Raw genomic sequence first — 144,179 nt, 5'->3', positions numbered from 1 at the left:
TTGCTCCAATGGAGCCTTGGCTGCGGGAGAGGAAGGAGGGGGGGGGTGGAGAAGCAAATGGACGCTTCTCCTATGTGCCCTGGCCGGGAATCGAACCCGGGTCCCCTGCCCGCCATGCCGACGCTCTACCACTGAGCCAACTGGCCAGGGCCCGATGTTTTATTTTTAAAAAATGACCAGATTCCCTCTGTTACATCTGTCTAAGATTCACTCTTGATGCTTGTCTCGGTCACGTGATACATTTATCCTTCCCACCCTAAAGGCTGGTCCGTGAAAATATTTTCTGACATTAAACCAGTCCGTGGCCCAAAAAAGGTTGGGGACCACTGCCTTATCAGATGTGTCATTGGCGAATATGTTTGAATATTTATTCTGTTGATGGTTTCCTTTGCTGGCAAAAACTTTTTAGTTGGATGTAGTTCCATTTGTTTATTTTTCCTCTCATTTCCCTTACCCGAAGAGATATATCAGGAAAAAAATGGCTACGAGAAATGTCTGAGATTTTACTGCCTATGTTTTCTTCTAGGAATCTTATGGTTTTGAGTCTTAACATTTAAGTCTTTCATCCATTTTGAGTTTCATCTCGTGTTTGGTGTAAGAAGGTGGAATCCTAGTCTTTGTGAGAGCGTGGGTGGACCTGGAGAGCATTACGCTAAGTGAGATGAGCCAGGCAGAGAAAGGCAAGCACCGTATGATTTCACTCGTATGTGGAATCTAAGGAGCAAAACGAACTAACAAAACAGAAACAGACTCATAGATAGAGAATAGACGGACGTTTGTCAGAGGGGAGGGGGGTTGTGAGGCTGGGTGAAAAAAGTGAAGGGATTAAGCAAAAAACAGACAAACAAAAAAACTCATAGACACAGATAATAGTATAGTGATTGCCAGAGGGAAGGGGAGGTGGGGGGGGGGAGGCAGAAGAGGGTAGAAGGCGGATAAATGGTGATGGAAAGCAGCTCGACTTGGGGTGGTGAACACACAATACAATATATAAATGATATATTAGAGAATTGTACACCTAAAACCCATACAATTTTATTAACCAATGTCACCCCAATCAATTCAATAAAACAGTAAAATAAAATAAAATGCACGCTGGGGAGTTTCATCCGTATGTGAAGATAAAAGCAGGGCTATTTACCGTCAGGAGCAAGGGAGCGGGGCGCTCTGCCAGTGCGATTCCCAGTGACCCGCGGGGGCTCTGAAGCCCCAGAGTTCTCTCCATAGATCACCTTTTCTGATCTAAGAAACGTTAGGTCAGTGTAAACAGTTAGATTCATTTTTTTTCTTCTTTTGTTCTTTTTTGTAGTCCCTTTAAATTAACCTTGTGCATTTCGGGTAACAAAAAGGATTTTTCCCCCCCCAAAGGACGCTTTGAGACTTGAGAATTATCATATCTTTGGAGTAGATTCAAATAGTTAATAGGGCTTGTTCTTGGTCTTTTTCCTCATTTTACAATAATTTCAGAGTTTCCCCAAACAGAAAAATGCTTCCTTTTGCTCATTCCAGTTCTTCAGCATTTTTTATTGAAGTATAGAATGCAGTAAACATACAATTTTTCAGTGCATATTCGGTCAGTAAATTTTTACTCACAGATATACCCATGTGTCCACCACCCAGATCAAAATATGGAATATTTGAAGCACCCAAGCGGGGTCCCTCATGTCCCCTTCCAGTTGATACCTCTTCTAAGCCAGTGTCACCCCAAAAATTCAATAAAAAGGAAAAATAAAATAAAATGCAGGCTAAATGAGATCTCTTTCATTTTTACAGCTGAGTAGTATTCCATTGTATCAATGGACCACCATTTTATTACCCACTCCTCTACCGATGGGCACCTGGGCTGCTTCCAAATCTTGGCTATTGTAAATAACGCTGCAAAAAACGTAGAGGTTCTGACTTCTATCATCAAAGATCAGTTTTGTCTGATTGGAATTTCATGAAAGTGAAGTCACACGGGTTGTATTTTTTGGTATTGGCTCACCATGAAACATGAACTTAGCATTGAAAGCTGGGTGTTCTATAACCAAATATATAACCATATATAACCAAGTGGCCCCTGGTTAAAAAAATCTTAATGAAAGTATTTGAGCCTGATCTGTGGCGGTACAGTGGATAAACCATCAACCTAGAATGCTGAGGTCACCGGGTCAAAACCCCGGGCTTGCCCAATCAGGGCACAGATGAGAAGCAACTACTATGAATTGATGTTCCCTGCTCCTTCCCCCACCTTTCTCTCTGTATATATCCTCTCTCTAAAATCAATAAATAAAATCTTGAAAAAGAATTATTGGGGGGGAGATTTTAATAGATGTTCTTTGCAAAAAAGAGGAGGAACCTTAAGGCTTCTGCCCCCATCCCCCACCAAAATGAAAATCACTGGATTATTCATCAAATTTGAGAAACGTATTTAGGATGGACAGCTTAAAATGTGTTAACTCTTCTACTGGAAATCTACTTTGTAGAAGGCGGAAGGGCCCCCCAAAACCTTAGATGACCCAGGAGCAGCCACAAGCATTGACTTGTGATCAAGTTTGCTTCTCACGCAGGTAAGCTCTAGCCCACCTAGGGTGAGTAGCAAGAGAGTGTATTTATTTTAGGATAATAAATAATTCTCTCAAATAATATAGAGGACATCTGGTGGACAAATTTTAAGAAATATTAATGCTCTACCTCCATCTTGGAGATTTATAATGTTCACCATCAATTAGCATATTAAAGGCACTGATAAGTCCTGCTGTAGGGATAGCTATTTAATTTAGTTGACTCAGCATTCACTAAATATCTTTGTCCCCAGAACCCTCTTAATGTGGAGAATTTTGTTCTGTGTCACTGAGCTCATGTTTCCTGCAACGAGGTACTGTAATCCTGAGGAAAGGAAATCTGTCTTTGGGTGGAAGAATTTTATATTTATGTTCTCGTTCTGATAAACATATGGCCTCCATGTGTATAGTCTCAGATTGTCCTAAGGTTTTAATACATTATTCAAATTATTATTTTTTATTTTTTTTCTTTCTTAGATTTTATTTATTCATTTTTAGAGAGACAGGAGAGAGAGAGAGTGTATGTGTGTGAGAGAGAGAAAGAGAGAGAAAGGGGGGAGAAGCAGGAAGCATCAACTCCCATATGTGCCTTGACCAGGCAAGCCCAGGGTTTTGAACAGGCGACCTCAGAGTTCCAGGTCGATGCTTTATCCACTGTGCCACCACAGGTCAGGCCATTATTCAAATTATTAAAGTGAATATTCTATTACCTTCAAAACTTATTTCAAAACATAAGTTAGAAATACTCATTTTGGAAAAGTTTATTTTACTCATCTTATGTAAACTTCATTTTTCTGATTCTGTAGTTAATTACTTGGAATCACATCAAGACCAGAAATACTTCTCTTTCCCATAACTGCCCTGCTATCTCTAAAAATCAAGAGAGATGAGCCCAAAATGGAACTAGAGGCCCGTGAGCTGGCAAGGGAAGGTCATGGGTGAGCGGGGAAGTGACAGTTATCAGAGAGTCATGTGAGACGCTCTGTAATCAGGGTTTATTATCTCTTTTGACCTTTTCTTTTCTTTGTGATGTATGTTGGAGCAATCAATAACTGCCTCCAAAATTCTTCCCCATTCTCCACCGAGGTCCAGATTTTCTTTCTGCAGGAATCCATAGAGTTTCATCAGTTAAGAGTCTATCCCATTATCAGATGGACATTTTATTAGTTTTTCAGCAGAAGTCGTTTCTGCTAATTTGCTAATTCATTCATATGCTCTCTGCCAGCCTCTGGGCGTCGTGGACCACTTTCAGTTCACTTCCGTTTGGCCAGACCAAGAGGTCTGTGTGCTGCTTTTAGTTATATTAAGTCCTTTGGAGAGAGGGAAGTTTCAGGAGGGACCTGACAGATCTCATGGCTTAGAGGAGACACACGGCAAGCTTAAGGATGCTCTTGAGTCATCTGATCAAAAAAAAATTTTTGTGAGAGATTAAAAATAAGCTGGTTTTTACAAAGTTATGTTGTGTTGGACTTCCTGCTTGTGTCATGGACTACATTCAGCTAAATTCAATATATAATCCAGCATAATATTTAGCACTTTTATCATGTGCTGGATTCTGAGAGGGATTCTCAGGTGAAATCTTGGCCCTGGTTCTGAAAGCGTATGTAGCCCGTCTACTTAAAGTAAAAACAACTAATCATAAAATAATAGTATGTGGATGGTAAAGAGGGAAAGGGCAGTGCCTACTGTGTGCCTATCACTGTCCTTAGCATTAATTGTATTTGCTCTTTTACTCTTCAGCCCAATGAGGTATATATTGTTATTATTTTTGTTTAAATCTGAGGGGACTAAAGCACAGAGAGGTTAAGACACTTGCCCAAGGTCACACAGCTAATCAGTGGCAGAGGTGAGGTTTATAGGCTACGAAGAAGAGATCACTAATCCCAGAGGAAAGTGGCTTTTATAGCGTATATTTATCATATACCAGGTTTATATTAAATCCTTTCATGTATTATTTAGGTTAATTTTTATAAAAGTTTTTATGGCAAAAAAGTATTATATCCATTTTGATAGATAATAAATTGAGGCTCAGGTGAGTTGAGTTGCTTGCCCAGTGTCATGGAGCTTATGATCAGCAGATCCAAGGTTGCAGTCCAGGTCTGCCTGATTCTGAATTCTTCTCCATCGCATCATGCCTATGTTAGGCCACAACTGCAGGTTCTTTCTCTAGCTAAGTAGCTTTTTATAAAAATGCATTCGCATGCACGCACACACGCACGCATGCACACGCACACACTCCTCTTCCCTAGCCACCAGCGGCTCTATTTTCTCTGACTGTGGAATGCTGCACAAAGGGTCCAATAGGTAGTAGCCTCACCCTGTGTCAGAACATAGCCCAGAGCTGTAGTGACCAGGGCAGACAGCTGGCCCAGGCTGCCTTGGGGACTGTGCCACAGGGAATTTTCCAGGGGAATCTGTCTCCAGCACCCCTTCTGTAAGTTGAGAGCGGCCCCATCACTTCCCATCAGAGCTGAGACCCAGAAAAATGAAAGTGAACCTGGCTGACCCTTGGTGAGGCCTCGGCCCCAGGGAATGCCCGGTGGACATGTTTGTGGCCAAAAGGGCTGAGTCACCTCTGAGGTCATCCCCAGATATCCTGCTCTCTCCTTTCTCAGTCACTGTGGGCCTCGGTCACTTGAGTGCTCTGTCTCCAGCACAGCACAGGGAAAAGAGAGGTCATTTGGCAGAAAAAGTAGTTAACAGTGTCACAAGTTCAGAGGAATTAAAAACATGTGTCCTGCCCCCAGCCCACTGCCTAATGAGCAGGGGATTCACCTGGCTTTCAGGGGCTCTAGAGCCCACCCTGCTTCTGCAGCTTGCATATTGTTATGTGACATTGGTCAGGCCCCTTATCCTCAGTGTCCCCTTTAACCCCCAGTGTCCCCCGTGGAACAGTGAGGGTTAACAACAGGCCAGATGGTTAAATGAGATAGCAAACTGCCCAGGGGCATGTCTGCTGCCTGAGAGCTGCTATTTCTTTCTCTAGTCTTGTCATCACAACCTACTCCCCCCCCCCCCCATCTAAAGCACCTCTTCCATCCCTAGGGCCACTGGTCCACCAGGAGTAAACACAACCCTGCCTTGCCACCTGGGGGCCAGGCAAGAAAGGGCACAAGAGAATGACAGTCATGCTACTCTGCTTGTCTAACAACATGACACTACCGGGACGGAGATCTGATCCTTCCTCAGGGACCCCAAACCCTTCCTGCGTGTCTAGTCCCAATTCCTGCCGGGCTCAGACCCCTCCTCTCTACCTCAGTCCTACCAACCTTCTCTGAGTTAAGCGAACCCATAACCTCCCTGCTCTAGAAGGACCTTTGCTTCGTTGTTACCTCTGCTAGAACAAACACTCATTTCCATTCTGACTTGTCACTTCCTCTGCAGAGCCTCCTGACCTGGCCACTCCTGTCCATTAGACACTCCCGTAACACTGCACACATCTTCCTTTAAATACTTTGCATTAATTTGATGTGTGCATGCTTCTCTGGGAGAGCGTGGGACACAGGTCTGTCCCTCCCCGCCCCTCCCCGTTTTGTGTTCCTCTGCCTTCCCAGGCTCATGGTCTCTCCATTGCCTCCTGTAATGTTCGTGCACACGGGTCCTGATGCATGTTTGCTGGTCTAAGGCAGGAAGAAGGAAGGATGCATGCCACCCCTCACTGGGTCCACAGCCAGAGGCAGCTTGGCCCGGCGGGGTGCTGGTGTCCTGCTGGTGTCCTCCTGCAGTCCCCGCCCCAGCCTGGGAAAGGGCCCCGCTGTGCGTGAGCTCACTGCTGCACTGCCCGCCCGCGGAAATGAGCGTGTGAAGTCTGATGATGCGTGGGAAGGAGCAGGTGGTGACCTGGGTGATGCACCGGAGGTTTCCCCAGCAGACTGTGCTCCCTCTTATCACGCAGGAAGCTGGCAGGCTGTGTTTTAATCAATTGATAGCATCGCCGGGCATCCAGCAGCCAGCTCAGGTTCGGTGACAGCCTGGGTCGCTGATTCTCCAGTCTCTCCAGCCTCACAGAGATGGCAGGTGGGGGCAGAAGGCTGCTGCCAGGCTCCTCCCGGAACAGTACAGAGGAGCGGAGTCTTGTGTCCCGCACTTCCCCTGCAGGAGGAAACGCGCCCCCAAACAGAGGGGCAAAAAGGAGAAGAAGGAGAGTGCCAAGAATGTCCCGAGGGAAATGAAACCGCCATATGACCGCGGTCTTCCCTTATTAAGAGGAGGCGCTCTTAGCAACCGGGATGGGGCCAGCTCAAAACTGAAGTCAGTCGAGTCTCTTTAATAAGAACCTTGTCCGTTTGTCCAGCCCTCTGCAGTTAGACACGCTTTTCACATCTCCTTTTCTTTTCACGGCCCTTCACAGACCTGGTCCCATGACCCAGCAGTTTCTGCTTTTATTGTCCATTCTCTCCTTTCCGTTTCTCCTGGTTCCAGGCTGACTTTCTGTCTTGTGTCAGAATAACTTTCCAAAGTCTGAGCAGGTCACGTTCTGTTCCGATGGTGGCACCTTCCTGTGACTATCCTTCCTGCCCAGATGGGCGCTTCTGACAGTGTGCTTATTCTAGTGCTCATTCTAGCGCCGGGGCAGGCATAGGGTCTGGGATCGTAGAGGAGCTCAGAGCATGTTGATGAATAAATGGGCGGATGGACTGGCGGGGGGATGAGTTGCTGATGGGACTGTTAGGGGCAGAAAGATGCAAAGAGGCTTGGGTGTGTGTGCTGAGACGGGGCAGCGTTCGGACTGCAGGGACAGCGTTCAGACTGCAGGCGCTGGGACAGGGCATAGTGGTCAAGAGTCGGACTCCAGAGGCAGACTGGCAGAGCTTCTGTCCTGATGAATTTGGACAAATTACTTAGAGTGATCTAAGGCCAGCCCTTCTCATCTGCAAAACGGGACTGGTAGCAGTGCCTCCTTCAGAAGGCAAGCGTGAGGAACAAATGAGATAGATCTTGAATCATGCCTGGTGCTGGACCTGGCAGGTAGGAAGTGCTCAGGAAGATGGGGGGTGGGGGAGAAGGAGGAGGAGGTGGAGCGGGTCCTCGTGGAGAGGAGCACGTGTGCGGGGTCTGTGTGGCTTCGGTGTCCTCCCTGTCCCTGCGGCTGTGCCTAGGCACGCTGAACGCGCACTTTGTCTTCTGTGCTCATCTCCAGAGCTCTTACCTGGTTTGTCCCCGCAGAACCGCCACTTCCTACTGCCTGACCTGGTTAAACACCCTGAACCTCCCCGGGTCCCGCCTTGCTCTCAGTGTGGCACCTTGCATTGGATATTACTTATCTTGTGTACAGTGATGAGGGTAGGTCAATAGCTGGGGGAAAAAAATGCAAAAAACACACATTTTCTGAGACGAATTCAATGAGGTGTGTCCGTTTGGGTGGATCTCCTTTGAGAGGTGTTTCAGGAACTCAGAAGTGTGACTTAATTGTATTCCTAGATCCCCACTGTCCTCTATATTCAGCTAGCAGATGGGGAAAGAGAAGGAAATGCATTACGTGGAAAATGTTTATGGACCAGGATGGAAATAGCATCATGTACCTCACCCATGTTCTATTGACCAGAGCAAGTCCCATGACCCTATCTCAACTGCAGTGGATGCTGGGAAATGTAGTCTAACTGTTGTAGAAAGAAAGGGAAATGTATTTGGTAAAAACCCCAACTGACCTGTGTAAATCCTGCTTCCCACGTCCGCTCTTGGCTGAGATACAGCCTTCGGTTCATGGCAGACTGAGCTCCCACCTTTCAGCCAGCCCTGCTCAATTCCAGCTCTGTCCCTGGCTTCTGAGATTCCATCCCAAATAGAGCTGCTCTCCCCCAATCCTCCTATGCTCTCCCCCTAGTGAAATCCGACAGAACACCTGGATGCCAGGTGCAAAATAGAGCACATCACCTGGCTTTGGACACCTTCCCTCCTGCACAAGGATGCCCACACTCTTGACCCACGGCCTGCAGGAGGAATCATCCCTGCCTTCCTTTCTCTTTCTTCCCCTGCTTGTCCCAATCTGGGTCATGCCAGGTTGTGCTTGGAGTTGGCTTTTTTAATTTCAAAATCCAAACCAATCAAAAATATATTTTGTAAAAGAGTGAAAAAAAAAAAAAAGAAGTCTTCCACGTCAGCTGAGAATTGTGCCTGCCCAATTTCACCTGGAAAAGAATTGAAACCGACAACATGTGACTAATTGGGGAATTTGAGCAGTCCCTTCTGTGTGGCAGGGGTTTTCAACACACTCGCTCCGGCGTGCGCCCAGTCAGGTTTACTGCGTCTGAAACAGGCTTTCTCAGAGCTGGTGTCTCAGACAGACCGAGCAGTGCAGCCAAGGTATATTTGGGGGCAGGCCAAGGATTCTATTAATCTTATACTCCAGAGTTCGGCCCAGGGGAGGGAGTTAGCATGGGGCTCCGTGGCAGCCTCCAGAGTGGGGACTGCAGTGTCCCTTCTCACCAGCAGCCATTCTCCTAATCACTTTGCCCATCAAAACCCTGCGGGAAGTGGTGTCAGGACTCCGAGCGTTTGAGTCATAAAGACTTGGTTCAAATCCCAGCCCCCATCACTTATTAACCTTGCGATTTGAGCCAGTGGACAATTTCTCTGACCATCAGTTTCCTCATCTCTAAAATTGGGTCAATAGTGCCAGCAGACAACAAAATGAAATTATTGATATAAAGAACCAGCACAGAACTTAGAGGAGAGTAGTGTTTTTCCTTCCTTTCTTTCCTGCGAAGGAAACAGGAAAGCCTGCCTAAGGTGGAGGGTAGAGTGAGTGCTCAAACACTCAGTACCATGCTCTGCACAGCTGGCTTGTCTTGCTCTCTGGGCTCTATGGACCCCTACTGGTCAGCAGACTGCAGATACTTTGCAGGTGCAGCTATTGGAACCGGTAAGACGGCCCCTCCAATGGTACAGTAAGGTGGTAAACAGGTATACGGGATGACACGCTGATACTAGACACTGGGGGGCTGGGATAGAACACAGGTATGCTGCGATGGTACACTAGGATGGTAAACAGGTATACGGGATGACACACTGATACTGGACACTGGGGTGCTGGGATAGAACACGGGTGTGCGGCGATGGTACACTAGGATGATAAACAGGTATACGGGGATGACACACTGATACTGGACACTGGGGTGCTGGGATAGAACATGGGTATGCTGCGATGGTACACTAGGATGGTAAACAGGTATACTGGGATGACACACTGATACTGGACACTGGGGTGCTGGGATAGAACATGGGTATGCTGTGATGGTACACTAGGATGGTAAACAGGTATACGGGGATGACACACTGATACTGGACACTGGGGTGCTGGGATAGAACACAGGTATGCTGCGATGGTACACTAGGATGGTAAACAGGTATACGGGGATGACACACCGATACTGGACACTGGGGTGCTGGGATAGAACACGGGTATGCGGCGATGGTACACTAGGATGGTAAACAGGGATGAAACACTGATACTGGACACTAGGGTGCTTGAATAGAACACAGGCACACTGGGATTGTGCAGGTAGATGGTACATGGAGATGAGACATGGGTATATGGGAATGGTACACAGGTGTGCTGGTTGACCACAGGGATGGTACCCAGTTCACTAGGATAGACCATGGAGATGGTACACAGGTATGTTGGGAGGTACTCTGGGGTGCTACACAGGTATGCTGGGGAGTATGCATGGGAGTCACACGGACATGGTACACACAGATGGCACATGGGCATGCTGGGGCAGTACACAGGATGGTACACAGTTCTGGTGGGATGGTACTGCAAGATTCTATAAATAAGGAATCTCAATGGACTCTGGGAAGGAGTCCATTGCCACTTCTAAAGCTCACCCCACTCACTGCTTGTCACTGTGGCTGCTGATGTCAATTTTGCATTTCCCTGGGAACTTGTAGCTGTATGCTGTGCAGGCTTTGGAAACAGTCTTCCCAGGTTCGGCTTCTGTTCCCGCCACTCGGTTGTGTGGCCCGGAGCACCTTCCTAAGCCTCCTGAGCTTGGCTCATTCTCTCATCTGTAAAATAGAGAAATAAAAACCTTTTTTTGTGGACCTGTAAAGTACGAATGCAGTAATATGTGAAAAGCACCAAGTGAGTCCTCACGCGGCGTGAGCAGTGATTGTTATTGGCCGTTACAATCTATAGCACAAGGAATGAGGTGAAGAAGGCTTGGACGTTTTGAGGCACGATGTTTGACATGTGAGCTTTATCAGTCAGCCACTCTGAGGCCTTGGACAAAGTTATTCTCTAAACTTTAGTCTTCTTATCTACAAAAGGGGGTTAATAATGGCTACCTCTGTGTATTTGTTCATTTTTTGAATAAATCGTTTCATTCCACAATGAATTTCAGGCCGAATGTCAAACTCACACAACAAATGAGATGCAAATGAGGAAAGAGTTCCAGGTGAAGGGACAGCCAGGGTAGAATAAGAGGACAAGTCCAGTCATAGGAACACGGAGGAGCTGAGTGCACGTAAAGCGACTGGCCCTGATGGCACATGGAGGGAACTCAATCGATGTTTGCTCCCCCTCCTTGTAGAAACACAAGGTTTTCAAGGAAGTTTTCTTATGCTGGGAGAGAATAGATGGCAAATGACATTTCCAACCAAAAGAGGCAGGTTCCCAGAAGCTGGGCGCATTCCTACTGCATGAGCCAGATCACACTGGTCCTGGTCTGCTCCACGACAGAACAACTACTAGGAGTGCCAGAGCCAGCAAATCATACCTGCCTGTCCTCTGTGCCTACCCCAAGCCCGCACTTCTTGGTCCTGTGGCTCTTGAAGTGGCATCTTTCAGCTAAAATGCACAACAGAGGCCCTCGTGGTCATTAAAATGACACTACGGCACCTTTTTGTTCCAAGAAAAAAGAGTGTCGTTGACAGCTCTGGCTATTGCCAAGTTCAAATTAAAGTAATTACAGCAGCTCCATCTCTTGAGTTCTTTCAGCCTTTGCTAGGGCCCCTGTTTCTTCCTTGCCCCTCAGTGCTTCGGGAACTTCTGCTGGCCTTGTCAGAAATGCTTGACATCTTTGAGGTGGGGAGGATCACCTGTGACAAGTGTGAGTTGCACTTGACCTTTTGGAGAGAGAAGCCCAGAAAAGACCTTCAAGGTAGCCATGGACAGCAACGTGAATCTCTCTGGAGGCTCTTACCGGGACTGCACATGGGAGCATGTATAAGGCATCACATTTTTTAAAAAAATTCCAGTAACAGAGACACCAAGGCACAGAGATGACAGACTTCGTTGCCTAAGGTTAGATGGGAAATCGGTGACAGGAGCCCTCTGCCATGTGACTTCAAATCCACTCACTCACTGTCATCTTGTCACCTTTCTCACCACAGTGGTATCCCTCCTCTCACCTAACACTGTCATGCACTTCGAATACCCCAATTCTCCTGTTTTACCCTCAAACTATCCTAGGAGTTTTGAAGAAGACAACAGAAAGGGTCAGAGAAGACATTAAATTTGCTAAGACCGTGCAGAGAGGAGCAGGTGGGACAGACGTCTATGTCCATGCTCTTCAACACCGCTCTGTATGTCCGGGCACACTATTTGTTTTCTTTTAACACTTTATTATGGAAAATTTCAAGTGTGTGTAAAGGCAACATAGCGTTGCATTGCTTGCCTATTGCTATGTAACAAGTCACCACAAGTAGATAAAAAGAACTCCCATCTATTACCTCAGTTTCCGTGGGTCAGAAGTCTGGGTATGGCTTACTTGGGGCCCCTGCTCAGGGTCCCACAAGACTATAGACAAGGGGTCTTGTCTCGAGTGGCAGGTACTTTTCCAAGTTCATGTCGTTGTTGGTGGAGTTTGTTTTCTTCCAGCTGTAGAACTGATGGAGCGTTTTTTCCTTCAAGGTCAGCAAGAGGGAGTCTCTACTGCTTCGGGTCTGGACTCAGGGCAAATGTAAATCAACTTCCAAGGGCTCGCCTGATTAGGTCTGGCCCACCTCGGGTCATCTCCCTCGTGATTAACTCATAGTCAAGTTGATTAGAGACCGTAATTACATCTGCAGAATCCCTTTGCCTTTGCCACATGGAGTAGCATAATCACAGGATTGACCTCCCACCATATTTACCAGTCCCACCCCTACTCATTGGGAGGGGATGATACAAAGGCATGGGTCATTGGGGGCCATCTTAGAATTCTGCCTACAATTATAACCCCCACGTACTCATAATTCAATTTTAATGATGATTGACATTCTGCCATTCTTGTTTCATTTCTTACCCTCACTTAATCATTATTCATTGTTACAGTTTCTTAGGTTAAACTCATATAAACTGAAATGCACAAATCTTACCTATACCATTTTGACAAATGGATGCACCCCCACATAACCCACACCTTTATGACAACTTGGAATATCTCCATCACCCCAGAAAGTTCCTTGCTAACCAGACACACTTATATATGTATTTCAATTAAAAAAAAAAGGTTATAGTTATAAAATATTCCTAGTATCATACCCAGCAGTATGGAGGCAATGGAGAAACGGGAGCTTCCTTTTCTGTTCACTTCAAGTCCAGTTTCTTCGTGAGAGGCCACAAAGGCAAAGAGAAGGGACATGGCTGAGCTTCATATGCCCTTGGGCAGGAGACCTCAGAACTGCTCTGGTCAGGATGCCCGCTGAAGGCATATGCGCACCGCTTTATCGTGGGGGTAGATGGCGTTTCCATTATCAGCTGCGGTAGCAGCACGGTGTCTAGGAACCATGGTAGGTGCCTTGATCTTCACCGCATTAGTCCACACATTTCCAACTGCTAGGGCACGTGTCAGATGTAGACCATGGCCGATCACACCCCTGTGTTTTCAGACCTCCCCCGAGACTGCAGCCTGCTCTGCACAGCTCTCGGGCTGGGGGTGGGGAGAACTCCTACTCTTGATTTCCTGATAACTGGGCTTGGGCTCTTCTTGCCTCTGAAAGGCAGGACTGGGTCAGAACTGTGCCCAGGGCTTTTCTCCCTCACCAGCAAAACAATAAATAACATCTGGAGGAACAAAAACGGGATGTGGCATCAGACAAATTGCGACTTTGCAGTTTGGGCCAGCGCGTTTTAACATCTGAGCCCCCCTCTCTCTGTGTCTCTCCCCTTGGCTCCACTGGGCCTTTAAGGGGGTCAACCAAAAAAACCACAGTGGCTCTTGGCAGAGAGCGCGTGAGAGGCCTTAGTCCCTGCCCTTTATTGAGCTCTTCTCTTGGCTGGTTTGTCTGTCCAGCCGGCCACTCCCTCAACCAGCTCTCATCACCCAAGGAATAAAAGTATAGGGATGGACCAGGCATAGTGTGAGCCTTTAGCAGGGGAAATAGGTACTTGTATAAATACCAATAATAGAAAACCAGGCAGGGGTGATTTCCCCCAAAGAAGTGAATAACAAAATGCATTAAAATTCCCAGGGAGAGTATTTTCTTCTATTTTCTTCCTCGCCCTCTGGAAAGATGTGGAGCAGGGCGTGGCCCCTGCCCTCTAACTTAGAGGCCAGGTGGAATAATGCCGCCCCCCCCCCTTCATCCCTTCTTCTCCTATTTCCTCTTCCCGCCTGCCCCTCTCCTTGGAGGAGAGGCTCTGTCCGGCCTCTGCTGGCCCGTTCCTTTCTTGCTCACTCTCCCCGTCCTTACAGACATGGGAACCCTCATCTCCTCTGGATACACTCTCCCTGTGGCTTCCTCCCTGCCCAGGGCTTCATAAACCATAAAACCCAATGATGTTAGGAGCTGGACCCCGCGAAGAGCCGCACTGGTGATTTCTCATTTAATTCTTTCAGATATTTTATTTATTTATTTTTTTAATTTAAAACTCAAAAATACCATGAAAACCCACGCCCAGATCAGCTGTATCTTTTAAGTGTAAAATCCATTCTCGTCCGCAGAGCTTGGGATATGGCTACGTACTTATTTTTATTGTCTGTCTGGGCATGGTTTTTAACTGCAGGTGGAGAATTGATCAATTATGTCATAAAGACACACTCACCCCTTGCCCCTTGCCCCAAGCCCAAGCTCAGGGGAGTGGCTCAGGTCTGGAGGCCCTGAGTTGTCCGGGGTTTATGAGGTGAGACTCGTGGAGGCATTCTCTCTGCTTTTTATTTTTGTCTGACATTGTTTGGCAAAAAAAAAGGCAATCAGTTCTTCTTACTGTTTCCCCAAGTCTTTGCAGAGGGAAGCAGGCATCCACAGGTCATTTGCACCAGCGCAGGAGCCAATGAGAGGAGGTGACTGTGTCCTTCCTGTCACACCCGGCCTGCTGTGACTCCTCGCCAGCTCTAACCCTGGGTGGGCGGTGGTGGTGGTGGGAGTCAAGTTCTAGGAACGATCTTTGTCACATCTTAAATGTCCCTCGGATATTGGCGTCCTGGGACCACTCTGGTATTCCTTCATCTTGTTAGCATGTAGATATCTGGGGCTTGCAAAGAGAAACGAGGCCGCCTTCCCCCTTCCGAGAAGAAAGTTAAAGAGAAGAAGTGAAGGTCCGTGGGTGTTTCTCCCCAGAGGTGAGAGGGTGGTGCATGCTCTGAGAGAGGGCTGTGGACGACGAGACGGGCAGGAAGGAATGCAGGGCTGCCTTGAGGTTTAGGTTTTTATATATGTGTAGTGGGGAGAATGACAAACGTCCTGGGGAGCCCAGAAATCTGGAGCGAGGGCTCAACATGACAACCTGGGTAAAATGATCTAAAAGCCTTTGCTTATTCTGTCTCAGCTTTCGTAACCCTCTGCTCATGACCCAGGGTAATTCGCACATTTGGAGCTGAGAATTCTGCCAAGCTCTTGGCGGTATCCTTGCATCTTTTAGGATCCGTAAGATAAGGAGGGGAGACAGAAAAGGTTTGTAAGACTGGTAGGTGGAGAAGCTCTGTTGCAAGATGTAGATAAGCATCCCTCCTATCTTACCTTGTCACCTCCTTCTCCCTCAGCAGAATTAGAAGGATCAGCAAGAAGGCAGGCCAGTAAAAGTGTCCAAAATTATGGACCTATAAAATGGCACATCTCAGGCGATTTGTTCAACAGACATCTAGAAGAGTAATGGTGATGATTAGGGTGAAGGTGGGTGACATTAATATACACAATCGTGATGGTAGCTTTCATTTATTGACCACCTGTCTTCCAGGTGTTAAGTAACATACTCCATCCATTCATCCATCCATCCATCCATCCATCCATCCATCCATCCATCCATCCATCCATCCTTTCATCCTTCCACCCACCCCAGTTTCTCCTTTCTTTCTTTCTTTCTTTCTTTCTTTCTTTCTTTCTTTCTTTCTTTCTTTCTTTCTTTCTTTCTTCCTTCCTTCCTTCCTTCCTTCCTTCCTTCCTTCCTTTCTCTTTGTTTCTTTCTTTCTTTCTTTCTTTCTTTCTTTCTTTCTTTCTTTCTTTCATCATCATCTGTCTGTCCATCCATCCAATCTGTCATTTCTGTTCCTGATGGCAACTCCACGAGGCAGATATCATCATCTCCATATTACAGCTGTTGTATCTTACCCAGCTGGTGGCAGACCCAGAGGAGACCTGGAGGAGACCCTGGTCTTTGTGTTTCCAATCTCTTATCCTTTCCCAGCAAACTAAACAATTTGAGTGTCTCCCACTGTGTTGGGTTCTCAGGGTGCAAACACAAATAAGTGACAGTGGTGGGTAGTAGCAAAAAGCACCAGTTCTGGGGCCATAGAGACTCATGTCACTCATTATCCCTCTGTCTGTCCACCCATCCGTCTATCTACTCATCTATATATCCATTTTAAATATATCTACAGGGTGGGACAAAAGGAGGTTTCAGTGGTAAAAACACAATTCAGTTTATTCTTTTATTATGATTTATTCATTATTGTATTATTTTCCATAGGAACAGCTGTTTTGAGTGCCTTCTCTGCAGGCACCAAATTGTACAATGAAATCCTGGCTCCCTGTCCTGTAATACATTCAATAAGTCATCTAACCTCTTTAATCATCTAACCTCAGTTGAAAAATAGGGTAAATACTAATACCTATACCATTGAGTTCTTGTGAGAAATGAAATATACGTAACACAGTACCCGACAAGAGTGAATTAACTGATGTCGGCTGTTGCTGTTTTTAATGATAGTATCTGTGTTAAGTGGGAAGCCATGGACCCTGCCTTCCGGGAACTCACAGGGAGGGCTAATGTCAGCCCTGTTTCCCCCACACTTTCTCTAGTCCCAGTGGACTGGGACACCCTTGTTGCCATGCCCCTGCTGTAGTCCTGGTGCCTGGGCCCTCTGAGCTCCTAGGGGCCCAACACCATGACTTACCCTACACCCCCTGACCAGCTCTGCCCGGGAAAGGGTGGATGGGCGTCCCTGTTGGCAAGGATCCAACCAGGCCAAGTGTTGGGGTTCAGAGGACAAAGGAAAGGGACATTTCAAGGAAGTTCCTACTTCCTTAGAACCAGTGTTCCTATCTCACTCGCTCACATGATGTATTGGGACATTCTTCACGTTCCGAATGTAAGCGCGTTACAGAAAACAGCCAGTGTGGGCAGGGCATGTGATGTCTTTACAAAGTTACTGGTGTTGCCTGAGAGGATGGGGCAGAGGGAGGGGGGGAGGAGCAGACCCCACATTTGAGAGCAGGGCAGAGATGCAATATTGGTATGGTTCGCTTTTCGAAATCTAAACTAACTGGTATCTGTATAAGGGGAGTAATATGAATTTCAATTAGGAGGGGATTTGTGAATTTGAATAAAACCCTCTATTGGAAAGCACCTGACTCTGGCCATTTTTTTTATGCTGTGACTTATTTGTTCTCCCTACCTCTCAGTACAGCACTAGACTGTGTTATTATCCACATATAAGGAAGGAAACTGAGCCTAAGAGAGGTAACGTGACTCCGCTAAGGCCACACGGGTAATAAATAGGTGGCAGAACCAGTCTTCAAGCCCACATCTGCCTGCATCCTGGGCTCTGTTCTGTGTGCTCTGTTCTTAACCCCTCACTATTTTGTTAGTGTGAGGGCCTGCACATCTTTCCTGTTAAGGAGCCGATAATAAATATTTTCAACTCTGTGGTTCAGATGGTGTCGATGGCAACCACTCAACACCACCTTTGTGGCATAGAAGCAGCCATAGACGATATATAAAATAGTGAGCATGGCTGTTTTCTAATAAAACTTTATTTACAAAATCACGCAGTGGGCCAGGCTGGGCCTGGAGGGAGGTAGTTTGCTGACCTCTGCTGTAGATCAGGATCCCAGTGGCAGGGTTACACCGCGACGGGCATTATGGAAAAAATGAAGACAGCCCGCAGCCTCTCCAGATACCTGTCTGTCACTGCCGCGACACTCTTCCTATGGAAGGTGGCTATTAAAAAGGAAGTGTGAGCCTGTGATTGATTGAAGGCAATCAAAGAAAGTAGGCAGATGAAGTACAAGAGATCTCCATTAGAAGGGTGTCCTCTGGGTAGCCTTTCTAACCAAGGACAAGAATAGCCTGTGTGATTTGTAATGCTCCCCAGCGTACTTGCTTCTCCTGGATTGTCCTGTCCTCAGCCACCCCCTTCCTCTATCCCAAAGCATGTAGACACCTCCACGCACGGGGGCCACATTACCACTGTCTGCACCGCCCAGTGTACTCTGCTTACACCTTAGTGCCAACGCCCCTGGCCTGCCCGGGGGGGAGCTGGGGCCATGCAAAGTAAGGATACTTTTGCCTTGAGGCCGGAGCACCCTGGGCCCGCTCCAGACCTGTTTCTGGGACAGCAGGTGCAACTGATCACTGACACCAAAATACATTCTCAAGGCGACGGCAGACAGACCAACCAGAGCAGGGCTCCCGCCCTCTGAGGACTCGGCTTCCTCCAGAAGACACATTTGCCGTGAGGACACCCCAGTGTTAATCCTCTCACCCAGCAGATCTAAGTGTGGGTCAGCATTTTAGCCGAGGGCTGGACTCAGGCAGGGGCATCCCCCCCCAGCTGTCTGGCCAGCCCAGGGCAGCTGTAAATCACCCAGGAGAAGGCATTCCTTGGATGCCAGGGCTGCTGGGGACTCCATGGGTGTCATAAATCAGGAGCTCACCCCATTTTACCTGTTCCTTCCATGTAGCCCGGGAAGGAACATGGCGGAGGATAACTCTAGCCAGACCTGGGCGTTAGTGGCGCCTGTCTCTTTGTCAACTTATTACCTGAGATTTATGCATGATGCAGCTGTGTCTGCTCGGTGACACATTCTAATTTAATTAAATTTCTGTTGGATTGATGTCTGATTAATCAATAATGTTAATGTTTTTGCAATTTGGAGATTAAAGTACGGTCAAGCCGCGGCAAACCCCAAGCTCACCCGCTCACTTTAGAATGTCCACTCAGAGGAGGTTTCCCTGCTTGCCCTCTTATCTCTGTCTTTCTCTTCTTCCCTTCCATATTTAAGTGTTTCTTAAGTGTCTAGGAGGTAGAGACTTGACAAGATAGACCTGTGGCTCTGAGCAGTGCTTTGCAAACCTGAGTGTGCATCAGAGTACCCCGAAGGGCTTGTGAGGACATGGGTCCCCGGGCCCCACCCCTAGATTTCTGATCTGGTAGGTCTGGGCTGCGGCCCAAGAATCTGCATTTCTAATGGAGCCCGAGTAAGGCCAAAGCTGCTGTTCCCTAATGCTGCTGGTCCAGGGACCCCACTCCGAGAACCACAGGCTTTTTTTTTTTTTTAAAATATTTTATTTATTGATTTTACAGAGCGAGGAGGGTGGCAGTGGAGCAAAAAGTATCAATTCATAGTTGTTTCACTTTAGTTGTTCATTGATTGCTTGCATGTGTGTCCAGGGTTTGCAAGCCCAGGGCTTCGAACCAGCGACCTCAGCGTTCCAGGTCGATGCTTTATCCACTGCGCCACCACAGGTCAGGGTCCACTGGCTTAGAGATTAAGAGCTCACGCTGGCTGGTTCAGTTCTCACTTTATAAGCTGTATGGCTTCAGGAAAGTAACTTCACTTTTCTATGCCTCAGTTTTCTCACCCATGAAATGGGGATAATGACTGAGTCTAATTCTTGTATTGCTCCAATGCCTATAAAACACTCCACACAGTTCCTCATGCACCATAAACACGCACTACTTGTGCCAGCTTAGAGCTTCCATCCGGAGGGTTATATAAATGTAAGGATGATATTATGATCCAAGTAATGAGAGACCCTGATGGGGGCATCTAACCAAATCAGAGAGTGAGGGAGAGCCCCCAATGAAATGGAACTGAAAGTTGAAGGAGAAGGAAGGGTTGACAAGGGATCAATGACAGTGGGGGTCTGGCATCCTCCTAGGCCGTTTTAATGGGTTTGACCAGTACCCTCAGCCCCATGGGAAGACAATGGAATATTTTAAAGAAGGGGGGCACCAGAGTCACATACCCATGTTGAAAAGCTTTTTCCAGCTACAGTTTAGGGGCAGGGCTTGCATTGCAGGAAGACGGATATGCCAGTAGCACGGACAGCATTAGCCAGGCCTCGAGCTGAAGTCCCATTCTCCTCTGGAAACGTACTCCCCAGAAGTCCCCTCTCTCAAACCAGTGGCTTTGAAGTGCCCTGTCCCTGTCCAATTATATAAGTAGCTTCTGTGGTGTGAAAAGTGTCATGCTAAGTGGTCATCTGAGAGTCTAAAGAATTGAAACACATACTGTCTTCTCTCTTAAGGGTTTTGCTGTCTAATTCACTTTTTTTTTTTAAGAGAGAGAGGGATAGATAGGGACGGACAGACAGGAACACAGAGAGATGAGAAGCATCAATCATCAGTTTTTCGTTGCGACAACCTTAGTTGGTCATTGATTGCTTTCTCATATGTGCCTTGACTGCAGGCCTTCAGCAGACCAAGTAACCCCTTGCTCGAGCCAGCGACCTTGGGTCCAAGCTGGTGAGCTTTTTGCTCAAGCCAGATGAGCCCGCGCTCAAGCTGGTGACCTCGGGGTCTTGAACCTGGGTCCTCCGCATCCCAGTCCGACGCTCTATCCACTGTGCCACCGCCTGGTCAGGCTAATTCACATCATTTATCTGTAGAATAATTGTAGATCAGCACATGCATTCAAAAAACTCCTTGCTGACAACCAGCTGTGTGACCCATAGCTGGAGGTGGAAGGCGCCAGCCTGACAAAGACCAGTCTTTGCCTCTAGCATCTTTGGGTTAGTGTAAGAGGCGGCTCTAATTCGGGATTTTATTTCACTTTTACTTTTATTTTATCTTACTTTATCCCACAACCCCTACTGAAGATACTTAAGTGTTTCCCATTGTTCCTTTCACAACAGAGCCCAAACCGGTCTTAAGTGATGGAGACTAAAGAGGATTACCAGAGCGAGATGGCCTCATGTTCAAGATGGCGTTTCTGGGTGTCATTTAAGCCTACAACTCATTTTTTACTCATGCAGAGTTCAAAGCCCGTCTCCTTCTGCACCTCAGTTATGTGCACTAACACAGGTGGGAGACGGCCCGTCCAAAGAGTGTGAATCTCAAACCCCATCGCTCCAGGATTCACATGCTTATGTCTCCTCGGGAGACGACAGAAGCCTGGAGTAGGAGGGCTGGACTTGTCTGGAGGGTCCCAAAAGCAAGGAAAAGCCTCAGCCCCTTTAAATATAGCTCCCCGCCTTGGAATTCTTGCTTTGGGTAACGGACATTCATTCATTCACTTAGCCCTTTATTCAACAATGAAGGAATCATAGAGGGGCGTGACACTGCCAAGTCCAGGAGATCTGCAAAGAGATGAATATCTGCACATTAACCCACCAGAATAATCATTATTAAGGCTGCCAGCACATACTGAGCACTTTCCTCATGGGAGGGAGCATCCCAAGCCCTTTACTATAGAAATCCGTTTATTTCTCACGGCACCTAATGGAGATAGAACCTCTTAGAGCTCCCAGTTTGCGGGACCGGAAATTGAGGACCAGACAGATTAAGTAGGCCAAAGCCACACAGTTAGTGAGAGTGGAACTGAAACATAAAGATCAGTCTGATAAAAAAATAAAATAAATGTTTTCATGTTTTTTAAGATCTATTCTTTCTTCATCAGTTCTTCATCCGGATAGTTTGTGAAAGTGCCTCAAATCTTAGGTCCCTGAGGAATGATTGCTAACGACCTCCCTGTTGGCCGTTTAATCCATGCATCAGCATCATGGGGATTTGAGTGGTTACCCAACTACAAATTCACCTAAAATTACTGGGAACTGGCCCCCACATTTTCTAGCTTAGATTTTTGTTTTGTGGCTTTTAAGCTGTTTCTATGTAATTTCCTTGAACTCCCAGCTTAACAGTTCTTTATAAACATCCTTGATCTTCTTCAAGCCGTAGTGATAACTACATCCCATGCCTGCCTTTCTTGCAGTATTTACTATTTTTAGTCCCTGTTCTTGAATGTGCTGGAAATCAGGGTCAGGGGCTAGCCTACTTTTGGGAATCTGCCCTGACCCTTGCAGAAGCCTTGGACAACCTTTTCCTGTGACCCATCACGTAGCTTGTTTCCTACCAGTCGCTGCAGTATTCTGCCATGCCATGTCCTGGGTACCCTGCAGGGCCAAATTTATTTAGTACAGACTTTCCAAAGTGTCAGCCTCGGGCTGAGCCCACTCTGCCGGTAGGTGTTCTGTGGGTCTGCACAGTGTTTTGAAAAAATAATTCTGAATCTCTTGTCAGCATTTCAAAAATCTGGGCACTTCAAGTGTTCACATCACTCAAGGTCTGGTGTATCTTGAAAAATGTAAAGATGGGGCAGCCGCCCTCTGCCTCAGCTGTGGTCCCCAGGTCCCTGCGCCCTGTGTCCTCTCACGTAGTTCCATAGGCCACATCTCTACGCCACTCCGCTCTTGTAACTTCTCTGCCTGGTCCCAGGAGTCCCAGGAGTCACTGCCCTGCTATAGACAGCAAGCCCACATTCCTCTTCCAAAATGAATGCTTAACTCACTGGCTACAATGTGCGGTTGGCCCAGTCCAGCTTTAGGCCCGCTCCTCAGGGGAGAGGGTGGAAGCAGAGTGAGAGGGGACTTCTGCTTTCTTCTGTCATCTGTTCGAATTGCATCATCTGCTCCCGATCCCTTCCTTTTCCTTCTTGCTCCAAACATAGCTCAAAAAGCCTTTTTTTTTTTTTTTTTTTTTTTTTTTTTATCATCCTTCGTGCTTTTTGCAAGCCTAAGCTCTTTGTAGGGTTCTGTCTCCTAACACTCTTCGTACAGAAGCAGTGTCAGTTTGTATTTGTTTTAGGGCAGGATGGAGCAGACTAGGAGAACATGACTGAAAAGACAGCTGACTTAGAGGCGGAGCCGTGTTTCCAAGTTCGCAGTGGGGTCTACAATGTCAAGAAGAAGAATAAAAAAAAAAAAAGATAATGTAATTTAGAGAAAAATCTTAAAAGCCAAGAATTAAGAAATTTTCAAAAGAAGAGGCCCATAGGTTTTGAGACATTTATATATACTGCTCACAAAAATTAGAGGGTGTTTCAAAAATTAGTATGAAGCTATAAAATATCCCCTAATTTTTGTGAGCAGGGTATTTATACATCGAAAGCCAGCCTGGGTGTCAAATGGGCCCACCTATCCCATGACCCACCACGTAGCTTGTTTCCTACCCACCGTTAGTCCAGAAGGCCTGAGAGATCACATGCCAAACTTAGTCCTAATCAGAACCTTACATGTTCAGTTCTATTTTCCATGATGCGCAGGGCCCGGCAAGTGGAGTTGGTGGGGTTGTCGATTAACGTTGATGTTCTCAGCAGCATGTTTGCCATAACTCATATAAGACATGGAGTTTTCAAACCAAACTGTCATTGGGTGTTAATGATATCTGCTCCTGCTGTCTCAAAACAGGGCAGGAAGGAAGACTTTCTGGGTGTCAAGGTAAGTTGGTGTTTAACAAGAGCAGGGAGAGTGATCTTATTAAAATGTAAATCAGATCACATCATCACCTTGCTTAAAGCCACCCAGAGCCTTCCAGTGCTCCTAGACTAAAGCCCAACATCTTCCCTTCCCTGGACCTTTGGCCCCATGGGGACCGACCTAGCTTCTCTGAGCCCATCTCTGGCCATTTCTGCCTGGTTCTTGTTCTGTCCCTCCACCCACCGCCCTATAGGGACCTGCTCTCTGTTCCTTCAACAAGACAACTGTTCCCATCTCTGGTCTTTGCATTTGCTGCTCCTCTGACCCTAGCTGCTTTTCTTCCCCAACGTTGCGGGGCTGCCATTTGTATTGCACTGAAAATGCCCGTCTACGAAAATTTTTGTTCCCTAGAGCAGGTCTTCTCTGAGCACCCTGATTATAACAGCCCTCCCCTCTGCCACTTTCTAATCTCTTAGCCTGATTCACGTGTCTTTATAATACAAAGCAATACCCCAAAATACAGATTTCTATTTTACTTGCTTATTATCTATCTCCCCCATAACAACAGAAATTTAAAAGAGGCAAGTTAAGCCCTAGCCAGTTGGCTCAGTGGTAGAGCATCAGCCTGGTGTGCAGGAGTCCCAGGTTTGATTCCCGGCCAGGGCACACAGGAGAAGCACCCATCTGCTTCTCCACCCCTCCCCTTCTCCTTCCTCTCTGTCTCTCTCTTCCCCTCCAGCAGCCAAGGCTCCATTGGAGCAAAGTTGGCCCGGGCGCTGAGGATGGCTCCATGGCCTCTGCCTCAGGCGCTAGAATGGCCCTGGTTGCAACAGAGCAACGCCCCAGATGGACAGAGCATCACCCCCTGGTAGGCATGCCAGGAGGATCCCGGTCAGGCGCATGCGGGAGTCTAACTGCCCCATTTCCAACTTCAGAAAAATACAAAAAAAAAAAAAGAGAGAGAAGTTATTGGTCTGTCTTGCTTACTTCTGTATCTCTAGGACCTAAAACTGTACCTGGCATTTAGTTGGTACTCAGTAAGCATTCAGAATAGGTCCCAAGGCAAGAAGGCTTGGGTGACTAGAGGAAATGAATTGCTAGAATGTCCAGGGTGAACAAAATCTGCTCTGTGCTGGGGTGTGCATGTGCACAGGTGGCCGTGCGTGTGAATGTATGTGTGCGGGCATGTGTGTGTACGTGCGTGTGCACTCTTTCAGCTTAATTTCACACTTTCAAAAATGTTTTTCTTTTCAGCTTTAGTGGAGTTTATTTTAAAAAAACAGAAATTGTATATACTCAAAGTGTACAACTTGAGTTGATCCAGTTTGAGTTGATTTTTGCATGTTGGGTCAGAGAAGTGTCCAATTTCATTCTTCTCCATGTAGACAGATATGCAGTTCACTAGCACCATTTATTTATTGAAGAGACTGTCTTTTTTCCATTGTGTGCTTTTCTTCTTGGCCCCCTTATCAGAGATCTGTTGACTATAGTTGGGTGTACACGCACTGTTGGCAGGAGGTGAGTCTGGAGAGGAAATTAGAGGCCAGACCAGAAAGTTTGGGAACTGTTAGCTGGGGTAAGAAGTCTAGATTTTAAACTCAGAGCAATGGGGAGTATCTCTAAACTCATAGAGTAGTTGTTCATATTGAAGGCTTCGTAGTCAGATTGCTGCCGGCACTCACACCTTTTCTCTCACTTTGTGACTTTGATAAAGTTATTCACCCTGTTGAATTGGATCTCAGTTACCTCACCTGAAAATGAGAATAATAAAATTGTCTCCCTCATAGAAGTGTTGATAAAATAAAATACGTTCAGAGGATCAATAAATATTAGCCAGCCCTGGCCAGTTGGCTCAGAGGTAGAGCGTTGGCCTGGTGTGCGGGGGACCCGGCCAGGGCACATAGGAGAAGCGCCCATTTGCTTCTCCACTCCCCCCCTCCTTCTTCTCTGTCTCTCTCTTCCCCTCCCGCAGCCAAGGCTCCACCCGGGTGCTGGGGATGGCTCCTTGGCCTCTGCCCCAGGCACTAGAGTGGCTCTAGTCATGGCAGAGCAATGCCCCAGAGGGGCAGAGCATCGCCCCCTGGTGGGCAGAGCGTCACCCCTGGTGGGCGTGCCGGTGGATCCCGGTCAGGCGTATGCGGGAGTCTGTCTGACTGCCTCTCCCCGTTTCCAGCTTCAGAAAAATATAAATAAATAAATAAATAAATAAATAAATAAATAAATAAATAAATAAATATTAGTCATTGTTGCTATTGTTATTGTATCATTTTTCCAAAACTAAATGAGCCATTGAATTTGTGTGGGCATGAGCTGCTGCTAGGCCTGGATTGACAGGAGATCGAGAGGTAAGTAGAGAGAACCAGGTGCTATCTACTTATGTCAAAATCAGAGCTTCTATATCAAGTGGAGCTCAGGGAGGCCTGAGGTCTCAGGAAGGTGTGACAAGTACCTACTTATATACTAGAGCAACAAATTGGGCTTTTGTTCTTCAGTTTTCTAACCTCTTAATAGACACCTGGGAAAACAACCCAAACACATGTTAGGACTGGTTATGCTAAAGAGAAATTACAGATCACCCAGTTCATGGGGTGAAAGAAGGTAGAACCCTGGATGAAGGAGAAAGGGACTTGCTTATTTAAGGAGTGTCACCATTTTCCTGGACTATTTTCAGACTAACCACAGGGACACAAGTGTTCTCTCTCCTTCCCCCAAATAGTAACCACATGGACATAAGGGCCCTCTCCCATTCACCCAAATAGTACCTGTGGCAGAGACTGCTGTGCACTCAACAAGCTAGGAGCTCTCTTCCTCCTGGGCACAGGGTAGACTACATTTCCAAGCATCCTTTGCAGTTAAATTTTCCATGTGACCACGTCTAGGCCAATGGGAAAAGGAGGGGGAGATATTCTTTCTGACCTGTTATAAAATGGAAAGACTCCTATGTACTCCTCCATGACCTCTCTGTCCCATTTGCTGGCTGAACTGAGATGGTTTCAAGGACCCAGAGGAGTATGGAGCCACAAGATGGCAGGAGCCTGGGTTCCTGAGCCCAAGAGACACCACTGACCAGAAACATCCAAATTAAACTGTCATATGAACAAGAAATAAATTTTGTTGTGTTAAGCCACTGAAATTTGGGGGCTGTTTGTTATAGCAATCAATATACCCTAACTCAATATACCACTACCCTTAATAAAGTATCATGAGTCTTCTATCACAAATATTCCATAGCCATCTACAGTCTAAGAGTGAATGAATGACCTTTAAAGTAAACAAAACAAACATCAACTGAAATTCTTATAAAGGCTACTGAAGTCATTAGTATCATGCCTTCTTTATAGACAAAGAACCAGAGGTCGCTAAAGTTCACAGATATATATGTTGGAGCCTGGATTTTTGGCACCAAATCCACACTCTTTCTACTCTGAGCCTCTAAAGTGTGTTACATAATAGGAGTCTAGGGAGACTTGGGCTACAGCACGTTTAGAGAGCTGAGAAAAGAGAACAAAAGAGAAAAATATTTTATATATTTTTAAATCTGATGATTAGCAATAAAGAAATGGAAAATGTGGGGGAAGAGACAGTCATAATAAAAATAAAAACTTTGAAATACTTTAGGATAAAGTTAACAAAAAATACAAAAGAAAATTTATTAAAATTTTCTTAAGTTTAAAATTAAGGCTTATAGAATATTTCAAGGGCTTGGATGGGGCAATTCCAAAGATATCAACATATCCCAAATAAATGTTTATACTTTCAATCAAGATTAAAAGGCATTTTTTAAATGACAGTTTGAATCCAAAGATCATAATCCAAAGATCATATAGAAGATGTAATATGCAGAACAGCCCATATATATATTATCTTTATATATATATAATATATATATAAAGAAAAAGATTATTAGATTATTAGCCTAGTTTATTGAATACAAGACTATAACCCTTAAAATGTTGCAGAAATAGACAGATAGAGTAATGGAACTGAGTTTAGAGCTCTGAGTCTGGACAAGTTATGTCTGAGAGTTCAGTATATTATGAAGGTAGGATTGCAAATTAGGAGGTAAAGGCAAGATTATTTAAAACATGAATAACATTAGAACAATTGGTTGCTTATTTTTTCTTAGTTTCCTACATACTTTTTGTAGAAAAAAAAAAAGTACATGAGGTATTGAAAATCTTGGTTGGAGATATTTTTTTTATGCTTTCTAGTGAGAGGGTAGGGAGACAGAGACAGACTCCCACATGTGCCCTGACCAGGATCCACCTGGCAAGCCCACTAGGGGGTGATGCTCTGCTCATCTGAGACACTTGCTCCATTGCAATTGGAGCCATTTTTTAGCATCTGAGGCAGAGACAGTGGAGCCATCCTCAGCACCTGGGGCTGACTTGCTTCAATCAAGCCATGGTTGCAGGACGGGAGGAGAAGAGAAAGAGAGAAGCAAGAGGGGGAAGGATGGAGAAGCAAACTGCTGCTTCTCCTCTGTGCCCTGACTGGGAATTGAACCTGGGACATCCACACGCAGGGCCGACGCTCCACCACTGAGCCAACTGGCCAGGGTTGTTGAAGATAGTTTTAAGCATGTTAATGCTAGAAAAAGTAAAGGAATAGATTGATAAGATTGGTAACTACACACTGTAAAACTTGTAAAAAAAATTCTAAGTTTAAAATATTAACGCTAAACTGAGAAAACACCCATGATAACCAAAGTGCTAACGTCCACCGTATAGAAAGATTCAGCTTAGGCAATAATAAAAAGAAGAAAATCCATATTAAATAAATAAAAAGTATGATGAGCCACTTTGGAGGCTAATATGGCAAAAAGTATAAATATTTTAAATGCACATACCATTTGACAGTGATATCCTTCCTTGATTTTAAAGCTATAATCATTCCAGTGCACAAAGATACATGTGTGAAGATGTTCTTTGTAAGATTGGTTAAAAGAGAAGGAATAAGCAAGAATTTTTTTAAATGAAGAGGGATGGGAAGTGACTTTTTATTTCCGGTATTAAAATATATTATGAAGCTTAAGCCAGGAAAAGAGTGTGTTATTGATGAAGGACTAGACAGTGGCACGCAGAGACAAACCATAAATAGTATTTGCTACATAATAAAACTCTCCCGGGGAACATCAGCCGCAGGAGAACAGCGTTTTGAATGTTCAGTTTTCTGCAGTAGCCCCAGCCAGTGGAACTGTGCCTGGCGCATAGGAGGCAGGAGGGACCAGAGGGTATCTGGGAAAGTGATATCGGGGTATCCTGTACTTCGGTTTCATCCCTCTGATCATCTGTGTTTGCCATCGTGGTTCAGAGAATGAATGCTTATGTCACACACAACTGTACTAGAGCCCTGGCTCTGCCTCTAATTGACTGATCTTAGTCTCCTATCCTAAACGCTTGAAAGAAGGATAGAGCATACCTCATTGGGTAACGGAGAGAATTAAGATTGTACAGAGAGGCCTGACCTGTGGTGGCGCAGTGGATAAAGCATCGACCTGGAACACTGAGGTCGCCGGTTCAAAACCCTGGCTTGCCTGGTCAAGGCACATATGGGAGTTGATGCTTCCTGCTCCTCCCTCCTTCTCTCTCTTTCCTTCTCTCTCTCTCTCTCTCTCTCTCTCTCTCTCTCTCTCTCTCTCTCTCCTCTCTGAAAAACTGAATAAAATCTTTAAAAAAAAAAAAAAGATTGTACACAGAAAGCGCTTAGCCAGGAAGTGTTAACTGCTGTGTAACATATTCTTTAACCTGTTTTCTTCCCTGTAAAACTGGGAAAGAAAAAATAACTAACATATATGTTTAAGTTAAGAAAAAAAATACATCTTTTCCTGCATCTCTCCACAAAATCTCCAAGGAGTGAGATGTCCCCCAGGGGAATAAACATTTCTCAGTGAATCTACCCATGACAGCGCCCAAGCAGAGAGAGAACTAAGCTCTCCCCTTTGACCTCTGGCTAATGCACAGGGTCGCACGTTATCTTTCACGGTATGTTGTAAGGAAGACACTAAAAATAACGTGACAATCTAAGGGCATAAACTAAACACACCAATATTTTTGATATTGTCATATTTTTATCATTAATAGCACTATTCTTTTCATTTAAAAAGGCAATTTATGCTTCTTGTTGAATTTTTTGGACAACACAGATATGTGCTAAGAAGAGAGTAGAATTTCGCCCCCTCTGCCTTCTTGAGCTGGCCATGCTTGGTATTTTGGTCATTGCAGTGAAGTCAAATTGGCATCTATTTGGTATGCTTCCTTCCCCCTAGACTTCGTAAGCAGTAAATATTTTCCTGTGTCGCTAAATGATCTAAAACACACTCCTCCATTAAATGAAGAAACTCAGTCCTGTGACTCTGAGGGCAAAGTGGTTTCTGTTGTTGATAAAGCAGTCTTCTGTTGATAATAAGAGCGACAGAAAAATTCATGTGTACTTGTTCTACCCAAAATAGCCCAGAGAGACATATGCCTTCTCGTGACTAGAGCAGAAAGGAGAAAAAGGTGCCCATGCTTCTCGTTGTTCTGTCTAATCTTATAGCTAATTGAGAGGTTTTAGGGAGAGGAATGAGATGTGAGTCGTGGGCTCTCTGCCTCTTTATTTAGCTGATAGTCACGCACTAAAGGCACATTACACAGACACACCACCGCAATTATTTATACCAAAATTTTAGTGCTCTTCTCCAGATGATGGGATAGTGGGCAATTTTTCTTTTTTTTCTTTTTGGATCATCCCTATTTTTAAAATTTTTCTCTGATGAGCAATCAGAGGAAATGTAAGAATGATTGTAGGTTTCTTTAAAGCTATAAAAATATAGTACAGTCAACATTTTAGAATAATGGAATAATAAGGCTTCTATGGGATATGGGTTTCACCCCCTATTTCATGCAGTTGGGAGGTAGCAGTGGATAATGCTAGTCCTGATTTTCGGTTGTGATGGCATTTCAGGCCCTGATGATAGCTACCATGACCTCCTTGGGGTGACTTGATCACTCTGGGGTGCTTGTCCATCACTACGTATTGTTTCCTGCCCATTTGAGGAGGACAGAATGTTGAACATAAACTAACTGCTTCTGTCATGTGCCATGCCATCCTGAAGTCCCCTCACCCATGTCTCCCACTTTTGTGAAAAGTACATACAAATGTATATGTACACATATATAATTTATTGGCCGGCTGGCTCATCAAGTACAGTATATTGGTTTTCATAGCTCCACTATTGTCAGCATATTTCAGATTGGATTTGCTGCTGACATGGTTGAATGAAAAAAATACTGACATGTTTCAATATTGCACTTGACATTTTTAGTATTATTATTAGTCGTTTCTGTCCATGTAGTATCATTGTCCGAGTGGGATCGTGCTCAAAAAAAAAAAAAAAAAAATTCAAGTGCTACTCAATTATGAAGAGGGACCTGGCTTTGGAGTGCTGTCCTTTAACGTGGCCCATGGAACTGGGAGGGAAGCTTCATCAGACCATGGTGCAAATTGCAGGTGACACTTGTTGCACAGAAAATCCTGCAGCGCTCATTTAGAAATTAATTCCATTCCGGGAGAGACCTTTACTTAAAAAGAATGGCTCCTTTCAACCTCATCCTAATCAAGAGATGAACTCATGATTCTAAGCAGGTTTTCTCTCCAACAGCAATGACCACCGTATCCATCAATTCTTGATAAGTCCCCGCAAGGCTAAGTTTGACCCAAATTTCCTATAAGCTCTTATAGAATCACCCAGGCAAATACAATATATAAATTCCAAGTTTGTGTGTGTGTGTGTTTGTATATTTGTGTGTATTTCCTAAACAAGGCTTTGTAGGAAGAAATAAATAAAATATATTCTTCCATGCTGCAAAGGACCAACATTCATTTGCATATGAGTAGAAGCATTCCCATTAAACATTTCATTTTTAGTCAAAGGTCTCATAAAGAAAAGGGAGCTCCAGGAATAGGCCACCCCATTGAGAGGCTGAACTTGAACTATTCCCTTGTTTCTGGGGAGCTGGCTGCTAGGGTGTGAAGAACTGGGTTGGGATATTCTAAGGACATGATGTAGAAGGTCCTTGCTCAGCAAAGGGGACTTCTGTCATCTGTTACTTAGCATAAGGTTATAATAAACAGCTTTGGCTGGTAGAGTTGACTTAGTAGCTAATCACCTTCTCCTAAGCCCTGAGCACAGTTTAAAATTGAGAAGTCTGGAATCGTTCGTGTTTATTCATCAATCCAGTAGGGTCCTCCAGTGAGCATTTCTTGAATGTGAGGGGATTCCTCTGGAATGTGTAGATCTCTAAGGCTCCCTGTTCCTTCTGCTTGTTGCGAAGGAGAAATGTTTATCTCTTCCTGGGTGGCTATCAAACAGAATGGGTATACTTCTATCAGTAAAACACTGCTCTGACAATTTGTCCCTGGAGATAAATGGCCTTTTCCAGAGAGACTTTAAGTAGGGGCCATAATGGGAGTGAATGGAATCGAGTTGAATAATTAGCTAGTTCTCCATAAATCCTGCAGTGAAGTCTTCCACCCAGGACTATATCTGGGGCTGTGTGTTAGCACACAGACTTCATGCAGTGTGGACACAGCTGTGTGCTGTGTGGGGATGATAGGTAAGTAAATTGCAGATGGCTGGGACATGGGGGAATTTAACTCCCTGTTTTTCCTGTAGAATTTGTCTATGCACCAAGAGAACACCCATGTTAACTTGTTTTCTTGCTAAAAATGTGGTGCTTATATGTCTAACAGGAGCCGTCTTCAGCCACTTGATCCGAACTCAATTTTTAAGTGTAAATATGTTGGATACATCTTATTTATGAGAGGTGGGAATAAATACCACTTTATTAATATGGGGGAAAAAAGTATTTTTGGTCAGTGTGAAAAATGTCTTCTAGAGATATGTTAGCTGCAGTACGAGAGGAGTTGACTATGTCTCATCTCTTCCATGTATGCCTTTTTCAGACTTGCAATCTAAGATAAGGTAGAAGTTGCTGTACGTGTGCACTCGTCTAGCGGACTAGAGTTTCGTCAATGCAGGGGCCATGTGTTAGTCCATTTTCTATCCAGAACACCTAACCATTAATGGCAAACAATAAAGCAAAGAACATAGTTTTAAAGTTAAGTGCCATTTTTTTTTTCACACCAAAGGAAAGCTCCCTTGATCTCTTAGTATATAGTGGGCTTTCTTCTGAAATTAATTTGGAGCACATCATAGTTTCATTTCAAGGCTACCTCTGACTGGTATGGCCGTCTAAGAAATGTTGGTGAGTTAGCCTTTAAGAGAAATAGTAGACACACGGAAGTGACAAGGAATAGGTAGAACTAGTTTGTCAGATCAGGATTATAGGGGCCAGATGGAACCACCTCTTTCCAGAGTTGTTTTCTGTGGATTGGATGTACCTGAAGATGGCCCACCATGGTGAATTGGCCAGACTCCGATCAAGTCATGGAAAGGTAGATGTTTGAAAGAACAGTTTGTGGGGATCTGCTACATCCGAAATTTATCCCCAAGACCTGAATTCAAGAGTATTTTCCATTAGAAGAGGGTTCCTGACTAATTCTTTTGTAAGTATGAGGGAATGGCTCTTTGATATCACTGACACTGAATGAGTACACAGACAGGGCTTCTTTCTTTTCCTCCAGTAATTTCTTCTTTTTTTTTTTTTTGGTCTCTGCAACCAGATCAGGTTGATGCCATCTGTGACAAGTAAGCAAGGCCAATTTTGGCAAACCATGAGATGTGCTCTGCTGGTCTTCAGTGCCTGGTGGCTTTCTTCTATTATGTTCTTCCTCTGACTCTGAAGGGACCTCCTGCTTGTCTAGGCTTTTACTTGATGTCCCTCTTCCTCTGTATCTTCTCTGTTGGGACACCATTCTGTCTTAGGGAACAGCAGCACTGAAGGCCTACAGGCATGGGCTCTGGGTCCAAACAGATGTGAGCCTCTCCTTGGTCTTTAACTTACCATCTTGCTTTGATCAATGATATAATCTTTAAGAACCTCAATGTCTTTATCTGTCAAATGGACACAAATAATGCAAATTCAAACTCAGAGTTCTTTTGAAAATTAAATAAGATAATTCATACAATACTTTTTGTAGCATATTATACAATCTTAATATATTTTTACTATCCTAATTATGATGAATTATTATGACTTAATGTTGTGGTTATTACTCTTAGTAATCATAGGAATTAACCTTTAATAATAAGGAGCTACCAGTATGGATTCATTATGTTTTTTCTATATTTGCTTAAGAAGCCCAGCCTTTCAGAAGAGGATATCTGTTTTATTCTCAGAACCTGCCAAAGTAGGCTTCCAATAAATATGGGTTGAAATAATGAATGAGGGTCCTGGCATTGGCTCAGTGAATAGAGTGTCGCCCAATATATGGATGTCCTGGTTCGATTCCTGGTCAGGGCACACAGGAGAAGCAACCATCTGCTTCTCTTCTCCTCCTTATCCCTCCCTCTTCCCTCTCATAGCCAGTAGCTTGACTGGTTCAAGCATGGCTCTGGGTGCTGAGGTTAGCTTGGTAGGTCTGAGCACATCAGCCTCAGGCGCTAAAGATAGCTCAGTTCTTGGAGCATTGTCCCCATCAGGGTGGTTGAATGGACCCCAGTTGGGGCATGTGCAGATGTCTGCCTCACTATCTCTCCTCTCTCCTCTTTCATCTAAAAAATTAATAATAATAATGAGTGAGGATAGCAGTGATCTTCCTACTGGTGCTGTTCATTTCACTGTCAGGATACTAACTAATTCACTGGTGAATGACCTGTCCAGAAAATTTTTCTGCAAGAAGCAGCTTAGGGTGAAGGATACAGCAAATCAATTATTTTCCTCTTTTTCCAGTCTCCTAATAAACCAGCCTCTCCCAGTTTCTTTTCTAGCTCTTCTGTTTTCTATTACATGGGATACTTAGGTGGTGTGCCAATAAGTAGTGTATGAATACTTAATGAAGGTGGAATGAATTATAAATGGCATGGAATTTATCTACATTGCTTCCTTGCTGATGGGAGAATGGTGCTTTATCTTCTATCAAGACATATAGGAGTCAGTAGGTGAGAAAGTATCCTGGTTGATAAATGTAAAAATTGTTACCGGATGCCATCTTAAGTTACATGGAACCCAATACCATGTGGCAGAGAGGAAAAAGCTTGACAAGGAAACGTGGCGAATATGATGCCGGCAGGAGAGAGATTGAGGTGGTCCCTTAAGGGCACCGTTACTGCTAGAGCAGAGAGCTAGCAATGGAGACAAAGCCTTAGCTGAGAGTGTCATGGACCACTTACTCATTGTGATTGAGTTCTAGTTGACAGAGGTCCAAAATGGGTTTCTAGTACTTTGATTTCAAGGGGAAGCTATTGAATGACGTTATCTAGAGAAGGGATTCTATATCCTTGCTTCATCTCAAAGCCATCTGTCAACAGCTAGTTCTATAAACACAGGGAACTCTCCTTAGGAAAGATAACAGATAAATCCCCACATCTCAAAGGCTTGATGCAAAATTTATTTCTCGCTTACATAATAGGTGTCTTTCCTGGGTGTCTCTCCTCCAAGTGTTGATCAGAAGGCCCAGGTTCTTTCCGTCTTGTGGCTCTGCCATTTTTATTATGGGCTTCCCAAGTGCACCCAGGAGGCTATCTCCATGTCAGCCAACTGCAGGAAGCATTAACGGAGAGGTTTTTAGGGAAGAGTTCTAGAAGTGGGACATTTCAGCTCTGACTCTGCCCACATCCCTTTGTGAAGAACTTAGTCACATGACCATGCCACTCCAAAGGAAGCTGAGAGATGTAGTCTAGCTGCCCAGATTGAAAAGCAGCAGATATGATGATCAGCTAGCAGTATCTGCCACATTCTTAAATCTCCATAAAATATATGTTCTTAGAGAATGATAGTATAAACATTATTACAGAAATCTCATTTATAAAGTGTTTATAAACTCTTTTTTTTTTTTTTTTTTTTGGAAATCCCTTTCAGGGTATTGTGTTTGAATGCAAACAGTAGAAATTCCAGTTATAAATTGTCTTCATTTGTGGTAATGGTTTATCAATTTTATTTATGCTTATCTAGAATTCTAAGTGGAATATGTAACTAAGCCACAAATGTAATATATCCATTATTATTGAAAATTTAGACAATACAACAATGATTTTTAAAACGTTTAGATTCATTCATCATTTAACTTGTGTTAATAGCTGTTTTTTATTCATTCAGTCCTTTTCCTTCACATAGTTATCTATTATGTCAGGGCTGAGAAAACATCTCCAGTTAAAGGTCAAATAGTAGATATTTTAGGCCTTTCAAATCATGCTCTGTCTATTGCAACTACTCAGTTCTGCTATTGTAGCACAAAACCATCTCTATACCGCAGGTAAACAAATGGATGTGGCTGTGTTCCAATAAAACTTTATTTACAGAAACAGGAGGGAGACTGAGTTTATCCTCAGGGCCAAAGCTTACCAACCCCTATGTATGATGGATATGAATTTATGTATGCAAAGCACAGAGAGGCCTGCGCATGTGTAGTGCTCAGTAAATATTAACAGGCTCTATTTAGTTTAAAATGCATACAGTGGTATGACTTCAGATTGGCACAGCAAAAGTCCAGAAGCATCGACCTTAAACATTGAAAGAGACCTTAACCAGGTAGTTCAGTTGGTTAGAGTGTCATCCCAAGATGCCAAGGTTATGGGTTCAATCCCCATTCAACGCACATACAAGAATCAACCAATGAGTGCATAAATAAGTGGAACAACAAACTGATATTTGTCCCTTTCTCTTTCTCCCTTCCTCCCCCTCTCTAAACTTCTTTCCCTTTCTGTCACTCTGAAATAAATTAATTAGGAAGAAAGAAAACACTGAAAGACGTTCATAAGCATAGAGGCTTTGGAGAAGGGGGATATTTTATTTATTTGTTTATTTTCTCCTATGTTGTCTGAACACTTTTTGCAATGAGCAGATTTTACTATTGTAATAAAAAAATATACTTTAAATGTGTATCTTTCCAATATTTTGCTGACTCAGAGAAGAATGTTACATTTGAAGCCTGAACATGTGACTTATTTGCATTTTTCAATAACCAGCTGCAGTTATGTTTCAGGATCATAGCCTGAACCACAAAATAACATTGAAACAGTTTTGACATAGCCTGAAATGCTTCGAGGAAGACAAGAGCTGGACTTCCTCTTTTGATGATTTAGCTGACAGGGGCATGGATAAAGGGGAAGGGGAGTGGTCTTTGAGGATCTTCCCCAGGGAGGGGGTGGGGTCCCTTTGCAAGGCCTCTGCCTTCTCCTTATCATATCACAAAGGGGTCGCAGCCTCCTGTGGACAGGCAGGGGTCCACATGCCAGCACACAGTAGGCACTTACACATGCTTCTGTATGTGAATTACCTAACCTTCATTCCCAGTGACTAGCATAGTTCCTGGCAGATCTTACATATTCATTAACCACATACTAGATTTAATTGGATGGATGCAGCAAACTAAACGTGGCAGATAGCGTTTCCTTTACAGGCAAAGTTGCCTTCTGCCTTTCGGAGATCAGGGGATGTGCTTTTTTCCTCCAAGAACTGCAATAGAGACTTCAGGACTGTCGCTGTGATAGGTGAGATTACCTTGTGTCTGGTGATATGATTAACCTAAATTAACCCCAGACAGCATCTGCGGAACATTATCATGAAGAAAAGAGATATCAGTGTCTATTGTCTGCTCTGGCGATAAACAGAGTTCTTTTTCATCAAGCTTCTTTCTCATTTATTGTGTGCTGCTTGGTGTTATTCCAAAATAGAGAAATGTAACAACTTTAAATGTGACTGCATTTCTTTTTTTCGATTTCAGTTTTCATCAGCTCCTGGTTTCTCTCTTAATTTCTCCATAGACCACAGCTCTGATTACCATCCATCTACCCAGATGTCTGTCAAATATCCCACTTTCTTTGTAAAGTAGGAATAAAACAGCTGGACAGAATCATAGCCTTACCAAAAACCACACTTGAATACAACAGCTTTGTCTGGACTTCGGGACAATTGTAGAAATCGTTAGATAATATCTTCCTTAGGGATTCGGCATGTTCTCCACTAGATTATTATCAGCCAGGGGAAAAAAAAGTCTCATTATTTGAATCAGTTTACAGCAACTCATGAATTAGAAGCTCACACCCGAAGGAGTATTTTCAGCTTAATGGAAACAATTTATCTAACACTTTGAATTCTTTACAAGAGTCTACATTGATAGATGGACATTTCTCCAATGCAGGTACATTTATGGTAGCCTCTTTCATGCAAGTTAGCATCTGTTGGAAAGTAAAGCCAATAAAAGGCAATTTCCACGTAATAAGGTAACCGTGCGAATGGCCTAAAACTCACAATTTTAAAAATTGTGTTAAAATGAAGTTAATGAGAATGCAAGTGGGCATCTTTGTTTTTTTGTGGGTTTTTTTTTTAAACAACATTTTACTGGTCTGTTGTGGGTTTCACCCAATGAGATGACAAGTTCATTTGAGGGAAGAGTGGATGTTAATGAAAAGTCACCCTCTCAGCATTGATTGCTCAATAATAAGGGAATTCTGCGGAAACAGGAACATGTGTTTCCCTCAAGGTTTTCAGAGTTGTTTAAGAGAAGAACAATTGTTTAAGATGTGGTTATGAGTTTTGAACTACTCTGAAAAGAGGTATCTGCCCGCATTAAAATAGGAAGTCAAAATCTCATTAAAAGTTTAAAGCTCTTAGCTGGCACGGTCACTCCTAAAACTTTCTGGAAGAAGGAGAAGGGAAAGGAGTTAAAATCTAATCTTGAACCTCTCCTACAAAGTTATTTGGGGGGTCATGGTCTATTTTTCCAAGGTAATTTACAGCTCAATAGTGCCAAAAGGGAGCTTAGAATTTGTCTGGTCTAAGCACCTCTATTTCACAGACAGAAACACTCTCAGAGACCACAATGGGTCGCTCCCTCTGTGGATTGGTGGGAGCCCAGGTCTGCCTCTGTTCTGGGCCAGGTTGGCCCTGGCTGGAGCATTCCACCTTGTGCATAGTGATTGCTTAATACACATTTGCTGCATTCATGTGTGAAGAGGTGATATTTTAACTCCGCTAGAATGAGAACAGGTAGGAAATAGAACTCAGAAAGTTGAGTGAAATTACTTTCCAAGACAGAGCAGAATAAGCTGGGCAGTATTTTTGAGTGCCTGGAAGTCTGGCTGAGAAAATAACAAGGAGGAAGTCATGGTATGTCACCGTTGTCTGAAGGCTATCTGCCCCAGGGGCTTATGTCTTTGGGGGGTTGGGTGCTCAGCAAGGCAAGGCGAGTCATGGATGTGCTTGAGATTCATACTGGGATTCAGGGAATACAGTCTGTCTGTACTAGCTCGTGCCTTGCAGTAGCGGAAGGTTTGAGAAGCAGGCAGGCATGAGTTCAATTCCCCATTCTGCCATTTGCCAGCTATATTTTTTGAGCAAAACCTAAATCTTCCCTTTTTTTGTGACTCGTAGCAAGTAAGCTATCCTCCCAGAGTCTCACTGTACCTCTTGTGAAAATATAGAGCAATTAGCCCCTACAGCTTTGAGGGTTATGTGACCACATGGGGGCTCAGTAAATGTCTGTTTCAGAAACTTTATGTTAGATATGATTTGTTTGCTTTATTCAAAATAACATTCTAGTATTGTCCTGTATTAACTATTCCTTTTTTTGTTTGTTTTTTAATGAGTAGAAAAAACCTGAAAGTGTTATGATTTGGTGTTTAGATCAACTTGTTGGACTCTATAGAATTTTGTGACTGGATTATGCATGAAGCTGTGTTGGATTTGAGAATAGAAGTCCCATCCGGGCTATGACAGACCATAGATGTTCAAGCAGCTAGTTCGGTCCCTCTGCTCACGAGACCCCTGGGTCCTGTTTGCAATCTGGCTGAAGGTGGCTTGAACACTGTCACAACGGAGTGGCATTCAGTGAGAGAGAAGCCCTTGTTCTGGAAGCTTCTACCTTCTCTGGCAGCCACTCCGCCTGTTTCTCACAGGAAGGTGCAAAAGGAACTTCTGTTTGCTCTGCCTCTCACTGTGTCCAGGTCTAGAACAGGTCATTTCTTTCTTTGTATTTTTCTCTCAAAATAAAAACTAACTGACTCATTAAAAAAAAAAAAAGTGGCATAATCTTACCCACAGTCTCACCAAAGACTACCACTGTTGTCACTTTGTGTGTTCCCATTGCATATTTTTGTTTATATGTGTAGAGACCGCACTGCAAACATCGTTTTGAACTCAGTTTATACTGTTAAACATTTTCCCCACGTTGCTGTAAACCATTCCTAAACCAGTCTCCATGTCTTAAAGGGGGGCATTCAGAGCAACTGAGAAGTGCCTCCCCTCCCCTTGAATCTGTCACAGCGCTTTAACTGTTACAAAACATATCCAAACCCTTATCTCTTTAGCCAACATAACACTCTAAGTTAGGCACGGGGTGAACATGTAATTTATCAGCCAAAGAGGGTCACTTCTAGAAGTGAAAGGGTGCTATTAATATTCACGCCGGGACAACAGGTGTAACCGGGGGCTGTCCTGGGCAAACTGAGACAGAGTCACTCCAGTTAGGCAAGACAAGGGCAAATCAGGTTACTAAGGAAGAAGCACAGAGGTAAGTAACTGTTCAAAGACACAGACTAGTAAGCGACAGGACCGGTCTTAGAGCCCAAGACTGCAGGCTCCTACTCTTGTATTCTATAAACCAGGGGTCCCCAAACTATGGCCTGCGGGCCACATGCGGCCCCCTGAGGCCATTTATCCGGCCCCCGCGGCACTTCTGGAAGGGGCACCTCTTTCATTGGTGGTCAGTGAGAGGAGCATAGTTCCCATTGAAATATTGGTCAGTTTGTTGATTTAAATTTACTTGTTCTTTATTTTAAATATTGTATTTGTTCCCGTTTTGTTTTTTTACTTTAAAATAAGATATGTGCAGTGTGCATAGGAATTTGTTCATAGTTTTTTTTTTATAGTCTGGCCCTCCAACGGTCTGAGGGACAGTGAACTGGCCCCCTGTGTAAAAAGTTTGGGGGCCCCTGCTATAAACCATCCCCTGGTGCCTCGCACCAGGATCTGCGGCACTTTGTAAATATCCTAAAGACACACCCCTTTGTATTTATGAAATGGAGGTAAAATTATAGCTCTCTTCCTCCTTCCATCTCGTTTTCTTTCTTTTGTTCTTTCGACTTTCTCATTGGCCTCTCAGTCAGGTTCCTGACGTTTCATGAGGGTGTGTGGTCTGAAGAGAGGCTTACAGTCTCGGGGACTAAATGTCCCCCTTAATAAGAATCTGTGCCTGATCTATTGTTTTTATTAAAGATGATCTGCTCAAGAGAATGGTCTTGTATGCTCACATTAGTGCCTTAGAATGCTAAAAGCTGATTTGAAATAGCATCCATAATAACATCCACAATCAAAACATCTAGGAGTAATTGTAATAATAAAAGAGCTTTAGGAAACCTAATAGTTCAAAGGCGCCTCCTAGATCACACAGGGATGAGGAAGGAGGCTCATGAAGACTGGTACTTCTCTGCCAACCAGTCCACAAAGACCATCCCGTTCCCCTTTTCCCTCGGTGCTTCTCGGACTCTACTGAAGGACATTCTGTTTGGGGGTCTCTGGGTGGGGAGGAGCACCTGTGGCTTAGAGTTTGGGCTCTGGACTTAGCTTTCTAAGGGTGTTAAATTGCAGCTCAGTCACCTAAAAGCTCTGTTTCTGGACGTGCTACATTTCCTAAGTTTTGCTGTCCTCATCCATTTAAAAAAAAGTTGTAAAAAGTCAATAGAATAGCAAGCATCATTACCACACATAATTACCATTTCTTTCTTTGTGGTGAGAACATTGAAAACCTACTCTCTCGACAACTTTCAAGTATATAATATGGTATTGTTAACTATTACATGAGATGATGCAGGTGGCAATCATTTCACAATCTATAAGTGTATCAAATCAACACATTGCACACCTTAAACTTACACGATGTTATATGTCAATTATAGCTCAGTCAAGCTGGAGAAAAGGAAGAGAATCAAATAGTGTTTCTCACAGGAACTGACATATAAAAAACAGATCCATATGTGTTCTTGGCATGTCGTCATTATTAATTTTTGCCAGAAACTGAACTACCCTCCCACATACAGACACCAACCACCATGTTTCTGTTAGATTTTTTTTTTTTTTTACGATTACCCCAACTGTCAATTTTCTTGGACTGTACAATGCAAGTAGCAGGTGTGACTCATCAATGAAATCAATCTGGGATTTCCAATGGACTCTGAAATGAGTTGCTATGATAAGCAAAGATTACATGAGCGGGGTAATAACCTGCCAAAGTCCTTCAAAGCATGACTTCTTTGTGCAACTCTGCCTCCAAGAAACAGTGTTCTGGCTTTGGTGCCCGAGCAAGGAGGCTGTCTCAGAATTTCCACTGAGCCACTAAGCGTGTCGCTGTCCTCCCAAAACTAGCTGAAATCGTCCCTCAAGGATCTTCTGACCTTGGGTACGTAGTACATGGCCTTCTCCTATATGTCAGGCACTTTACCATTGCACTGTTTTATGCAATTCTCAGTACAGCCCTTTAAGATGAATTCAATGATTCCTCCACTCCTCCTTTTATTAAATACAAGGAAACTGAGGCTCAGTGAAAGAACTCATCCAAGATTATTCAATTCCTGGGTAGAAAGTGAATCCTTGAAATTGTGTAAGTCTGACTGCAAAATCCATAGTATTTTTTATTGATATTTTAATTTTTTATCAAAGGAATAGATATAACATTATAAAAACATTTTGAATAGAGTGAAAATATTTTTTAAAAAGTAAAAATTATCCATATGCTATCCTTAATCAGTATTTCCATTTTCCTATAAATCTGATTGTTTTCCCCATAGGGCTGTGTGTATGGGGGTGAGGGTGTAATAACAATAAAGAAGAATTTTACTATAAAACATAGTTTAATTTTGCTTATGTCATTTAATATTCTATTTTGACTCCTTCCCACGTGATTAACCATTATTAAATAGTCTTTAAGAATAATGGTTTACAGGCTATATACCATTTATTCTCTCACACATATACATGCGTGTGTATGTATGTATATATCATAATTAATCCTTAGAAATTGTGCTTGCTTCTAGTTTTTCAATCATAAGTAACAACTTAGATGGACATCTTTGATTAAGAAAAAAACCCACAGCAACAGGTGTTCCTACCTTTTCTTGAGTGTCTTCCATGTGTGTACCATGTTACCTACATGGTTTAATTTAATCCTCATTACAACCCTCTGAGGTAGGTGTTATTATTAGTACCATTTTACTGATGTAAAAGCAGAGGCTTAACAGGGTGAAATACATCATCCAGACAGACACAGAAAACTTGCGACAGAGGAGGAGTCCAACGTAAGACTTGCAGAAGGTCAAGCCTGTATCCTATGCCATGTGGCCGCCCATCAAGATCTGTTTGTTTCTGATATTAGCCCGCTAGGATTCGTTCCTAGAAGGGGAGTGGCTGGGTACAAGAACAGGCGTTGCTCTCTGGTTTTTTATATTAGTGACTAAACTGACTTCCATAAAACGTTTTCTCCCTCCAGCAATGTGATAAGAGGCTTTACTCTTCAGCACAGGGTCACTGCCCACTGGAAAGTCCAGGCTCAAGCCACACAAGCTGCTGCCCCCCAGACTCAGAAGACCCTTGGAGGGTGGAGCCGTCAGATGCAGTCTGGCCTGTCAACTGGGTTGACCCAGTGGTAGGTGATGGGGAGAGAAGTAGGTTTGAAATGTCTGTGTTTGGCACCGATTGGGAGAGGCGGAGGTTGAGTCTTTAAGGCTGTCTCCCCAAAGAAGTCTACCATCTCTGAGGTTGGAACACAGGTCTCAGTTTAAAGATTTTCCTAGCAGGGAACAAACTGACTTCCTCCATGTCATCTTAGACATCAAGGAAGGGAGGCAGGAGACTACCCACCTGTGTTGCTTCTTAGTCCTGATAGCCCTGCATCACAATCACCTTTACTCGGAAAAGCGAACTCAGCAAAATGATCTTGCATTTGTCACCTCTGTTCCACCTGATACCTAAGCAGCCCCACTAGACTCTGCCCCGAATCACTGCTCTGCATTCTCCAGAGATAAGGACTTTTATGAGGCACCCTCCCAGTCAATCCACACACGTGCTGCCGGCTGGTGAGCAAATGCCTTATACAAACTGATGTGGAGTCAGTCTCCCTGATGTGGAGTCAGTCTTCTCTCCCTCACTGTATGATTTCCCTCTGTGGGCAGGATCGCCTCCCCCCACATCCAGCAGGTGAGGTTTCCCCTTGGAGGAAGCAGGCTTGTTCCATCTCTGCCCCCTTCACATTTGTCACTCTTGTTTGTATTTCCAAAGCCTCTCTTCAACCACATCGGCTATTGGGAAATGGAATTTCTCCATGAGATAGTATTCTCTGGACCTGGCTCTGGATGGAGCTCTTTTGAAACCCTTGCTTGGATTTCTTTATCACTTCCCAAATTATTTCAAGGACTATGTACTGTGCTAATAAGTTGGTTCTCCTATTCATCAAAACTCCCCCAATCCCTGCATTAGTTTCCTCTGTTTGCTGTGACAGATCACAGTGAACTTGATAGCTTAATACACCAGCAATGCATTCTTTTACAATTCTAGAGGCTAAAGGTCTGAAATGAAAGTGTGGGCGGGGCTCTCTCCTTCAGAAGGCTCTAGGGGAGAGTTTGTTCCATGCCTTGCTCCTAGATTCCTGTGGATGCTGGTAACCTTGGCGATCCTTGGTTTGTGGCTGCCTTCTAACCTCTGCTTCCATCTTCACATCACCTTCTTCTCTGTGCCTCATTGTGTTCATACGCCTTCTTCTTTCTCCTGTAAAGATGTCAGTCATTGGATTTAGCCTTGCCCCCCAGAGCCAGGATGATTTCATCTTGAGATCTTTAAGGACCTATATGCTAAGACCCTACTGCCAAGTAAGGTTACATTCTGAGACTCCTAGTAAACAAGAATTTGGGGAAGACGCTATTCAACCCACTACAATCCCCAGTATCTTTCTACATGATATGGAAGGAGATAAATAATTGTCTCTTCTCTCCTTCTTTTCCATGCTGTATATCCATAGCTGAAAAATCAAAGATATAAGAACTCTTGGACCAAGAACAGGTCTTAATGACTATTCTAATCTAGAGGTATCTAGTGGAACTTTCTATGATGATAGAAATGTTCCGTGTCTGTGCCATTCAGTATGGAAGCCATTGGCCACAGATGGCTAATTAGCACTTGAAATGTGGCTAATGCAACTCAGGGACTAAGTTGCTAATTGTAATTAATTTACATTTGCATTTAAGTAGCTACCAGTGGCAAGTGACTACCCCATTGGACAGCACAGGCCTGTTCCAACCCTCCACTTGAAGGATAAGCAGAGGCCAGATGGAGCACAGGTGCTGCCCATGGACACTTCCATGGAACTCTTACATTTCATGGACCAGCAAGCTCTGACCCATTGAACAATTCCAGCCTGCTGTCTTGTGTGGATGGCCTGTGAGTTTAGAATACTTTTCCACTGTTGAATGGTTGAAAAGAAAAAAAAAAAAAAAAAAAACCACGATAATTTTTCATGACCTGTGAAAATTGTGTGACCTTCAGAATTTGGTGTCCATAAGGAAAGTGGCCTTAGAACACACCCATGCCCATTTATCCGCGTATGGTCCGCAGCTGCTCTCCCACAACCACGGCTGCCTTAAGTAGCTGGCACAGCAGGTATCTGAGTCAGAAAACCAAAAGTTCTTTCTCTCGGGTCCTTTCCAGAAAGAGTTTGTGACTCCTGCTTTCGAGCAGTGATTTTCAACCTCTTGACTTCCCATTTTCACTGGAGAAAAGGCAGTTTCATGAAAGAGGAAAAATGCATTCCCTGTAACGTCTTAGCCCAGGGGAAGTGTTTCACAACATTAAGAAACTAGGCATGAATGCCAGGAGTAAAAACAATCAACGATCTCATTTGCGTTGGATTAGTCAAAAGTCTTGTGGGTGTGTTGGTATAAGCATCTCACCACCACCACCCCTCAAGATGGAGAATGGAAAGCTACCAGGTCATAATCTATGCTCCTCTCCTGGCCACAGACAGGGAACGGATTCTACACATGGAACACACCAGAGACCCCCACCCATGCAGGGACACAGATTTTAATGAACTGGCCTCCCAAACTGTGAAGGGTTGGTAGCACAGTGCAATTCCGATTGAGAACATCTCCCCGGCAGAAGACTGTGTCAGTAACCGGCATGTATCAATATAAAGGGCTGCAGGGGACCGAGCCTGGCTGGGGAATACGCACAACTCTCTCCCCTTTTGCTGCATTTTCCTTCTTCCCTCACTCAAGAAAGCGGGTCAAAATGCAAATGAGCCCACATGATTGTGGCAGAGGGATAGCATCAAGTCTGCCTTAAATTAATATGTTAACAATCAAACCGCAACCCATTCTGAAGCTTCCGCGTCTTCATTGTTGTATTTATATTTAAGAACAACTCTGAGATGGCGTCGCGCGCGGGGTACGGACATGTCTAGGTTGGGCATCTCCCGTGCGCTTGCTGTGCGCTTGGCTGTGGGAGTGTGAAGGGACCCCCCCTCCCAGCCCTTACACTCAGGCTGGTCCCATTTCTCAGCTCTGTGGATGAGGTCCGTGCTCACACCAGCCTGCTCTGAGGAAGCCCGTGGGCGGCCCCAGAGGGCTGCAGACCTGGGCACGGAGGGCCCCCTGCGCTGGCTTCCCCTCCTTCTCATTCTTAGAAACATGCCGTCTATTGCTTCCTCCCTACATCCAGGTGGTAGCTGTGCAACTCGAGGGAAAGGAGAACTTGAACGGTGTCCAAAGGGAAGGAATGTTGTAATTAGGGAAGTGGAAAATAGAACTGAGCTGAAGGAATCTGGTTTTGACTGTGCCTGTCTGTTTCCAGACTGTGGGCCTCGGTGTAGTGCCAGCACCCAACAGACCTCTCCAGAAACCAAAACACAGCGAAGGAGACAAGATACAACAAAACATGCAGGCCGTAAGACGTGGGTTTTATTAAATTTTCTGTCCCATAATTAATATTTAACCAGCCGTTTCTTTGGGGTCCCCAAAGACCTGTCTGGGCCATTCTGATCCCTAGAATTGCCGGGCGACTCCCATGCTGGGCTCCACGCTGGTTCCTCCAGCTCTTAACTTGTTTGCTTTACCATCTGCTGTCCTCTCTCTCCTTGCAGTCTATGTGACATGGACCTTTCTCTATGTGACAGTCCATGGTTTTGCACCTTTAGACCCATTGCAGCAGAGTAGGCTGTTTACTAAGCAGACTACTGTTCATGAAACTTGGTTTTCCTACCCAGACCATGAAAAGAGTGAAAAATACCAGCTACCCCGTACTACTGCAGGGACAGTTAAACAAGTGGGTCTGTGGTATGCTTCTAGCACAGTGCCCAGTGCATAGTGGGGTTTAACAAATGCTTATTCTGCATAAATGAAGGGATGAATAAAGGAAGGCCAGGCAGGGCGGCAAGTGAAGAGCCCTAGACTAGGGGGTGCATCTACCCGCCTCTGCCTTTCAGACTTGAGAGGGGCACAGCAGCATCTTAGAAACAGGGTGGGTTTCAGAGGCAGACAGGCCTGAGGTCAAACCTCATCCTAGCTCATGAGCAGATTCAGATTGTAACACAGGGTGTGCCCATAGTATGTGCTCAATTAATATCAGCTACTAGGCTTACTATTGCTAGTATTATTTTTTTCTAAGCACCTTTTACTTTTTATAAGCATCTCGTGGTCTCCCTGGAGACGGGCAGGTATTACCAAGGGCATGGTGTGGGGTGATGCAGGGAAAAGGCCCATCTGGGTTCAGATTCCCACCTGCACTTCCTCACTGTGCAGACTTAGGAACTTGATTTGCCCTCTCTGAGTTCATCCCCATTTCTCCCTCTATAAAATGGGAGACGCAGTCCTGGCGGCGGGGGCTCTAGGGACAGTCAAGCCAGGAATGTGTACAAGAACCACAGATGTACAGCAAGCGCCTGGTAAAGGCCACTTCCCACGCCAGGTCCTTACATAACTCCCCGCAGCCTCCTCGGGGCTGCGAGCTCCTTGGCAGAGACGCCGGGCGCTGCCTCTTACCCACATGCCCCAGTTAATATTTCAAACGTCCTGAGTTTCTAATTGTGGCGAAGCCTAAGAGCCACCTAATCCGCCCGTGTATTAACTGCTCTGCTTCCAAACGGGCGCACCTGGGCCAGGGCTGACACTCGCCGAGTTAATACTGACTGGCTCCATTCCTCACGCCAAGTGCAAGAACCACATAATCAGCGGGGCAGAAATAACTCCTGTAATTAGAAATGCCTGAGGGAACCCCCCACCAAGGACCGTCCAGCCTGGCATGTGGGAACCTCCTGCCCCCCCCCCCCAACACCACGGGCCTCGGCAGTTTTATAAAGCCCACTCAGACCTGGCGTCTCTAAGAGACAGGCTCTCCAAGGGATGGCATTCCAGCCCCAGAAATATGCTCTGCAGAAGCCCGGCTTCCTGGTGCCCTGGGGCCGACTCCTGTCTCCACAAACAGGCCTCCTGGGAGCGGGGCCACAGCCCCTGCCAGGCGGAAACGCCTGCCTGCCCTGCCCTGTCCCTCTGGGGAAGGGGGGAGGAGGCCCCTGCCTCTCAGCCTGCGTGGCCCCTCTCCCAGCCAAGGCAGAAGTTTCTATTATAAGGGGAAAAGGAAGTACAGGGATTGAGCAACACTGGGCACCAGCCTGTGATTTCTCTCGGTGATGGCTGCGGTGGAGGGGTCCTGAGCCTTGGAATTTTCTGGAGGGTAATGAGGGGTTTTCAAGGTGGAGGTCCAGGCCAGCCCCCTCTGAGGTTAAGCTGGGAGACCCTGCTTGAAAGCCTGCAGCTCTGTGGGAGGTCCCCTCCTCAGATGTGAAATGGGACCAGCGCAGGCCTCCTTGGGTGGCTGTGAGGGGGGTGTGCGGTGCCTGACTCTGGGTAGATAGTCCATAGTCCATCAGACCTCTCTTCTTTTTCATAAAGTGTGACACGAGGGCTCATCAGCCTGACTTCAGATGGAGTTAGAGACTTCACTGAAGCATTTGGACATGTGACTGAGTCCGACACCCTGTACAATCCCAAGTAGGCCACGTGGTGGCTTTGCACCCTGGGGTCCTCTCGTGCCTAGGACGTAGGTCTTCACATTTCCATTTGACAGAAGACATCCTTAGCTCTTGGACAACATGTGATTTGCCCCAGGTCTCTCTGCCGGCAAAAAGCAGAGTTAGGATTTCGGAGCAAGCCAGTAGGACGCCAATATCCCACTTCCCCCTTGCAGCATGCCTTCATTCTTACAACTGTGTGTCAAATGTGCACGTGTCCACCGACGGGCACATACACACCAACATGCATGCATGTACACGCAAACAGGTATGCATGTGCACACACATGCACACACACACACACGTACACACACACACACACACACACACAAACAGAGCTTTCCCCCATTCTTAGTCCTTGTCACACACATTCTGGGTGGCCAGATGCGGCAGTTATTAAAAGTTCAGGGGCCCGTATGACCATTTCATATCTGTTTGAACAACTTCTGAAAACAGTCCACCATGTTACTCTAAAGTACAAAATTTCTGAACTAATCCTTGAAGCTCTCATTTTCAAACAAGTATCAGCCCTTTGGAAGAGTCACCTTGAGCAATGACCTTGCCCTGTGCAATAAGGCTGCTTGACTTAAAACAGTTAAAATCCTGCCTCCTAAGTATCGCCTTTACAGCTCTGTCATTGAGCGTGTGCCTGCAGACTCTCCCTGGACACCGGGCCTTGCACACTCGGGTGGAATCCTGAGGACACCAAGGGGCCCAACCTGCCCATTTTTACAAGGGACATGGAGTCTTCTTGGGGACAGAGGGTCAGTTAAACCGTTGCATATAATGTGTAATATGTGGTAAGACAGCGGTTAGCACAAGGGGTTCCCTTTTAAATAAATACCCTCACAACTGGCACATTTTTCCAAAGTGAACTCAATATTGGGAAACCCAGAAAAGTGAGTTATACTCAAGCCTAGAAGAAGGTGGGAAATAACCCTTTGGTATAAAAAAAATATACAGTGGAGTGAAAAACAAAGCAATGGAAACATGCCTTTTGTAATTAGCATATCAGATCCCAGTGGGTCATTCGAAGAGTGTGCCTACACACAGCAGGTGCTTTAGAAATGTTTAAACGGACCTGTGTTCAAAGTAATCTCATTTTCCTATAGGCTTTGCTCTTTCATATAAAGTGACTCATGAGCCTCACACTCCTCAGTTCCCCCAATGAGACACCTACAATCCCAGGGCTTCCTCTTGCTTCCTGCAACCCTCTTGTCTAGTAAATACGCCCCAGAGCAGGTCCGCCTCCCTGGAATCCTAGAGCAGACTCTCCTCACTTGCTATGGTGGACGGCTCTTGAAGTCCATGCCGAATACACCTCTGTGAATTCTCAGACATTTGAGCCATAAAGTGCTGCGCTTGTCCGTTACGCTGAAAAAGAACCCTGGACGTGCAAAAGACGAACGGACATCTGCCGATAGAGAGCGGTCGGAGCCAGGATTTTCTGCATGATTTGGGGGAGACTGGTTTCAGATGCAAATTCTAAAACCAGGAAGTTCCTGGTTGGAGGGCATGCGGGATGACATTGGGGAGAAAATAGAAACGCCCTTAGAGGTAGACCAGGGCGGAAAACTGCCGCTGGCCAGCTGTGTGACCCTCAGCAAACTGTCCCCGCTTCCTGAGCCTGTTTCCTTCTGGGAAACAGGATGGAAATACAGCACCTGTATTGTCTCGGTGTGGCTGTAAGGAGTGAACGGCTGGATGTACGCGAAGTTTCGGGTATGTAGGAAAAAGCTCAGTGACTTTAAAAAGGACTTCTCTATTAATTGTATCTATTTGATCCCAGAAGGTGCTTGTTTTTCTAAGTATGAGGCATTGTCCTTGAATTTGGGGAACACTGAGATGTTAAATGCATCATTATAACTTAGAGGAAGATGCTAAAGAAAAAGCAGTATGTATGTGTATGTGTGAACCTGTGTGTGTGCATGTGTGTGTCAGTGGAGCCTTAGCACTGAGACGGCCTCGTGCACTGAGGCACGCCTGTCTGGGGCTGGGGGAGCCTCTGTCCGCTTGTCCACTGCCCCGTGCTCTGCTGGAGCCCAGCACTGATAGCTCCCATCAGATAAGCAGCCAGATCTGGGCCCAGAGAGATCCCATCAGCAGTTGCAGACCATTAACAAGTCTTAGCCTCCTGGAATCCAGTCCATTTCACTACTGAAGCACTCCGTGCCTGGGTCTGGGTTTCTGTTTGGATTCTAATCCATGAACACTGGGCTCGGGAGAGGTGGACGGAAGGACAGGCCTGAAACCTGCACCTGTAGTTCACAGAAAAGGAGGGGAGAAACTCACCTTTGTGGGTGTTCTACTTTTGTCTTTACATACTTTTAAAGTGTAACATCCATTTTATAGTTTATTACATAATTTTAATAGGAAATAAAATATGTATGAACTATGTTATCTATGAAAACTATTTCATTTATTATCTATTCCCTATTTATAGATGAGATACATATTATGTATTAAAAGGACATATTCTTTTATAAGTATAATATATAACCTAACAAAACATATTAAATAATATAAAACAATACACAAACTTAACAATTGGCTCTTATAAGCCAGCATGAGCCAGAGTAGTAGTGAACTGGGACTCAGCTTGTTACTGGTTCTTAAAAGCCAATTGTCAAATTCTCAGGTATTTTGCAAGCCAGTTGACTTCACATTGTTAACCTGAAATTAGCCGTGGCAATTTATACCACAGAAACTGGCAAACAGTACAAATTAGGGCTTTCCTTTCCCAGTGAGCTTATTGTTAACTCTTATAAACACATCACTATGCATGTGCGTGTGTGTGTAAGCTTTGTTAAGCCTTAATTGTGTTAATCACTGTACATACATTTTATTATTTTATTTAACCTGCATTACAATCTTCTGACCCTGGCATTTCGTGGTTTTGAAACCTTGGGCAAGCCACTCCATCCGGCAGGGCTCGAAGCACGGTGACACAGGTGTCTACCACACAGCTCAGGGAGCGCTGGGCACACCAGCGCCTCTCTGCCTCCAGGCCTTAGTCCTGTCACCCACACCTTGGGGAGAACTGTCACCACCGCACAGCCTCACTCTAAGGATGCCTCAGATCGGGATACCAAAGCCAAACACCTACGGAAGGCCCGGTGGTTGGGACTGTGGCAGTCTAGAGACACGTGTCCTACCCGAAGGAGCAGCTAAAGCCCATCACTGCTATGTGGGAATGCAGGGGGACCGGTGATGCTAGATTTTCTGATTTATGAAGAAGGAAGGAAAAAAAAAAGTTATAACATTTTTCAGTTCTTAAAACACCGCGAGCCTAACTCACAGTCTCGCTTTGGATTTCACGTGTGACTCCAGAGAGGCATGTTAGTGACGGTCAGTAAGTGGAGACCGGTGACCAGGTGAAGCGTTTCCTCTGACCTTCACACGGTGGGTCTTTTCCTGTCATGGTTTGAACCTATGTCTCTCTCCTCTCCTAGTCCTTTCAGGGACTCCGATTTCCCTCTCACTCCCGTGGTTTTAGGCATGTTAGAAAAGTGTTGCTTCCCCTTTGGGACTGGCACATCATCGCCACCAAGAAGCTCAGAGCTACACTCTGAACAGAGGAAACAGTTGAGCTGCAAGTGTGATTCTGAGCTTCCTGCTGGCCAGGGCAGAGAGGAAAACACCATCAGTCATGTAGCCCTTCATTACCCGGGAAGGCAGATCAGCACCTAGCCCATCTTTCAACTGACCTTCTAATTAGAGCCATAGTTTTTCTGGTCATCCCATTGTTACCAGCTGTCCTCTCTTACTCTATGTATTTTCCTTAAGCTACTCCAAATCCTTTGAGGAGAAAGAAGAGTATAGCCCTGACTAGGCAGCTCAGTTGGTTAAAGCCTTGTCCCGATGTGTCAAGGTGGCAGGTTTGATCCCGAGTCAGGACACATACAAGAATCAGCCAGTGAGTGCATAAATAAATGGAACAACAAATCAATGTGTGTTGTTTTTTTTATCTCTCTCTAAAAATTAATTTAAAAAAAAGAGTATAAATAATTGCAGTTACCTTTTGGCTGTTGAGGACTTAAGAGTCACGGCTCTGACTGTTCTTGAACTACTGCAGGAAGGCCAGGCCCTGTAGAAAGGGTAGCTTTGCTGAGGCCCAGAATCGGGCTCTTGCTGTGCTGTGGGCTTCCAGAATGTGGAAGAGGAACTTTCTTACCTCTTCCAGCTGAAGCTGCCATAACAAAGGTCCACAGATGGGTGGCTCAAGAAACAGAAATGTGTTGTCTCACCGTTCTGGAAGCCAGAAATCCAGGCACAAGGTGTTGGCAGGTTGGTTCCTGTGAGGCCGTGCGGAAGGGTGTGTTCCAGGCCTTTCCTTCGCTTCTGCTGGTTTGCTGGCCACGTCTGGTGTTCCTTGGCTTGTAGAAGCATCACCCCGATCTCTGCCTTTATGTTCACACGGGCTTCACTCTGCGTGAGTGTCTACATTCAAATTTCACACAGTCATGCTGGATTAGGGGCCTACCCAGAGGCAGATTAAGGTTGGTTGAGGCCCTGAGCACAGAAGAAAATATTGGGCCCCTTAAAAAAAGAGGGGGGGGGGAATAAAAATACATGTTAGCCATATTTTTAAATAAATAAAAATATTATGTACTACTAATGTTAAAATTGCACATATGAAACCAAACTTGATGTCATTGGAAAAAAGTGTAAAGTTGGGGTTTTGCGGGGCCCTTCAGAAGTTGGGCCCAGGGCGCGCGCCCGGTGCGCTCACTGTTAAATCCGCCTCTGGGCCTACCCTATACCAGTATGACATCATCACTAATTACATCTGTAATGACCTTCTTTCCAAATAAGGTCTCATTCTGAGGTGCTGGGGGTTGGGACTTCAACATATGAGTCTTAGGGGTGCGGGGACACAATTCAACTCCTGACACCTGGCAAGGGAGCAAAGCCCAGCTCAGTGCCGACCCCACCCTGTGGTTCTCTGCGAGGAACCTCTCACACAGAACTCAAGTGTCTTAGTGCAGAAGAGCCCTGATCTCATCACCTGCCACAACTAGCAACGCAAATAAAAGAGTAGTTAAGATCAGCAGAAGTGGTGCCTCGGGTCAGAATATACAAGTTTAGAGTACATTAGGGAAGAGAGACCAGCACGTTTGCGGATTTTGGCGAAGGTCTCTAGTGATAACTTTTAAGAGGCACCATCAATAAAATCACTCTTTGTGAACGAACTGAGACCCAGAGGGATGAAACGATTTGCCCGAAGTTACCTATGAGAGGAGGGCCTAGGAACGTTTGAATATTTAACAAGATGTATAACATATGTATGTATACTCAGGAGCCATTTAGGGCTCAGTATCCAAATGGAGAAACTGAGGCGCAGAGATGGTAAATAACTTGTCTAATGTTTCTTGGGGCTGGTATGTGGCCCGGACGGAACATCAACCCCGGCCGCTGGTTCCGCAGCCCTTGCTCTTTAACTGTGACCCTCAGCGTGTGTATCGGAAGGCAGGATGCCCAGCGCACTGCCACGCTGCTCCCCCTCAGCAGAGGCCCGGGCCGCCAGGCCAGCTGAGTGGGCTGTGCACTGCACTCAGCTGCTCAGCTGAGGGCCCAGGTGAGGATGACAACCCAAGTGCACATAGATCACCAAGCTGTGCACCCTGGCAGGTGGGGAGGGGGTGCCTGTTCCAATTCAAATACAGGGGCTGTGTCAGCTAGCTGCAGCCCTACACACAGTCAAGATATTTTTAAAAAAACAAACGAAACTGATGAACTATTTACCGACTTGCATTTAAGTTCCTTTGTTTGGGGCTAGTAAAAAGGAGGGACGTCTACTCCTCATGCCAGCGTCTCCTGCGAGAAGACCCACTCTCGTACACACTTAAAAACCACCGCGTCGTTACCTCCCTACCACGTTTGGCAGCCGAGCGGAAGCAGCGTGGATGGCATGGCCTCCCATGAGCCCGCCGGGTCTGGCAGGGAGCTGGGTGTCAGGGCAGAGAGGGCAGGAGCAGTAGAGAGGAATACGGCTGCGGATCCGGCAGCATCTTCCCCGTCTCCCGTGGAAGGGCTCCGAATGTCTGTTGTCTTAAACAGCCGCAACGGAGAGAAAGAGCAACCCAAGGGTTTGATGGAAAATGAGGGAGGGAGGAGAGCGTGCCAAGGCCAAGGCAAGCGGGCGAAGCAGAGCGATGCGTTTGGAAGCCAGACGGCTCCAGGCCACGCTTAGCATGATGAAGCAGGGCTGTGCTTACTTGTTGAACCAGAAGCGCAGATCGGAGCCAGCTGGAGGGGTACGCGGGTGCTATTCATGCAGACAGCACCCTCTTCCTTTTCGAGCCCACTTTGAAAGTTGCTTTCTTCCTGCCAACTCATCCAAACATTAGGATCTTCCAAGCTTGGCACTGGGCAGGGCTGAGCAAAGCCGGGAATGGCAAGCCAACCTCCCTTTTGACCATCATCAGGCCTCTGGCCTCTCATTCTCCCATTCAAACGACATTTCTTACATATGTCTCCGTGCCCGGCGGAGGGGCCATCTGGAAATGGAGTTGCTCTAGGTGAGGACAAGGCGAGACAGGCCAGGAGTAAGGGGGCAGCCAGAGCCCTGGGCACAAACGGTTCTGCCGAGTGCAGGTCCAAATCAGGGAGTGGTGACTTCAGGAGAAAATTTCCAGTTTGAGTTTGTCAAAGAGGGGAGGTGTTGACTCGGGGGTGGGGTGGGGGGGGGGGGCTGGTTGTCTAACAGAGGCCGGCTCAGCCCCGGGGCAAGGGAACAGACATGGTCTCCTCTGCTGAGGATTTCAAGCTGGCTTTCAAATGCGAGAGAGGGCTCTGTGTGTGCCGGATTTAGCTCCAGCTCATTTTGTAGTAAATTATTCAGATGTTAATTGCATTGTAAACAAAGCCGCTACCTTTCTTTCCTTTCCAATTATTGTCATAAAATGCGCGGGTGCAGGGAGCCGGGAGCCCGGAGCCAAAGCGGGAAGCTGGGTTGAGGCTTGCCACGTTTGGCTTCTAGAAGGAAGGGCCCGTGGTGGATGCCTGGGCGGGAATCCGAGTCAGACGGGCAGGCTGGTCTGCAGCCCAGAAGTCCTGGGTGGAAGATGTTGGCGGGGTCAAAGCCTCACAGCCTGTGTTCCCTCCCTTTGTCTCCTCTTTCCCACCCCCCGCAAACTGTTCAGACTCCTCCAGCGAGAGCTGCTCATGATGGCGGGCGGCACGTTTCCCGGGTGTTGGGAGTGCTGAGCTAGAGAGAACAGCGTTGAATGTTGCATAAACCACAGTGCCCTGTACCGGGTGGATGCTGGAGAGCATGGCCCCGCCGATGGGATAGAATTTCAGCCCCAGATACAGAGGGGACCAAGGGGTCATGGTTTTCCTCCTCTGTATCCCCCCCTTCCAACATCTCTGTGAACAGTACGTACAAGTCGATGCTTGTAGACGCTGGTGAAGGAGCTCAGGGCACACGGGACAAGCCGCTCAAACTGGCTGCCCACCGTGGGGTCTGAATTTACCGTGGGCATCGAAGCCACTTCAGCTTTAAAGAGCCAGTCTACCCCCACCCCCTCCTCCTGCTGCTCCCTTTGGAAATGACTGCAGTCCTAATTAAAAGCAAATTGCTTAATCTCGTGGCATCAGGCAAGGGCGGCGCTTCTCAGAGGGGAGGCCTCCTGCCAAGGGACAGAAGAAGCCGAGCAGATGAGGCAGAGAGAGGACAAGGAGGGGGCCCAGAAGGCTGCGGGCACTGTCCTCTCCATCGCTCCCCTGCGTCGCCTCGGCAGCACCAGCCGGCTCTCTCTCTGGCAGCAGGAGTCAGCCGGGAGGGCAGGAGATTTGTGTTGACTCATGACAGAATAATCTGAACTTGCCCAGAGAGGGGCCAACCCCAGCGTGAGACTCAGAGTTTCTCAATTCTGGGAGACGATGTTCCTGAATAAAGGCCCCAAGATAACCCTACCGAGGAGGAGCCAAGGAAAAGCACCGAGATGTCCCTGCTTTTTTGAACTTCATTAGCTCCCGTAGGCATTTCAAGACACCACGTGGTTTATAGCACATCTTAGCCTCGTTTCTTCTGAGTGATGGGCTTGAAATGAACTATTTCCAGAGAGACTTACTCATGCACTCTGTAGAGTCTCCATTTCCTCATCTATCGCCAGAGATGATCTGAGGGCAGCTCTTTCATCCTGGCCTCTGGCGACCCCACGCAGACCCCCTCCCGTCCATGATCACTGGGGAGGAGACAGCCCCCCGCCCCCACCGCCCCATTCTCTCAAGCTAACAGTGAAAGGGAACATGCCACTTTGAGGACTCCCAGGCAGCCGTGGGTCACCACCATAATCCATGTAAAATTTGTCCTTGACACGGCAGAGTATGGAGCTGGTTGTCAGCTAGAGGTGGCCACAGACAGGCCTGGCCATTCACATGAGCGGCGTCCCTTGGAGGTGAAATCTCTGAGACTGGTCTATTGTCTCAGATGATTTATACCATCTCCAGGCTTGGGGAGACCAGGAACCCCTTGACCCCAAGCCTTTGGATGCAGGTGGGGGAGGCAAAGGTACTCGAGGGACACTTCATCTATTTCATGCAGAGCTCCCTTTTGTACGCATCAGTCAAGATTCTTGGAAGTTGCTTTACGACAGGAAAGCTTTGAGGCAGGTTGGAAGCCGTGAGGGATCAGGGCAGCTATCCTTTCACTCACATTCCATTCGTTTATCCATTTCATACCTATTAATCATCCGGAGGCTCCAGCCACTGTGGACCAAGTCCTCGAGGCACAGAGATGAACAAAATCTGATTCCTGCCCACGAGGAGGTCATGGTCTAATGGAAAGCCAGCTAGATAAATACACAGACAGTTATGCCCAAGTGTAATAGGGGCTGGAATGGAAAGCTGGAAAGGGACACAGAAGCCAGCCAGGAGCTGTCAGGAAAGGCTTCCCAAGCAAGCAGATCCCAAAAGGGAGGCAGAAAAGCAGCACGTGGAGGGGAAGACATGGAGAGACAGACAGGGGGGGAGGGGTTTGACAGGGCGTTTAGGCAGGGTCTTCAAGGTGGGGAAAGGACCATTCCTGACTATAACCTGAGAAAGCAATGGCCTGCCCACAGTCTTGTGTCCGGCCAGCTATCCAAACACGGTCCCAAATCACCAAGCTGACATCACCAGCTCAAAATAAATAAATAAGCAAATGAATGAGGAAAAAATAAAAGTAAATAAGCAACAACAGAATCATTTGCTCAAAGAACCAGGTAGACATGTCTGATGGATGATGCTGTTCAAGCCCAGGTGAAGTATCAGCAGATGTTTGGGGCAGTCCAAGATAAAGCAGGTGGACAATCGAAGTGCACCCAGTGACAGCTGGATGAGACAACCTGCAGGCAGAGCTGAGTGAGCCGGACAAGGCTATTGGCAAGCATAGGTTTTGATTTGCATTTATATTCATTGATTGTAGGGTTCATTCAGGCTCTCCAGTCTTTGTATTTAGTTTTTTCTTTCCTAAAACTCCCAGTGATATTTGAAATGTGTAACAGCATATACTTTCCTAGGTGTCTTCTGTCTATTATCCTGCAGGGTCCTTAAAACAAGTTAAAAGGAGTAAAAGCAATATTCTGGACTTTTGGTATCATTGACAAGAATATAGCTTAGTTGGCTTGAGCAGAAAGCAAGGTAGTTTAATGGGTTATGCAAATCACCAATCCAGGTATATCTGGCTTCAGGTATGGTTTGATCCAGGAGCATAAATCATCAAGACTGTGCTCCTACATCTCCTTGCAATGCCTGTTTTTTTGTGTTAGCTGAATTTTAGGACTTCATTCTAGTCTCTGAGTATTGGCTCTGGCGGGTCCAACCTTAAATCATCCTTCTGGCTAGCAGACCCCACAAGGAAAAAGCATCGTTTGCATGAACCTTTCATCCAAATCTATGGATTCACTTTGCCTAGATTTCTCTAATTCACATGTTCTTCTGTGAACCAATCCCTATGATCATGAGGATGCAACAACAACTGATTAGCTTGGCTGCCTTCAGGGGCTTATCCTTGATTCCTTCTCATTATTGGTTAGGGAAATTGGGTGTTCTAATTAATCAATCCTGTGTCACGTGTTTTATTCTGGATATGGAGGCAGGGTCTCACCTGACACATTGAACTGAGTGTGGGACGGGGCTGGATCCTGGGGAAAACTTTTAGAAAGATTCCAGAAGTATAAGGCAAGGGAGGTGGGGTCATGTGTCATGTGAAACAAATATCCACACAGAAATTTCAAAGGTTTTATTAGTCAATTAAACAAGGTGAAACCAAACAGGTGGGATTTATTCTAATAATATATGTTATTTGATTCCGTTTGTTCAAAATATTATCATTTCACCATGTAATCACTATAAAAATTATGAATCAGATTTTTTTATATTATGTCTTCAAGATCCAATGTGCATTTTATATACTTATAGCTCCTTCCCTGTTGAATGCTAAGATTTTATCAGAAATGCTTGATCTTTATTTAAATCTCATCATACTTACAGTTGAAAAAGTATATATGTTCACCTATCCAAATTATTTCAAACATACTTAAAGATTTACCAATAACAGAATTAAGTATTAGTATTTAAATTATTAATTATAAAATTAAATAAAATAAAAAATTCAATTCCTCAGTGGCACTGGTTACATTTCAAGTGCTCAATGACCACATGTAGCTAGTGACTGCCATGCTGGACAGGACAGGGCCAGAAGGTAGCAAGTACCTAGGAATATTTAGAAGTATCTCAATACCCTAGAAATATCCTACCTGGAAGAACCCTCATATACTATTAGAAGGAATGAAAACTGGTACAACCACTATGGAAAACAGTGTCGAGGCTCCTCAAAAAATTAAAACCAGAAGTACCATCTAACCCAGCAGTCCTACTTTTGGGTATTTATCCAAAGAAAACAAAAACTAACTCAAAAAGATATATGTACCCCCATGTTCACTGCAGCATTATTTACGATGGCCCAGACACAGAAGCAACTCAAATACTCATCAGTGGATGAAAGGATAAAGCAAATGTGGTGTACATACCCAGGGAATATTACTCGGCGAAGAAAGAATGAAATCTTGCCAGCCGAGACAACATGGCTGGACCTTGAGGGCATTGTAAGTGCAATGAGTCAGACAGAGACAAACACTGTATGATTTGACTTAACTGAGGACTCTAAAAAGCAAACAGACAGACAAAACCCAAGCGCATGGATATGAAGAACAAATTGGTGGTTGCATGAAGCAAGGGGTGTGGAGTGAGTGAATTGGGTGAAGGGAGTCAAAAGGTACGTTCCAGTTATAAAGCAATTAAATAATATGTTATTTGATTCAATTTATTCAAAATATTATCATTTCACCATGTAATCACTATAAAAATTATGAATCAGATTTTTTTATATTATGTCTTCAAGATCCAATGTGCCACATACAGCATGATGACTACAGTTAGTAATATTGTGTTACATATTTGAAAATAGCTAGGAGAGTGGACCTTGAAAATTCTCACTGCAAGAATTTGTAACTATGTACAAACTGTATGATGGATGTTAACTGGGCTGGATGTATTGTGGTAATAATCATTTTGCAATATATAGAAATACCAAATCATTATGTTGTGCAGCTGAAATTAATATATAATTTTACGTCAATTATATCTCAATTAAAAAAAAAAAAACCTAAGGCCCTGGCCTGTTTCCTCAGCAGTAGAGCATCGGCCCGGCATATGGAGGTCCCTGGTTCAATTCCCGGCCAGGGCACAGAGAAGCACCCATCTGCTTCTCCACCCTTCCCCCTCTCCTTTCTCTCTATTTCTCTTTTCCACTCCCACAACCAGTGCTCCACTAGAACAAAGTTGGCCTGGGCGCTGAGGATGGCTCCATGGCCTGCACCTCAGGCACTAGAATGGCTCTGATTGCAGAGGAACAACACCCCAGAGGGACTAAGCATCGCCCCCTGGTGGGCATGCTGGGTGGATCCCAGTTGGGCACATGCAGGAGTCTGTTTGTCTGCCTCTACCCTGCTTTCCACTTTGGAAAAGTACAAAAAAACAAAACAAAACAAAAAACCCTAAAAATAGAGAAGCATCCGGTAGTATCTATAAGATAGTAAGGTAACTGAGCACAGTGCTTGTTACATGGTAAGAACTCAATATGTAATTCACATGGAAGGACTGACTTGGATTTTAATCCTGCTTCTGGAATTTTTTGGCTACGTGACATGAAGCAAGTTATTTCCCCTTTCCCAGCCTCCATTTTCTTCTCTGTTAAGTGGGACTAATCTGATCACTCTGCAACTTCTTTGTAAGAAAGTTTACAGTCCTGGAGTAGATACATCTCCTTGATTAGATGCTCAAAACAATAGCTGTGACTGACGTAACTCCCGTCTTATGCAACCCCTGTTCTAATGTCCTCCTTTACCATCCCTCAAATGGCTGACTGTCTTTTCCAACTCAGAGACAAAGCAAAAAGACGAATTTACTCCGTGACATAACATTGCAAAGCACAGGACAAATGTAAGTAATCGCCTGGTCTTTCAGCTTCTCTTTTGGCTAAAGAACAGCAAAAGCTTTCAACAAATCATCTACTTTACATTCAGGTTGGTGGGGGAAGTCTTTACAAGTGATTCTCCTTTGCAAGGGGTACAGGGGCTAATTTATTTTTTTTATTATTTTTTTTTTTGCACCTACCATGTACCAGGCACTACGCTAGCCGCATGACATTCCTATCTGACTCAGCCTTTCCAGTCTCACAGGCCGTACAAACCACTTTCCCAGTTTTACAGAGAAAACAACTTTGGCACAAGGACCTTGAGCAGCATGGCCCGACTGTGGGAGAACTGGACTCACAGATTTTACAACTGCAGTAAAATCAGGAAGAGAGTTCAGATTCAGAATGAATGGTCCATCCAGAAATTGACTTTTTTTCTTATTATTGGTGGCCAGTAACTAAAAAGATTTTTGGTTATCAACTGACTAGTTTCACGGTCACTAGGTTTTAAATTTGAGTGAGAAAAGAATGAGGAGTCTTGTTCTTTCTTTCAACCAGCTCCTACCTGGTTGGCAGAGAGGAACTTGCTCGCCAAAGACTCAGTTTGTTAAGAGGCAGCTGGGCCATGATTGTTTTCTCTGCTTTTGTGGCTCTCCTTCTCCAAACTGTGTAGTAAGATCTTTTTTTTTTAAAACTCAGGGAGGCCACACTCCAGATAGTGGTAAGCCCACAGGAATTTCATTTTAAAAATAAAAAAAGACATCATAGACTTACGTGCAAAGACATAGCCACAAGATTATTCATCACAACATCATCTATAATGGTAAATTAAGAAAACAAATGGGAATGTCTGATGAGAGCAGATTATATAAATAAATATGGGTGGATTTGTCAGGATGGGCTATTCGATAATATCATTAAACTGATATTGTAAAAGAATAACTAATATGATGACAAATATCTGTTATTTGGGGGTAAATGAAGGGGAGGAAAGAGCAGGTGACCAAAAATGCGTGTAGAGTGTGTTGAATTCTATTAGAAGAGAAGCCACTTTTGCATAAGCAAAGAAGGAGCATAGAGTATACATTGAAGCATGATGAGTTTAGTTTTGGGCAACGACAGATTAGGAGTGATTTTCATTTTTCCGTTTGTGTGTTCTCATTTTCTAAAATAAAAATGTATGGCTATTAGAGAGAAACACATGCATTTTATCTTTAAAGGCGTCATTCAGCGAATGGGCTGTAGCACGAATGTTCTGATTTCTGAAAGGTGTGTGTATCAGTGTGTGACCAGTGACAGCCGCACGGGGCCTCCTGTGGTGGCAGCTGCGCTTGCGCACTTCTTGCTATCTGCTCTAGCTCCCGGAAGTCCTCGCCACACACACCCGGGAGGAGGTGGAGCCAGGGCTGACTTCTCCACCAGGCACAGCAGACCCAGCCCCTGGGACTCAGGAGGCTTTCAGGAGCCCACCAAAACGTGATCATTTCTTTTTAATATCAGAACGAACAAATGAGATAATCCAGCCCTTGGATTACATTCATCTTTATATCAACACAGTTCCAAAATATGTTCTCCTCCCCCTTTTTTTTCCATTTATTTTTTTCTATTATTTTGAAATTTTTCAACTACAGTTTATAGTCAACATTATATTAGTTTCAGGCGTATAGCATAGTGGTTAGATGGGTATATAATTTACGAAGGGATCCCTCAATTAGTCTAGTATGCACCTGACCCCATACACAGTTATTACAATGCGTTGACTGTATTCCCTCTGCTGTACTTTACATCCCCGTGATTATTCTGTGATTATCAATTTGCGCTTCTTAATCCCTTCAGCATTTTCACCCAGCCCCCAGCCCCCTTCCTATCTGGCAACCATCAGTTTGCTCTCTGTATCTTCCACATCCAAAACACTAATTTGAAAAGATACATCCATCCCTATGATCATTGCAGCGTAATTTACAGTAGCCAAGATCTGGCAGCAGCCTAAGCGTCCATCAGTAGCCAATTGGATAAAGAAGACGTGATACACCTATATACAATGGAATACTACTTGGCCATAAAAAGATTGAAACGAACTCTTATCATTTGTAACAACCTCTGTCAGAATGAACACTAGGTGTTACTCTGTTTCCTGCATCCATAGGCATGTGCCTGGATTACTGCAGTTCTGTAGGAGCCGGCCATGGTCACTTTTGCATGATTTTTTTTTTTCATAAAGAAGACTTTTTTTTCTTGAAGAGTAAAACAAAATACAATTTTTTCTTACCGTCAATAAATTTTATTAAATAACATAATTGCCATTATTATTAATGATTTCTTGCCAGCGTGAGGGCAATTTGTATATCCCATTTTTGAAAAATGTTTTATCTTTTGATGCGAAAAATTGAACCAGTGCTTGTTTGATATCTTCTTCATTTCTGAATTTTTTGCCCTTCAAAAAATTTTGTAAGGACAAAAACTTTATAGGTGCTTTTGTGGGCACAAGGAGGCCCCCAAGGGACAGGGCACCCATGTTGGTCAACAGTGGCCACAATATACTGATATACATCTATAAACGGCACAGCTGAAGGATCAATCTTATTGATTTTCTTTTTTCCCAGAAAAAAAATTATAAATTATAAATACTTAACAGCACGTATGGAGGTCTTCTCTGCACCTCTTGGCAGAGCAAGTAATGGTCTTAAGGGTCAAAAGTCTATAAAATAAGAAATAAGTTTTCATTTATGGTTGTGTTGTAGCCGGTTAATGAACCTTCTTCACGTTAGCAACCACACACTGGAATCAAATGAGTTTTCTTTCCATGTTAGTACCAAACCCAAGAACCTGAAGGCATGACTGGTTTAAAACACCTATCTATAAATTTGATTTCTGATTGAATAGGAATCAGAAGAACAGGAAGGTGAAGCGTAGGAAAATTGGAGTGGGAAATAAGAACTCAATGTGGCCAAGCTGCTGGGTCCTCGGGGTTGCTGCATTGTAACTCCTGGGACGTGACATAGTTCAGGAGTCAGTATGCTTTTTTTCTGTAAAAGGCTGGATAATAAATGCACTAGGTGCTGTGGGACTTATGGTCCGTGTTATAACTGCTTCTCTCTGCTATTGTAGCAGGAAAGCAGCCATGGACATTACGTGAACTTTATTTACAAAAACTTTATTTACAAAAAACAGGTGGCAGGCAGGATATGATCCCTGGGTTGTAGTTAGCCAACGTCTGGTGGTAATTCTGCTGCCACTCATGGTGCAGATAATTCCATGTATTGAATACACAGAATATACCATAATGTTTGATTTGCCCAAACTCTCATCACAGCCTCCAAGCCTTAGTGGTGGGGCCCTGACTTGTTCTCAGAAACCACATCTCCTACTCCTTGGACTCACTGAACTTCTTTCTGCTCCTTGGGCCAGCCAAGTTCATTCCCACTTCAGCACCTGTGCCCCTGCTGCTGCGGACCCCTATAATAGACTCACTGGATTCAGCAAGCAGTATATAAGACATCCTGTGCAACATTGAGGACATACTTACGCTACCAATCGTTGTTCTTTATCTGAAATTCAAATTGAACTGGATGTCCTATATTTTGTCAACTCTACCCTAGAAGGCTCTTCTGCCTGTCCTTTATCTGGCTGCCTGCTTGCTTCTGAATTTTCAGGGTAAATGTCAGCTCCTCGCAGTATCCTTCGCTGCGTCCTAACTAGGCCACCCTATTTAGTTGGTCTCCCCTTCCCGGTCCTGGATCACTCCAGCTGTCTTTATGTTCTCCATATCTGAAATTATCTTATTTGTTTGTTTAGTTGACTAGTATCTGTCTGACACTAGAGAGCAGGGACCTAACCTTTTGTGTTTCCTATTATATCCCCAGTGCCCACAACAGTCCCTGGCACATAACAGGTCTTAAAAAAAAAAAAATGTTACTGAATTAGAAAAAGAAACAAATGAGTGAACGATTCCTGAATCGTATACATTCAAAAGCTCAAAATGCCCAAAGTGATGGGAAGATCAGTGAAATTAACACTGATTGAGCCCCAAGTGTGTACCAGGTAGGCACCAGCTGCTTCATCTCTTGTATTCTCCAAGAGCCCAGGAAGGGTGTGTGTCCTCAACCGGCAGAGGCTCAGGGGGGTCTATTTGGTTCAAGATCTCAGGGGCCGTAGTAGTGGAGGCAGGAATCCAGTCAGGGCTGCCACGTTAACCCAAGGCTCTAGCATTTCCAGGACCCCTAAGAAGAGTCTTGTGTATGTGAAACGGGTGTCTGTCTTGTTTGAATTTCACACCTTTGGCACACTAACAGAAAGGGAAGAAAGAAACTTAAAACTCTGGCCCCTAGGGAAAGGCAAGGCCACTTCATTCTGGCTTCATTGACGAAATTACTTCTTCTTTAACCCTAACGCTTAGCAGCTACAAAACATGCTGAACAAGATTTCAAAACGAGTGTCCATGAAAACAAACCAGAGCCCAACACCACAATGCGTGAGCCTGCACTTGCGGTCCCCGGGGGAGTTCTCTGCGCTCCACACAGGGACGCAGCACCTTTACTTCTCAGGGCTGCAGTCCAGTGAGCACGTGGCTGCACCGGCTGACTCTCCCTTTTCTCCAGCGGGGCCCGGAATGTCTCTCACTCCTCCTCAGAGCTTTGTGTCTTCCGAGCCGGATGTGCCCAGAAGCCCCGTATCCCCGTCTCTGTGCTGTGCATGGGTATTTGGGCACATCGCCACTGCATTCAGAAACGTGACTGTTCACACTTTCTCATTTGTGGCCACTGTTGCCCAACATGGGTGCCCTGTCCCTTGGGGGCCTCCTCGTGCCCACAAAAAGCACCTATAAAGTGACACACACTTTGTTCACCATCTAAGAACACTGATATACATCTATAAACGGCACAGCTGAAGGATCAATCTTATTGATTTTCTTTTTTCCAAGTGCCTCTGTCAGAATGAACATAAAGTGTTAACTCTGTTTCCTGCATCCATAGGCATGTGCCTGGATTATTGCAGTTCTGTAAGAGGCAGCCATGGTCACTTTTGCATGATTTTTTTCATAAAGAAGACTTTTTTTCTTGAAGAATAAAACAAAATACAAATTTTTCTTACAGTCAATAAACTTTATTAAATAATATAATTGCCATTATTATTAATGATTTCTTGCCAGCGTGAGGGCAATTTGTATATCCCATTTTTGAAAAATGTTTTATCTTTTGATGTGAAAAATTGAACCAGTGCTTATTTGATATCTTCTTCATTTCTGAATTTTTTGCCCTTCAAAAAATTTTGTAAGGGCAAAAGAAAGTGATAGTCGGAGGGTGCTAAGTCCGGGGAATATGGTGGATGCGACAGACATGCTTCTGTAGCATTTCTTCCTTGTTGAAATTCGTAAAAATTACAGTGGCGTAAATGAACTTTATCAGTAGCCATGGGTATACACTATCACTTCACACATAAGACTAACGTGAATCAACTTTGTTTTAGTTAATTTGCTACATCAGTATGTATACATTAAGTGATAAAAATAGAGGCACACATGCGCCAAATAAACACGTGCTTACGTGTTGAAACTTGTGATAGAAACGGACAGAACTTTCCAGTAGACTATATATATACATATATATATATTTATGGTATATATAGATATATATATATCATATTACGTTCTAAAAAATTCTTTGAATTCACTGTCTAATCCAGGGCTATCCTATAAAAGCGTGAGTAGAACAAATTTTTTGCAAAGGTTTGAAATGCTCTGGGTTGTGAACAAGAAAAGAAAACAAAGTCTGCAAACTAGGACTGGGGTCAATTTGTGGATAGTGGTGACACATGCAAGAGCACCACCAGTCCAGGTGGGCAGGCTGAGGCATCCTCACCTTCTGAGTAGGTACTGGAAGCTGATTTCTTCTTGATGGCGAGGTGAGCTCCATCTAGACTTTTCTCTGAATTATGGCATCTCCCTGGCTCCAGAAATTCATTTTCATGGGACTGTTCTGGTTCTGTCTATTTGTGTCTTCATGAGACCGTGTCAGATCGCTAGCTCTTGCATAGCAGAGACGGAAGATGTGGAGTGGAGAATACTGGGCCCTGGACGGTTAGCTCAGCCAGTTAGAGCGTCTTATCCCAAAACAACAATGTTGTGGGTTCGATTTCTAGTTAGGGCAGATATAGGAAGCAACCAATGAATGCACAACTAAGTGAAATAAGAAATGAATGCCTCCCCCCACTCCCTCCATTCCTCTCTCTGTCTCTCAAATAAATAAATAAATAAATAAATATGTACATAAATAAATAAGGAAAACATTTTTTAAAAAGAAAGAAGTAGAGAATACTGGTCAAGAAAGGGTTGTGAGCTCACGGTGTGTACCTCGGAGTCCGAATGGGCCCATCAGCACGCCCTGCTTTCCCAGCAGCCCGCACGTGCCCGAGCTGATGAGAGCACCCCCTTAGTCGATGCCGAGGAAGCGTGGGTCTCGCAAACCAGGATGCTCTGGCCGCAAACTTCCATTTCCTCTTGTGTCCTGTTTTCTCGCGCTCCGCGTGTTTGTGCTGATTCTAATGTAAGGGAAAGGTGAAATATTGTGACACTGAAAGCTGAAGCCTTGTTCCAAGGAAGTGTTGAGTTCTGTTATTTCCTTCCTTTCAGCCTCCTCCAATCGCCCCTCTCCGGGAGGCGGCCAGGAGCCAGAAGTGCTGCGTCTGACCAGGGCTAATATTAAACATGCGGGCATTGTCCTCACCTCCCCGGCACACCTTCGCCCCGCTCCTGCTCCTGAGGGGGGAAATGAATTCTGCGCTCCGTCCACATTTAGACCGGTGGTGCATTTCCTGTGCAAACACGGCTGACATTTATGAAATCTAATTTAATAAATGTCTATGATATAGCACTCATTAACATACCGCAGAATAGCTCCAGAGTAGCCCATTTTAATCACATAAATTGTTGCTGCCGTTACCACAGGCTGTTCCTTTATTAAGGGGGACGTGGCCTTGCCTAGCCGAGGGCCCAAGTTTGTTGGGAGCCCTGGCCTGGGACCGTGCGGGCTGCGCCCGGCGATGCCGCTAGGGGCCTGCGCCTCTCCCTGTTGGCTCTGGAGATGAGAAGATGAAAAATTGCTGATCATATATCATCTCCATAAATCTTACCGACAATAAGTCATAAAGCCTTGTGTCCTTACATATGGTGGGCGCCTGGGGATCATGTTGCCATATGTGAGCAGCAGCCTCGGGGGAGAAAAAAATTCTGTCTCCTCTGAGAAACTTCTAGAACTGTTTTCTGTGTCTACAGTGAGCAGGCCACTTGCACTCCCTGCCCCCACCCCGCACCCCCTGTTTTGTTTCTTTCTCTCTCCCCCCTCACCACAGGGTTGTTTCTTTCTTACTTTTTTTTTTTTGTTGTTGTTCCAAATTACCATCGGAAGAATTCCCCGCGCCCTAATTAGGAAATTTGGTGGTTTGCTAAATTCCCTTCCTGTCCGTCACAACAGAATGGGTGAATAATCACCCCCAGCCAACATGAGGCACAGGTATGCGGGGCTTTTGTGCGGTAGAAAGGGCCCCTTGTCTTCCCTGGGACTGCTCCCAGCTGTCAGCGAGGTTCCGGCCGGCACGCTGTCCCCAGCTAATGAGAAATGCCTATTTATTTTAAAAACGCAACCCGTTTTCATATCTATCCGCTAAATTGAAGGAGACACGAGAAGATGGGCCCCCCCAAGCTCAGCCTGGCTGGAGCCAGCGTTCTGGAGACACAATGAGATAGAATCACCCAGCTTCGGGCTGAGGCAGAGAAAAACCTCCGTTGTTTTCTGACTGGGGCCAGTGGCAGGCTTGAGAGGTAGAAGAGTGGAACCAGGGAGGGGATTTTTTTTTTTTTTTTTTTTTTAAGCTAAATAACTTGATTATCTGTTGTCTCTCCCAGGGATCAAGCAAATGTACAGAGAAAATGTCCACGGGCAGGCATTGACTGCTCAGGGGGTCTGTCTGTCTGAGACCTAAACAGAGGAACCCTGTAATTTACCAGGCCCATAAATGCTCATTTCCAGGCTAAAACACAGATGCTTTAGCCCTGACCTGGTAGCCCAGCCAGTTAGAGTGTTGTCTCGATATGCCAAGGTTGCAGGTTTGATCCCCGGTCAGGGCACATGCAGGAATCAACCAATGTATGCACAAATAAGTGGCACAACAAATCTCTCTCTCTCTCTCTCTCTCTCTCTCTCTCTCTCTTTCTCTCTCTCTCTCTCTCCTCCCCCTCCCTCCCTCTACCCCCCTTCCTCTTGCTTTCTAAAATTTAATAAATGGATAAATAAAACACAAGAGTGCTTTAGGGTAGAAAGAAGTGTGGACAGGGTGCATGCCGGAACTCTTCTGTGTGCAGTGGCTTATCTGGACCCGAGAGGGGACACTCCTTTCCTGAGATATTTTATCTGTAAGTCATAAACAAAACAGAGCTCCTGATATTTGGTCAACAAGAGAAAAATACTTAGGAAAGCAGGCAGGAAGTTCGGGGCAGTGTAGGGAGGGGGTGCATGGCCACGCTGCTACAGAGAGGGAAGTGGGCCACGCAGGCCCTGTGGGACTGGGGACCCCCAAACTCCTGCTGCCTCATCCTTCTGACCTTAACCTGCCACTGTCTCCTGACACCTGGGAGGAAGCCTAAGGATCACCTGTCCCCCAACCCAGAACAGTAAAATACATCTAATGGCACGCTGGGGCCTTTGCCTCACTCTGGAAACTGGCTAGGAGCGGGAGAAATGTCACCCCTCCACCAGCAAAACAGCGTGGGGACAAGGCCGGCAGGAGCCCTTTTGATATTTGGCACCAAGTACAGGACAGACTGACTTTGTGCTATGCTGATGCTAATTATTTTACCAAGTGATATTTGATTGTGTCTATAAAAGGTTTATGTCGGTGCAACTCACCACAGGCTTTTTAAAGACCTCAAGATGCAAGAAAGAAAGGCACACAGAGTCCATTAAAGAATTAGGTTCTATTAATGCTCCAGCCTGCTGAAAGGGGCCGTAGGCACCTCCTCAGCCTGAGATGAAAATGGGCACGGCGTGCCCCTTGCTTAATAACTTCTGCTAAAGTAGCAGAGGAAAAAGCAGCCTTTCGATCTGTGAGTTTGGCTCTTAACAAGCCTTGGAAATTCTGGCGTTTTGAAAAGAATGCATTTGCCTGGATTTCATTCTTCTCAGTTGAAAATAAAGCTGGTGTGGAAATGAGAATAATTATGATGGCTGTCGTAGTCATCCCCTATCACACTTCACTGGTGGAGAGCAGTCTACTTTGTTGTTTTCAATCCTCCGCAAAACAACACGATAAGAAGCTTCGTTATTTCTCCTTTATCTGTCAAGACACAATGTCACAAAAGAGTAAAGCGGCTTCCCCAACTTAATTCCGAGAGGAAGTAGCGGACACATCCAGGTTGCCTGATGCTCTCAGAGCCGTGTGCCTTCCAACGCCACTCTCCTTCTTTACCCTGGTGCAAGACTCACCCTGGGGACCCATCTGGGCATTTGGGGCACTGGGTTCCTAGGGATAGTGTCTGTGTCACTTCTCTCCTGGTTCCTTCTCCTCATCTGTCAGCCTGGAGGAGGGAGGGGCACCCCCACCTGGATGATAGTGAAAACTTTCAGCTTCAGAAATATATGATTCTGTGACAGTCGCAAGAAATTCCTGATTTTCTTTTTCGCAATTTAACCATAAACCACTTCCTTTTTTTATTTTTCGGAATGTCTCGTACCACCCTAAAGAGAAAGAAACAGAAGCAGCCTGTAAACTGTTTCGAAGAGTTTACAGAAATAAAGTGCATTTATCTTACTAATCATCTGTCGCCCTGGTACGTTGATACGGAGCCTGGCACAGTTGCTGCCCGATAACAATGAGTATAAATGAATGAATGGGGATGACTTAACCCAGGTCCCCTGAATCTGCTAGAAGCCCTCCAGCAAGGCAGCAGAATCAGAGCCGGTTCTGAGAGCCCTCCACCCCAGGTTCCAGGCGCTCGGATCCGCCATCTCCTGGTGGTGCCCCATGTCTCTAATTATTAGCAGTGAGTAATTGCCATGCTCCCATCCTGGGCAGCGTGTGGCAGCTCAGGGGCACACACAGCAGCTGCGGCCAGCCTTGAGCTGGGTACATCCCCTCTGTCAGTGCTGCTGGGAGGAAGACAGGTGCTGTGCTCTGCGTCCCCAGACACATGGCACTGTGCTGAAAGGAGGCAGGGAAGGCCTGTGGGGGGGGGGGGATGCTGGTGGGCTCAGATGTTTATAGGGAGTGATATTCCAAGGGCTGTAATACGATGCTCTAACGGAGTCCAGGGTGTGGCCCCTAAGGGAAAGGGGAAGCTAATAACATTTGTTGATGGAACTGTGACATTTGCAATGTCCTCGTTCGGTAGATGAGGAAACTGGGAAACTGAGTCTCGAGGATGTCAAGTAGCTAGCTCCAAAGCACGCAGCTAGACAGGGGAGCATCCAGGCCTCCTCTCCAGGATGGACTGACTCTCCAGTCCTGGCTCTTTCTAATAGGAACCAGGCAGAAGTGAGGGAGTGGATGTCTTGAGCGGGAAGAGCAGTCATCAGGGGCCTGGAGGCTACAGGGGTTTAGACACAGGCCGCTTTGTAGCTGCAGAAGGGAAAGAGACCCGGGGTTTGAATGCTGACCATCTGGAGCTGGGCCCCACTCGACCACAAACTGAACTGTTTCTAATTTAAGGAGCTGTCTTTCCCCATGCACAGCGCTGTTCCTGGACAGTGGAGAAGTTTCTTAACAACCAGATCCTGAGCAACCCGATCATTTTCCTCCCTGCTCCGCTGCCCCCCTTCCCTCCCTTTCGTTCTTCTTTCTCCAAGACCTTGTTGAGTTTCTATCTTGTTCCAGACACGGTGCTGAGAGCTAGAAGAATGGACAGTAATGACAATTCTGCCCACATGGGCCTCACTGTTGGCCGTGAGCTCATCCATCTTGGAGGTCCATGTGAGAACTGTTCACCAACATTTCTGCTTCTTCCCTCTATCTGGACACATGGGCCCTTGCGGATAGGCATGGACACATGACTTTCTTTGTCCAGTGACATGTGGCAGCAACTAAACCTGTCAATCATAGGTGGAAGAAATCAAGAAGGGGTGTGGAACTCCTTGAGCTCTCTGCCCTCGCCTCAGCGATGGGGATGGAGGTGCCATGGGTTTTGAACAGTTTAGAATGCTAAGGTAACAACAACTCATAGACAACAGTCCCAAGGAATACCTGGCCCCACAGCGAATGCTACGCTCATGCTCGGCTTTGTTGTAAGTGGCTGAGATTTAGAGGTTATTTGTTATTATACACCACTTCGTCTCTCTCAAGTAATACAGCTGCACTTTGATCTTGGTGTCCAACCCTCTCCTTCCTGATGGCTTCTCTTTTAGCAATACCTTGTCATGGAGAGCGTGGCTTTTCCACGAGGCTCTGAGCTCCCTGAGAGAAGGGTTCCTGTCTTATTATGTACCTCTGTATCCCTCGCACTTGTGTCAGGTTAAGCCACTGTTTGCTGAGTGAGCGAATAAGAAAAGGAGTGAAATGAACATCTACAACCACTGAGCTGGAAAAGGCAGTCCTAACCTATATGGTGTTGACCTGAGAGGTACAGAAAGGGTAGGCTTCTGAGCTCAGGCAGAGGAGGGGAGGTGTCCTGTTGGTAATTGCTGGGGCCAGGATTTGAACTTTGATGTATCTGAGCCTGGGGACCATCCTCTTTACATTCTGCACACACCCCCTGACTTTCTGTCCCCTTGGCTGGGCCTTCATTTTCTAAGCTTCCTGTGCTTCACTCCCAATAATTACCCTTCCCCAGAGAGAGTTGCCGCTGCCCCTTAGGAAGGAGTACTGGACGTAATTTTATTAAGGAGAGGCACTAATGTTATTTGAGAATTATTAAAGATTCCAGGCACCTGGCCCCACAGTGGACAATATCAATATTACTACTTTGTGAAGTCTCATGATAATAACCCTCTGAAGTAGGTCCTATCCGTATCCCTAGGTTAAAAAGAAGAAAATATGGCTCAGAGAGGTAAAGTAACTGGGTCAAAGTCACAGAGCTCGTATGTAATAGGGCTAAGACTTGGCCCCAAATCTGACTCCATAATGGAGGCTCTTGACAAGTATTTTGTGTTACATCTTATTGGAGGGATCTTGGGGGGGGGGGAGTGCAGAGAAAAAGAGAAAGGGAGGGAGAAAGAGAGAGAACAAGTTTTAGTGGGGGGGTTGATGATGACATAGGAATATCTTTTTTTCTACTTGCTGTTTATCCCAGTTTGTCACTTGTGTTTTTACAGGAAGCTGTAAGGACTGCCGGCTTTAGCGTTCACAGATGCTGGCCCTGATAATTCCCATATTTACATACCTACAGGGCAAGGAGAGGTCCCTGAGCTGCTGACTCTTGTGGGATTTCAGGACAGGGACTGATGGATCACCTCCTCCCCTATTATCTCTTGTCCATCCTCCCAGAACTGGCTGGCTGTGGATGGGGGAGGGTAGTCTCTCTTCTGTCTTTTAATGTGGTCATTAAGCCCTGCACAAGCCCTGGGCTAAGAACTTTCAGACCTGTTTTCTTATTTGATCCTAACAACTGCCTGTCCCTGGAGGGACTATTGTCCCTATTTTACAGCTAAGGAAACCAAGGCTTAGCTTAAGACATTGGTTCTCAATTGAAGGTAATTATCACAACTTAGGGGGTGGGGGAACCATGCAATGGTCAAGAGGGTAGAAGCCAAGAATGCTATTCAGCATCCTACAGTAGCCAGGCCGGGCCCCACAACAAAGACTTAGCCAGCCCAAATGTCAATAGTGCCTAGGTTAGGAGCCTTAGACTTAGATACTTCATGGAACATTCAAGCCATAGGGCTGGAATAGAAGCCAACTCTACCCATGCCAGTTGTCCCTCAGAATGGAGAAAAGATGGATTCGAGGCCTATGAAATCCACAAGGCCCTTCTCCAACATCTCCACATGGTTGCTTACTACCTGCTCACACCTGGTGCCGCTTTGACTGCACCCCTCATATGTCAACTTCCTTTCTTTCTCTTTTCCTTTTTCTCTTTCTTTTCTTTCTTTCTTTCCTTCTTGCTTTCTTTTTTTTTTTTTGTGAGAGGGGGAGATAGTGAGGTAGACCCTTGCATGTGCCCCAAACAGCATCCACCTGACAACCCTGTCAGGGACTGATGCTCAAGTACCAAGCTATTTTTAGTACCTGAGGCTGATGGGCTTCAGCCGAACTATCCTCAGCACCTGGGGCCACACTCAAACCACTCAAGCCACTGACTGCAAGAAAGGAAGAGGGAGAGAAGAGGTGGTAGAGGGGGAGAAGCAGATGGCCGCTTCTCCTGTGTGCCCTGACTGGGAATCGGACCCGGAATGTCCATATGCCGGGCCAACACTCTAGCCACTGAGCCACTGGCCAGGGCTAAGCTTGTCCTTCCTTTGACAAACACGGATGGCTCACCTTTGCAGACTTACATTCTTTGTATCAGCATCCCTGAAGCCTCATCTTTATCATCTTTATCGAGCTTGATTTCTAAGTTACCCGAGATCCCAGACCTCTGAATGTGAAGGCCTGGCTCATTCATCTGAGGCTATAAGATAAGTTCACTTATCCACCACTGCCAGGCAAGCGCTCAGTATGCACAAGGGTAAAACGAAGTGTAACATAAAGTGAATTATTACATCAGTCACCATATCAACCACCACCACCAGCTGTCACTCCATCATCCCTTATAACCCTTAAGCAACCTCACTTTATGATGAATGCCCGGGAGCACGGGGCAATGTCCTAGACTTACAGAGGATGCCTGAGAGGTGCCTAGGCCCTCAGGGAGACTTGGAAGAGAAATTGCTTTAACAATCAGAAAGATCAGTATGGGGGGCGGGGGGAGCCTGAGGGAATCCCAACTCACAGTGGGTCTAGAAAGTTCCAAGAAGTAATTTAGTAAATAAAGATAGCATTTAGGGTCCATCAGATGTCCGGATCGCACAGATAACTCTTATAACAACTGGCTGCATGACTCAGCCCCGTGGATAATAGATAGTCCTCATCCCTCTGGGCCAGAGGGTCTCCGGGTGGACTTAAAGGAGAAGAGAACAGTCAGGTTCCTGCAGAGTTCTCGCCTTCCCTCCCATGCCTGCGCCAGGAGTTCCAGAGCTTCCCCAAGTGCACTGTCACACAAAGGTGAGAGGCCCTCTTTGACCCTGAGGCTGGCTATGGAAAATAAAAAACACGGGCAGCCAGCTCAAGTATGGATGACACACATCATTACAAATATTTAGACTAACCTCCGGGCCCAAGTTAACAGGGATGTGATACATCCATTATTTTAATTAAATGAATTAACCAAGGAAGGTTGTTTACTGAGCACCTACTCTGCCCTCGAACAGGTGGGGGGACAAAGTTGAGTGATAATGGTGCAGTGCCAGCCCCCAGGACTTTGAAGACTTGGGGCAAACCTGCAAAACAAAACCAAGCCAAGAAGGGAGTGGGAAACCACCTACCAGTGACTACAGAGTGGAAGCCACAACCAGAAAAGGGGAGGGTTGGTATATAGAGGTGAGATCAGTGAAGGCTTCTGGACAAGGCAGGATTCAGGCAGAGCCCTGGCGGACAGGAAGGATGGGGAAGTAAGCTAGAAGGGCATTTCATTTAGCATCAGGAAAGATCCCTAAGACCAATACTTAAGGACGAGTCAAGGGATTCTGAGTTCAGGTCAAGTCCAAACTCCCTAGGACAGGGATCGGGAAACTTTTTGGCTGAGAGAGCCATAAATGCAACATATTTTAAAATGTAATTCCATGAGAGCCATACAATGACCCGTGTATGTTACACATTATCCAATAAAAATTTGATGTTGTCCCAGAGGACAGCTGTGATTGGCTCCAGCCACCCGCAACCATGAACACAAGCGGTATGGAAATGAATGGATTGTAATACATGAGAATGTTTTATATTTTAAACGTTATTATTTTTTTTTATTAAAGATTTGTCTGTGAGCCAGATGCAGCCATCAAAAGAGCCACATCTGGCTCATGAGCCATAGGTTCCCGACCCCTGCCCTAGGACATCATGTAGGGTCTCTCACTGTCTAGTCTCATTCTCCATACAAAGGATTATCTCTGGCCCTCCTTGCCTCCACCCCCCCTTTGCCCCCAAACCTCAGCCCCCTATAAGTTATCCCCAGTCTATCAGATTATGGGTTCAAGCTTTTGTCCATGCTCTTCAGTCTGTTAGGTGTTTGACCTTTTCTCTGCACAATGAACTACTCTATCCTGACATGAGCAGTTTGATGCCACCTCTTCCATGAAGCCTTCCTGCATTCCCTGAACTCTTTCCTCTCAGCTCTTATTTCATAGCACAGCAGCTACACATTACTGGTTGTCATGACTCACTTAGTGAGATGCAAGCAACTTCTTGAGATCAGGAACGTGTCTGACTTTACATTTCCTTCCACTTCTGTACCTAGCAAGAGGGTCTGACTCATACTGATGGTACATTAATTACTTGTTGACTGTTTGGCTGAATTAAATGAGGAACCGAATACCTTTAGCAATGAGCTGACTTACTCATAGAGGCTTGGGGTGTGTTTAGAGTTGCTCCGTCCAATATAGTAGCCACTAGCCACATGTGGCTATTTAACTTTAAATTAATTAGAATGAAATGAAATTTAAAATGCAGTTCCTCAGTCACACAAGCCATATTTCAAGTACTCAGCAGCCATATGTGGCTAGTGGCTAGTGGCTATGGTATCAGATAGCTCAGATGCAGAACATTTTCATCATTGCAGAAAGTTTCATTGGGCCATGCTGATCCTTCCATTAGAGAGTAGAGAATGGCCTCTTATGCCCATTCTCCTGTCCCTGTCTATATCCTCTCTTCCTCCGCAAGGTTTGCAGGAGCCAATTTGCTGGGCAATTGAATATTGTTCTTTGTACAATGCCAAGAACTGCAGAGGAATTAGGCTAGCTGGGGTTTGCTTGGGGTTATTACTGCACTATGTAAATCAAATCACTCCTCGTGGGTGGGCTGGGAGCCTGCAGAGAGAGCCCGGCAGCTGTGGTGTTAAGACATGGGTACCTGTCATGGGAAACACTAGAGCCAAACTCCAGAGCAAGCTGAACTCAGCTCCAGTGGATGACACGAGGCTCAGAAACACCTGGCCAGCTTGGAACACAGATGTCTCTCAGCTTTTAATTGAAAATGTCCTGAGTGCGCAGAATAAGAACAGAGATATTTGGGAGTTTTTTTATGTATGTTTCTTGTGGTGGTGGGTGAGGGAGGACCTGCTTTTTCCTTTTCATATGATTGTTTGGTTCGCCAGTTCAGTTAAGGGCATTTATTGAATCCTAAGATTAGTGGATTTCAAATATTATTATTATTTTTTTCTTTTTGAAGTGGACTCCTGGAATTTAAGTCCCAATTTATAAAGCACATAAAAAGAGTTTCTGCTGCCCAGGTTGAAAGTGGGGAGGGGAAGCTAGACCCCATTGGTCTTTCCTCCAGTGGCACAACACGGGGCACAATTCACATGGCAGTCTAGGTGGTGACCCCCCCCCCGCCCCACCCTCACAGTGGGTGGAGGCATACACAATTTGAAAACTCAGCTCTATCTGCAATCCTAATGATAAAAGAAAACATAAAATATGCATACTTTTACACAAGTCTAACTTTAAAAAATCATAAAATATGCATTCTTCTACAATTATAATAAAATGTGCATATTTCTGCAACACTTTTAAATTTGCAAAGTGCTTTTTACCTCCCCTGATTGTTCCAATGAAGGAAGGCTGGAAGGAAGACTTTGGGGTCAGAGACTCGGTTCTCTCTGTACCCCTAGTGGCTGGGTTAGTTTCTGGCACATAGTAGGCATTTAATGTGTTGTTGGAGGAAGAAGGAAGAAGGAAAGAGGGAGAGAAGAAAGGATCTAGGGAAGGAGGAGGAAGGGAAAAATAAGGAGGGAGAGGAAATGAACAAAGGAGAAAACAAAGGGGGAAGGGAGTGAGAAAGGAAGGTTATGATACATCATTTAATAAGTTCCAGTTGACAGATAAAGAAACTGAGATGCAATGTTTGTGGGGGTTTTTTTGTTTTTGTTTTTTTGTGATGGAGAGAGACAGAGAGAGGGACAGACAGACCGGAAGAGAGAGAGATGAGAAGCATCAATTCTTCGTTGCAGCACCTCACCTTAGTTTCTCATTGATTGCTTTCTCATATATGCCTTGACTGGGGGAGGGGGGTACAGCAGACTGAGTGACGCCTTGCTCGAGCCAGCAACCTTGGGCTCAAGCTGGAGTCTTGTTCAAACCAGATGAGCCCGCGCTCAAGCTGGCGACCTTGGGGTCTCCAACCTGGGTCCTCTGAGTCCCAGTCTGACACTCTATCCACTGCGCCACCTCCTGGTCAAGCGAGATGCAATGATTTTAAGTAATTTTTTTTTTTTTTTTTTTTAGGAAATAAATTTAATAGAGGTGACATTGATCAATGAGTACGTAGGTTTCAGGTAAACACATTCATAGCATTTGAACTGTTGATTGTGTTGTGTGCCCATCACCCAAAGTCAAATCATTTTCCCTTTAAGTGACTTATTAGAGTCAACAAGTTAATGAAGGATCCAGGATGCAACCTCAACTCTTTTGTCCCTGAAGCCCAACCTTTTAAACACTACCCTACCCACTCTCCCATTTAATATTTTCAGGTTAAAAAAAAAAAACAAAAAAAAAAAACATTATGTGAACTTAATTACCCATTCTTTTTTTTTTTTTTTGTATTTTTCTGAAGCTGGAAACGGGGAGAGACAGACAGACTCCCGCATGTGCCTGACCGGGATTCACCCGGCACGCCCACCAGGGGGCGATGCTCTGCCCCTCCGGGGCGTTGCTCTGTCACGACCAGAGCCACTCTAGTGCCTGGGGCAGAGGCCAAGGAGCCATCCCCAGCACCCGAACCTTGGCTGTGGGAGGGGAAGAGAGAGACAGAGAGGAAGGAGAGGGGGAGGGGTGGAGAAGCAGATGGGCGCCTCTCCTGTATGCCCTGGACTTCTGCACGCCAGGCCGATGCTCTACCACTAAGCCAACCGGCCAGGGCTATTACCCATTCTTTTAAGGCACCAGCTTTCTAATGTATAAAACTGGACAAGATGGTTTATCTTCCTCTGAGAAGAGATTTCTTGATCCGTCCCCCTCCCCCTGAAATCACCCACCCCTGTCCTTGTCTGTCAGCAGCAAACTGGAAGCTCGCTTAAAGGGTGCACATTAAAAGTGCATCAACCAGCATAAGAAAGACCAAGGCTGTGTGAAAGGGAGCCCACCAGCCAGTGTTCATGGCACAGCTGAACAGGATAGGGGTTTAATTCACATCTTGTCAGGACATTGGCGTGGGGGTGTTCTTATGCTAGTTGCATTTTTATAATGAAGCTGTATGTCTGGGGTTGAGAAAAAAAAAATCTTTGATGTGGGGGGGGGGGGGGAGAATGAGAGATAGGACATGCTTCTGAGATTACCAGCGGGACTTCCTAACACAGGCCGAGCTGTTGTTAATGGGTCATGCTATGGCCATGATGTTAGGAATAATTAAACCGTGAGTTCAGCTAAATCCCAGTTGCAGGAGCATGAGTACATGACTTCGCCCTCCCCCCAATGCACGGGCGCGCACACACACGCACACACGCACGCACGTACTCACACACATAGCCCCAGAAACTTTCAGAGGGCTTGTAACAGAACAAAGCAGTTTTTACTATCACAAAATCTTTATGGATCACCATCCTTGAGGTGAAGTTATATCCTTTATGGTCACATTTTGGTAGTTTCCTTAAATTATTGAAGGCATTTCGTCGGGCCTGCGCTCTCGGAACAGAGCTAGGAAAGAGGCCATTGTCCCCCGTCTGGAGGTGGGTTAATGATGGAGCGCCTCGTGCAATGCGTCCAGGACACAGAGGTTAATAAAACCCGTAGCTCTTCTTCATGGGTGCCAGGGGATGGTTAATGTTCAAGACTGTGCAGGACCTCAGCTTAATGTTCCATATGAAGGATAGCGCTGCCAGACGACACCCTCCCTGGTGCCAACCTCGCATATTAGTACACGCCGGAAATGGGGCTGCGCGACTCTGGGAAAGTTAGGTGCCTCTCTCCTAGCTGGGCGGGATGGGCCGCCGGCCTCGTGTCCCAGCGGCTCCAGAAGTCCACTGCCTCTGTGTGCCGAGACGCCCGGAGGAAAAGTTGGGAGAGCCCGTGTCCCGCCCCTGCTGGCTCTGGTGTGTCCAGAGCTGATGATACCCCTCTGTCCTCTGTCCAGCGAAGGGTGTGACTGACTACCTTCTGCCTCCTCGGGTATCTGTACCTAACGGGGTCTGGGGATCTGAAAGGTGACACATCCATTTTGTGGTCACACACACGGGCTTTGGGATGATGAGGAACTAGACACACCTCTGTGTCAACCTTATTCTTATATACACCACAGCCAAGCAGCCTGACCCCTGTGTCTTGGTTTGGCTTCTACCGGAAACAGTCCCCGAGTCAAGGAATTGAAGGCAAGTAATGTATCTGTGAGGGGATCCCAGGAAGCAAAAGGGAAGGGGAGTTATCACGGTGGCACCTGGAGGTAATCCCGTTGGGGACCTCTGGGAGGCAGGGGAAGATACATGGGGCGGGGTCTCCCCACCCGAGGGGCAAGGGAGCTGTGGCATTGCTACACGTCTCTTGTTAGTCATTGGCTGAGAGCTGTCCCAGGGGCTTCTGGCTTCCTACCACCCCGGGCAAAGCGGGCCCCACAACCAGACAATGATGCTGGTGGTTGGAGGGTGGAGGGTGTGCACTGACATGGTAAAGCCTGGGAGGAAAGGAGGGAACAGCGTCTGCTACCTGAAGCCCAAAGTTTCTCCTTTCCGCAAAGAAGCCTCCTCGTGTTGTCATTAGGATTAAATGACATAAAACAAGAGCCCAAGAAACGCTAGTGAGGATCATTGCTAACCCAAAGGACCGGTGCATTTATTGCACTTAATGTCATAACTTGGGACTTGGGTGAATTACCTACGTTTAAGGTTTTCTTTTAGACTCAGAGAGTTTGGTGTTTTGGGAAACAAACTTGACTGTATGTGTGGCATTAAAGAAATAAGTGGTGTAGATCAAAGAATGTACTTTTCCTCCCTGAGACAAGAAAGCAAGGGAAGGAGTGACTTCCCTGTGCCCTGTTTACGGGGAGAACAAAAGCAGTGGGGGGGGCATTGTCATCCCCGGCAGGGGTCAACGAATTCCTCCCTGAATAAGGGTCAGTTTGTTGTCGCTCCAAGTCGCTGGCCAGAGGCCCCGCATTTCTTAGTTCATTTGACACGTAGCTTCTGCAATGCAGTGGGTCAGTGGGGTTTCTTCATTAGAGGGTGTAGCAATGTCCTTGCGTACGTGCCCAGAGCCTCTGGCTTAGAGTTCACTGGAATGTGGGTGGACACGCCAAAGGGTGTTTATCTCAGAATGGGCTCGCCATTGCTCCTTCCCACAGGGCCCCAGGATAAATTCCTCCGAGGGCTAATGGGTCCTTAGATGACAGGGGCTTATAGCTTTGATGTGGATGCATATACTCTGCTGTGTTTGGAAGTGTTGAGACCTTGATGTCCACAGAGTCACCCACATTCATAAATGCCTCTAGAGACAGCATATAGGATTCAGCATCTTCCGGGGCCGAGACACGGCGGTCCGTGTTGTGTGTGTTTATATGGTGATGTGCAAACCAACAGTATCTGCAATCTATAGATACCACAACTTAAGTCCAGGTCAAATGAGGGAAGAAATGAAAGAGGGAATGAAAGAATAAACCTGGAAGTGAGTGGGGGGATGTGGGAGAGAAGGACAGGGGCCACTTTTAAATGTACGGAGACAGGTTAGGGGATTTGCAGTTTCCTGACTGTGCGAAAAGCCAGGAAGCTACATTGACGCTTTCACGTAAATCTGAGATTTCCCTTTTTGGTTTTGAAAATTTTGTTCTTGCCTTGCTGTCACCCACTGGGGAGATGTCCCCAGTCTTACTCACAGTTAAGAATAAATAGTGCTCAGGCTGCTAAAAAAAGGAGAGATCACAGCACTTCTCATTCCAATGTGCGTCACTAACCGACTCTGCGGCACCCCATGCTGTAGGCGCACTGGCGGTCTGGGGGCTCTGAGTGCAGAATGCTCCCTTCTCGGGCGCAACCTTCTGCAGGCTCTTAAAGGGGAAAACTCTTTTAAAATAAAAACCCAGACGCTGAAGTGCATTCTAAGAGCCCTGACGAATCAGACATCTTCAGCCATGGAGTTTTGACAAAAAAATGAAGAGATCCTGAGGAAAAGTGCTTCCAATAATTTCAAGCGTTTCTAGACGTGCTTGGGGCGGGGTCCACATGGCATGGACACTGGTGGGTGGACTTTGTATTACCCTCCGCTTTGCCCAAACTCTGACGTTTCCAGGTGAGAAACACCATGGGGTGAAGACTTACCTCTCGTCCTCTCCAGGAATCCAAGCCACAGAGAAAGACATCCTGGGAAATTTATTTAATACCCTCCCACCCCCTGCCACCAAACCCAGAGTCCCAAACCTCTGATTTCCATGGTCTCAAACTCATCCTCTCATTCATTTTTTTCTTTTTCTTCTCTTTGTTAATGTATTGATTTTAGAAAGAGAGAGGAAGGGAGAGAAAGAGAGAGAGAAATATTGATCTGTTGTTTCACTTATTCATGCATTCATTGGTTGATTCTTGCGTATGCCCTGACCAGGGATCAAACCCACAACCTTGGCATATTAGGATGACGATCTAACCAAATGAGCTACCCGGCCAGGGCTCATTTATTATTTTCTACAGAAATCTATATCAAGAGCTTATTCTCTGTTAGGACCTATTCTCTGCAATGCCCTTGCCCCCGGCATTTCAGCCTTTATAGGAGATCAAGGGAATGATCTCAATATGTCACAGCTCTTTTGAGAATCCAAAGGCCAGTGGACCCCTATCCAGCCTCGTGGGTCCAGCAAGGCCCCTTGAGGAGCAGGAATCTAGGCTGAAGATGCAATCAGGGCGGCAATGCTGGAGACAGGCGTGACCAGGAAGGTTGTCCCTGGCACTGGGCTCAGGCAGAGGTGGGGGGGTGAGAGAGTCAGGCTCATGACCAGGACCACCTCACTCCCTGGACAGCACTGCAGTCCTGATGCTAAGCCTTTAAGACAGATGCCATCCAGGACTCAGAGACTTCCTTTCTTCTTGGTCCTCTTATGTCGTTCTCCCAGGTGAGAGCTGTTGATTCCTATCCATACATTCGCTTAGCAGACACTGCGTTCCTACCCTGCTCCGGGCCTTTCTTGGTTGTGGAGCGTTGGGAGCTGAATGAGACTGAGTCGCCGCTCCGAGTGGGGAACACGGCTGTGTTAGTGAGCCCCAAGTACTGAACTCACGTGTTAGCATGTGCAGGCAGTTATGCCCAAACTGAGCTCACATGTTAGCATGTGCTGGCAGCTATGCCCAAACTTAACTCATATGTTAGCATGTGCTGGCAGCTATGCCCAAACTGAACTCACATGTTAGCATGTGCTGGCAGTTATGCCCAAACTGAGCTCACATGTTAGCATGTGCTGGCAGTTATGGCCAAACTGAACTCACATGTTAGCATGTGCTGGCAGTTATGCCCAAACTGAACTCACATGTTAGCATGTGCTGGCAGTTATGCCCAAACTGAACTCACATGTTAGCATGTGCTGGCAGTTATGCCCAAATCTGGACAAAGTCAGGAAGCATTTACCTTGATCATTCACTTTTAAAGATGAGGAATGGACGTGCAGGCGGTCACGCGCCACCTCAAAGTTGAAGACCTGTGAGAGCCAGGGTTTTACCCGGGTCTGCCATGACCTTTCCATCCTGGAACGGGATCACCTTGAAAGGTCAAAGAAACAGAAGGCATCAGACAGCCCTGACCCAGACCCAGGCCTGGTCTCTGGACGCACCCTGAGGGTGGAGGTTAAAGCATCGCCGAGCTTCTCCGATGGACAATTAGACTTGGGCAGTTTCTCCAGTGGGGCTCTCTAGGAGAGAGGAGGAAGAGGCGCCCATCTTGCCTCACCACCAGAGAGCCCCCATCCCTCTGGGCCTAGCAGCCCTCCCTGCCGGGCAGTCAGGCCTCTGTGGCCTGTATCCGACCTCATCCCCCGGCACGTCCAACCTTTCCCCTCTGGCCCTGCTGGCCGACCTTGGCTAGTCTCTGGCCTCAGCCTGGGCGCCAGGCCTGCTCCTGGAGTCTGGCCAGGCCCCACCCAGCACTTGGCCTTTCCCCGAGTTGCACCCAGCGGGCCAAGAGCTCACAGGCCGGCCTGACACAGGGCTTCCCCAGTGAGACTGCTTGTGGTGTGTGAGAGTTCCACCTGCCAAAACCTGCACTCTGCTCTGAAAGGGTTAAGAATGGGCCGGACCCATCTGAGGCAGAGCGCAAGGAAGGGTGTCCCTAATGAGCCTGACCCATCTGAGGCAGAGCGCAAGGAAGGGTGTCCCTTTCTGCCGCTTCCCCAGCTGGCTTCTCTCTCTCTCTCTCTCTCTCTCTCTCTCTCTCTCTCTCTCACACACACACACACACACACACACACACACACACACACACACAGAGTTTAAACCCTAGCTAATAACTTTTTTTCCTTTTAACCAGTTGTTTCTGTCCCCTAGACAGTGTGTCAAGCCAATCCTTATCATCCCTCTAATTCTCACTTTTTCCCAGTAGGTCCATCGAAGGAAGGACACTCAAGCCCCCATTTTACAGACAAGTAAACTGAAGCTCAGAAAAATGAAGCAATTTTGCTCAAAGTCTCAGACAGCTAGTCGGTGTCAAAGTCTGAATCTCAACCCAGGTTTCTCTGACTCCATGGCCCGTACTCCTAGCCACGTAGTCACTCTGAGATCTCAGGAATGTCATTTAACCTCTCTTGGCCTCAGTTTCCTCATCTGTATAGTGGGGATGACAGTAACACCCAATGTGTGAGGCTTTTGTGGGGATTACATGAACTCACTGCCGGACAGGGGTGGGGGGAGGGCACAGAGCATGCCTCGAACAGCACCTGGCCCTGGGAAGCCACTCAGGAGTGGCAGAGAACAGTTGTGTGAGAATCATTGCCTGTGGCCCCGAATAAGCCTGCTCCTGTCATGGGCACTTGCTTCAGCACCTCAGCTGTTGCTCCAGCGTCTTTTGTCGTTGACTGTCTTGTCCGTTCTGGCTGCTTCTGTTTCACATTCTTCATGTACAGATTTCTGGGCCAGTCATTATTATTATTTCTGTGAGGGTACATGCCAGGATGTCAGAGTGGTATCTCAGTGCCACCCCCTCCCCACCCCTGAAATAAAGCTCATCCATGCATTTCCCCAGCTAATTTAATGTCTCACGCTAGACTGGCTTATTTTGCGGGGAAACTCACAATTCAAAGTAAGGAGCTCTCCTGACTCCAGGTAACGTAAATGAAGTGCTTTGTCAGTAGAACCTGGATTTAAATGCCTGTTCTACCACTTAGCAGCTGTGTGACTCTGGGCAATTTTCTTAATACCTCTGAGCTGCAATTTCTGTTACAGCTGGGATTGAATGATGAGGTGTGCAGAACGCTCTTCATGGGGTTTTGGATAGAGTTCAAGGAGAAAACAGCAAGCAGTGCCCGGCATGTAGTAAGTGCTCAATAAAACACCAAACCACAATTTACTTGAAACAGAGTTAAACACCACAGGTAGCTGGGGGAGCAGAAAAGGAAATAAAGAAATGCTCTTTGCTTTAATGAATCCACTGGGGAAGATGGGACAATGGACCAGGAGCCAAGGACCCAGTGCCACACTGTGTCCCAAGCCAGGCAGGCCCTTGGGAGATTATAAAAGGTGAGGTCCAAAGGCCTTTTTGGAGCCAACCTCCCAACTTCCTGGTGAAACCTGCAACTTTCCTTGAAGTCAGGGCCGAGCTTCCTTATCAGCGGGCTCAGAGTCCTTGTGGCCGGAGGCTGGAAGTGTTTATCGGGCCTCTTTCTGCAGCGGGCGGGGCCGCCGCCCAGACTTTGGACACAGTTGGGCTTGGACGTGGCAGCTCCTCCTTCCCTGGGGTATACCCCAGCACATTTCTCAACATCCATTCCCAATAAAAAAAAAAAGGGTTGAAAGTCGACTGTTGGGCTCTCACAAACATGATAGCCGAGGACAAGATGCGGCTCGGGCGCCAGGACTCCAGGCTCCTGCTTTCCGGCTCTTGGGTTCCCGTCAGATCACATTGCAGGGGTGATAGGGTTTGACCTGTTCGCTTTGCAGAGTGGTCCACAATCGGCAGGTCCAAATCAACAGATACTTTATCATAGGTCACCTCGTGCATCCCGGGAGGAAACCTGGGAGGTGTTACTCTATCCGGTTTAAAGTTCAGGAAACTGAGGAACACGTGGAATAGTGCACGGCGAAGAGCCTGCCGAGAGGGCGCAAACCCGAGTGCAGGGCAAAGAGCCTGCCGAGAGGGCGCAAACCCGAGTGCAGGGCGGCAAAGAGCCGGCCGAGAGGGAGCAACCCCAGTGCAGGGCGAAGAGCCGGCTGAGAGGGAGCAAACCCGAGTGCAGGGCGAAGAGCCGGCCGAGAGGGAGCAAACCCGAGAGCCTGTGCCCCGTGCTTCCCCGTGAGCCCAGCTGTGCTGTGCACCCACGTGGGCATTTCACTGAATCCTCCCAGTGACCCAGTGGGCTCAGGACTCCCTTCCTCCACTGAATGAAGAGGAAATTATGCTAAAAGAGGTTTAAAAATTGCCCAGAGTTGCCCAGATTTACCCAGCTGGCAAGAGCTGTAGTCAGAATTTGAACCTAAACAGTTGGTCTCAGGAGCCCCCACCCACCCCCACCCCCTTCTAAACACAAGAGGATACTTCCTAGCTCAGGTCTTTCAAAGTTGTCACTACTGACATTTTGGGACAGATCATTCTTTGTTATTGGGACTGACCTTGTATTGTAGGTTCTTAGCAGCATCCCTGGCCTCAACCCACTGATCCAATAACAGTCCCCATGCCAGCTTCAGATGACCAAAAAATGTCTAGACATTGTCAACTGTTCCTCTGGGGCAAAACAGCCCCAGTCAGATCTTGGGACTGTGACGGTTATTCATGGTTATGTGTCACTGAGCTGGTAATTAGGATGATCATGTCCTTGCCTTGCGTTAGGGCAGGTACTGACTCAGGTGAGCTTTAGCACAGTGGTCCCCAACCCCCAGGCCACGAATGGGTACTGGTCTGTGGGCCATTTGGTACCAGTTCGCAGAGAAAGAATAAATAACTTACATTATTTCCATTTTATTTATATTTAAGTCTGAACAATGTTTTATTTTTTAAAAATGACCAGATTCCCTTTGTTACATCCGTCTAAGACACACTCTTGGCGCTTGTCTCGGTCACGTGATACATTTATCCGTCCCACCCTAAAGGCCGGTCTGTGAAAATATTTTCTGACATTAAACCGGTCTGTGGTCCAGAAAAGGTTGGGGAACACTGCTTTAGCATGAAATTTAGGGTCCAAAGTAGGACCCTTTGGAGATGAAAGTGGGGGCTACTAAAATTACAACAGAACGCGGGCACCGCTGGCTCAATGGTGTGAATGTTGGCTCTGCTGTGGCAGTTCCTTCCACCTGAGGTTCAGGTGTGTCCTCTGCAGCTTATCTGCTCTTGGTGCTTCCATCCACGGGGCTTTTTCTAGCCTGAGCGCTCTGGAAATCTTCACACTGGCTCTTCCTACCATCTCCTACACCTCAGAGGGGACCCAGGAGCCACATCTATGGACTAGCCCCTGAGTTTCTTAAATTATTTGGAAAATGGAAAATGACCCCAAGAAGTTAATTCCGGGTGTTTTGTTGTTGTTGTTGCTGCTGTTTTTTGTTTTTGTCCCCCTCCCCCCACCCAGCTAAGCTGAGTTTATCCACACTTTTAGGGTTCTCTGTATGTTCACCTAAATTATGGAGACCCCGGTTCTGCTTGGGAACCACACTTTGAGGCATAGCTTTCCAGGAACCCTTGCTGAACTCTGTTGAATTAGGAGAGGGTGAGTGTCCTCTCTCTTTCCATGACATGTGATGATGATTTAGCAATGATTGAGCACTGGCTGTATGCTTGATCTTGTCATGGTCACTTTTCCATGGATTATTTCACTTCATCCTCACCATGGCCCATGAGGTTATCTTGATCCCCTATTTCATGTAGATGGGATCTGAGGTCCCAGGAAGATTAGTAAAGTTGGACTAGATCATACACTTGTCCAAGAATAGCATCAGAATTCAAGGGCAGGCCAGTTGTTTACAAAGCTCATGGTGTTGTAAAAGTTTATCAGTTGCAAAGCCTCTTGATGGTCCTAAAACTTTGGTCAAGTCAGTGATCATCTGCTGTGTACATCTCCAGGCTGAGCACCAGAGAATGGGCTGACAGCAAGTTTCTCTCCCCACCCTCTGGGGGCCCAGAGTGCAGTCCAGGAGACGGACGACTCGGTCAGCACAGCGTGTGCTCTCTCAGAGTGGGGGTACAGTGCCCTGGAAGGACACACTCTCTCCCTCTGTCTTTCCATCCCTCTTCTGCTTTAGGCAAAATAATGCCCTTTCCCAAAAAATGTCTGAATGCTAATCCCTAGGCATTATGTGAATATGAAAGGAGATATAGTATGTTATGAATGTGGTAAAGGGAAATTAAGGTATCTGGGTGGGTCCAATGTAATCACGGGGTCCTTAGAAGAAGGATACAGGAAAGTCAGAGTCGGTGAAGGAGATGTGATGAGAGCCAGGGGTTAGAGTGATATGCTTTGAAGATGGAGGAAGGGGCCACAAGCCAAGGCAGGAGGGTAGCCTCTAGAAGTTAGAAGAGGCAAGAGAAGAGATCCTTCCCTGGGGCCTTTACAAGGAACACAGTCCCATTAATACTTTGATTTTAGCCCAGGAAGACCCCTGTCTAACATCTGATCTCTAGAATTGAGAATAAATTTGTGTTGTTTTATAAATAAATAAATAAATAAGTTAGTTTGTGGTAATTTGTTATAGCAGCCACAGAAAACTCATACATCTTCCTCTCCAGAGACAGACCTGTTCTTCACCTCTATTAGGTGAATTGTAGTGTTGACCTAATACAACCTGGCAGGTGTGTGTACACTGTGGGCACCACAGGTTATACTAAACTCTTGGCGTCCTAAAGGGAGCCCTTTCTTCACCTGGCAGAGCCCTCTGACTGGGAGGTGGGATCCACTCCTGGGTATAAGGAATGGAAAGTCGCTTATCAATGACCAGAAGCATACTCTGGAGAGCTCTGACAGTCCTGGGGCCTGGCCAGGAAGGGAAACAGCAAGCCATGTGGCTCAGGAACTCTGCGCATAGATCCAAGATGCCTAAAACGCAAGCCGGTAGCTTATACCCAGTCTGCTCAAAGAACACAGTCCTTTCCTCTGCTTTCTTTTTAAAACAAAAACCACAATATCCTATTTAGGCAGCTGGGTTTTTTATTATTCATTCTCATTTTTAAAAAGAAACATTCTGGCTTTAATTAGAATGAAAAATATGAGCATTAGAAATATTCAAATATCACACGGCTTCATTATTTTTTATACCATTGATTTTGACAGGTGGAAAACCCGAGTAAGGCATGTGCACCACACTGTTTAAAGAACAAAGCGACATTAATCTGCTTCTAACTCTCCACACATTGATGGGGTCCTGGGTTTCCCTTTCCAAGGGCAAGAAAACCCTGGTACAGGTTTGGTGTTGGTAGAAGAGACCAATAGCAAAAACAATTCTAAGCAAAGCAACTGTTAATTTGAATCACACCCTTCATAAAATACTAAGTGTCAGACATTTAGGAAATGTCTTTCACTCATTTGCTCACTTAAGCCTGGCAATTTATCTGTGTAAGATAAGCATTCTAGTCCCCTCTTCCAGACAAGTGAACTGACTTAGCTTGTGTAGCCACGTACGTGGCCAGGGCGTGGTAGGTATTTGCACAGGGCTGGCTGCCCCAGAGCACCCAAGCTTATCATCACCTGGGAATGGAGGTAGGGATGTCATTCTTGACCCACCAGGCTGATGATCATGGGCCTTACAGTGTATGAGAGCTTTAGGCCAGTGGTCCCCAAACTTGTCTACACATTAGAATCACCAGGGAGCTTTAAAAACCCGATGCTTGTGTGGCACTCTAGACCTGTAAAATCAGAATATCGGGGAGTGGTAGGCAGGCATTTGTGCTTTTGAAAGATCCCCAGGTGACCCCAGAGCACAGCCAAGCTGGGGAGCCACTTGGCCTTCTAAGTCTTCTCTCACCCAAATCTCCTAAGACCCCTCGAAGGGAATTACTATTATTGACCCATTTTAAAGATGAGAGACCTGAGCCTTAGAGAGGTCATGTGACACCCACCGAGTTGGGATCTGAACCAGAACGTTCTAGAACCCTCATTTTTAACCACTACACTAAAACGCCTTCCTAGTGGGATATTGTTAGCGGGTCAAAAGAGGCTTCTTCCAGGAGAATGCATTGTGCCTTTGGGATGTATAAAAATTGAATCAAGCCTTTTCCCATCTTGTGGTTGCTAGCTCTTTGCACAACTGCGAAAGTAAAATTTCTTTTGCTATAAGCATCTCTTTTCCTCTGGAGTTTTAAACCCCTAATTGAATTCGCTTAAACATTTATATATTTTAACAGTGCAGCAATTCACAGGGCATGGTCCTAGTGGACCCAGGTGGGCCCAGGGCACCATGAGGGCTTCAGCTTCCAAGCCTCCAAAAGTGTGGCCTCCTGGTGCCCCTATCCCTGACCTGTGTTTTAGAGGGAGGCCTGACCTTCAAAACAAACTCTCTTCTCTGGAATAGCCCGGGCTCTCAGTGCAATGCCTAGGATCCTGCATGCATAGGAGTTTGGGCATTTCCTCTTTAAATTAATAACTAAGTAAGGACAAGGCTGGTACCTCCAAGACTTCAAGACGTTGAAGAAAAGCCTCTTCTTGGCAGGTTAGGGCTGTGGGAATTAGTCTGCAAACAGCCAGGAGCCAGGTCTGCTTTCCTTCTCCTCGCTCCCTCCTCTCTGTCTCACCCCCTCTCACTCGTCTCCCTGTTTGTCTTTCTCACTCCCTCCCTCCTCTCCCTTCATCCCCAGACCACAACCCCCCCCCCACCCTGCTCCCACAGCTATGTCAGTTTCCTCTTGCTGCTTTAACAAATCACCACATACAAATGTATTCTCTTATGGTTCTGGGTGGAGAGCAGATGTCCAACGTCAATGTTTCGGTGAGGCTGGATGTATTCTGGAGTGTCTGAAGGGAATTCTGCCCCATGCCTGCCTCTGAGCTTGGGGTGGGGACCCGCCACCTTTGAGGCGAGTCGTCACTCCAGTCTCTGCCTCCATGGCTGAATGGCGTTCTCTCTCCCCCCTATTTATCTTCATCTGACCTTCTTCTTCTAATAATGTTCCCACCCTAATCCGGTATGATCTCACCCAACTAATCACCACGTCACAGATCCTATTTCCAAATAAGATCACTTTAAGAGGTTCCAGTGGACGTGAACTTTGGGAGGACACGAGTCAACCCAGCACACTTACTTTTCAGCTTCCCAAAGCGACGCTGCTCAGCTGTCTGATACTCTAAAGTGCATGCTGGATTATCACCCCACCTGTTGATAACCCGTGGCCCTCCGGAGAAAATCTAACTCTCTGGCCTGGCCCCCAGGCTCCCATAAGCGCACGTTGGCCTCCGTCCTGGGCTGTGTTCACACCTCCAGGCTCTTGCCCTCCTGTGTCCCCTCCAGTCCCACTTATAGGTGACTCCTTCGCCTTCAGGTCTCTGCTCCAATGTCAACAGTTTGTAAGCTCCTACCCAGACTATTCTGTTTTATTTATCACACCGTGCAACTGTATTTTTTTTTTCATAACAGTCATCCCCATGTGAAATGATCTTTTCCTCATGTGTGTCATGTTTGTGGTCTGTCTTTTGTCATGGTGTCTCTGGTTCATGGCTATGTCTCCACGACACGGTCTAGGAGCTGGGGTAAATACTGAATGAATTATAGCATGGCCCCGCAGGACTCGGCCTCGAGTTCCCTTTTATCATTCATCCATCCACTCAGATTCTCTGAGTCCTTTCTGTGCTCTGGGTATTATCCTACATGCTGGGTGAACAAAGCCACCATTCCCAGGGAGCTAGCATTCTAACAAGGGATTAGAAAAGATGTACATTTATATGTACTCGTGACTTTCCACAAGGTATTTGAAGACGATTCCCCTAAACTTCTTACAATCGTGCTCTGACTCAAACCTTGTTTTTATATGTTATGTGGTCAACCAAATTTTGGGGCTTTAAATGCCATTGGCACCGGGCACCTCCAGAATGATGATTGAGGGTTCTCCCATCTTGGGGTTTATGTTTCTTTGGTCCAGTTTTGACCCCGCTCCTGTCATTTTCTCTGGGTGAAATAGGGTCAGAGACAAGAGGTCAGTGTGGGGTGACAGAAGGAACTGTGGGTTTGAAAACTGAGTCTCTGACTTCTAGCCCAAGCCTCAAAGCCCTTGTACGCTCTGGAAAGTGACCTGGGCACTTCAGACTGAGCCTTCAGCCTCAGACTAGGGGGGTCTACATGTCCATGCCTTTGACTAATTACTAATTTTCTATAATTGCTATTTTTACTCTAATTGCTAAGTGGCTATAATGGTGACCAGAATTGTGGTTCTCAAAGTTGGGCATCTTTTATAAATCCCAAAGCTCAGGCCAGGAAAGTTGAATCTCAGACTCTAGGGGTAAGATGGAGGCAACAGTATGGCTTGAAGTTTTCCAAATGATTTAGATGTGTAGACAAGTTTGGGAACCATTGGCATAAAACAGGATTCAGCACATTTTAATTGTAAACACCTGAGATAAATATTCTCAGCTTTGTGGGTCATGTGGTCTCTTTAACTGCTGAGCTCTGCTATTAAAGCACAAAAGTAGCCATAGAGAGCATTGAAATGTATGAACATAGCTGTGTTTCAATAAAACTTTATTTATTAGAAACAGGCAGAGGGCCGCATTTGGCCTATAGGTCACAGTATGCATACGACTGGCTTAGAATGTTTCCTAGCACAATATACAGTGTGTCCGTAAAGTCACGGTGCACTTTTGACCGGTCACAGGAAAGCAACAAAAGATAATAGAAATATGAAATCTGTACCAAGTAAAAGGAAAACCCTCCCAGTTTCTGTAGGATGATGTGGCAGCATGTGCGCATGCACAGATGATGATGTAACACCGTGTATACAGCGGAGCAGCCCACGGCCATGCCAGTCGAGATGTGGACGGTACAGAGGAAAGTTCAGTGTGTTCTGTGGCTCGCTAAATTCGAATCCGTGACCAAAGTGCAACGTGAATATCGGCGCATTTATAACGAAGCGCCACCACATAGGAATAACATTACTCGCTGGGATAAGCAGTTGAAGGAAAATGGCAGTTTGGTGGAGAAAACCCGTTCTGGTAGGCCATCAGTCAGTGACGAGTCTGTAGAGGCTAGCCGGGATAGCTACCTAAGGAGCCCTAAAAAATCTGTGTGTGAGCCCACATCGAACTGCACTGAATAGGTATGAAACTGGGAGAGTTTTCGTTTTATTTGGTGCAGATTTCACATTTCTACCATCTTTTGTTGCTTTCCTGTGACCAGTCAAAAGTTCACCATGACTTGACGGACACACTGTATATTAGTCGGATGTATGAATAAATTCAATAAGTATTTAATAAGCACCTACTATATACTTGGCTCTACACAATGTGCTGGGATTCAAAGAATATGGGTCCTGTTTGGGGGAAACAGAGCTGTAGACAAATAATCAACATGCAGTGAGACAGAGGCAGTAAAAGACGCATGTGATTGCTGTGGGGAGGGCGGAGGGGGAGCCTCTTTGGCCTGTGGGCTAAGGAGGAAGTCAGGGACAGTCTCCCAGAAGAAAAGGCTTTTTAACAGAGTCTGGGAGGAAGATCTTTCCTCTGACTCCTCGCTGCCAGAAACAGAAAGCCAGTCAAGTTACCGCAAGAATGGAAGGAGGCTGTGTTGTCTCCCAGACAAATCTAGATGGGACGGGTCTGTGGCAGCTGCAAGCGGGCCATCCCCAGCTCCGGCCGTGGTGTGTCCTCGCCTTGGGGTCTTGCTTTTCTTTTCTTCCCTTTGCTGAGAACATCACGGAAGGCACTGTAGAGGGCGTGATGGTAGAGGGTGTGTGGGTTTTAGAATAAGGCACACTTGGTAAATTTGTTTCCTTATTTGTGAAACAGCGAGGATCAGAGACCTACTTCAGAGTGTTTCTGTGCAGGTGAAACGAGGGACTGTGCCTCCCACCTGCGACCCTCAGAAACGTCCGTGTTCCCGCAGCTGCCCCTGTCTTCGTGATCATCCATCACCTTCTTCTGCTCGCTGAGTGTTTCGTGTTCTCAGAAGTTCCCCTAGCCCAGCATCCGTCGAGTCCCTCTATCACTAGCCCCTTTTCTACTTTAAATCCTGAAGTTGCTGGTTTGGGCTTTCATGTCCTGGTTCAAATGGCCAGATGAGAGAGGATCTGATTGGTCAGGCTTTGCTGTTCCAGGTCCCCAGGTTGCCTCTGAATGAACTTGCCCTCCAATCTAGGGTTTCCCTTGCTCTAGTCTCCTGGGGTAAGAGGAAGGAGCTGGCATGAACATGAATGTTTGGGCCCCTGGGTTGGCACTGGGTCTATTCCCTTAAGAAAGGGCTGGGAGCAGGCAGTCCCCTGAAATCAGACTGGCACAGAGAACTAGTTGGGCAGAAGATCTTCAGGGAACAAAATATTTAAAAGATGAAGTTCGTGGTCTCCCTGCACTATCATCTCCTGACAGAGAGTCTGGGGGCATGGCCCTAATTCCCTCTAACAAAGAAGAGAGGGTTCAATGGCTCAGCCTCTGCAACCCTGCCTGCAAATCCTACAAACCGGAAACTAGGCCAGCCCTGGGTATTGGCCAACCATGCAAATTAGTGCTGGCCCACTGGCCCAGCCCAGCAAGGGAATGGCTAGCCCCCAAAAACATCACTTTGGAGTCAAGTCTGAAGGTACAGCCCAAAGACTGTGGAAGCCTTTGTTTGTTCCCATCTGCAAGCCCTGGCTGCCAAAGCATATTGGGAGTATAATGAGAAATAACGGAATCAAAATAATGTAAAGGAAATAAGTGCTGAAGAGGATAATCAACATCCTTTCTGAATAGATTTCCTGCCAGGGAGACAGGAGCAAAGGGAACGTTTTACCCCCGGGGCTGAGGCAGACAGTGGTCCTTGAAGGGAGGGGAAAAAAATCACTTCCTGGAAGAGTCTTTTAATTGTTCTTTTAAGAAGGAGGCAGGAGCTGCCAAGGCCCAGAACCGTCCTCTGTTATTGGGGTAACTTCACATACTCGGCCACAGGAGAAGCCGAGAGCCCCCAACCAGGAGCACTGGCCATGTCGCAGCAGTTTTCCTTGGGGTGTCGCTTAGCTTGGCGCCCAGCAGGCCGTGGAGGCATCTCAGGGTCCCGGGTGCTGGAGGAGGGTGAGCCTCGCCCATAGTCAGGTGGCCTTGGGCTAAGGTCCCTGCTGCGTCCCCTGTCTAGCACCGGGGCTTGGGTGAGTTTCAGACTTTCTTCGAGTCTTACTTTCTTCCGAACAAATCTGAATCCTACTTGGTATAACTTTTGTCAGGAAAGGTCCTAGGCACTGTCTTGTCTACCTATGGCTCAACTGAGATAACACATGAAGTCACAAGCATTATCTGAGGTGCTTGAGCCTGTGCTGATCAACCCTCTCTGCTCACTCCGTTCTCTCTCCCTCTCTGTGTTTTTATTCCTCCTCTCTTTTATCAAGCAAGGTCTTGCCTCATTCCTAGGAATGACGGTCACATCATCATCCCATCAGCGCCCCCCCCCCCCCGCCCCAGCCCCAGAAAAGCAGATGTTATCCTTTGGCACTAATAATGGAAAGCCTGAAAGTCGCAGCTTTTCCATTTCATCCCTCTGTTCACCTTTACCGAGCATCCCCGGACGCGGAGGGTTGCCAGGTCTCTGCGTGGGATCCCCCGCGGGGGCACCAGTTCTGGGAGGGGGAGGGCGCTCACGGCCGGGGCGCCCCCGTTTCAAGCCCTGCTCTGCTTGTTGTCCACGTGGGCTCGCCACAGATGTTCCTTTCAGTCTCATGTTGGAAAGGCCGCCCCCATCTTTCACACCATTTCCTGCCAGCTCTCCATTATTATCTTCCCCACCATGAAAGAGAATCTTTTCCCCTTCATAAGAACGACGACCAGAAGGCACCCCTTGGGCAGTCTATGTAGCCCTGGCTCTGCTTTGGACCTTACTCCTCAGCTCTGTGTTGGTATCTAGGGATAAAAAAAAAAAAAAACATAAATAAAATAACAAACATAATAAAATAACTTGCTGGAATTGTTTGCTTATTTAATTTCCCACCCATCCCTGCGAGGCCTGGGGTTCTTAGCCCCATCTTACAGATGAGGAAACTGAGGTACAAAAAAGGTTGAGCAGTTTGCTCCGGGTCTCAGGAGCACTAGGCTTTGGGGCCAGGGTGCAGGGGTCTCCAAACTTGTTACACAGGGAGCCAGTTCACTGTCCCTCAGACCATTGGAGGGCTGCCAAATACAGTGGTCCTCTCACTGACCACCAATGAAAGAGGTGCCCCTTCCAGAAGTGCAATGGGGGCTGGATAAATGGCCTCAGGGGGCCGCATTGCGGCCCGTGGGCCGTAGTTTGGGGACGCCTGGTTTAGAGCGACGTTGTCTGTCTCTGGAGACTGCGTGCTGGATCACACACAGTACTGAGGCTACAGTAATGGGACAAGACCCTCCCCCTCCATTAGCCCGCAGGTGAGACAAGGAGCAAGGATAGACCACTGAGCATGGTAGTGCACTGTAAGCCAGAGTGGTCTCGACAATGCACTCCTGTCCTGCAATCTCCAAGGATCTGAGGCTGAAACAGTAGCCTACTACCCACCCCCACCCCACCCCAAGCATCCCAGGGCTAGCAGGTGGCTTTGAAAGACAACACGAAATGCCCAGGTGTGAACAGACCCTCCTCCAGCAGAAGCGTGTGCAGACCTGGAACAGCCCTGTGGTCCAGTTATCAGACCATCATACAGAACAAGTACAATTAATTTCCCTGCCCCTATCTTATCTCCCGGATCTCACAAGCCATTTCCAAGTTTAGTTTCTAGTTCCCAGTTCCCAAGAACCGGCAGCTCTGGATGGCAAGAGTTCAGAAAACTATAATCCCGAGCGGCACGGGCACACTCCGGGGCCGAATGCGGAGTCCATGCCGGTTTTTCATAATTGGTTTTCAGAGCAGCCTGTGCCGTGATGTGTAATTGTTAGCAGTTGTAAAAAGATAACTCACATTTTTAAAAGCTTAAAGCTTGCTCTGTGCAGATAAAAACTGTGACAAATTATGTTCCAAAAAATCATAAAAGTAGAGGGAGACATGTTAATAACCAAAGGTGGCGTTTCATTTAGAGGTCAGCCAGAGCTATTAAAGTGGTCAGGAATTTCGAGCTTTGGCAGCAGTGATTTGACTATATCACTTATCTCCTCCAGCCCATGCCTAAGTATCTCCCTCAGTAAAAAAATAATCCACACAGACAGTAATACAGGAGGTCAGGGGGACCGGGGGGAAAGGGGTATTGCCTAAGTAAGCCTGGCTGTCAAGGCGAGCCGCTCAGATCGGCCGAGGCCACACACTGCTTCAGCTCCGGCAGTCTCGGCCCTGGTCCTGGGACTGGGCTCACACCAGCCGCCGCCAGCACATGTGTAAGCACTCACACTCACACACACCACATGATTTTTCTGCCGAAATAAATGAGACGAGTGATCTAAGGATTTGATGACAAATTAGCATGTGAAGGGTCATCAGGTTTCCCCAAATGTAAAAAAAAAAAAAAAGTTCTGTTTTGTTCCCCCTTTGTCTATAGCAGGGACAGGTTCAAAAGATGAGCAATCCACAGCCAGGGGGAATAGGCTCCCACGGTGGTGAAGCCACCGTTGAATAGAACCTGCCCGTTGGCCATTTTGAAACTGGAGGTTGTCAAGCTGTTAGTTGTATACATTCAAATGTTTACCCCCTCCCCCAGCCTGTCCGACCATAACCACCCAGGTGTTACCATCTTAGGTGTGACCGATTTCCTAAGGTGAATTAGTGTTTCTGAAATAGATCTGTATTCCACGACCTTGAGACTCAGAGGGAAGGATCTCCTTATAGGACGAAGGCAGGGTAGTGCAATCATTCTGGAGCGTGGAAGCTTGGAGGAAGCATGGACTGCAAGTCCAGCTAGCTGAGCTTTGGCTCTGTGACCAATTAATTGGGTGCTCCTAACCTGTTAACATCTCTGGGCCTCGGTTTTCTCGCCTGTGAAATGGGCGGGTCCTGCTGCTGGTCTCACTGGTTGGTAAAAGACACTGTGCAGTGCTCCACATAGACTCTGGATTCCTCCCTTTTCTTTCTTCAAAACACTCTGACTTGTCCAGTTTGTTTTTGTGTCTTTGTAGAGATCAGCACATTTCATTCCTTTCTAAAATCACTTATTTTTTTATGCCACTTTATTGGCTATTTCTTTGAAAGAGATAAGGAAAAACAAACAAGCAAAGGTTTATAGAAGAAGGGGGAGAGCTTGACTGTGATAAGCAGATTGCCCCATAGTTATTTATTTGGTTTTAAAAAATAGATTTAATACACATTCAAGGGAGAGAAAAAAAAGACAAAATGGCCTCTACTTATTGAAGAGAAATATTATGTGTCTTGTATATGGTGGCAGGTGTGTCACTATGAGACTCTTCCACTTGAAGAAGAGGTACTATGGTGAGGAATTCATCCAAGACCAGACAGTTGGCTTTCTAAACGTCTACATGACTTACTTGTACAATAATGTAAAACTCAAACTAGCCAAGAAATATGAACTTTCTGCAAAGGTTATAAAATGCATGCTATTTATCTAGAGGCCAGACCAGAACACATAACTCGAGCAGATGTACGTAGCTAAGTTTAATGCATTATAAATGAACGTAATTATGCATTTATTTATTTCAATTCCTCATAGGTCTTCTATACCACTTAAGTACTGAGAAAGAAGGAGAAGTGAAAACAGAAGGGTGACCCTGTAATTTAGCACTGAGCCTAAAATGGATTTCTTAATAAAACATCGTAGAAAGTTTGAGATGAACATCTCACCGCCGTTACCAGCTCACTGTGTTCTCACTTGTTTGTTAAGAAATTATGACTAGTTATTATTTGTTTCCAATCTACTCTGCATTCTGCTGACAGTGACTGAAAGAAAACAACAAACAAAACTTCTGCCCTCAAGGAATTTGATTAATAAGAAATTACTTAAATTTCTTCATTGGGATCCACACATTCTTCTCTAATACTTTTTTGGGTTTTTTTGTTTTTGTTTTTTGTATTTTTCTGAAGCTGGAAATGGGGAGAGACAGTCAGACAGACTCCCGCATGCGCCCGACCAGGATCCACCCGGCACGCCTACCAGAGGCGAAGCTCTGCCCACCAGGGGGCGATGCTCTGCCCCTCCAGGGCGTTGCTCTGCCGCGACCAGAGCCACTCTAGCACCTGGGGCAGAGGCCAAGGAGCCATCCCCAGCGCCCAGGCCATCTTTGCTCCAATGGAACCTTGGCTGCAGGAGGAGTAGAGAGAGACAGAGAGGAAGGAGGGGGTGGGGGTGGAGAAGCAAATGGACGCTTCTCCTATGTGCCCTGGCCGGGAATCGAACCCGGGTCCCCTGCACACCAGGCCGACGCTCTACCGCTGAGCCAACCGGCCAGGGCTCTTCTCTAATACTTTACCATTCTTAAATATGTGGTGTCATCTAAGTTACTAGAGTTGCTTATAAGTAGCAAGTGTTGTAAGTGGTACAGTATGAGTTCCAAATATCCTTGATCTAGACATGAGAGCTTCAGTTTGTCCTTTTTATTGTATTTAAACATACTGCACTCCTCAAAGGTCTTGGGCATATGCAGGTGATCGATAAGTACCCATTATTGCATTACTTGTAGCAAAGGTTGCCCACACACACATGCGTGCAGCCTCAGGGTGAATGCGCTGGTAACCATTGCCTTATCCAGCATGCAATGACCGTTCATGTATAATGATGGACCGGACTTAGAGCAATACCAAATGACACTAATAGCTTCCCAATGGGACTCATGCTCTGACCTGGTGGTTTTCGTTTTACTCCTTTTGTAGTGGATGTTGGACCCTTCGGGATGGATGTCCATCTAGCTAATAAGGATACAAATAGATACCAAAAAGAGAGCCTCTCTTGGCCCACTGTGCATTGAAATAACTATCTCTTAGACGTGCCGTGGAAAGGGTTAAAAGGGCAGAGATGTGGAGAGGCCAATCAAATGCAAATACTTAGTAGCACGCAGTGTCTGTCCATGTCCACAGAGAAGAGAGAGTTCTGCAGTTGCTGGCTTCCGGAATGGTCAGAGGAGAATTTGTTTACCCTAATGGAAGGTAAAGAGAAAAGAACCCAAAACAGCAGGTGTGACTTTGCGCAGATATTAATTCTGGGAAAAACTGCATTTGAAGCCCTGAGACAGAGAGAAATTGTCGAGCAGTTCAATGATTCCACTCCTCTCCAGCTATGAAGTTGGGTGGTTAGCTCTTGAGGAAATGAATGTAGGGTTTGAGAAAGTTATTCAGGCTCCCTGAGCCTCAGTCTCCTCTTCTGTACAATGAGGCCTACGATACTGCCAGCCGAATGGGCGCTTTGTTTATCATAATTTACGGTCATCTCTCTGATGGACTCACCGCCTTCTTTTGGCTCTTTGCTGTTTGCTGGCTTGTCATTTGGGCTTTACCCATGCAGGCTCTCTTACTGCATAGGACTTCCTTCTTATTCTGTTTTCTGTTCCCACTCCTTTCTATCATCATACATCACAAGTTGTGATTATATATTTTATGCAGTATAAATTATACATCGGCATCAATTTATATATATATATATATATATTTAATATTTTTCTTTCCTCTCCCCCTAGTCTCTAAGCTCTGAGGCAAGCTCATGGTTTCCGTCCCTTAGAGCATAATAAGGTATCAGGCACCTAGTAGGTGCTCAAGAAATATCTGTTAATAAACTAATAAATGTTAAAACCAAGTTATAAATATGGCATGTAAAGGATAATCTTATTTTCAAAGACATAAATAGCTACATGATTTTTTTATTTCAACCCTTTCCTCTCTCTCTCTCTCTCTCTCTTTTTTTTTTTTTTTTTTGTCTTGCAGAGAGAACGTATAGAGTTTGAAATGGAAAAAAAAAAGCCCTAAGTAACAGAATTTTATGCATAAAAATAAAATGAATTTTAAACCTTCACTTGGGCAGAGACAAAATTCATATTAGAATTGACAGTCTTTTAATCACTATTCTCAGTGTAATCCATTGAGCAATTCTGTTCCCTTTATAAGTTAAATTGAATCATACATACTGGCACGTTAGTCATTTCCCTCAGAGGGAGTTGAATGTATTTGGGCTGTATATTAATATCTTATTATCCTTCTTATGCGCTGGTGACATGATCGTTATTCCATCTCAGTATGTTTATTAGAGTAAAGGCTTTTGGAAGAAGAAGTTGAAAAAACCCCATCGGTGCCCAGCAATTTTGCTAGGTAGGTACGTGTAAAATCCCTTCTGGTTTATGGCTGTTCCTGGTCTCTATAGATATCTGCTGACCATGTCTCTATGTTCCCAGCAATCCACAACCAGGACATCCTGTTTGACTATGATGCCAGTGTGTTCTTCAGATATTTCTTCTGTCCCATTGTATAAGATACAATTTGCCTTGGAATTCTGCTTACAAGGGCTACTGTCATTGATGAACAGCTAGTCAGCCCCCTATTGGAAATATGCTCAAATAGTCTTTTAAGTGGGTGATGTTTATGTATTCGAAGTTGGGAGGATGGACCATGGGAATGTATTGACCTTGGATGATTACAATCCAGACAGATCTACATAAGTTGGATTGACCTCATCAGCAAATAAAATGATCATCACATTCAGCTGGGCCCTTGTTAGGAGGGCAGTGTCCAGTGGAAAAGAACATCCCTCTGACCTCAAGATCTTTGAGCAGTAATGTAAGCCTTCAGGGACACCACATGAAGAGGATCTGGAGGAGAATTATTTTACACACCACACAGCAAACTCTCTGAAATTCCTCTCTAACCACCTTACCTTTCCCGAGTCCTCTCATCACACCAGCTGCCCCTCCTTCCTCCTCCTCCTCTGTCCTCCTGCAAAGTCTGCCCACCTCTTCATCCCCTTTCCAGCCTTCCAATCTGTAGTGCCTTCTGTGTCCCCTCCAGCCCCTTTTCTGTGCAACCTGGCTTTGCTTTCTTCAATCCTGTGATTTGACTCAGAGCAAAGAAGATAAAACATCAGTCCTCCTGGGAAGTTGAGGAAAGAGGAGAGGCTCGAGTTAGATACATTTCACCATCATGACCCCTTTCATGGTTATCTTAGCTGCTCACTACCTGCACTGAGTGGTTTACTTCTCCTCTGTTTACAAGTGAGGAAGCCAAAGCAGTAGAAGCACTGACTGCCCATATCACCCAGCTAGGGGCTGGGTGGGGGCTAGTTCCTCAGCCCGTGCCCTCACATTGCCCCTCTGATGAATCTGATCAAAAACAAGGAGAGCCTGACCGGGCGGTGGTGCAGTGGATAGAGCGTTGGACTGGGATGCAGAAGACTCAGGTTCGAGACCCCGAGGTTGCCAGCTTGAGCGCGGGCTCATCTGGTTTGAGCAAAAGCTCATCAGCTTGAGCCCAAGGTCACTGGCTTGAGCAAGGGGTTACTCGGTCTGCTGAAGGCCCACAGTCAAGGCACAAATGAGAAAGCAATCAATGAACAACTAAGGTGTTGTAATGCGCAATGAAAAACTAATGATGGATGCTTCTCATCTCTCCATTCCTGTCTGTCTGTCCATGTCTATCCCTCTCTCTGACTCTCTCTCTGTGTTAAAAAAAAAACAAAAAGAAAAAAAAAACACACACACAAAAAAACAAGGAGATCTAGCAGCCTTCCCCGGTGCCCAATGTGGCTTTCAGGGCCATCTTCAGCTGCTGAGCAAGAAACAAACAAGGAAATTAGAATAGTGTCTTGGTCCCATGAAGAAGGTCTCTTCCTACAAGCAACTTCAAAGCTAGGTCTTGAGCTGTTGGGGAGAAATTCTAGAGTTCCCAAATTCTCCTCTTGGGGGTTTAGATTCCCCAGGCTTTTGGAAAAAGATTCCGAATCAGGAAAGTGTCACCTAAGCTCATCTTTGCTTTCTGGGAGGCGGTGACATGTGGACAAATATGAGGGGTCAACTATGTGGATATTTGAGAGCTGAGAGATAGATAAGTCATCCTTTAAAACAGGAAAAAAAAACCCAAAAAAACAACAACAACAAAACTAGAACAACGTATTGTTTGATCTGACCCAAACTTCCACATGCAGGACATTCTACTACAAAATATCTGCTGTTTCTTTCCCTCCAGAAATGGAGGATTCACAGCCCTGGAAGGTGATCTTCCTCTATATCATAATCTAAAACCTTTCAGTTAGTTTAGTTTCTTTCCTGAATAGGAACCATCTCTTTAGCCTCTAACTGTTAGTTCTACCTCTGTTTTCTAGAACCCTTTAAACGTTAAAGTTGAGGCATTACAAACAGTGCACATCCTCTTGTAGAAGGGGACAGGCCGTGCACCCTCCCATACTTTCTCCCCACGACCCCCTCCAGGAACCTTAGCCAGAGCCTCAAGCTGGGGGAGGACTCCAAGGTTTGGCCAATGAGAATTCAAAGAGCATAGTGGCCTCAGCAGAGGGACGCTCCGGTTTTAGCGAGCGCCAGGATCACCATCCAGAAGGTTTGGTTACAAACCAGAGTGTCTGATTCAGGGGGCCTGGGGTGGGTGGGAGAATTCGCCTGTCTAACAAGTTTCCCAGTGCTGCTGACTCTGCAGGAGCCAGGACCACACTCTGAGAACCACTGCCTTAGCAGTTTCGGGTCTAATCACACCTCTGTTTACCATTGTTCCCTGACATGAAATCCTTTCCATGTGCAAGATGTCTGTACATTGGAGGACAGATTCATGAAACTTCTGAAGCTCTACTTCTCCAAGGTGGACTTCTCCAATGTTTCCAAATACTGCTTACATGGAATTCCTTCCTGACCCCCTTCCTGCTCTGGACATCATCCTCATCTGGATTACACAACACAGGAGATCCTCTGCCCTTCTGAGCCTAACTAGAAGATTTAGTAACGTATCTTGTTGCCATTTTACTCTTAGGGGTAATTCATGCCTTTGGGGCTGATTATCCTCTCGTTCTGTTCACATTTCTGCATCTTCTCTATAGGTAGTTCTTAAGGACTAGTGTCATGTGTCTTCCTGAAAGCAGAACAAAGCTGTGCTGTGGCATTTCCTTGAGACACTAGATGTTCACTTTCCTTTTTCAAAATCAACTGGGTAGTGATCCTTTCTTAAATTATGCCAGTATGTAGTACCATCATATAGTTTTTGAAATCTGTCCTTTCTTCATTTTTTTTTTAATTTTGCAACTAAGACATTTAAAAAATAATTTTCTTTCCTCCTCCCCTTCTTCTTGATCTCTTGAATTTCCACCTGTGAGTCTTTTCCTGATCTCAGGATAGCATTTATCTGGACGTGCGGATTCTCGAACCATCTCAGATAATCATCTAAAATGGTACAATGGGTTTTTAAATTTTTGTCCCCACCCCACTCCAGAATTTTAACTGCAGTTTCAGTACACCTTCCAGTTGGAACATTTCTTCCTACTTGAGAAAACTAAAGGAAATAATCTATATACCAATGGCTCAAATTTCTCTGGTGGTCTACAGGTTCATCAGATATAATACAGAGTTGATCTATTTTGGCATTATCTATTATTTTTCCCTCTTTCATACATAAAAAAAAAACTGGGACACTATACATGGTATAGTAGAGATTTAGTAAATATTGAACAAACAAACAAACAAACGAATGAATGAATGATTGCTGGAACTTACCCCTGGGCTCAGACTGCCTAATCCCATCCGAATCATACTACTTGGCAAAGTGTTCCATCTCTCTCATGTGGTCACATCCTGTATCTAACCTATGCAATGTGCCAGCTCTTTTCTTGTTTTTCATCTTGCTCCTAACCTCAACAGAAATGCACCATTTTATGAATTTCTTGTTTTCTTCAACTTTAGCTTTTTCTGAGTTATTGTGTTCAGGCCAAAAAAAAAAAAATGAGGTCATATGCAAATGAAGACATGTGCTCAGCATTTGGGGCTGGAAAAAAAAAACCAATTGAATGGATAAGTGCAAATTTTAAAAAAAATATTACCACTTCTCCATCAATAGCACAGTCAGGGTCTGATCATTTCTACCAGCCTCTACTACTGTATGTTATTTGTATATCTAAGTTTAATCTTGAATTAAAATGAACACACTTTAAAATCCAGTTTCTCAGTTTCAATGGCCACATTTCAATTGTCTAATAGACCCATGTGGTTAATGGCTATCATAATGGACAACCCAGAAATGGGACATTTTCATCCTCGAAGAAAGTCTTATTGGACAGATCCTGCATAAAATCGATGCGCGTGTATTCTTTGTTGGATCAGCTGAAGGGGCACAGGAAAGAAGATTTCAGTGTTGTACGGCGGTTGTTTCGAATTTCCCTGGTATGATTAGACACTCATTTCCTCCTAGATGAGCTGGAAGAAAAAATGATTGAGTTGTGTCTAAAAAAAATATGAAAACCCTCTGACATGTTGATATTCTAGGCTGGCGACTTTGCTTGTGGCATTTTGGAACAAGATTCAGAATCAGGAAAGTGTCACCCAAGTTGAAAGCTTCCCTGTAAGAAATGTCTCAGTTTGACCTAAAGTAAGTGGAAGAGACAGGGGAAGGGAGAGGAAGCGGCGGCGGATGTCTAAGTGATAAATGGTACCCTGTCATATCGCATTTGACGTCCTTACAGGAAAAGGGGGCTGTGGAGCCAGATGTGGGTTAGGGAGGAAGTTCAAACCTCTCTCTTGTCTTCATTTTGTTTTTTTCAAGGCACAGGTTGAGTTCAAGAGCTCCGAGTTCAATCACAGCATATCCACTCTCTGGAGTAACAAGCCAATCAGAGCAAATAACGTTCTCCGAGGCAGCGCGTGCCTGCCTTTCTCCTAGAGCAAAATGATTGCAGGGTTTCCAAGCTGTTGAAAAAGAGCGAAGCCGAAAGGGAATCTCGCCAAGGGAAAGATTGCCATTAGCAAGCACCTCACCTGTGCTGGAACTACTGAGGTGGAGCGTGGGACCCCCAGAGAGAGTGATAGTCACCACACACCTGTCTGAGGCTCCTGGAGCCCAAGAAGGGAAGGGGCCTCATCTATTACAGTCCAGGGTCTCTGACCCTCCTAGGATCCTCTTGCCCAATGTGAACACCCAGGAAAAATGCCGTGCTCTATCTTTATTATCTTTATTAGCCAAGCAGTCGCTGCTGTCCAGAGATCGTTTCTCTCCCATTATGTTCTCCCAGGGTAACTTCCACATCACAGACACAATTATCTGGGTTTCATATCAGCCTTAAAGATTCGGAGTATGGATCTGTTTTCCAGACTGACCGTCTGACTGTCTGACCTATGGTTGTTTCCCCTCTCACAGAAATGCATAATGTTACCCTTGTTAAAACCACAATTAGTCTAAACCCTTTACAGGAAATATCGGTTTGGTAAGACGAGAGATACCGTTAATAGGAAGTCACATGATTCGGAGGGAGAGCAGGCGAACGCCGTTGATTTCCACTTATCATTGATCTCTAGCTGCAGCTGTGGCTGCCGAATGTGAGGGTGGGTATGCACAGACACCTCCCATTCTGTTCTTGAGGGTCGGAGTGGGCTTCGGCCCGACAAGCCCTTGAGACCAGAGGATTTCCACGGTGCAGCTGAGGTCCCAGGCCCAGGAGGCTTTGGGGGAGAAGCTCTGTTCCCAGACATTTCCCATCTAATTCCACCTGAAAGAAAAGCCCAGCGTGGTGGCCAGGCCTAAGGCTCTCCCTCGTCACTCCGACTTGCTAGGTAACTTGGGTTATGATGGAAGGAAGTTGCTGCACAGATGAGTCAATAATCAGAGTAATACAGGAGCAGCGGGCTGGTGTGCGGTTCTGCCATAGGTTAGCTTTCAGGCTTTGTTTGGCCTCAGTCTCCCTGTCTGTACAGTGGGGCCAATTATGCAATAATGATACTAGTCATGATAATATTATAATAGTAAGAGAAACCATAACAAAATTTCATATAGGATTACCTATGAGCTAGTGTGCTTATGTTTTAAAGCAATTCTTGCTCTGTGTGTGTGTGTGTGTGTGTGTGTGTGTGTTTATATGCATTTATTCCAAGAGGCCATTGATTGAGCATTTATTCTGTCCCAGATACACGACAAAAGATGCAAGCATCATAAAATATGACCATGGGAAGAGCATATCAGAGCAGTTAATGCAAGAAGGAGAAACAGTCTAATTAGACAGGTAGCCATGACAAAATGTGTTAATCCTTCTGAGGGTCTCTTCCCCTATAAAATATAGATGATACCTCTCATATTGCTATTGGAAGAAATGAATGAGGTAATGGTTAGCACAATTCCTGGTGCCTAAGAAACATTCAATACAAGCCACTACTATTACTAACACTGTTAGTATGATATTGTAATTATCACCCCCCTTGATGCTCACAACTACCCTTGAAGTAGATGGTATTATTTTATTTTATAGACAAGAAAAGAAAGGATTGGCAGGCAATAAGTAGTTATTTTAATTAATAGACTTAGAGTTTCAAATGGAGTTTTATTGGAATAGCCCAAACTGGATTTAGCCTATATGGGACAGATTTTTGAAATACATCAGCCAGGATGAAATATACTGATTAAGTAAAAAAAGAAAAAGTCTTTGTTGGGTCAAAGAGGCAGATACCTAGAAAACCCCTTGACTGCTTAAAAAAAAAGAGTGTACACGTTCCCTAGACCTGGGAGCAAAGAAAAGACTTCACAGAACTGTGTTTTATCTTTCTTTTGGCTTTTTCATGACCTTGGAGTGTTTGTGAGCTGCCCCATCATGGAGTTTGACTGCATCCCAGTTTGAACTCTGAGCTCAGACAGACAGGCTCTTTGCTGTTCCCTGGGGCCTCACTGAGGCACCTTCTAGCTGATAGGGCAAAGCTGAAGCTCGGAGCTCCTCATCTGGAAACAGCTGGTTTTTAGCTGTAGTTATACCCATGATCTACATTCAGAGCCAAGAGGAGTCTCTTTCCATCTCTCTCACTCTCAAAAAGTGAAGCCAGCAGCCTGACCAGGCAGTGGCACAGTAGATAGAGCATCGGACTGGGATGCGGAGGACCCAGATTCAAGACCCCAAGGTCGCCAGCTTGAGCACGGGCTCATCTGGTTTGAGCAAAAGCTCACCAGCTTGGACCCAAGGTCGCTGGCTTGAGCAAGGAGTTCCTCCGTTTATTGTGGCCCCATAGTCAAGGCACATATGAGAAAGCAATCAATGAACAACTAAGATGCCACAACGAAAAACTAATGATTGATGTTTCTCATCTCTCTCTGATCCTGTCTGTCTGTCCTATCCCTCTCTCTCTGACTCTCTCCCTGTCTCTGTAAAAAAAAAAAAAAAAAAGTGAAGCCAGCAGACATGGGCAAGACTCTCTATTTCTTGGATTTGTCAGTTTCACTTATTGAAAGTAGTCTGTTACTGACATCCAGGATCAGTCATTTGCTTCCTAAAGAGATGCTCAAATTCAATCAAGTTTAGCTGGGAAGTAAAAGAAAACATAACAATTTCATATAGGATTACTTGACTTGAGCTAGTGTACTTATATTTTAAAGCCATTCTTGCTAGCTGTGTGTATGTATATGTATGTGTGTGTCTCTGTGTGTGCATGTGTGTATACATGTGTATGTATGTGCATGTGCGTGCATACTTGCATTTACAACAGACTAGAGTAACACATGTCTTTTGCTCTGCCCAGATCTTAGATATACATTTGCCAGGCAGCGCCACATTGACCACTTGTGCGTAAAGGCAATGACAGGATATGACATCAGCAAAATGGACTGTCATTATACTGTAGAAGAGGGCTGGCAAACACATGGCCAACATCCTAGCACCCCCATTTCAGCATCCTGGCAGGCATCACTAATGGATCAGGACACTCCAGATTCTCCAGCCAGGCACAGCCTAAGAGCTCTTCTCAACACAGTTCTCCAGGCAGACGCGGCCCATCAGTTGGAGTTGGCAGACAAGATGAAAACCGTTTCTCCTCTCTGAGAGGAGACTCTTCGCCTGCCAGCATCTGTGATCCAGAGACGCTGTTACTCAAATTATCTTAAAATCATTACCAATCATTTAATTTTGTTGCAAACTGAATCTGATTTTTAAAAAGCTCATGCCTCCTCGTGAGGAGAAAATTGCATTCTATGGGACAAAGCTAAAGCCATCATCATGAGAGAAGGTCCTACTTTATTTTAAATAGCGGCTAAAACAATGTAGACCAATTGACCCAGTAATTCCATTTCTGAGACTCCAACTAAAGAAATAACGTTTATTCAGGAAACTCCTTGCAGAATAATGCTGTTCATTATGACAGTATTTACAATACCAATAACAGTCATCTAAATACTCAACAATAAGAAAAGAGATGAGTAATTAGTGTATACTCATTTGATTTACTCTTATGCAGTAACTGAAGTGATATGATTATAAGATATATACACTAAAAATAAACTTTAAAAGACTTGAAGACAAACTCTCCAAGGTCATGAAAAAGCCAAAAGAAAGATCAACAAATAATGATGATCATTTCTGGTAATCAGATTATGGATAAGTATTTATTCCTTATCACTTTCTGTTTTGAACCATATATGATTATTTTTCATTAAAATTGTTATTGAAGTACAACATACTTCAAATCCAGGAAAGTGCTCACGTGAACAACTGTTCAGTGAATTTTATTAGGGTGCTTGTACCTTACATACTCCAGGTCAAGAAACAGGACAGTTTGGGCTTTGCCTGGTTTTGAATTTTATAATAACGGAATCAAAAGTTTAGTATGTTTTTACTGTCGATTTCTTGCTCTTAATATTGTGCTTCTGAATTTCATCCACCTAGTTGCATTTAGTTATAGTATGTTTGTGTTACCATGTAGTGTTACGTGGTGTGAGTGTTGCATTTCATGGTGGGTGGATGTTTCTACTTGGGGGCCACTCGAGCGGCAGTGCTGCTAACAATGTTCTTGTCACTGGCTTTTGATAAACATACGCAAATACTTTTGTGGGCTTTATCTAGAAGTAGACTTCCTGGGTCATAGGGCAATAACTTTTCCAATGGGAAAAATATATATATATAATATAAACAAAACTATAACAACACTTAAAACTCCATTTATCAAAGACAAAGGCAGAGAAGATTCAAGAAAGCCAGATCAAGATAGGCGTGACCCTATTTTTTTGTGCAAACATACAGAAAACAAAGCAAACTAAACTAAATCTAATAAAAACTAAAATTCTAATATATGTGAGGGGGTACCTCTTCTCTGTTCCTGTTTTCTCCTTTCCCCCCTCTATACCAATACTTAAATAATTGTTGCTTTGCCATTCTCCCAGGAAATATCAATATTTCAAAAGAAGTCTGCTGGCAGCTTTCTCAGGATACAGGAACTGAACTATAGTGTTGACTTCTTTTCCATCCTGAGAGATGCCTTGTTAACCCATACTTCTTCCTGCCCACACCTCCGGCCCAGAATTTGATATATTCGAACTCTATCCACATTTCCATAATTGCCTAGGGAGGCCCTCATCCCTCCCCCATTATTTTGCGTTCCCCAATACACTTGGGGTCCAGAGGCTGGAAACCATGAGGGAGTAAACTTGGATTTGCCAAAATGTAGCAGGGCAGAGAATTGGGCGATTGCCTGATTTGGTATAAATTGTAGTTGTTTTTATTATGTCTCCGCTCTGAGTGTCAGCATCCCCACTTGTGATGTAACACTAATAATTACTTTTTTGCTTGGTTGCCACAGTCAGACACCTAGAGCAGTGCCTGGCACATAGTAGGTGTGTAGTAAGTGCCTGTTATCATCTTCAGTCACCATCATCATCATCACCATTGTCATCAGCTATCAGCGTCATGACCTCTGGGCAAGAATGTCAAGTCCGCGTGGAATTATTGAGCCCAGTTTCTCTCTCTTCTGGAGAGCAAAGAGGCCTCAGTACCAGCTCCCTGGGCATCTGGGGTGTGCATGATAGAGAACAAGAACATGGGCTCTCCTAGCGTGCGGAGGACCCGGGTTCGATTCCCGGCCAGGGCACACAGGAGAAGCGCCCATTTGCTTCTCCACCCCTCTGTCATGCCTTCCTCTCTGTCTCTCTCTTCCCCTCCCGCAGCCAAGGCTCCACTGGAGCAAAGATGGCCCGGGCTCTGGGGATGGCTCTGTGGCCTCTGCCTCAGGCGCTAGAGTGGCTCTGGTCGCGACTTGGCGACGCCCAGGATGGGCAGAGCATCGCCCCCTGGGGGGCAGAGCATCGCCCCTGGTGGGCGTGCTGGGTGGATCCCGGTCGGGCGCATGCGGGAGTCTGTCTGACTGTCTCTCCCTGTTTCCAGCTTCAGAAAAATGCAAAAACGAAACAAAACAAAAAAGAACATGGGCTCTAGGAGAGGAGGGGGAATTCTCTCTTCTCAGCTGACAGAATCAATGCCAAGGACCGGCTCATGCAGGCAGGACACTGGAAATCTCTGCCTCTGGGTAGGTCACAGGGAATTTCTACTCAACTTGAGGACTCAAAACTTTTCTGTTGGCAGAGGCCGATTCTGAACATACTCACATTTGTTCATTCATTCATTCATTCCTTCTATAAATGCTTACCAAGAACTTACTCTGTCCCTGTTCTATGGTATGTACTGGGGTTAGAAGATAATACAAGTTATGGCCCTACCGGAAATCAATATCCTGTGCACAGTGAAGACATGAGTAAGTTTTTGTGAGTACATGTATGTGCACACATGTTCACTAAGGAGTCAGCTGTTTAAGACATGATTCCATGTCATGCTCATTTCCATATACTACCACCACCTCCCCGTGACTACATATCTTGTCTATCTTCTCTGTTACAAGACAGTGTTTTCTGAATGAATAAAGAAATGAATGACTGAGACAGACAAAACCAGAGTTGAAGGAAGAAAAAGAGGAAGAGAATGAGGGAGGGAATTAATGACCTCCTCCCACTTCCAGTGTCATTGTGCTTGTTTATTCCTCTGTGATAATAGTCTTCCCTCCCCCCCTAGAATTCTGCCCTTAGTTATACACTTGTCTCTTCTGGGAGGTCACAGGTGGCCTTATATCCCCAGAGCCTTCACAGTGGCTGTCCTATAATAGCATCATCAATAAGTAGGTGCTGAATAGATGCTTTGTAACGTAGAACTATTACCGGGTGCCACTGGAGAAAGGAGAATCAGCAGGGGTTATTGTAAGACATAAGTAACTAGGCTATTGTGGCAATTGCAGCAATTCCAGAGTGCAACGTGGAGGAGTAAACCAAAGTGGAGGCAAAGGCTGGAGAGGGAAGAGCAAGTAGTGAAGAGGTTGGGGGTGAAATTTAACAGAGCCCGTTGACCAGTTAGCTGCAGAAGGAGAAAGAAGAAGGAATTGCCGAGGAGGACCCTGAGATTCTGCACCGGAGCATCATTAATTCTAGTGGGTTTCAGAGGAAAGACAGTGAGAGTAATTGGTGGATTAAGAGCTCTCGGAGAACAGAGGGGGCAGGAGAGAGACAGGCACCTGCAAGTTGTCCGTAGGTCAAAGCTCCCAGTGCACCTTGTACAGGTGTTGTTTCCCTCCCCTTGGAGTGTTTTCACCAACAAGGCAATGGAGGGGACTGAAGAGTCCCGTGGCTGATCAAATCAAGGCAGTGAATCCGACGTGGCCATGACTCACCCCTTCTCTCCGAATCCTGGGATGAGCTTCATTCGCGTGTGTGTCGGACAGTTTTCCTTCTGAATTTATTCATCTGTTCCCAGTTACTTACCGGTTCCCTACTCTACTAGCTGCCATCGAAGCACTGGTGAGTGGAAAGAGATGTGACCCTACCCTGGCAGAGTTTACACCAGAGGCTAGAGGTGGCCGTGGTGGGCTGGCTGCTACTGTGAAGACAGCAAAGGGGAAGGGATGGGGGTCCTACAGACACCTTCTAGGAAGCAGCTCTCCAGCAGAGATCCAGAAGAGGAGGAGGTCAGCGATGAGGGGAGGAAAGAATGTTCTAGAAGGAGGCAAGAGGGGTGTCGAAGGTCCAGCCATAGGAAGGAACTACGTTAAGTATGAGTCTGGGAAGAAATATGGCAGGGCTGGAGTCGAGAGGGCACTCCGCGGGGGGAAGAGACCAATGAGACTGGCTGGAGCCAAACCAAGTGGGCCTTTGGAGGCCGGAGGCCGCGGTGAGGACAGCAGAATGTGCTAGAGCAGTGGTTCTCAACCTTTCTAATGCTGTGACCCCGCAATACAGTTCCTCCTGTTGCGGTGACCCCAAACCAGAAAATAATTTTGGTGGCTACTTCATAACTGTAATTTTGCTACAGCTATGATTTGGAATGTAAATACCTGATATGCATTATGTATTTTCCGATGGCTTTAGGCGACCCCGCTGGGGTCGCGACCCACAGGTTGAGAACCGCTGCGCTAGAGGTAGTGGATCACAGCCATCGAGGTCGACTCTGAAATTTCTCAATAATTCTGATTCACACGATGGAGCCTGCCGGAGGGCTGCCCGCCAGACCGCAGCCTGCCCCGGTGCAGCGGAGTGTAAGGTGCCCTGCCAGTCGCCACCGCTGAGACATTATCGCGTCTCTCCGAGTTCTTTCCAGCCTGATGTAATCTTTCTGAAGACTGGCAGCCGTTGCAAGAAAACTGTTTCAGATATCTATTAATATTTTAACATGCTTTTAAGAAAATTTGGCTTTTTGTCGAGCTGGTCTCGGAGCAGACATATATCACAGTTCATGGTAGACATTATACTTACCCCCTATTTGGTGAATAGATCTCTCTTGTTTGGCTTCATTTTGCAGCATCTATTATTAAAAAAAAAAAAAAAAAAAAAAAAATCTTTCTCGCCAGTTATGTGTTTGCTCCTACAGTTCTGAAGCTTGTTTACTCTGAGCAAGTTACCCAGTCCTCAAACTCCCCGCGAGGCACGGCGTGCATTGAATTCTCTGACCTGGGCTAGCTGTGGTGACTGTTCTCAAATTAAACAAAAAAACCATCTGAAACTCAGAGGCCAAACCAGAATGTCTAGTAACAAGGAAATGATAGCCTGCAACTGGCTTGTGCTTGGAAAAAAAGGAAAGCTTTCTCTTTTAACAAATTCTCATTGAGACTTGACCGTGTCCAGGGACTTTGGATGATGCGTCCACATGGGCAATCTCATTTATTTATTTCTTTTTATATGACAAGACTTTGAGGTGGATGTTGCTTATCCACAATAAACAGAATCCACCAACAGGCAGATTTAAACTCATCTTTGTCCAAGAGCAATATACTAGTTCTTTCTGTCAGTCTCTAAAGGGAAGCTGTTGACATTCTAGCCCTTTGAATGGTGGTGGCCTGTGTTCAGGGCCCCTGGGGAGTGTACGCTGGGGAGGACACGGGGGCTCAGATCTGAATCACGGAGTGGAGCCTGCATGCAAAGGGCTCAGGAAAGGTGTTTCAGACAGAAGGAACAACATGTGTGAGGTTTCTGAGGAGAGAGGCAAGAACTCGCTGTGTTCTTGGAACAGGACGCTGTCCGGTGTGGCTGGAGGCTGACCAGGGAGAAAGGAAGGGGGATAAGACAGTCAGGGGCTGGAGCATGGGAGCCTCGTCGGTTAGCCAGCAGAGTGGATGTCTTTCTGCGTGTGACTGTGTGGCAAATGAGAGGTAGCCACATGTTCCTCGGCACTCTTCCCAGGGAGGGGTGGCGTCTGTGTCCTGTATTCTGGATTCCAGGAGGCTCTCTGACTCCTTTGAACAAAACAATATGGCGGAAGCAATGATGTCAGTTTCCAACCCCTGGACTCAAGGAAGGGGCAGCTTCTACTTCTTGCTTTGAAACACTTTCTGGGAAATTTATTTATTTACTTATTTATTTTATTTATTTTTTATTTTTTTGTATTTTTCCGAAACCAGTAACGGGGAGGCAGTCAGACAGACTCCCGCATGCGCCTGACCGGGATCCACCCGGCACGCCCACCAGGGGGAGATGCTCTGCCCCTCTGGGGCGTTGCTCTGTTGCAACCAGAGCCATCCTAGCGCCTGAGGCAGAGGCCACAGAGCCATCCTCAGCGCCCTGGCCGACTTTGCTCCAATGGAGCCTCAGCTGCAGGAGGGGAAGAGAGAGACAGAGAGGAAGGAGAGGGGGAGGGGTGGAGAAGCAGATGGGCGCTTCTCCTGTGTGCCCTGGCCAGGAATCGAACCCGGGACTCCTGCACGCCAGGCCAATGCTCTACCACTGAGCCAACCGGCCAGGGCTACTTTCTGGGAATTTTAAATCACTATGTAAGAAGCCAGATAACCTGAGTGGTGACATGTAGACACTTCATTCAACAATTTCATCTGAGCCCAGCCCTCCAGCTATGTTTATTAAAGCACCAAAAAGTGTGAGCAAAACCATCCTAGACCCTCCAAACCTGGCTGTCCACCAGCTGAATACCCCCAAGTGACCTCAGTTGACTCTGTGTGAAGCAGAAAATCCATCCATCTGAGCCCTGCCAAATACCTACCCCCTAAATTGAGAGGTACAATAAAATGCTAATTGTTTTGAACTGTGACATCTTGGGGCAGATGTTCACATAACAGCAGATATCCAGAACAGATAAGAAGTCATTGAAGGGATGTCAGGGAGTCATGGCTCAGTGAATGTGTTGTAGAAAGAATACTCTAGCCACCATAGAGAGATTGAATTGTGGGGAGGGAGGGTGGAGCAGAGTGGAACTGGGGAGATGGACTCTAAAGTATACTCAGCCATTCAGGCAAGATGGTGAGGGTAACAGCAGAAATGTAGTAAATCTGGTATAAGCTTTGAAAAAATAAATTAGAACTCACCGGTAGATTGCATATGGGTAGATTGATAAAGTGGCATAAATGAATGGTGACCCCCTCTAAGATCCTGGAAAGGTGGCACTGCCTTTCTGTACCATAGAGAAGATGTTGCCCTGCTTTGATTTTGCTCCTTATAGATGCTCCTATCTCCAGCTTGGACAGATATGTGTCCTTCCTTGCAAAGGGCACAAGAATGGTTTGGCCACCATTGAGCAAGCTTCCGTGTGGGCAGGATGAGGTCCACTCAGGACCTCTGCATGTCCAGAAGTGTCCCTGCCAGTTGGACCTCCAAGCATACCCTATGCTCCAGAGTTGGGGTGTTTTAAGGGCTCTCGTCTCCAACACCAACTCATCACCTGTCCCCCTTTGCCCACTGTGACTATCAGCAGATAATCTCTGATCTCTGTCTGAAGAGGAAGGGCTCAAAACCAACCCCCTTTCAACATCATTTCTCCATCTCTGCTCAGCCCCCAGGGCAAGTCTCGAAACCACTCCTTTCCCCCCGACATAGAAATTTACTGGAATGTTTTTTCCAGGTAACTCCCCACCACCACCCCCCGGAAAGGAATTCTCTAGAGGAGAGAGACTTGTACTTCTCCACTGGTTGACCCAGTAACTTAGTCTTGTGGGTGAGTCAAGCTCCTGTTATCAGCACTTTCTTCCGGGCCCTGGGCTGAGTCACCCCCATGCCATTTCCAGTGAGTGCCAATAAGAGCGAGAACAGCCTCAGAAGTTCGGGAGAGGTCGCCTGTGGAGGAGGTCATCTTTGAGGATCTGGAGGCCTGGCATTTGCTGAAATTTCAGTTCCCTTTCAAGTTATTGCTTCACTCCAGCTGGGGCTCAGGTCACCGCCATCTGCTCTTGTCCAAAGTGTTCATGATTGGAGATTAGCCGTGGGGGCCCAGCGAGCCAAGCCCTGGATCCGTCGTGGAGGACGGAAGCATTTGCAAGTGGGGACTGAGATTTGTCGGTGTGCCCTCCGTCCTTGGACTTGGGGCTGCTTTCGGAATGACTACTTTTCCAAATATCAGTGAGAGGACAGGCCGGGCTACAGTTTCTCCAAAGTCACTTCCCTCTACTCAAACTCTCCACTTTGGGGGGGTCACCATCCCAGGGGGCCTATCTCAGGAAAAATAAAGAGAAGGAAACATTTGCAAACATACCAATAACAAGCTAAGCTTCATGAAAATGCACATCCTTCTTTTCAGGATCTGTGATGTCAGAGCACGCTCCTACCTTCAAGAACAGCAGACCTAGTACGCTCAGACAAGAAAAGATTTGCCTAAATTTAGAAGGCAGTGTCGTGCAATAGGAAACCATGGTCTTGATACGGAATGGACTTTAATTTGACTCCTGGTATTACTGGAATCGCTAGAATGTTAGGTTCAAACAGACAGAGATCTTGTCTATCTGGTTCATTCCTGTAACCCAGGGCCAGTATAGACTGAATGCTCAAAAAAAGTATTTGTTGGAGGAATTAATGAATGAAGTTCTCTTACGTGTTAGCTGTGAGACTTTGGGCAGTTAGCTTGAGTGGCCTCGTTTGTAAGTCTGTACAGAGTTGATGAGGAGGATTAAATGAGAGAGAATTTTTAATGCATTCAACAAACATTTCCTGATTTCTTCCTATGATGTGCTTACTGTTCTAGGTGTTATGACAGAGCAGAGAACAGCCTTCATGGAACCTGTTTTCTAGTAGGGGAGACAGACAATAAACAAAACTATGATGCCTTAAAAAGTGAGATGTCAAATGAAGAAATGTAAAGCAGGAAATGGAGTAGACAGTCAAAGGTGGGGTTTCCAGTTTTAAATTGGGGGAGAAGGTCAAGGAAGGCTTGACTGGGAAGCTGACATTTAAGCAAAGATTAAAGATGTGAGGAGTCAGTCATGTGGATATCACTAGGTCAGGCAACATGTGCAAAGGTCCTGAGGTAGAAACTTGAATGGCATGTTTTAGGAACACATGTTAGCCATTGTGACTACAGTAAACAGAGGAAAGGGAGAAAAAGTAGGATGGGAAACCAAAGGGGATTTTAGTGGCTTTAAGTCCCTTAAAGTCATTAGTTGGGACTTTATGGCTGTTTGGGAAAGGACATTAGTATCTACTCTGAGAAGGGGTATAATGTTCTTAGTAATGGGCCTGGTACACAGTAGATACTTTACAAATACCTATCTGTCTCCTTTGTAAAAATTGACCAAAATTAGTCTTTTTATAGCCATATGCTGAAAAGCACTGCTCTGTAAAGTAGACTATCCTGGACTCACGGAACACGAGCTCAGGACGGGTCTCAAGGCTCTTTCTTGATTGTTCAAAATTAGATACCATCCTACTGTCTATCGCTGATGCCCATCATTCCCTTCTCTTTGGATGCTTTTAAACAGGCAAAACTCAGAACTGCAAGAGCTGAGAATGTAGCTTATTCAGGAGTTGTCATAAAACAAACCTCAGTGAGATGAGTCAGCACCTAGACTAAGATGGAAACTAGCCTAGGCCGCTCGAAGCTTCCGAACCTGTGCGATCCTGGGCTTCATTCTGGAGTCCAAGGCCTCTGCCTCTGCCGATGGGAGAGCAGGGAGCAGCGTGCAGACCAGGAAGCGTCCCACCTGGGAGCAGGCCTGCAGGGCCGCCAGGATCTTTCTGCACTTGTCACTCGCTGGACAAATGGAGTGTGTGTGATGACACAGAGCATCACGCCTGGCCTGGTCTAGTGTCTGCTCAAACTCCGTCCTCTCCTGAAAGCGCTCAGACACTGGCAAGGCCGGTGAGAGCTGCAGGGCTTGGAGGAGAATCCGTTTTGACAAAGGTCTTGCAGAAACAGTAGAAGAGCGAGGACGGGACGGTTACTGAGTGCCCGCGATGCGCTAGCCTTCGTGTTTCCTAGGTCTGTGCTGCCCTATCCGGGAGCCCCTCGGCGTGCGTGGCTATTGCCATGGGGATTTAAATGAACTGGAATGAGAAGAAAAGTAAAATTCAGTTTCTTGGTCACACTAGCCACACTGCAAGCGCTCGGTAGCCACACGTGTGGCCACAGCTTGGAGAGCACAGATACGACAGCCCTGTCATCACAGGAAGTTCTTCTGGACAGTGCTGCATGCCCATGCCTGGCAGTCTCCCTAAAGGGCAGGGCTGGGACCACCACTTGTCAGGTGAGAGAGGAGTCTGGGGGAACAGCTATAGAGACACCGCCAGGAAGAGGTGGAGTTTCTGGGGGTCTTTCCTCCCAGCAAGCTCTGCAGCTGGAACGTGGAACAGCCCCAGATTTTCGGGGACTTACAGAGCCAGTGGAAACTCCAATCATGAGAGAGTGTGGTGACAGCACTTCTCTAGAAGGATGCTGGTACTTCTGGGGGATGCATGTTTTCAGAAAGTGGCACTTATCTTTTTAAACTTTTTCCCTCCCTCTCTCGCCCCTTCCCTTCCTTCTTTGTGTGTGGCCTGTCAGATTTGCACAAGTGGAAACCAATAACTTAATTCCTCTCTGCTTTTCCTGGGGTATTGGTAAAGAACCACTTCCTTTGGCGGAGAGAGAGAGGGGTGGGAGACAAGGGCTTCGTACTTGTCTATCAGGCAGGGAGTGAGGTCACTTCTCACGTAGTCCCTTTGAGTCCAAACAGCAATCATTATGAGACAGGATATTGGCATGCCCCTCACACAGGTGAGGAAACGGAGGCCCAGGCAGGAAAAGACTTGTTTCAAGTGCAAGATATGGACTGAGTGGTTGGTCAGGGATTCAAGCCGAGGGCTGACGGGTCACAGAATCTGGGCCCTTGGCGTGGGGCCTGGCAGCCTCTGTCATTGACAGCTTCAATGGGAATTGTCCTCCGGTTCTCGGCTTCTTCTCATTGTGGCACACTTAACTAACACCTTGGACCTGGAGGCTGGGCTTCTAAGTGAGGGCTAAATGCATGAGGTTTCTAAAATATCCTTTATGGAACTTTGGTCTTTTAATTTTATGAAAATACAGCATGATTGGTTATGTAGGGAATGGGCCACCGCTGACTAGTTTAGGAGTGGTTTTCCCCACGACTACTTATCTCTAGAGATCATGACAATATTTCCAGAATATTTACCTTAGTCAAAACAGATACTTTTAAAAAAGAAATGGAAACATTAAAAAAAAATCATCTGAATATTTTGACCAGGAAGCCCAGCTCCATAATTTGTGGGTTCCCATGCAAAATAAAAATGTGGGCTCTCTATTCAAAAAGTAGGGGAAGATATCACTAATGCTACAAGAATGTAAAGGCTTTTCTTTTGTTCCATGGTCTCTTTCTCAAATCGCCATGGTGTTTCACATTCGCTATTTAATGCCATTCTAAGTAACAGTTAAAATTTTACAGTGTTGGTTTTAGCATGGTTTGATGTCCACCTTAATATCTATCATTCAATACCATTTTTAAATGCAAGTAGAGGAGTATTTAACCAGTATGGGAAATCACCAAAATCACAGGCTTTGTATCTCACATGCACTTTGTTCTTATCAGGACGATGGAAACACTGTACAAAACCCACTCAGCTGTTTTATTTCACTTCTTACTAAACACCCGCACCACACTGGCACCCGCTACCTCTGGCTGGCTGATAAGCGAAGAAGGACGAAAGGGAACTGTGGGTTACCCAATCTTTTCCTTTCCTCCTCTGTCATCGTTTTTGGTATAAGCGGTTGTCTCATACAGGGAAGTGACACAAAGAAGACAGGATATGATAGGGCTCCTTGGTCACTCATGTTCCTTGTAACCTTTTCTTTTGTATTCGAACAAGTTCCGGTTTACAGGGACACGAAGCCTCCCTCAGGTGATGGCACCCTCACTTAGCCGTAGATGTACTTGCCTTGTGTCTCGTTGAACTCACGGACATTGTGGGTACACTAGAATACTGCGTTTGTGGGGCGGTGACAATGCTATATGCAAAGAGGGTGACAAGGATCGGTGGGCGCACATATTGCATGTCCCCTCTGCTCCTGTGCCCACTCCTCTGCCCCATTGGACTTCACTTACACAACGCTGATATGCTGATTCAGAGATAAAATTATTAAGAATTTTGGGACAGTGACAGCAGAGTATGGAACCACACCCGGGGTCCTGCTGAGCACGGGGCCCCACGGGACCTCACAGGTTGTTTGCTGATAAAGCCAGTCCTGTGAGCCGTGATGCCTAAACTCACCAGGCCGTAAGAATCGCCAGGCGAACTTCCTAAAACTTCCTGGTGTCCTGAATCAGAATCTCTGAAGAGGAGCTTGAGGATTCACTTTTAAACACTTACAAGCTCCCGGATGATTTTTATAACCAGGGTACCTAGGCACAGTCAACACTGCACGTAGAGGATGGGGAACGGCTTTCGAAGTTGAGAAACCTAGACTGGAATCTCAGCCCTGCTGGGCACTGGTGGGGTGACCCTAACCTCCCTGAACCCCCACCCCATTCCTTTATTTGTAAAGAGACCTCAACTTGATGATACAGCTCAAACAGTGTAAAGGGGTAATGAGGTCACACATGTAAGCTGCTTTGGGGAAGGAGCTCACACCCAGTAAAATGATGGCTCAGGTCATTTTGATTGAGGGAGTCAGTTTCCCAAAAGATGAGAAACTGCGTACAACCTACACAGCTGGTGCTTCACATGTGATGATCCACCTCCGCCTTTCCCACGTGGTGACCATTTCACCATCCCTGCAGGTGTCAAAGCCCTTCAGTCTCTGACCTCACCACGCGCGGGAGTCTGAACCTTTACTTCCTTTAGTGTAAGCACTTTGTTGGTAAAAATAAGACTTCCCAAAGCCCTGGCTTGGCCTCAAAACCTGGACCTCATCGAGTCTGTTCTGACTGGGACCAACAGCCCTGTCACTACACTGGTCTGGCTTTCCCGCTCCCCTCAGTCCTGCTGATACCTCTAGTCCTCCAAGCCAAAGACGGCTCGGCCCCGCCCACGGTGTTGTCAATCAGACGCTACAGTCCTCCAAGCCAAAGACGGCACGGCCCCGCCCACGGTGTTGTCAATCAGACACTACAGTCCTCCAAGCCAAAGACGGCACAGCCCCGCCCACGGTGTTCTCAATCAGACGCTGCTAGGAGACAAAGCACAACTGATCAATGACAAGGCTATTGTTTGAGGGGCCAGGGCAAGGGAACTGACTTCCTCAGGGAAGTAGGTACTCAGTCAAGTTAAGCACCCACAGAACTGACAGAGGAAATGTAGAGGAGCTGCTTGATGACATGTGTCTGCACGTGGAAGGTGGCAGTCTCTGTGTGGCTGATGTCCGCGCCCTTGGGGAGAATGAAGTATAGGGAAGAGCCAATGACTGCTGGGGGGCAGGGGGGTTATTCTTTGTCGGACAGAGGGAAACAGTTCTTAGCATTTTCATGGGGAGTAACAACAATGGCAACTAATATTTATGGAGCACATATTACATACCAAGTGCTGCAATATGTTCTTTCTATTCATGATCTCAGAAGTCTTTATGAGAGTCTGTATGAGCCAGGCTCTGCTGCAATAACAAAACAGCTTCCAAATCTGAATGGCTTAAGTCAAGATTAGTTTATTTCTTGCTCGTGCTGCCTGTATATCACAGGTTGGGGGTGGGGGTCTCTGGTTCCATGTCTTTCTCATTCCATGATCCCATCCTTGGACTGAGAACCCCATCTGGAGGTTGCCAGCTATAATGGGAGATGGAAAGGAGGCATGGAAAATTACATCCCGACTCTCAAGCTTCCACCAGAAAAGCCACATCCTTTACTTCTACTCACATTTCATCCATCAAAGCAAGCCATGTGGTTATACCTTCTTCAGGGGACTGAGAGTTACAATCTCAGCGTGTGTCTGGAAGGTCAGGAAAACTCAATTATGTGTATTATTATTATTAACAGCCCAATTTTACCATGAAAGAAACTAAGACTTAGAAAGACTCACCCAAGCTCACAAAAGCAAATAAAAGGTCCACTTGTGATTTGAACATAGGCAACCTCACTTCTATTCATAGGTACTACTGTTTCTATACTCTTGACTTCTATTTTCTACTTACGTCTCCAAAGGATATTGGGTACCATGAGATTCTGTCCGGGAGTTAGTTATTTTGTAGAGGGTGACTCCCTTACAGCTGAATTTATTTTGCCTCTTCTCCTTCCTTATGGTTTCAAATATCCTGACACTATTCCCAGGCTCAGGAAAAGCTTGTCACCAGAAGCATGACAGCTGGTAAACCAGGGCTGTTCCTAGCAACAGTAAACAAAGATTTATTTCACTAAAGGAAAAAAAAAAAACATAACAGAACCTTAAATGGTTCCACAGAGAAACTGAGGTGAAGAGAGCTCAAAACAAAACGTTTGTGACCAGAAATGCGCGTGGTGACAAAGTTGACTTGACGAGTAGATCGCATCACAGTTATCGAGAGAGACACAAAGTTCCCAAAGGTCAAACCTGCACAGACTGATAAGTTCCTTCAACCCAGTCCAAGGGTTGTCCTGAAAAGCCTTGCTCAGTATTCTCGGTGGGAAACAGTACACGCGGAGTAACTTGGAAGAAACATGCACCTCCCCAAAAGTTGCACGGTTCTAAGAAACTTCTCCCCTGTGAGATAACTGGCCTCTGGCTACTATAGCATCATTTTGAAGATGGGGAAATAAAGACATTTTGAACCCAACCTATCCAGCCTAGATCAGTCAGCTCCCAATCAATCCACAGACGTATGAGTGAGCCCAGCTGAGATCAAGTCACCTCCTGACCCCTCCAACCCCAGAAAAATTGCAGTAGTCTCTCAAAGCGTAGAGCAGTCCTAACAGGGGAGCTAGGACTCCTGATCACAAAGCATAGGTGGAGAGACCACCCGCCAATTAGACATTACCAGGTATTCACTGAGTACATCTCCAGCCCAGGCACCATATTAGGCTCTGGAAGTTCAGCAACAAAAATTAGATATATTACATTGGACTACACTGAATTAGTTGCCATCCCCCAATAGGTCACACTGTTTCACCCTGCAAGTATTGGTTCTTTCTGTTTCCTGTCTTAGATGCCCTTAACTCCTAATCATCCGGTACAACCCATCTCAAATCTCTCTGTGTCCCAGCAACCCCAGGCGGAATTAACCATTCCTTTCATTGTGCTCCCATACATTTCATCAGTGCGCCCTTTAAGCACCGATCCTACCGTATTGTGATTATTTTAATATATCTCCCTCGCCAGGCTGGAAGACCCACAAGCACAAGGACATGCTTGCCCACTCTCTTCATCTTTGCATCTCTAATGTTTTGAGTTAGGAACTCCCTAAATCAGCGGTTCTCAACCTGTGGGTCGCGACCCCAGCAGGGGTCGAATGACCAAAACACAGGGGTCGCCTAAAACCATGGTGACCCCTGTGTTTTGGTCGTTTGACCCCTGCTGGGGTTGCGACCCACAGGTTGAGAACCGCTGCCCTAAATAATTTTTTAAAGTTGCTAGATGTTCAGTGAAACTCAACAGTACCCCTCTCCCTCCCTGAAGGTCCCTCCCTCTGAGGAATCCAAACTGGGCAGTAGTGGGAGGTGGTAGAACAGTTCTTGAAGCTGGACTGAGTTTATAGATGAACTACAAAGTCCCTTATGCAAGGCTAACAGGATTCGGAGTGGGACGGGTCCTCCTAAAAGATGGCTCAAGAAAAGAACCATAGCAGCGGAGACTCCGGTCTATAACAGACATGGTGCTTTCACCTAAAACACCCCCATGCAAACAGTCACTTTCACTGACCTGTTTGAGAAAGGTGTTTTCTTTGAGCAGGGCCATGATGGAGAACCACGTGTTCCTGTGGCATAAAATATACCCGTATACATCACCTGTAACTTGGGGTGTCTCTTCCTTAAAAGAAGACAACTTAAAGACATGCAGTCTAGACTTTTATCAATGGTTTTTATAATCTTACTTGATCTGACCTGACCACCTCATCTGCCTTGGACACATCTTTCAGAATAGTCTACGTGTTTTCACCACACATGTTTATGCCTATAGGTTTATGCTGATAGTTTAGCCAGAACTTCCTAAATCTCAGTTTCCTCATGGTAAGACAATTTCTAATGATGTCGAATAAATAGCTATTATGTTCTGAGGACTTTTCTTGCTTTGGGTGCTGAGTCAAACACTGGAAGTGAAAGATTCTCAATTTAACCCTCCTAACAAAAATTTTACTGTGGTGAGCATATAGTAAGAAAGGCATCGGTGAGAATAAATGGGGGTGATGGTTTCAGTAAAGAGTCTGAAAAAATAGTAGTCACTAGACCCTACCTTCCAATAAAAGGCCATATCTGTCGGCCACTTACTAAAGTGCACTTGTCTAAATACTTAAATTGGGTTAACTCACTGAATTCTCACAGTGACTGTATGATGCGGGAGGCACTATTAATATCACCATTTTGAAGATAAGAAAATCGAGGCACAGGTCACAGCTAGGACATGGGTCCCCATGTCAAGCCGGGATCATAAACCCAGAGAGTTTGATCCCAGAGTCCCCATCCCAGTTGGAATCATCTGCAAATAGGTTGATGACCCCTATCTGGCAGAGTTCTGGAAAGGATTAAACAAAATAGTGAGTATTTCAGTCAAATGCTTGCTACCTAACAGTTATAGAACAGATGTCCCCGCCCTTCGATGCCTTTCCTTTCTGCGGGGAACAGGGATGCTTGGCAGTTATTTTATTTTCTCAATTCTTTCACATTTATCCTAAAATGAAAATTGAAACAATGACAGGGTTTGTGGGGGCATTGAGCACCCCCACCTTCACCTTGGGAGATGAACGACCACCAACCCGTTATATAAAACAACCAAAAAAGAAAAGTCAGTCTTCTGTGCAGACACAGTTTCTCTTGAAAGGTGACACAGTCCTTTAAAAATAGCTATGGGCTCCATTGTGCAAAGACAGTGACAGAGACTGACAGCTTTTAGAGAGGTGTAATGTTCCCAGGCTGCCGGCTAGCATGGCCCGACCAGATAGAGATCAGTAATTCGATCCGGGGGAGAGTGCTAAATGTTAGAGGTTAAGCTGCTATGTTCTTATTACTAATCAAACTTCAACACCGTGCCTGGCCTCCTCTGCTCCCTATAAGGAAATGGTAAATTATTGACAGTCTCCCCGCCCCCCAGGCTCTGGGCTTCAGAGGGGCTGCCTGTTTCCAGGCAAGTCCTGCATCCTTCCTGAGTCCTCAGCTGAGGGGCTCCATGTACTCTCCCAGGGGCTGGCCATTTACGGTTCAGTGAAGATCCAGGCAGGCACCCGCCGCTCCTCGAATGAGGAAACAACAGAGAGGGACACGACCTTGGTGCCACCTCTACCAGACAAGTTCTTTCTGCACATCCCCGAGAGACAGAGAGAGCCACGTTAAGGTTTGGTGTTCACCTACACCACTGATTTCTGTCCCTCAAAAATACAAAGATTTTGAGGGTGAACCATGTGATTTGGGCCTTTCTTTTTCTACTTTTGAAGGTAGCAGCAGTGTGCTGGAAAATGCTTATTAACCAGCTCTCTGGGGGGTGGAGGAACCTTGATTTGATGCCTTTGCCAATTGCCATGGTGTAAATGTTCCCATTATGGCTGATTTCAGGCTAACAATGCGATGACTCTGAACACGGAGTTAGATTTGCAAAATCAGTTCTCCGGGCATGAGAAGCTCCAACACGCTGCTGGGTAAAGAGCTTGTAAATATTCCAGAGTCGTCCCTGCTGGGTTGACTACGATTCCCTCGCTAGAGCAAGCCAAGCCCTTGCTCCATGACTTTTTAACACAGATCTTGCTTCTTCTTTGACGTCTGATGAAAATGTCCACAGCGCTTGTAGAACAAGCAGAAAAGGCAAATGTTGCCCTACTTTGATTCCCTACGGTTGTGTCTGCTTAGTCCCTAAGCTCCTGGATCACAAAGTAAAAGAATTCAGTCAAATTGGTTAATTGCCATTCCAAAAGGAAAAAAAAAAATGAGAGTGGATTATTTCCCCAGAGGCTGTGGGTATCGACACACAATCTTATCTAATGCCTCACAAAGTCCAACAGATGGTATCGTTCCCCCCCTCCCATTTTATGGATGAGGAAATAGACTCAGAGAGGCCATTTGCCAAAGGCCACATGACTTATGAGTGCTGGAAATGATATTTGATCTCGTGTTTGTCTTGCTCCAGAACCCATGCTCTAAGCCACCACCATGTCCCAACCAGTCTCAGAAGAGAATCATCTAAGGACATCCGAGAGGCCTGCAGGTGGGTGACAGGCCAGGTGAGATTTACCAGGAAAGTTGAAACAGAGAAACAGTAGAAGAGGAGGCAGGAAAGAAGTGAGGAAGTCCAAATGGATGGAATGAGCAATCAAAATAGACGAAATACCTTTCCTGTTGGAGCCGATTGCAAGCATGGGTGCAGGGTGGCCCAGAGAGACAGAAATGACGCCAAATACCTCTTGCAGGGACAGCTCCCTCTGCCCTGAGGCAGCCATTCCAGGAACTGGGAGTCAGAAATGCCTGTGTGGATCTGAGAGTCCCCTTTCCACCCGCTGTTCCACTTCTGGTCCCACTCAGAATAAATAACACAGCCCCCTTTCCTTCCCCATCAACAGCAAGCCTTCACCATAGGGCAATCCGGCATTCCAGGGTCTTCTCTTTGCCAGGTCAACGTCCTTCCATTTCCAGCTGTCCTGTGTGGGAGACAGTTAGTTTGTGCACCATCACCACTGCCACCTGCTTCTGGAATCCCTCCCGAATGTCAATATCTCTTTTTAAAATGCAACGTGAGAACTGGGCACCTGGGACATTAACGTGGCCTTGCTGTGCAGCACTCCTCCCAGGAGCAGTTTGGGGCTGCGTGGGGTGATCAGTTAATTACTCTCTGAGCTCTCCTCCTTGGCCGGATGCCTCCCCAGGACAAGAACTGTGGCATAACCCCTCTCCTAGCATGGCAGGGGCTCAGTAAGCATTAGCTCCAGGTGGTTGAGTGGATGTTCTAATAAACCGTACTATTCCAACTTCTAGATGATTCTTTAGCAAGAAGTGGCCTCAAAACATCAACACCCTATCAAAGAAACTTCTTGGACTTCCTGTTAGGCTACCACTAGCAAACACCTCTGTCTGTAAGGTACTGGAACTGATACCACCATCACTTCCTGAGACCATGTTCAAAGACTTTTATTATCAGCATGCCCTTTTGGGCAGGGCAATGAAATGACCCATTTCAGAAAAGAAAGTGATGGTATTAAAAGCCTCCTGAGTCTCCCTTTCTGGAGTGGCAGAGGCCAGGGCACAGGTACAGAATGATGTATGAAGGGAGAAGGACCAGGAATCTGCAAGTGAGTGAGTTCTGCACTTCCGCTGCGCTCTGAATAGGCTGGTTCCCTCTCACAGCAGGCCTTCCGGGGATGCCTGCAGACCAGGGCACTGGCTCCACCCTGCCTTATTCAGGCCTCTCTGGAAAAGCACATGTTGTAAAAAGCCTCTGGTCCCTGCCCTGGCAGCTGGTGGTGGCCTGTCCTGATGCGCATGGCATTAGGCACTCCCGCTAGGAAAACCCCGCTCACATCAGAGCAGCCTCTGAATCGTCCTTCCAGCCAAAGCCAGGCCAGCAGCTGCTTATTGGGCTGCATAGATCTTGGACGCCCCAGAAATGGGTTCCGGAGCCAGCGTGTGAGAGAGCACGAGGTAGCCGACGGGAGCTTTATAATTGAGAGGCGTTCTTGTTTCACGATGAAGCCAGCGCACTTAAAAGTGAACGGCCACATTTATTACCTCTCCGTGTGTGCCAGGCATAGAAACCCTCCATCTATATTATCTCTTTTAATTCTCACGGAAAGGTGAAGTGACTTGTCCACATTTCATGAGCAGCAGGCGAGGCGGGACTTGGCGCTGCGTTTGTGCGGCGCCAAGACTCCTCTCTCTCTACCCGGCCTCGTGAGATGTCCCGTCCTGGCGGCCTCTTTGGAGTTGGATGTGATTATGTAGCTGTGTTGGACTGCCTTCGCCCAAACAGACGTCAGTGAAATTAAAAATAATCACCGCTTAGGATCAGTGAGCAGAGATGGGTCAAGGGTCGAGCTCCCTGTCACTCGAAGCTCTAACCGATAAGTCTGGCACACCAGTCCGTGGGAGCACGGGCTGATCCTGGCAGTGGTCACCCTGCAGCCTGCTGGGAGGGGCCACTCTGCCAGAGCCCCGGCCCAGGGTCCGAGCCGGCAGTCGTGATCTGCGTCCTCAGAATCCCAGGTCTCGTCTCATCAGTTTAGCTGTTGGTGCAAAAGGCCCTTGGGCACTAGTCCTGCTGCCTCCTCCTCCTCAGTGGCCAAGGCCATAGAGTGAGGCAGCTGCACCCCAGAATGTCCACCTCGAGTTCCCTGCACATACCCAAGAGGTGCTGCTGGTGGTAAAGTGACACTGTCCACAAATAGGCCATTTACATTCCTTCGTGTGGTGTCCCAAGAGCGACGCTGGGTGTTCTGTACTGAGGCCAAGTGTCCTGTTGAGCAGCCCCCGCCCAGAGCAGGTTGGCCATCTGGGGTGCTGACCGCTGCTGAGACCAGCAGAGCTCCGTGCAAGGAGGAAACACTCATCCCTCTGTGTATGAGGCTTGTGCAATCCTCTGATGCCAGACACTGGAAGGAGGGCAGAATCAAGCTTTTCCCTGCCGCTCCCAGCTCAGTGGCTGGTAGTGGAGACCCGTGCATCATACCCTCACTCAACTGCTGTTTCCTAAGCGCTCTCCTGGGCGGCACCAGGCCCGGGCTAGCTGCTGCAGATCCGGTAGTGAGGATGGCAGACCTGGCCCCACCCTCATGGAGTTCAGAGGCAGAGACCGATACTGATTAGGAAAACCACCCTCCTCACTGCAAACTTCACATATGCCAAGCTCAGAGAAGGACTGACCCAGCAGGGCCGACGTAGCCGTCAGAAACTGGAGGCACCGTGCGCATGAAACGCTTAGGGTTTCACAGAAATGTTTTGATTATCATCTCTTTTGAAATCCAAAGAAAAAAAATGAGTATAATAATAATGAAAGTATAATAATGAACCCCGTCTGGATCACATTAAACTTTATACTAATTATAAAATTATTTTGTATTTCTTTTTAGTGGAGTAAGGGACCCACAAATACCAGAGTGTCTGAGGGCACAACAACATCGTGATGTGACCTTGGACCCAAGCGCTGTCAAGATTTTTATGAGAGTAGGCTGATTAAGTTCTGAGGAAGGTTCTCCTACAAAGGTAATAATTAAATGGAGAGCTGATAGAAAACTGGAGTTATCAGCAGGGAGAAGGAAGCATTCCAGACAGAGGGAACAGCACGTGCCAAGGTCCTGTGGGGCGAGGAAGAAGAGTGGGTTTAAGGAACTAAAAAATGCTGCAGACAGTGAAAGGGCATGCTGTGAGGACCAGGGCTGCTGAGGTTGGCAGCGGTCTTGCTGTATGATGTCAGAGCTACGGAAAACCAGGAGTATTTGACTGTAGAGGCGGGCGGGGCGAAGGCAGTTAAGGGTGAGATGGAATTACAGGAAACAGGGTGAGTGATGAAGAGTCTGCTGTAAGAGTCCAGGCTAGAGACGGTGGCAGCTTAGCCTAAGAGGATGGTAGCAGAGACGGAGAGGAGGGCAGACTGGAGAGATATTGAGGAGTTAACACGTTTAGAGTTGACGGTGATTGGAGGCCATGAGAAAGGACAAGGAGGGGTCAAGACTGGCTCCCAGGGCTTACCGTATGCATTTGGGTTGGTGGAGCTGCCTTCAAGCAGCGAGGGTTCACTGAAGCGGCATCAGAGTTAGGGATGAGACTTATAAATTGGTTCGTAGTAGTGGAAGAAGCAGGGATCTATCTGTAAAAAGGAATGACTGCCTTCACCTGGGTGGGGAGAGAGGCCATCATGGGAGGCTTCCAAGAAGTAGCGTTGTTTTAAACTAAGCCATAAAGAGCAATGATACTTCTTTTATCAGCTTCCCCCCCAACCCCCGCCAACTCACACATACACACTCAGCTCCAAATCTGGCACATGGGAGGTTCTCAATGAGCAGCTGCTGAACAAATGGCGCAGGAATGGAGATTTGGTTTGCCAGAAGGATGAGGGAGAGACAGAATACAGTGCTCAGGCTCTTAAAGGTACAGGTCCTCGAGCAGTATGGCCCCGGGCTGCAGGCATGTGAGGCACCAGGCTAGAGATATGAGGAGGCAGGCAAGGAACGCAGGGAGCAAGCAAGGAACACAGGGAGCAAGCAAGGAACGCAGGGAGCAAGCCCCCAGCCTCCTTGATATTAGGCTACAGAGGTTCTAAGGCAATTGTAAGAGCTGGTGGAAGACATAGACCCAGAAAGGTCGCCTGCATTGGCTTCCACAAAAACCACACAACTGGGCTGGCTGGTTCAGACATCTGAAAAGGTGATGGTGCCACCTGAGAATTTCCTGCTCTTTAGTTAAAACTGAGCGCTTGCAAGAAGAGAACTGGGTTTTGGAGAAACGTGTGCGTGTGAGCTTATATGCCTGTGTGAGTTGCACGTGTGCATGAACGCGCACATTTGTGAGTGTGTGATTATGTGTGTGTGCATGTGTGCACGTGCGAATGTGCGTGTATGAATGTGCATATGTGTGGAGATGTGCCTAAAAGGGGAGGAGAAAGGAGAGGATTTTGGAGAATTCTCAAGAAATATTAGCTGCAGAAAGAAAAAAATAAGAAGTAGCTAGTTGCTCAGAGCTCTTATTTGGAGTTTGTGTAAGCTTTATCCAGAGCCTATTCTCTCTTTGGGAATACTGACAGAGTAAATTGTCTCAAGTACTCAAGACTAAGGACCCCATCCCGGTGCCCGTGCCCACCTCCAGGGCCATGGAGCTGAAGGCCAGGGTAGTTGACACGGCTCCCGCTCTCCATGCAAAATACAGAAGCTCAGCACCAGCTGCCACTGGGGAACTGCTCTTCAGCACAATTCTTCCAACCACTTCCTCTTGGGTACTGGAAACAACTTCAATTGAGATGAAGACAAATCACATATGAGTCCCTACTGTGCGTTCTCCTCATTTAATTATCAAAATCACTCAGCGCAATGGGACTTGGTTGGCGGAGGAGGAGGCTGGGGCTGCTCCTTTAAGGAAATCAAATGGAGCGGTCGAGTCAAGACTCGAACTTGTGTCCTCCAACACCAAATTCCAGGCTCCTTCTCTCACGGCCCTGTGGTGTTACAAGTCCACAGTCACAGAAGGAGTGCCTTACTTTTAAGAGGGGCTTTTACTGAACTCCACCTGACTCTTAACCTGTTCCCCGGGAGACAAGACTGGTTTTCACTGGGAGGCTCCTGAGGATTGAGGAGAGCTGGGAGGCCAGAAAGAAAGTGACGGTTGGACATGTCCCTTCCAGCTGCCCCTGTCTCCCCCATCTCCGGGGAAACCCAGATCCTAACCAGAGCCAGAGCCCCTCCCCTTCTTGGTGCCATGAATTCAACCCCCTGCCCACCGACTTCAGCCAGAGATCTGATTCTATTTTAAGAACGTGGAATGCATTTTTCAGGAGGGAAGGTTGTGAAATATTGGGGAGACGGCTCCAAGCATCGCCAGTGTTTGCAGGAGTTTTAGCAAGGATTCTTCAAGAAGACAGACCTTGGATTAACTGTCCTAAAGTGAAGATTATTTTAGCACTGTAGAAATGGGGGAGGGGGGGAGTAATCTTATCAAAAAAGGAGAAATCTTTTACATTTGAGCCAACTTTGGTTTTAAAAGGTTATGAAACAACTTCTGACTATTTCCCAAATAAGATTTTTTTTTCTTCTTCCTTTCTTTCTTTCTTTCTTTCTTTCTTTCTTTCTTTCTTTCTTTCTTTCTTTCTTTCTTTCTTTCTTTCTTTCTTTCTTTCTTTCTTCTTTCTTTCTTTCTTCTTTCTTTCTCTCTTTCTCTCCTTTTTCCTTCCTTCCTTCCTTTTTTCCTTCCTTCCTTCCTTCCTTCCTTCCTTCCTTCCTTCCTTCCTTCCTTCCTTCCTTCCTTCCCTCCCTCCCTCCCTCCCTCCCTCCCTCCCTCCCTCTCTCCCTCCCTCCCTCCAGAGCTTTGTCAGCTCCCGGATTCTCCCTCTATTTTTTTCTCCTATGTGCTTTGTCAGGTTTTTTTCCTTTATGTGTTTTTACTTTTTTTCATTAGAAGAAAATAAATTCCTGTAACTTTTAGGATGGCCTTCCCTTGCTCACCGGGTCCAGGCAGTAGGATGTCAGAGAAATGGCACTCAAAGTGGAGAACACGGGATTAAAGGCACCGAAGGGATAGTACTCTCTTGAACAAGGGGACATAAAACAGAGCATTGTAATGTCCTCTTTCCCTTCCCCATGCTGAGACCTTGCCTCCTGCAACAGGAAGTAGATTGTTAGAATGCTTATAATTCCTCGTTATCGCCCAAATCTGACTTCTGTTCACACTGGTCCATCTTCCAGCTACACCTGCCTTCCTCTCACTCTCCAGGCCTGGTGCCTTTCACCCTCCACGACTCAGCCTGCATTCCTACAACGGGGAGATGTCTCTGACCTGCTCCTCCCCGCCCCCTGCCTCGGCCGGCAGGTGCAATGACGCATGCATGACTGTCGCGCAGCACACATGATGGCAAGGCACATGCATATCCCAGGACCTGTGCGCCTCTCCTTTCCTCTGCTAGCTTATCCTGCTTTCCTGCCCAATTACAGTCTTGACCTTCCAGTGAAACAATCTGTGTGTATGTTCCTGGGTGTCTCTGAGGCCATAGCACACGAACAGGTATACAAGGATCCTCAGAAAACTTTTCGGGTCTAAAAAGCACTGAAGGATAGCCATGGTGTGAACAAAAGATCACTCCCATACACGTGACACTATAAGAGCTGGGGGGCCCTGGCCTGGCATGTGGAAGTCCTGGGTTCAATCCCTGGTCAGGGCATACAAGAGAAGCAACCATCTGCTTCTCCCCTACCTCCCTCATCTCTCTCTTTCTCTTTCTTTCTCTCTCTCTCTTCCCCTTCCACAGCCATGGCTTGAATAGTTTGAGCAAAGTTAGCCCTAGGCGCTGAGGATGGCTCCATGGCCTCAGCCTCAGGCACTAAAATAGCTCAGTTGCTGAGCAATGGAGCTATGACCCAGTAGGGCAGAGCATCGCCTGGTAGGGGCTTGCCGGTGGATCCCTGTCAGGGCACATGCGGAATTCTGTCTTTGCCTCCTGCCTTTTGCTTAATTTAAAAAAAAAAAAAAAAAAAAAAGGCTAGTGTCTCTAAGAGTTAGCGTCATCATCTGAAAGATTGCTTTTTAGTTTTAAAATGTTTTATTTTATAGTTCATTAAAAACGTTTTTATATACAAGACCCTAAGTAAATTGGAAGGCAGCTTACAATCACAAATGGATGACACAGCAGGCATTCAAGCTGTACTGTGGAAGCATAAGGATGACTTTGAGTTCAGTCCTGGTTGTGCACAGAATGACTGTATAATCTCAGCCAAGTTCTAGCCCTCTCAGAACTGCAGCTGTCCCCACTGGAAAGGGAGACAATAGGGCTTCTCCCCCCTACAAGGATTGTGGGAGGGGTTCACATCATAGAGAACACAGGGCCCCCCAGAGGAGCCCCTCCCTTCCAGTGTCTCTCACATCCTGTTGCACTGGTCTGGGGGTCACTTTGCATAGTAAGGCTCGTGCCATTGAGTGTGTGGGTAAGAGTTTTGCTCACAATCCTGCCGGTCTCATGACCTCAAAATACTTTGAAAACTTTCTCTCTGAGCTTGCGTATTTTATCATTTCTATTCAGATTTTACTATGGCTCCTGGAACCAGAGAAGTCATATTTGCTCCCCCCTCTCCTCTTCATTCCCTCTTTACTTTCTCTCTCTCTCTCTCTCTCTCTCTCTCTCTCTTGCCTTTGACATTAATTATAGGGCGAGGGTTCCACATTTTGAATGATAATTACATATATTGATACTCTGTGTTTTAGGCACTACCACCTTTATACCATCCCCCATCTGATTCTCTATCTATTCCAGTGGCTGGCAAACTATTTAACTCCGCTCCCTGACATTTGGCAATGTCTGGAAACATCTTTGGTTGTCACAACGAGATGAGAGGTGTGTGCTACGGGCATCCGGCCAGATTAGCCCAGGATGCACAGGACAGTCCCGTGATGTAAAGAATTATCCAGGGCAGAACAGCAACGGGCCAGAGAGGGGACAGCCCCACTCCGTCACTCTGGTTGAAGGATCTTTCTCTCGGCCTCCATTTTTATTGGCTGAGTGACCTTGGGCACTGGTTACTTATTTTTAGAATCTGTTGGAAAAGATAAATCAGGCTTAGCTGATCGGGTTGTTGTTAATTAGGTGACACTTGGGCACGATCCCTAGCACAGTAACATGAGCCGTTATTATTTCATGTGATTCTGACAATAATCCTCAGGTTTGGAGAAGTTCAGAAACCGCCCAAGGTCTCAGAGCTACTGCAAGGCAGAGGTAAGGATCACACCTGTGTCCCTGATCTCCCCCCAACCCCCACCCCCGAGCCAGGAGGCCTCCCTGCTCCCAGCTGTGAACTAACACCAAAATACCCTAGAACAGTCTGTAATCCTAGAGGAGGTGGAATATGTGACGACTGCCGATAAGTGCTCGGTGACAAAAGCAGGTAAGGAGAGTCTCTCCGTGACGACACTCTTGCCTAGAGACTGGGCCCACACCCTCCTGGAACTGAAGGGATGATCTGATTCCGCATCAAGGATGTGTCCGCCTCGGCCCCTTGGCAGGACATTTTGTGATTTCGTCGCTTTCTCAGGTCTCTCAAGCAGGTGCCACTTCCCCTAAGAACTGGCCCGGGTCTCTGGCTGCCCAGAGCCCAGTTCAGATACTTCCCAGAAGGCTCAGTTCCAGAAGCAAGAACTGGGGCCAGAAGGAGGGGGTGGATAATGCCATCTCGACGACGGGTGACATTTCCACCCCTGGACTGCATCCTGGTGTGCTTACCTCAGGCTGTGACAGCCTAGTGGCTTGGTATTTTCGGCGTCATTACATTTTATCCCCCAGGTAAAAAAAGGTGAGCAGGCAGGGGTCCCCAGGGAGGCCCGTCCGCAGGCAGAGCTGCCCAGTCTCCCAGCCGCGTGTTGAGGCAACAAGTGCGTGCTCGGGCTGCCATTCCAGGCTTCCACCTGACACTTGTCATTGGAAACCTGACATGCCACATCCTGCCGCAGCTCCCTGGGGGTGGCGGCCAGGGCGGTGGACACTGGTTCCAGAGGCTGGAACGCAGCTCGGAGTTCCACCTAGAGGGGACTGCTTTAAATAGGGTTCCGTGTTTCCAAGGTGTTCTGACTCCAACCGTTCCAGGGCTCTAGAGTTCTGAGGTCCCAGAAGTCTGTGCCTCTGGAATTCTGAGAGTCCATGATCATTTTTTTTGCATGGATCTGTGCATTTTGCAACCCCAGATATGTCACTCCCTAGTTCATATAGCACCCCGCTGTTTAAAACAAAACAGTAGAAAATTCTCTCCCACAAGACCGGAACAAGAGCCCTGAAAAACTGTCTCTTGGGTGGGAGGTGCACACTCAGAGGTCCTGAGGGGTTTTTCCTGTAAACACCAAAGCAAGAGACCTTTCCCATGCAGGAGAAGAATACCTCTCTTCCTTATTAGTCACGGCTCAGGCTGCAGAGATGGTTAGGGAAAGGCGGCCCCATTGTTGGGCTCCATACCGCTCACAAGGGCGAGAGGGAGGAGGCCTTTGCCAAATGCAGAAAGAGAAAGCAGAAGCCGCAGGGAATGCAGTCAAGTTTCCAAAACAAGGACTCAACAGCGAGCCCTTTGTGGAGTAACGTTTCAAGTGAGCATGACACTTATTATGACAGCTGACAAAGAGGAAAGGCCAGCGTCAGGTTTTCCATGGAAGAGGCCAGTGTGTCTGTAGGACACTTGACTCTGGAAGCTGGAAGATGAAAAAGGAATGTGGGCCAGGCCATCCCGACTGTCTGGGATTTCTCCTGACTACACGGCGGATCGCGGAGATCTCTGCGCATACACATGCAAGTGCGCACGCGCGCGCACATAGTTGTCACTCTATTAGATCACGCCTCTTGCTGTAAAACATAACCCCAACATCTTAGCAGCTTAACATAGTAAAACTGTGTAACTGGCTCAGTCAAAGCTAGTGTGTCTGGCTGAGCGGATCCCGAGGCCGCCCTTCTAAAGGTAGGGGCTCTGCAGCCCAGGCTCCTTCTCTCTCAGAGCTCTGCCCTCTGCCGGGTCCTGGGACTGCTCTCCAGCCTGCAGGTGGGTGGGGAAAGAGCAGAGAGAGGAGCAGTGGGAGGTATTTATGAGCCAGGCCTGGAAGTGGTGCACCCCGCTTCTGCTCACTGTCCAGACTCAATCAGATGAGCACACCGACCTGCAAAGGAGGCCAAAGGGGACATGCAATACAGCCACGTATTCAAAAGGAAAATAAAATGATTTGGTGAATAGCTTAGCCAGTGTCTGCCACAGTGTCCTACATCTGCGGCAGAATTCTGTTGGTCCCCAGCAGAGATTTAAATCCCCTTCCTGGGTCAGAACTCCCTGGAGATGGAAAGATTTCTGAGTCATGGATTGTCTATATGATGTGGGGACTCTAGGGCCTGGTGCTGAGTTGGCACATAGTGGGATTTATAGCAGTGCTGGTTAACTTACCGACAGGTTCATTTATGTCACACACATACGGGATCAGATACATAGTTAATTTAAGATGATAAGGACACAGTTCTTGCTTTAATAAATCTGCAGTCAAGGAATGGAGAGGCAGCATATGAACACATTGTTTCTGTAAGGGTAATAATAAGGCTGTGCTGGGGGAGAGACAATATAAAGGAGCAGTGGGAAGCCAGAGTAGAAGACTACTTAATCTACTTCAAGCTAGGGTAATCAGGGAAGGCTTCTCAGAGGAGGTGACTTTTTATTGTGCCTTCAAGGAGGAAAGCCAATCAAATTGCAAAAGCAAAGAATTTTGAAGGATGCTGTATTTTGGAGTAGTGATAAAAGGTTCAGTGTGGGTAGGACATAGATGTTGTATGTTTGGAATCACAGGGAAGGGGCAAAAGGTGGGGGCTGAGGGATATTGAATAGACAGATTTCAAAGGCCTTATCACAATGCTAAGGCAAGGGGTTAGGTTTTCAACTGAATAGCAGGCAACGGAGGACTTCAGACAGGGCAGGTATATAAGATGTTCATGGGCTAGCAAGAGAAAGCTCTGTGCTAAAGCCAAATACCAATACAAAATGCCCCAGTCCCCAGCATGGGTGAAGGACGCGGACAGCAGCTGCACTCTGGATAAGGAGGTCTACGCAGATGCAGGCCCTATGTTCTTGAGTAGACCTGAGTCGGCCTGCTGCCTGTCAGTAGTCACTTCTGTAGTAAACACAGAAATGGATGTTAAGCTGGTCATTTTCAAAATCCATGACAACCATTCTATTTTTTTCTGGTAAAAAATAAAACACAGAATGGGAATTGAAGATGTAGAGAAGTCACTTTCCTTAACGATTGAGCTGGGTGACACTTGAGTCCTGCACACTTCTGAAATGACATCAGGCGTTCTTCAGGGGATGAGGGGTGTCAGGGGCAAAATTACAGGAAGATAACCTCCGGTCCCTCTTAAGATCCTGATCTAGGCATAATAAGTGGGAGAGACTGTGGGCTTCAGATTGAGGAAGACATGGGTTTGAATTCCATCCAGCTCTGCCCTTGGCGAGCTGTGTGTCCTTGGGCGAGAGGCCTGACCTCTCTGAGCCTCCTTTTCCTGTTCCATAAATTGGGGTTGAACTTGCCACTGAAGTCATTGTGAGAATTAAGTGAGAACACCAGATGCATAGTGACTGCTCCACGAAGGTATCCTCCCTTGTGGAGAAAGGAGGCAATTATCATACCCAGGGGGACAGAGCAGTGGAGGGGGGGACTAAACCCAGAGCGCTGAGGAGATGCCCAGGAGAGTCCCTGAAATGGACTACATGAAATCTGGACCGTGAATGTGAACCAGCATACTCCCTGCAACATTCAACTCAACACCTCTCAAGATACAGGACTTGTGTCCTCTGGGCCAGTGGCAAGGATCAGAGTATCTGGCCTGACTCATTCGGGGTCCATTTCAGAACCATCAGAATGTGCCATCCAAATCATCAGAATTGCTTTTAAAACAACAGTCACTTCCTGGCAGAGGTGAATCAGTTGTCCCTGAAACCCGCCCTCACCACCCAGCTCTGCTGATGAATGTCACCGGGCCCAGAGAGCTTTTGTTTCTCTGTCGTTGAAGTTTGGCCTGAGATTATAGGGACACTTTGAATTCTTCAAAGAGTAATTCCCGCTTACCTTTTCCCCTCTTTTCCCCTTCAGGTTCAACCCCTTTTATCACACTAAAGTGCCAATCAATATTGCGAGATAGATGTTACATCTTAGCTTTTTATAACATTACTGGTCCCAGAAGGGACACTGTATCTTTAAGGAAATGGACCCCGTATCCTGTTTCTGAAGGATTAAAACCCTTTAAAGAGACAGAAGAGGCCGTAAACCCCGATCATATTCTTATTCTCTCTTCATTATCCTGTCCACTATCTATCCCTGCTGAGTAAATCTGGTTGTGTGTTTCTCCACAGTGGTCATAAGAAGAAATTTATTTACTCCGCTTTGCACTGGAGGGGCATTACTGAGCTCCAAGGCTCTCCGAAGTAATAAAGATTTTGCAGCGTGTGCAAAAGGGGCAGAAATTCAGAACTTCTTTCCCCTCTGAGGTCGTTTGGCCATCCAAAGGGGGAGTCACTTCTCATTTTCTGACAGGGTTTATTTCCGTAAGATTTTCCAATTAGCAGGAAAAGGTCACACTAATGTTGGTGCTGGGTAGAGGAAGAGGCTCAGACTATGCAAATAGAGACATCCTTGAAAGGACAATACTAAAAAAATAAAGCATGGATTTCCTTCATTTCCTCAATTAACTTTAAAATTATTATTATTATTATTATTACTACTACTACTACTACTACCACTATATGTACTGCTCACAAAAATTAGGAGATATTTTATTGCTTCATATTTTGAAATATCCCCTAATTTTTTGTGAGCAGTATATCTAAGGCCCTTTTTTCATCTGAGAGAAAAAAAAGGGACTGCATTTGACCTGCAGCTCTTGCCTGGGACAAAAGAACACATGGTTCCTTGAGTGTGACCCCTGGACGGTGGTGGCCCACCTGGGAGCAGGAGAGAGGAGTTAAGAGGAGTCCCCCGAGCCCTTGGTCTGGGATGCGCAGGGACGCGGGATGCCAGGCGAGCGGAGCTGGGGTTTCGGCCACCAGCGCAACCTCTCTGGACCTTTACAACGTCCAGACTGCCCCCAGCCTGGCAGAGCTGCCTGCCACGCCTGTCATTTTTAAACCGGGCTCAGATCTCTCCCTGACACCTCCCCCCGCCGCCTTTGTTCCCTGCGCAGTGCATGTGGAGCACGAGAACTTTTCTCGATAATAGGGAGGGCTGGGAGCGGTGTCAGGCAAGATGTACTCCAGCCTCACAAGGATAGAAGTCACGACGCCCATTAAAACGGATCCAGGGGACAGCTTTGCTTTGGGTCTGGAGCTGATGCTTCTTGTCAACTCGAATGTGCTATGCAAATGTTATGACCCACACTCCACACTCCTGGCTCACTGCTTGATAGAGGCTGCTGTTAGTGACCAGCTGGGTGTGAGCCAGGAGGGAGCTGATTGGAAGGCAGAGTCCCGCTCGGGGGGGGGGGGGGGGGGGGGGGGCTCAGGCTTTACACACCCCTCACACCTATTTCTGCACACCCAGGTGTCTGTGTGGCTGCCGTCAAAATAGAAGGTTATTTTCTCCAGCAAGGGTAGCTCTTCCACTTGGAAGTTCCACATTGCTGCAGGTAGTCCAACAAATGATAGAATCCGGCCAGTCTCTGACATCACTCGGACCCTCTCTGGAGAGCCCTCTAATTGCCAGATGTTGTACCGGGTGCTGAGTTTAGGAACTTGCTCCAGGTCACATGGCTGAGTTGGGATTCATCCACAGATATCTGTCTCTAATAACTGTACCGAGTCACACTGTTGGTCTTGCTTTATTTGTGAGCTTAAAAAAAAGAAAAAGAAAAAGCTAATAGGATTATTTTGACAGCAGGTTAAATCTTGTCAAATACTAAGGGAATCATTTGTCAGTTCTCCCTAGGAAGTAAACAAAAGTATGCAAAACTATGAGATTTGGGTCTTTAAAAATTAGAAATGTGCAACACTGTGTTCAGGCTCTGACAATTATAAATAGTGTAACTGCTGACATGGGGTAATGGGATGTGCATATACAGTGAGAAGACAGGTATTTGCTGCTGGTATCATTTCGATCGGCTGTGACGTTTATTTTTGCCACACAAAATAAGTCCATCCTCAGCTTTAAAATCCTTCTTCCTTTCTTGAAGTTGAAGACTAAAGCCTCAGAAGGCATTGCTTGGATTTCAACATGAAAGAGCAAGCCTTTTTATTATTCCTTGTCATTCAACAAAGAGAGACACCCCCCGCCCCGTTTCAAAGTATTACTTATTTTTTATTGTTTAGCAAGTATTTATTTCAGCCAATTCTCGGCCCTGTTTTCCCTTGGAACAAACATGGGAGTTCAAGACAGTGACAAGGAATGAGTCTTGAGTCACAGCTGCACTGAGGACAAGCTGCTCATTTGTGTTTCAGACTCCATTCTTCACAGAGTGACATTTACCTTGTTTAAAACCATTCCTTTGCTTTAATTAAGAGGAAATTATCATAGCTAATCTAAACAAGCAAGCAAACAACCATTAAACAAGTAATTAGAGTGTCTAATCACCAAGGCAACCTAAATGTCCAACATTATACAACTGATTAAAGTTTATGTATGTATAATATATAATGGAATACTATAAAGCCATTAAAAAGCATGTTGAAGAAATGTTTTAACGATGGTTTTAGAATACCAATTTTTACAACTTATCAGGCCATCGTTATCCCTTATTATTGAATTTTAGGACACAGTCAGAAGGAAGACAGGGTTACACAAAATTGGTTCTGAGAGGAGCAACGACAGGTTGGCCAGATGTCAGGTGTTGGTACAACAGTTAAGAGTTGGGCAACAGGTTATACTGTTAGCAGATAAAATAATACAGAAGTATCTTGAGATACAAAAAGACTACAAAAACCACGAAGTAGGTGGGGGAAAATCAGGCACATGTATAAATCAAAGTGGTGGTGACATTTAGTGAGCTCTTTCTATGCATTCAGCATGATGCTAAGTGATTTAAATGTTAAACAATTAAGTTGGGCTATTCCTGTTAACATCCCTTTTGTAAAGTAGGGCACAGAGATGCAAAGTAACCTGCCCCAAGGTCACCCAACAGCCTGGGGTGGGACAGGGTATTTCTTCTTTTTCTTATATTTTTTGCAAAATAAATAAATAAATTTTAAGTAAGATTCTAAACAAATTTTAAATACACGGAGACGGAGATTTTCCTCTCTCCCCAGTTGTGACAAAATGGAAGGCTGCATTTTAAATCAGCCCCTGTGTCCTCAGTGACGATTCCCAAATGTAGCAAGAACATCAAAAACCCTTTGTTTAAAGGTGCACAGCCTGAGCCCCAGGACTGACATACTGAATGTGAATACACAGGGGTGGTGGGGCCCACAGACCAGTATTTTATTTAAATAAGCTTCCTAGTTGATTCTGGAGTGGCCAACCATGATTTGAGGACCACTGTACAACCATAGGCATCACCTGGGATGCTTATTATAGAAACGGTGTCTCAGCTCTCCTCTAGAGATCTGACTCAGTGGGCCTGGGGTGGGGAGTGGGAACTTCCCCCTATCACGTCAGTGGTCGCATGTCCTGGGTTGTCTGGGACTGTCCTGATGGATGATGAATGATGGGTGATAGCCATAATTATTAACAGCACTCTTGTTAATGCTCAAAATCATCCCCATCTGGACAATGAGTTACATGTTTAACCAGGTGGCTCAGTTGGTTAGAGCACAGTCCCAATATGCCAAGGTTGTGATTTTGATCATCAGTCAGGGTACGTGTAAGAATCAACCAATGAATGCTTGAAGAAGTGGAACAACACATCGATGTTTCTCTCTCTCTCCCTTGCTCTCCCTCTAAAATCAATGCATATTAAAAAAATAAAAAGATGCTGTGATAAGCACAGCTCTGAAGAATGTTAGTGCCCTAGGTCCAGTCTCCTTCAGCTACCTGGGTGAGGTACTTAGCCTCCTGGGGCCTCAGTTTTCTCACCTGCAAAATAGGTAGAAGGATTTCTACCTCCTGGGTTGTTGTAAGGTGTAGATGCATGTTTCATCCCTTCTAAAGAGGCAGAGCACTCAGGAGGGGTTTGGCAAACACCAGCTTCCTTCCTTCCAACAGGAGTGTTGGAGAATTCCTAATTTCAGCCCCAAGAAGCGTCTTTAAGGTCCCAGGCACAGTACTTCTGTTGAATGTGGGTGCATCTGCGGTGAGCAAGTGACACTGAGCCAGGCAGGGTTTGGTGAGAAAAGGCAAACATTTCAAAGTTTTCAGGGGACATCTAAAAGTAAGCAACAGATTGATTTCACCAAGGAAGTACAGTTTTGTTTTTAACCATCAGAACCACACCCTGAGACTGTCTCATATGTCACTATGCCAACCTATTAAGAAAAAATAAAAAGTGTGCGAAGAGAGGTGGAGGTAGGAAGACCAAGTCAAGAAACCACTTAGAACTTTCAGACCTGTTGCCAAAGACAAGCAGATCTGCTGTCCTATTTGCAGCAGAAAGAATTCTAATAAATAACCCAAAAAGGGACATCATCCAGATGACATCTTAAAGATTATTGATTGAAAAGTCAAGAGTTTGCTAATATAGATGGCCTTTACCACAAAATTTGCATTCGAGACAGTGACTTTACGCATGTCTCTAAGCCAAGGAAAGTATCGATGCAACTGACACAAATAATGATACAGACCAGGCCGTCTGTTTTCAAGCAAAATTGAAAAAAAAAAAAAAAAAAAGAATGTTTCCACTTATGATTATAGTTGGTGTGGTGGTATGTGTACTTTTCTGACTACTTACTCTATGGAACATTTTAAGGGTTATCTGCATGTTTGTGGGTTTCAACAAGATGACACAATTGCCCAGTTCCAGACAGGCTTGTTCCATCTCTTGTAAAGAGACCATTCAGCCAAGATGCTGATATATGAAGCCCCTGAAATT

The sequence above is a fragment of the Saccopteryx leptura genome, chromosome 9 (genome assembly GCF_036850995.1).
Source record: "Saccopteryx leptura isolate mSacLep1 chromosome 9, mSacLep1_pri_phased_curated, whole genome shotgun sequence".
In the NCBI taxonomy this organism is placed as follows: domain Eukaryota; kingdom Metazoa; phylum Chordata; class Mammalia; order Chiroptera; family Emballonuridae; genus Saccopteryx; species Saccopteryx leptura.
This window is presented reverse-complemented; position numbering follows the sequence as displayed.